The 115,064-nt window shown below is 50.2% G+C and overlaps 19 protein-coding genes across 25 annotated transcripts; 8 read left to right on the plus strand and 11 right to left on the minus strand.

The window, feature by feature from the left end:
- The first annotated feature begins 1,897 nt into the window (after positions 1-1,897).
- LOC131212237 (uncharacterized) lies at positions 1,898-14,193 on the plus strand. The gene is made up of 5 exons (XM_058206024.1): positions 1,898-2,132; positions 2,193-2,420; positions 2,504-2,615; positions 6,881-7,020; positions 9,400-14,193. The coding sequence occupies exons 1-5, from the start codon at positions 1,898-1,900 to the stop codon at positions 11,826-11,828; spliced, it is 3,144 nt and encodes a 1,047-aa protein (XP_058062007.1). The 3' UTR covers positions 11,829-14,193.
- A 2,294-nt stretch (positions 14,194-16,487) lies between these two features.
- On the minus strand, positions 16,488-23,356 carry LOC131208569 (uncharacterized). The gene is made up of 5 exons (XM_058201362.1): positions 23,280-23,356; positions 22,842-23,191; positions 18,413-19,312; positions 17,106-17,331; positions 16,488-17,037 (listed from the first exon to the last, which is right to left on the minus strand). The coding sequence occupies exons 2-5, from the start codon at positions 23,185-23,187 to the stop codon at positions 16,656-16,658; spliced, it is 1,854 nt and encodes a 617-aa protein (XP_058057345.1). The 5' UTR covers positions 23,188-23,191; positions 23,280-23,356; the 3' UTR covers positions 16,488-16,655.
- A 1,801-nt stretch (positions 23,357-25,157) lies between these two features.
- Positions 25,158-32,371, minus strand: LOC131206877 (E3 ubiquitin-protein ligase KCMF1). 2 transcript variants are annotated; one of them, XM_058199466.1, is made up of 6 exons: positions 32,285-32,371; positions 31,239-32,215; positions 29,826-30,250; positions 29,414-29,683; positions 26,779-27,167; positions 25,158-26,676 (listed from the first exon to the last, which is right to left on the minus strand). In XM_058199466.1, the coding sequence occupies exons 2-6, from the start codon at positions 31,252-31,254 to the stop codon at positions 26,088-26,090; spliced, it is 1,689 nt and encodes a 562-aa protein (XP_058055449.1). In that variant the 5' UTR covers positions 31,255-32,215; positions 32,285-32,371; the 3' UTR covers positions 25,158-26,087. The 2 variants fall into 2 exon arrangements, with proteins under 2 accessions (XP_058055449.1, XP_058055448.1); XM_058199465.1 differs by having other exon boundaries at positions 31,239-31,648; positions 31,709-32,361.
- A 445-nt stretch (positions 32,372-32,816) lies between these two features.
- Positions 32,817-35,141, plus strand: LOC131211005 (flap endonuclease GEN). Its single transcript, XM_058204340.1, has 3 exons — positions 32,817-32,974; positions 33,030-33,981; positions 34,044-35,141. Exons 1-3 carry the CDS (start codon positions 32,817-32,819, stop codon positions 35,139-35,141), a joined length of 2,208 nt encoding a protein of 735 aa, XP_058060323.1.
- A 124-nt stretch (positions 35,142-35,265) lies between these two features.
- LOC131210034 (protein FMC1 homolog) lies at positions 35,266-35,606 on the minus strand. Its single transcript, XM_058203220.1, has one exon. It carries the CDS (start codon positions 35,604-35,606, stop codon positions 35,286-35,288), a length of 321 nt encoding a protein of 106 aa, XP_058059203.1. The 3' UTR covers positions 35,266-35,285.
- Positions 35,607-35,608: 2 nt separating this feature from the next.
- On the minus strand, positions 35,609-36,531 carry LOC131212249 (SRR1-like protein). Its single transcript, XM_058206042.1, has 2 exons — positions 36,527-36,531; positions 35,609-36,305 (listed from the first exon to the last, which is right to left on the minus strand). The coding sequence occupies exons 1-2, from the start codon at positions 36,529-36,531 to the stop codon at positions 35,609-35,611; spliced, it is 702 nt and encodes a 233-aa protein (XP_058062025.1).
- A 165-nt stretch (positions 36,532-36,696) lies between these two features.
- Positions 36,697-38,939, plus strand: LOC131210271 (protein zwilch). Its single transcript, XM_058203494.1, has 5 exons — positions 36,697-36,831; positions 36,917-37,662; positions 37,736-37,902; positions 37,990-38,063; positions 38,160-38,939. Exons 1-5 carry the CDS (start codon positions 36,697-36,699, stop codon positions 38,937-38,939), a joined length of 1,902 nt encoding a protein of 633 aa, XP_058059477.1.
- Positions 38,940-39,294: 355 nt separating this feature from the next.
- On the minus strand, positions 39,295-41,306 carry LOC131212453 (translationally-controlled tumor protein homolog). Its single transcript, XM_058206321.1, has 3 exons — positions 41,178-41,306; positions 40,474-40,729; positions 39,295-40,276 (listed from the first exon to the last, which is right to left on the minus strand). Exons 1-3 carry the CDS (start codon positions 41,203-41,205, stop codon positions 40,045-40,047), a joined length of 516 nt encoding a protein of 171 aa, XP_058062304.1. The 5' UTR covers positions 41,206-41,306; the 3' UTR covers positions 39,295-40,044.
- Positions 41,307-41,634: 328 nt separating this feature from the next.
- LOC131208550 (dolichyldiphosphatase 1-like) lies at positions 41,635-43,688 on the plus strand. The gene is made up of 3 exons (XM_058201339.1): positions 41,635-42,059; positions 42,140-42,419; positions 42,500-43,688. Exons 1-3 carry the CDS (start codon positions 41,948-41,950, stop codon positions 42,861-42,863), a joined length of 756 nt encoding a protein of 251 aa, XP_058057322.1. The 5' UTR covers positions 41,635-41,947; the 3' UTR covers positions 42,864-43,688.
- On the minus strand, positions 43,673-47,397 carry LOC131208549 (vacuolar protein sorting-associated protein 11 homolog). Its single transcript, XM_058201338.1, has 5 exons — positions 47,383-47,397; positions 45,137-47,303; positions 44,753-45,050; positions 44,424-44,655; positions 43,673-44,347 (listed from the first exon to the last, which is right to left on the minus strand). The coding sequence occupies exons 1-5, from the start codon at positions 47,395-47,397 to the stop codon at positions 43,853-43,855; spliced, it is 3,207 nt and encodes a 1,068-aa protein (XP_058057321.1). The 3' UTR covers positions 43,673-43,852.
- A 451-nt stretch (positions 47,398-47,848) lies between these two features.
- Positions 47,849-49,112, plus strand: LOC131210609 (mediator of RNA polymerase II transcription subunit 27). Its single transcript, XM_058203883.1, has 4 exons — positions 47,849-48,073; positions 48,144-48,495; positions 48,599-48,820; positions 48,886-49,112. The coding sequence occupies exons 1-4, from the start codon at positions 47,895-47,897 to the stop codon at positions 49,018-49,020; spliced, it is 888 nt and encodes a 295-aa protein (XP_058059866.1). The 5' UTR covers positions 47,849-47,894; the 3' UTR covers positions 49,021-49,112.
- Positions 49,113-49,915: 803 nt separating this feature from the next.
- On the minus strand, positions 49,916-81,954 carry LOC131209815 (uncharacterized). The gene is made up of 2 exons (XM_058202959.1): positions 81,481-81,954; positions 49,916-51,250 (listed from the first exon to the last, which is right to left on the minus strand). Exons 1-2 carry the CDS (start codon positions 81,587-81,589, stop codon positions 50,142-50,144), a joined length of 1,218 nt encoding a protein of 405 aa, XP_058058942.1. The 5' UTR covers positions 81,590-81,954; the 3' UTR covers positions 49,916-50,141.
- Positions 81,955-83,773: 1,819 nt separating this feature from the next.
- LOC131212827 (CDP-diacylglycerol--glycerol-3-phosphate 3-phosphatidyltransferase, mitochondrial) lies at positions 83,774-86,889 on the plus strand. 3 transcript variants are annotated; one of them, XM_058206867.1, is made up of 4 exons: positions 83,774-83,979; positions 84,586-84,804; positions 85,032-86,154; positions 86,223-86,889. In XM_058206867.1, the coding sequence occupies exons 3-4, from the start codon at positions 85,063-85,065 to the stop codon at positions 86,640-86,642; spliced, it is 1,512 nt and encodes a 503-aa protein (XP_058062850.1). In that variant the 5' UTR covers positions 83,774-83,979; positions 84,586-84,804; positions 85,032-85,062; the 3' UTR covers positions 86,643-86,889. The 3 variants fall into 3 exon arrangements, with proteins under 3 accessions (XP_058062850.1, XP_058062851.1, XP_058062849.1); XM_058206868.1 differs by having other exon boundaries at positions 84,589-84,804; XM_058206866.1 differs by lacking the exon at positions 84,586-84,804.
- LOC131212828 (delta(3,5)-Delta(2,4)-dienoyl-CoA isomerase, mitochondrial) lies at positions 86,875-88,081 on the minus strand. The gene is made up of 2 exons (XM_058206869.1): positions 87,947-88,081; positions 86,875-87,862 (listed from the first exon to the last, which is right to left on the minus strand). Exons 1-2 carry the CDS (start codon positions 88,005-88,007, stop codon positions 86,970-86,972), a joined length of 954 nt encoding a protein of 317 aa, XP_058062852.1. The 5' UTR covers positions 88,008-88,081; the 3' UTR covers positions 86,875-86,969.
- A 104-nt stretch (positions 88,082-88,185) lies between these two features.
- Positions 88,186-91,069, plus strand: LOC131209330 (P3 protein-like). 3 transcript variants are annotated; one of them, XM_058202376.1, is made up of 3 exons: positions 88,186-88,202; positions 89,389-90,807; positions 90,901-91,069. In XM_058202376.1, the coding sequence occupies exons 2-3, from the start codon at positions 89,483-89,485 to the stop codon at positions 90,968-90,970; spliced, it is 1,395 nt and encodes a 464-aa protein (XP_058058359.1). In that variant the 5' UTR covers positions 88,186-88,202; positions 89,389-89,482; the 3' UTR covers positions 90,971-91,069. The 3 variants fall into 3 exon arrangements, with proteins under 3 accessions (XP_058058359.1, XP_058058358.1, XP_058058357.1); XM_058202375.1 differs by lacking the exon at positions 88,186-88,202 and adding an exon at positions 88,498-88,657; XM_058202374.1 differs by lacking the exon at positions 88,186-88,202 and adding an exon at positions 88,498-88,627.
- A 45-nt stretch (positions 91,070-91,114) lies between these two features.
- Positions 91,115-91,477, minus strand: LOC131210041 (small nuclear ribonucleoprotein F). Its single transcript, XM_058203229.1, has one exon. It carries the CDS (start codon positions 91,417-91,419, stop codon positions 91,153-91,155), a length of 267 nt encoding a protein of 88 aa, XP_058059212.1. The 5' UTR covers positions 91,420-91,477; the 3' UTR covers positions 91,115-91,152.
- A 453-nt stretch (positions 91,478-91,930) lies between these two features.
- Positions 91,931-93,130, plus strand: LOC131210179 (TIP41-like protein). Its single transcript, XM_058203389.1, has 2 exons — positions 91,931-92,050; positions 92,124-93,130. Exons 1-2 carry the CDS (start codon positions 92,030-92,032, stop codon positions 92,964-92,966), a joined length of 864 nt encoding a protein of 287 aa, XP_058059372.1. The 5' UTR covers positions 91,931-92,029; the 3' UTR covers positions 92,967-93,130.
- A 237-nt stretch (positions 93,131-93,367) lies between these two features.
- LOC131212252 (general transcription factor 3C polypeptide 1) lies at positions 93,368-100,337 on the minus strand. Its single transcript, XM_058206046.1, has 7 exons — positions 100,259-100,337; positions 99,856-100,189; positions 98,895-99,764; positions 94,154-98,836; positions 93,844-94,036; positions 93,682-93,775; positions 93,368-93,606 (listed from the first exon to the last, which is right to left on the minus strand). Exons 1-7 carry the CDS (start codon positions 100,335-100,337, stop codon positions 93,425-93,427), a joined length of 6,435 nt encoding a protein of 2,144 aa, XP_058062029.1. The 3' UTR covers positions 93,368-93,424.
- A 747-nt stretch (positions 100,338-101,084) lies between these two features.
- LOC131208849 (nucleolin-like) lies at positions 101,085-107,887 on the minus strand. Of its 2 annotated transcripts, none has more exons than XM_058201759.1 (5): positions 107,660-107,887; positions 106,164-106,445; positions 105,032-105,781; positions 104,198-104,935; positions 101,085-104,112 (listed from the first exon to the last, which is right to left on the minus strand). In XM_058201759.1, exons 1-5 carry the CDS (start codon positions 107,688-107,690, stop codon positions 103,604-103,606), a joined length of 2,310 nt encoding a protein of 769 aa, XP_058057742.1. In that variant the 5' UTR covers positions 107,691-107,887; the 3' UTR covers positions 101,085-103,603. The 2 variants fall into 2 exon arrangements, with proteins under 2 accessions (XP_058057742.1, XP_058057741.1); XM_058201758.1 differs by having other exon boundaries at positions 106,164-106,910.
- Positions 107,888-115,064: the final 7,177 nt, after the last annotated feature.

Genomic DNA, 115,064 nt, shown 5'->3' on the forward strand with positions numbered 1-115,064 from the left:
CGGACAACAGTTTGCGCCAGAAATAAAAAGCAATAAAACCGAAATCAAATACAGCTGCACTCGAAAAGTTTGGCCACCGCCGCGCCCCAAAGTAACACTTCCGGTGCGGAAATGCGCATCTTCTACCGCAACCTCCCGCAGCAAACGGTGTTCCCCCGTTCCCCAGTTACCGGTCGGCCAATTTACCCACCCCGCCGGTCCCGTCCCGTCCCGTCGGTCCAATAAGTCCAATTTTCCCGTGATTATCGTGGCGCCCGGTACACGGCGCAGGATTCCTCCCGGAGGGTCAGGCGAAAGGACTCCCTCCGGTGTGCGCGCGGGACGGAGAAAGTTGAGCCGGGGCAGCTTAACGAAAGCAATCAATTTGTGATTATTTTGCAGCAACACTGAATCAAAAATGCAAACAAAACGAAAACGGATAAATGAAAAACGAACAAAAGTTGTTGGCAGAAGGTTAGCGGGGGCAAGAGGGCAAGAGGCCACCGCCGTGAGCCACCGGAATTTCCACGGGCAACAGTTTCCACCGTTTCGAGTGGGGCCATCCCCGGTGCACAGGAATTTAGTGGAGAACCTCCGGAGGGGCTCACCTTAACCTAACGAGTTGACGATACACGGGTGGCCACGGCCACGCTTACGGACTTACAATTGGTTATTATTTGAATTTCGACTGTTTTCCCATCGTTGTCCGCAATGATTCATGTCCATTCGCTAGCACCGGAACTTCCGGCGGGTAGCGTAGGGACGGAGCGGGCACAGCTACGGGCGGGATACCAAATTTGACAACCATAATTCATTTCGCTTTCGGGAGTTTCATTCGAAAATAGTTTACATAATTTCGTTCGCCATGATTGTTCGGCGGGATTTCCGGAAGCCAGTTGGATGCGTATTCTGGTTGGAACCAGGGCCTCGTTTTACTTGCGCTAGAACATTGGCATATAAAACATTGAAAATCGACGCTGATTAAATTATAAAAGTACTTTTCACTGGACAGTTAAACTGACCTTCAACTAAAAGCGCGAGTCGTATCGTGCTGGAACGTTAATGTATCGTATCATCCTTCGGACTTACAGATCCATGTGATACAGTCCTACTTGAGGCTTCCGTCGGGCGGCTTGAAATTTTCTGGTTGAAAGTTGGCTCGTTGAAAGTAGTGTTGCTCCAAAAAGGGAATTCCGAGCAAGAACCTAGCTACCCATGAGTTCGTTTCTTCTGGACAAAATTCAAACCCAAATGTTGGTCACATTCAGCCACTCACATCGCCACCAGTTCAAATCAAGTAGCCTGTTCACTTGGTACGTTTGACAATCCCTGCTACGGCTACTATGTTTCAGTGCTTTTAGTGCTTCTGCCTCGCGACCCGCGAAACGGTGGCACAACGTTGTAGAACCTTTCCGAACTTAACGCAGGAAAGTGGGTGCCTAATTAACTCGATCGAAGCGAATGTACTGACGATGTTTTCTTTCCATTTGCCTTTTTCCTGCCTTTCCCACGCACAGAGACCCGAACACAGCGCTTCAAGGACGGACGCGGCGGACCTCCAAAACGCGTGCCGGGGCCGCGTGGTGGACGGGGTATCCACTCGGTACGTGTCTAGTCGTCCCAATAAGTTCGGAAAACACTGCAAATCACTGCCATTTCGCCACTCGCCTCTGCGCCTTCTCGCCACACGCTGCTAATCGATCGATGATGGAAAAATAGCAGCCCCCCGAGTGCCCTTTACGGAGACGAGGACGACGACGGCCGCCCTTCGACCGAAATCCTTGGACGTTGAAGGTCAAGCGCCTTACGACGAGTTTTGACGAGACTTTTGAACGGCGTCCTGTGGATAAGTGGAACTGCGGAGTTCAGCTACTGGGTCGTGTACTGGATCTCTGGAATCGCCGCTGCCGTCTCAAAAATGTGTTCCGCAAGTAGTGCACCGGTCATCACTACTTCTACCACCGTCCTCGGTGCGTTAGTCGTGCTCCTAGCGCTAACCACCAATCATCGTAGCCTTTGCAGTGCAGTCTATCCGGCCAACAGTACCAGCAACAGCAACAGCAGCAGTAACAGTGATAGTAACAGCAGCAGCTCACTCGTCTCCAACGAGCTCCCTGTGGTCGTGGAGAACGCTACGCTCAGCTCCACAGGCAGTGGTGCTGGCCGGGCAGACGTCGATGGTGTGGACAGTTCGAAAAGTGCGACGTCAGCAGCGCCACCGCCAGTGGAGCAGAAGGATGCCGGTGGCGGCAGCACCGGCAGCAGCTACAGCTGGCCGCCCCCGGAAGCGGGACAGATACCGTTGGAGCGGCTCCCGTCGAACACCCTGCTCAAGTACACCGCCTACAAGGACGTCTCGATACTGCACTTCCGCATTCCGGCCGACACCCGGACGGCCTTCTTTAGCTTTAAGGCGTACGAGGAGTCCAAAGGTGCCTTTCGTAAGTATTGGCTTTCGGCCATCGGCAATCGGTTCGCGTCAGGAAAAAGGCTGCCTAACTTTTCCATCTCCCCCCGCTAACAGAGCGTAACTGCAAACCGAACGACATTACACTGCACCTGAAGGCGGGCAGCTACCCGGTCATCAGCCCGGAGAACATCACCTTCCCGAAGCACTTCCTCGACGCGGATGAACGGTGAGTTGTTGCGCCATCTGGCGTCGAAAGTCGTCCAAAAATTACGTGACAAACGTTACAACAGCCTGCACCACCGGTGGTCAACCTACACAGCACTCGCACACCCAAAAGTTGGACCCAAGTCCCTGCGCCGTTTCAGTCTTTCTCGGGGGGCGCTCGTTGGCGGTGACGAGTTGGACGACTTGGAAAACGAGTTGGGCTTTTGGGGCCGAGCCCGAAGTTGGAGAAAGGTTCCCTCGCGGCCGTCCCCATCAAAACAGCACCAGACCGGGGCCGGGTGTGGGCTTCTAGTGTCAGCCGGGGAAATGTCGCTTCCTTGTCAACTGTGTCGTTCCCTTGCCGGGAACTCCCCACGTAGACTCCACAGGGTCTCTGGGACAGGGAAGTACTGTTCGTTCGTCCGTTCTTACGGGCCGAACGGCATCGGCTAATGCGCGAGGTTTCTCGAGACATCCCGTCCGTCAAACTGACGTCGGCCATCACTAGAAAACGAGCAGCCTTCTAAAATGGGCCACGGCAAAAGACGGCTCCCGGGAGGCAATGATGCCGGTGGCCCCAAAATGGCCGCAGCACTCATTTTACCTTTAATTCTATCCTCTTCTTGTGCCTTTTTGTAACGTTTTCTACGTAGAATTGAGTGATCCAAATTAGGCGAAGAAGGTGCGCGCGCGCGCGCGCAACAATTTGTTTACCTTTCTACGCCAAGCCAGACAAACTTTCTTGGGCCAGGCCGAAGGCAGGCGACTTCCTGGAATGAAATTTCCCGGCACACCGGCCCAGAAAGTCAGGGCAGCTGCCCTGGACGATGGCGAAAGAGAAAGTGCCACGTGCCACGGACACGTACCTCCGCCACCGATTGTAACGCCGCGTTTGCCGCGAACGGCCATTATTTAATGAATTTCAAAATTTCACCCACCCAACTCCCACCGGCCCACGAGTGGTGGGGGGCCATCGCTTCCCGTCCCGGCCAGACCGGGTAGCCGTTGGCTGTTGAAGGTAGACTTGCGGAATTCGCCAAACGTTAGTCATAGCTCCGAATGGTGGAGGGTATGGGTGGCGGCGGTGGCCAGCAGTGGCCACTAGCGCCAGAAAAGCGATTTCCTTTTCGGTTCGCCAGAAAGTGGCTAACGAGTGGTCGCTGCGAGGGGACGGCCGTTCGCACCATCAAAGAACTCAACTAGAGCCGCCGTAATTTAATTCTCCGCTAGTTTTCTCTTGATCTGAGAGCGAAATTGAATTGGCAAAATTTGTATTTTTAATTCACTTCGCTCATTAGACGGAACAGAACCGAAAGAGTTTGTTTACACGTAATGGTTGGGTATAGGGCGGTCACGTTGTATACCCACAACCCACGTGAATGAATGCCTAAAGTAATCAGTTGATTAAATGTGGACGATTGCCAGCAACAACCATTTGTATCGAAAAAGGGGAACTTAAATCAGAATAATTAAAGTTTAACACAGATTTGAACTGCCTCTTTGGCATGTGGTCAATGGATAGATCCAAATATCTGGTCAGAAGAACTAATAAGGGTCAAGTCCAGGATATTGAAAATTTCATTACCAATTCGCTCAGTTGACTCAAGTAGCTCAAGGTCGGAAAATTGGAGCGCACCGTTGAATTGATTCTACACAATAAGTTCATTGTGGATCCTTGGCTCTTTAGTTTGAGTCCGGGACTTCTCGGGCTAACCTAAGACATACCAAACAAAGCCACAGCCAACGCATTCCTTTCCAGCCCTATCGAAATAAATCAACTCTCGTTAAGGTAGCCAAATAAACGAAACTAAAACAAAGCAAGGACTCAACAGGAGCACAATAGGGAACCACATTCTTAATGCCTCTCAACGCGGGAAAATTCGTACGGACACGTTTCCTTTCCTGCAGGGCTTCCTACCGTGTCCCGTGGCGCACTCAAGTGTATCAGGAAGAAAATGACAAATTCCCAATTCTAGCTCCCCGGTGGATGTCACCGGCGAACCTTTTCAAAACCAATCGAAACTAAGCCCTTCACACCGGAGGTCCTGGCAAGTGAGAGCGGTTGCTTCCCGAATCAAATCACCAGACACGACACTCGGCTCGGGACCGCATTTTGATAACGTTACGATGCCAAAGACAAAATCCTATGCATATCAAAAACGTGTTTCGATAACCTCAGACCCGCCGGCCCCGGGCACCTGCACGGTCCCTTCGAACCTGGGACCCTACCACCCGGCGGACCGAAAGTCCATCGCGTCAAAGGTTGCCTATCCTGGCCCGCTCGAGCGGATTGCGGAATCTTTGGTGTCGGTGTAAGGGAGAGTGTGGGCCCAAACTCATCGCCGTGCACCGAGGGAAAAATTTCCGCTCCGCTAGAATGGGTGGCCAAAAACGGCGCGCACCGCCGTCGCCCGCCCGGTCCTGGCACCGCACGGAGCTGGCTAATGTCATTCTGTGTTAGTTTATTATATTTTCTTCGCCACTTCACTCCACGCCAAATGTTTTCGTACTTTGTGTGACCAGCACCGTCACGTGGCCCGGCCTCGGGAAGGGGCCAAAGTAGCTTTCGCAGGTACGACGATGATATGGAAATGGAGCATATTTGCATAGCCGCACACGGTGGCCAGCGCCGGACGGGCGAATATCAGCGTTCAAGAAAGACGAATGGCGTTGAAATTTGATTTACAGCCCCAAACGCCGCACACGCTCCCATGGTCGGGTCCTTCAGCGCTGGGACCTACGCGAGGAGGATCGGCTGGCGATGGATGGCGATGGGACGTGGCGAGCTGACATGTCCCTTTTTTGCGCCGTCCCACTTTCGCCGGGAATTCCGGAATACATGGCCGAATGCCCGGATATATCTCATCGTTTCACCACGCTGCCCGCTGCTTCCCCCAAAAAGCGTCGGATTTGCTTCCATTGCGGGAAGCAATTGTCCAACTTGAGTGGAGCCCAGCAGGAGCAGAGGTTGCCTTCGCCGTCCAGAGGCGAGCTGTACGGCGTGTAGCATTCTCTACATTTCGGGCAAACAGCTCTAACGAGTTAAATCAAATGATCCTCATTTCTATTCATCCTTCGGAAACGGTATTACCTCACGGACGCCGGCGCTGGTTCCGGTTCCGGTGCAGGGGCGGCCCCCGAAACGAAAAGATCCAAAAACATTCATGAACGGCTAATACGCCGTTAGCATACATAACTCGCGTTGACTGCCCGGAGCCCGTAGCGAAGGCATTGTTTTCAAGATTTCCAATTTATTCTCGATTATCTCCCGAGAACCGAGAGCAAACGTTGGCCCTCCCGGTAACCGTACAATCGTTTCTATTAGTTTTAACGCACACAACAATAACAAGAGCTTTGCGGAGCTGTTCCATTTGCTCGGTGCTGTAAGTCGGGCAGCATCGGGAAGCGGACCTAATTTTAAACCATTCTGGCACCCGTAACTCCAAGTAGACTTTTTGTGGAAACAAAATATAGCTTCTTTGGTATCAGTAAACCAAAGCCGAGATGAACGTATATTTTCTCAATTACATTTTTGTTAATCCACGGGAAGTATTTGAGGCCCATGATTGGCCCAAATTCCAGTTACACACTCCAATGTAACTGTAATTTGTGGTGTTTTAAGTAAGACAGTGATGGTGAGCCTTTTGCGAGGGGCAACGCTTATTCAAAGCACTGGTTTTCGTAAAAGTTAATACAGAAGCATGTAACCTCTTAAAAGAAGCTGCTGGACAAAGATACTATTTCTGATGGAAACATGTAGAACTGTTGAAAAAGGACAAATTGAGACTTAAGAAAATAATTTTTGAAGACATTATTGCATTATTAAATAAGACCGTAACCAATCAGGTTGTTTCCAAGCCAGACACCTTCTCCGCATCGTTTGGTTCAGTTCATACATAGATAACTAATGGCCAAATATTCAACTTAAAAGAAGTGGTCAAATAGGTGCCGGTTCCAAGTTTTAACTCTATTAAACAACCGCGGAAAGCAATATAGTAGCTTAAAAACTAATTAAATTGTTCATTAAACACTACCTGAAATATTCGATAAGGCTAATGTCAATTATCCTTATAACGGTACCAATTTCACTGATCTTAGAGAAGGTCATTTTCAATCAAAATTCTCTGTCTCAAAGCACAATTTACTATCATAAAGTTTATGGAAAACCTAACAAACAAGCAGCATGATTAACAAAAAGAGGTTTATGATCTGGCCTTTTAATATTACCGAACCAATGAATGGCTAAGAAGTCTCGAGCTTATCTATTTGTCTCCGTGTCATCCGCAGATTCGAAATACACAGCCTACAGTTCAAGTCCGACAGCAGCACACGCCGGCTGAGCATCGAAGGGCCACATCCGGGCAATTGGTTCGCTGTCGCATTCATCAGCTGGACCGATCCGAACAACGAGCGCATCGAACAGCAAGGTAAGACCGGCGCGCAAGGACAAACGCGCCACCCGCCACTGGCGCCGTCAAACGTCGGCCCCGACGTAACGGTCGACACGCGAATGATAGCCAAACACAGTTTGCATATCCGGCCCGCCGATGGCACGGGCAGCGGGCACAACAAAATGGCACATCGTTCATTACCCGGGTGGCAGTGTAATTAAATCAGAGACCGGACATTGGCCAATTCCGACCCGGCCGGTGGGCCGGCTAGCGAGGCGTGCCGGGGCCCGGCCAAAGCAGAAAAGGAAAATGGAGACCCGTTTCGGAAAATTGTCATCTAAACATCAGACGGCGCACCAGCGCTCCAGGGGTACGGAGGGGCGCAAAAAGGACGACCGGTCAGCGGGGGCGGTGTTCAAATGTCGTTCCCAAAAACGACCACTTGATTGACTGTCATTATTTGTAATTAGTCCGATCGGTGCCGGGCGTTCCGAAGAGGGCTGATGCCCACGATGGACACGGTCACGATGGCTGCGACGGTCCGATTTCGATTTTGGGCTGGACTTCAAAATTGACACACCAAATGTATGCTGGACGAGACTCTCTATCGTATTAACAAATTGCTGTCTAATACAGCGGCAACCGTGGACCAGCGTCCAGCGCACGGATTCGGGACACGGTTTTTGCTCGATGGTGGGCTAGAATCGCACACATTTTTTATGACGGTTTTTGGTGGTTGAAATTTGGCGAAACATTAATGGTCCCATGCCTAATGGCGCCAAGCACTTTCTCTGCGCTCCGTGGTGCAGTCGTAATCAATCTATTCGCAAACCGGATGGTCACCGGTCATCCAACTAATTGGACATCAAAAACAACCTACGAGTAATGTTGATGATGCTGAAAGTAATGATAAATTAACGATCGCTCTGTAAAGCACTTAGACAGAATCGGGTTCATGCATTTGTAACTATTTCATTTTCTCGGAAGTTCGTTATATGAATATAGAGAACAAACTCCGGTTGCTTCCGATCAGCCCAACAAACGCTCGTTAATGACCGGCTGTGTGGTCCCATTAAACGTAGAACCAAATTAAAACTAGAATCAATAGAATAAAAAACAAACGCCGACACCGTTCTGTGTTAAACTTAGTATTAGGATTTCCATTGCGTCCTTTCGTAGCAGAACCGTGCCATGGTTGCCGTTTACTCGATTCAAACATTATTTTTCGCCGATCCACAACGGTGCGCCACCCCGTCGTAGTGTCTCGGCATCGATTTTCCTTTTGTCTTCGTTCGCTTCCTTCACCGGAAATCGTTGTCTTCGTTTCCCCCAAGCACTCTCAACTTCACGCCCGGGTCCGGGGCCGGGAAAGTCTTTTGACACTATTCTCCGGTGCCGTGAGGGACCGGGCCTTTTCTCTTTCCGCGAATTTTGCGCGCGTTCGGAATAAACGGGGCCAAAACTAAAAATTGCTTTTCACCTGCCAGCACGGTAGAAAAGTTCGTTCCACTAGCGACAAGATGGCGAAACAATTCCCGGCGGAAGGCGGGTGTGCTTGGAAAACCGCCGGGTGGCACCGGGCGTTCGCACTGTGGCGTTTGCGGTTTGTGGATGAACTCACCGGCCAAAAATTGAGTCCCGAGAAACCGGAAGACCGGAACGGTACGCTCGGTGCCACACCGCGAAAGTGGCAAAAGTTTTGCTGTAGCGCGAAGATGTAGCCATCGGATAAGGAATTCTGCAGGAATTCTCTTGGACGGGAGTTGAAGTTTTTCCCCTCTCTTTCTGTCTCTCGGCCTCGGGGGCCAAGGGGTTTTGGCATACGATTTGATTCATTTCGTGAATTTTTGGACACTAAAGCAGCATTTAAACTGTAGGTTTCTTTTTTAAATTATTCACAAAAGGACGCACCAAACCTTTCACAAAACTCAAGCTTTGAAATATGTAAACTTAAGAAGATAATTTCATGCTCCACGATTCTACTAGCCAAATCCGAGTGAGAGTGGCGATTTTTACTGGGCTTTTTTGAGTGGAATTTTTCCCAAGAGAACCACTTTCTTTGCACAGGAAAAAATGGTTAATGAAATCGGGCTATTTTTAATCACCAATGTCGATTGGGTATGTAAGGGCTTTGGTTTTAAAGAGACCTTTCTAGTCCAATTTAAACTCTTGGGTATTCGAAACAGTGATTTCATGATGATCGGACTCAATGATTGGCATTGTTTTATCACCATTCTCGCCGAGTGATTTTTCAGAGTTCAACCCAACTCCGGGCATCACATTAACCGGAAAGGAACTCACAAATGCTACGTACATTTTTCGTGGGTTCCTGGCTTCCGTTTTCTTAATTTCTGAGGAAAAGTTGTAAACTCAATCTAACTCTATTCGAATCGAATGTTGCTCTCTTCCATCCAGGGCTGGCGGCTTCCTGCGAAACGCTACTAATGTCCGAGATGGCCGTGGTCAGCAGCACCCCGCAGATCCTGCATACAGGCTCGCAGCACCCCGGCTCGCTGTCTACCGTCAACCGGAGCGAACCGACCACGTACAAGTTCTTCGTCCCGGACTCGGTGGCGATCGTGACGTGGCGACTCCAGATCACGCATGCCTGCGCCAACTGCACCGACGTAACGTTCTTCGTACAGGCCAGCGCCGTGCCGACAGCGCGCGACTTCCTCCAGAACGCGATCATCCGCCCGAACCAGACCGGTGACGTTAGCATCGACTTCTACCCTCACGCCGGTGCGTGGCATTACGTGGACCTGGACTTTTTGCGCGTAGAGAGCTCCAAGAAGGGCGCCCCGGCAAATGGTACGGCCGTCAAATCGACGGTTAGTCCACCGCCGGCGAAGGACACTCCGGATGAGCCGCTCCAGTTTACGATCGAGCTCATCTACCACACGCTGGACGATGGCACCGTGGCGCCTGTTGCGGAGCCCGTCGAGTGGCCCTCAACGGTGGACAACGCAACCGCCAGCCAGGTGTGGAGCGACGGACTGTCGAAAGTGCTGCCGAACCGGAACTTCGACCGCTACCCGGTGCTCCGGCAGACGTACCGGGAGTTCTTCATGTTCGACTACGATCTGCTGCCAGACGTGAACGGGACGGTGCCGGTGACGCTCAACCTCACAGCCGGTACGCCCGCCCTGATGAAGTTCGACGTTAACGACGTATACGACATCGGCGGGACGCTCAGTTTTGCCGTGGCCATGCGGCAGGACATGAAGGGGAGCCTGATCGACGCACGGCACGACACGACCAACGAGCACGCGAGCGTCGTGGCGGAGAAGTTGGTCGACGTCCAGGAGGAGTTTATCCCGGAGCTCCCGATTACGACGGTAGCGCCGACGGCCACCAGCGCTGCGACCAGCACATCGACTACACCCGGCACCACCACCACCACCACCACCACGAGTACTACAGCGACACCCGAGGTCACAACGACCGGCCGTGGCCGGGAAGAAGTCCGGATACCGACCACATCCGCCAGTCCGACAGCCAGCAAGGCCAATCAAACGGTGATCGTGTGCCTGCGACTCGAGGAACCGGGCGTACCGACGTGGCCGGACAAGTGCGCGTACGGGCGACACATCTATCCGGCAGCGATCGTGATCAACAACACGGACGCAGACACCAACACGGGGCTGGTGCACGTGCCGTTCCCGGAGCCTGGTAGCTGGTACGTCACCCTGGGACTCTTCTGCCACGAGCCGGGGGCGACGGTCCTGACGGCGATCATCGACAGCGTGAAGGACTTCATTCGGACGTACCGCGCCGCGCTCGGAGAGATGCGTGCCCCGTGTCCCTGTGCCGATCGGCTCGAGTACTACCGGGAATGCGTGGCCGACGAGCGGTGTCTCGGTGCGCTGAACGAAACGGAGACGCTCAAGGTCAAGGAGTGCCTCATGGACGCTAAGTGCAGTGGTGGCGCTGCGCAGTCCGAGGAGATGACGCGCAAGTTCGAGCTGCACCACAAGCACGCGACGGAGCAGAGCGTGGCCGGGAAAGCCGCAACGGGCGGTGGTCAGCGGCGGGCCACCGACGGCACCTGCAACTCGAGCGTGGTCTTTACCATCTCATCGAGCCCGTGCGTGGCGGGCCGGTGTGGCCGGTTCGGACGCTGCTACCATTACATGTCCGGCGGGTTCGTCTTCTCGACGTGCCTGTGCCTGCGCAACTACCGCGGCTGGGACTGCACCGAAGACTCGCAGGTACCGTCCAGCGCCTCGATCCTGCTCGCCTCGCTCATGCTCACCCTGTCGAACCTGCTGTTCCTGCCGAGCATCTACTTCGCGGTGCGCCGCGGCTTCCACAGCGAGGCCATCATCTACTTCTTCGCCATGTTCTTCTCCGCGTTCTACCACGCGTGCGACTCGGGCGAGGAGGAATTCAGCTTCTGTCTGGTGAAGATAGGGGTGCTGCAGTTCTGCGACTTCTACTGTGGCCTGCTCGCCATCTGGGTGACGCTGATCGCGATGGCGAACGTGCGGACACAGCTCGTGTCGTTGCTGCACATGCTCGGCGCCATACTGCTCGCGTTCGGCACCGAGCTGAACAAGCAGTCGCTCTGGGTGTTCCTGGCTCCGGCCCTCACCGGCATCTGTCTCATCTCGGTCAGCTGGGGCCTCCGGTGCAAGAAGACGAAGCGCTGCTTCCCGTCCCGGAGCTACCTCGCGCTGTATCTGCCGGTCGGCAGCGTCCTCGTGATGGTCGGCCTGGTGTGCTTCGCCTTTCTGCAGACGAAGCAAAACTACCACATCGTCCACTCGATCTGGCACATGGTGATGGCCCTCAGCATCCTCTGCCTGCTGCCGGACCGCACCACGTTCCACCCGAAATGCTAGCATACGGTCAGCATCTATCTGCTCAACTCGGGCTCGCCGTCCTCCACGACGCAATCCTCGACGGCATCCTCCGGGTCGTCGGCGTCGTCGTCGGCGGCGGTGGCGGCGGCGGCGGCAGGGGCTACCTCCACCGCCACTGCCGGAACCGGTGCGGCACCAGACGGTCCACCGCGATCCTGCTCGATCGCGACCATCACCGACGAGCGTGGTTCGGTGCGATCGCCCCAACCGACTGCCACGGTGCCCGAGGGGCAATAGGATGCCGATCAAAACGCCGTTCCGACCGATCAAAGACCGCTCCGAAACACACCCCTTGCTCAACTGCACGCGCTTCGATGGCACCACTTCCGGCACGGCGCATCGCCTTCGAACTCCTGATCCTGATCGCCACCTGACGATTACGGTGCGCACTCGGTGCTACGATGTGATGAGTTCCACCAACGGAGAGAGAGAGAGAGAGAAAGAGAGAGAGAGAGTTTGAAGATTAGATGCGAATCGTGATCCTTGAAGAGACCCTCGGGAGCCTTTCCGTTCTCTCTTAGATGTGACCGTCCGTTCCCCTATTAGATGTGCGTCTGGATGTACAATACGTGTTTTAGTGTATGGGTCTGCATTGTGCTCCGTGTTGCTCAATCAACAGGAGAAGCAACCGGGTACCTACCGGGAGAGACAGGATGTAGCGAATTGTGATTCGAACGAAGCCAAAATGAAGTGTGGAAGTCCGGCAGCGATGGCGTGATCAAGAGTAGCTCCACGAATGTAGTGTCTATTTTCATGCTTTGTTATCACACTCCCGAATGGATCTGAAATTGGTGTGCATTGATCAGCAGAACCAGACGAGCAGCACGGTTACCGGATGAACGGTGATCCCTTTCTAGTTGAGTGTAGCCAAAACTCTGCTCCTGGCTTGCGGTCTTGCGATAACTTGGGATGTGATGCTGCCGGACAGAGAGCGGTTGCCGCTAACGTAGCCTAACGCAAACAAAACACATATTTGAAACCGAACAGGAAGCCAATGAAGCGGACAGATATGTATAACTCACACTATCACACTATCTTAGGCTGATTCACACACCGATCGTACCACTGTTTGATAAATTCATACGTGCCTTGCTGTTGTAGAAAGAGAACACGAAACGAAACCAATGAACGGGGAACGAATGTTTTAGCAACACAGGGGGGTTTGCCAACGCCCTGACCCGGTCTCTCCCTAATCGCGTTTTTCTTCTCTGTTGCGGCCATTCCCCGTTGCACTGCTCCTTCCTTGGTTTTCGCACTACGCCACTGGCCGGACAAACGTCCTGTAGGCATTTTGGGTGGGTGCGAGCGCGCCAGTGGGGCTGTGTCTGTGAATGAAGAAAGAGAGAGAGAGAGAAGGTGTGCAAAGAAATATATATTTACCACACCGTACCGTGACACAATCTGTCTTATTGTTTTGTAACTAGTTACCAACCAAGCCGCTTACCGACGGAGAGACGATGGTGAAACACGATGTAGTTGATAATGATAAGTGTAGTCCAATCGGAGAAACAAACAAAGAGAGAGCAACCGACCACTGCAAACAGTAGGTAAGGGCGAAATGTGTAGTATCTTTTGTGTACTTTTTGTCCAACGTTCGGCGCAGTCGAGGGAAGTGGTTGTTTTGCTCTACACTATTTATTTCTACGGCAAACAGTCGCGCAACAAACTCTGGGTAGAAGCGCACTGAATGTTGATGCAGCAACGGAATCGTACTCGCAGCTTAGGACACTCAAAGAAGACGAAGAAAAGCAAACGCAAAGCACGGCGCGAACAAACTGCTCTACAAGTAGGCTATGAAAAATTAATTCGTGGAAAAATAGATAAATGCTAAATAAATGTTTTACTACGATTTACTAAACGGTGGTCCATTCACATGGGCTGCACGGGGCAGGTAGGACGCAGGATCGTTTCCCTTTGCAACCTTTCTCCTTCACACGTTTCCTTCCATTCTGTGGTCAAACACCATGCGCCTCCATTGAGAGGGATTTGATCGTTTTTGCCCCATACCTGTGTCCTACATTATCAGCAATGATTCACAGAGTGCGCCTGACCCCGAAAAACAAAACCAAAGCTACGGATGGATGGTAATAGATATAAGAGAGTCGTAAAACGAGAGAGCGAGGGAGATATAAACACTTTCCAAGCATACCCCCTTTTTACTGAGCACACAACAACAATGAAACCTTGCACAACACAACTGCAGAGCATAAACCACGAAATGATAAAAAGGCTTGCAGCCGCATCAGAGATGAACGAAGTGTATAACGTGTAGAACTATACCGAACGGGATATTTAAAACCAATTGAGAAACATCTATGTGTAATAGTAAAAGAAGTCTAATAAACGTTTTAAAAAAAAAAACGCCATCTTCTAGTAGCCTTTCTCCAAACGGTATACCAGATTTCGAAAGAAACCGTGTGACATATCACTAGCGCAGACGGTAGACGAGAGCTGATGAAGGTTGACCATCACGGTGCAGTTACTAACACACCGCGCCGATGGCCACTGGTACAGTTTTTATTCAATTTCAGATCCAGAACCGATCACAAATCGCTACTCGAAGGAGAGAAAAACCAATCCATAACAATCGTAATAGGAACGCAAACTAAGTACCAAACTATGTTACAACGGAAAACGTGTGTTTCAAGTATGTCTCCGGTGAGAGAATCGATGAAACACAGATCTAACTATCCTCAATCCTCACGTACGTCTAAAAACACAGTCGTGTCCATACACGTGTCTTTTCTGCTCTAATGTTCCCCCCGATTCCCTTTGGACTTCGATGCAAACTTCATCCAATTGTCTTTAATGCTTACCCGGCGTTGCAGAGGACTTCAATACTTTAATCAATACTTTATCACCCTTCACTCAAACTGGCATTTGGCGTCTAAGAGTTTGTAACCAAGTGTGAGATGCGCGCGCACGCGCGCCTTCTTTGACTACGGCAACGAGTATCACTTCATTTCATTCTGAGCAGGGCCCTGGGGGACCGCGCAACTTCAAAGGGTTCAAGAGTATGCTACGGTTTCGGTTGCCTTGGTGACGTCTACTTGGAGCTTGAACGACTGTCAATTCGATCGCCATGGTCGACGACAATCGTTTCCAAACGGTCTAAACAAACAAACGAACAAACTAATTTCCTCTGCCGAGCGAGCAAATTGAGTGACCATTTTCGCTAAACTGGAATTCGACTAACGGGGGCTCAGAATATCTGAAACAATTCGTAACACCTCTACCGCTAGTAACTAGACTTCACATGGTTACGTGACCAGAGCGCCACTATGCCGACCGCGCGCCGACCTGGCCACGGCTGTGCAGTTCTTCTAATCGACACACGGTTCGCGCCGGACGTTTGTTTTTTTTCTATTCTCTATTAGAATCTGTAAGACTGAGTAACATCGGCGCTCCGGTTGGCGTTCTTCTCGCTTACAGCTACTAGCTTGGTTGTTGCTTTTTTTTCGTGCGTGCGCCGTTCCGTGTGCCGGTGATATTTGATAATTTTCATATTCTACTTAATTAGTGTACCTATCTAAATTTTAACTTTCCTTTCGTTTCAGGAATCACAGCTGAATTATTTTCGACTCTCTCCCGCTCAATCGGTCAACTCATTTCGCTCATGTTTTACGAGCCCTCCGAACGGTGTACCGAAGCGTGCGATCGTTGCCATCGCCCTGCTCCAAATATGTCGCTTAAAAGGAACCACAGTTGGGTTGAATCGTTTGCATCTAATCTAGAGGAGATTCTTCGTTTTCGATTTGTTTCAAAGTGCAAACTGGGCTTCTCTTGAACAGCGCCACGCTGCGATTTGTGCTGTGAGCAAACGGCGAAAGCGGCAAGACAAAAAGGAGAGATTTCGGGGCGTTGTAACTGCCAAGTGAGTGCGCGGTTCTATCGAACACGCGTTCTAAGTGGACTGGTCGGTCTACTACCTGCAGAAGCGATGCCAATATCACTACTAACCTACGGCTACGGGATTTCGAGAGACGATGAGATGCAACACAGCCACCGGTGAGCTGCCCTGGGCCGTGCGTGCTTTGTGAGATGTCCAATAACTCGCCTATACAAAATACCTACTATGCAATAAGTTATTATACTATCAGTAAGGACGTTTGTGTTGAAGGCAAAAAGCTTAGCTAAATATGTTGTCTTTTTTCTTGTGTTTGTAAATTTAACGTTTGTATGTTTTCGTTTTCATTAGTTTTCGTTCGATCAATCGATTCGTTGAGAGGAAGCGCGTCAGCAGACTTAATTGTTGGTTTGTTCAAGAATAATACACACTACAGTCACATTGTGCATTCGTTCCGTTCGTTTGTCAATCCATTAATCGTTCCATTCATTTGCCAGTGCTTGGACGTCACACTCTTTGTGCGCAGTACTAATGGCTTACATTGTAGATTTAGCAGCGACCAGATGGTAGGTGATTGGAGAAATCAAAGACCTCACTTGTAACGTTCAACGCCCTACTAACTGTCAGCCGGAGAACTACCCCGGAGGGTACCCTTGAGTCTACTATGCTGTGCGTGTTCCCGTGGTAAATGCAGTCCTACGTGCGATGCAGTCTAATGGAGTGTGCGGAACATCGGAAACCAACACATAAAATTGGTGCGCAACCGGTAAATTGGTAAGCGAGGCAAAGAGGAGCGAGATTCGATGGGGCGCTGCACGCAACAGGAAACGGTGGTTTCATGGTGGCCGGTCCGTGGCGTTCTCAAACGCATCTCACCAGATGGGCAGGAACTGTCGATGGTAGCGCCGGTACCGGGAAGCAGGCGGCCGCTGGACGGTACAGGGCTGCCGCTTACGACATCATTGACACTTTTTACGCTGCTGCAGCTTCAACTGGCCGACGGTAAGATGCTTTTCGGGCGCCCGGCACACAATCGACCCGTTCCTTATGAATTCGAATGCGGTGCGTATCTCGCTCGGCTGCAGTTGATGTTGTGAGATCATGCCGCGCAGTGCGCACAAGTCCTTGGTGTACGAGTAGAAGAACAGGGGATGGTGACGACGGCGTACCTTCGCCCGGTCCGCCACGATGCCCGTCAGGTAGACGTCCTCCAGGTGGAAGATCGGCGTCGATAGACTAGTGCGGTATAACAGTTTCGCCGCCTCAAAGTTCATCAGATACGCCGTTCCGGAAAGGTAGTTCGGGTAGACTTCCCGGTTGTACATATAGGTCGGTGAATACCTAGGGAACGGCGTATGGTTCAGTCGTAAAAACTTAATTTTCAAATCGTTTAGACACACGCTTCGTACCATTTGCTGCTGGTGTCACCGATCGGTTTCGCTTCGCAGAACAGAAACCCCGTCAGCAGATGGTGTCCCTCGACGAGCCGATTTTTGGTCGACTTGACCGCCACCGAGCTGTTGTCGTAGAATGATATGGCTGCTTTGTACAGAGGAACCGTGCCGCCCAGCAAGACCTGCACCAGATTGGGCACGTTGACGAACGTGTCATCGTCACACTTCATGAGAAATTTAACTGTGAAGAAAGGTGTACCAAAACCGCGTGGAGGAAGAAAAAGAAAAGACGCGACACACGCATCGGCCACGGGAGGGGCGTCCAGTGTGCTCGTTAGAAAAAATGGCCAAAAATTAAAACACATACTAAAGCAACACGAACCGCACCACACCACAATGGAATGAAACTTATTGCCGACGGAGAAACGGACAAATCACCCTTACCACGCTCCCACCGCTGCTGCCATCGACCAACAAAACGCGCACCACGGAAGCTGATGTTAGTAAGGAAGAAAGCACTAAATACAGACACTACAGACACAAGGGTGCCGCACAGGCACCGGTGCTTACAAATTTGCCCCCATTCGGATGATCGACTACCAGCTTGCGGGACAGCTCGTTGAACGTTTCCAGCACCACGTACTTGTTGGTGCGCGGTCCACCCATGAGCTGGTCGCGCTCGGCAAACCATTCCAGCACCATCGACGTCACGTTAAACTCGATGAAGCGGCCCTCGCCCTTCGGGATGGGTCCGTGATAGCGACCGACGATCGCCGATCCCTTCACACCTTTCCCCACGGTGAAGGACACGCTGTCTTGGCCGGCTTTCAGCGGTGCTATCGGTTCACCGCCGTTCTGCTTCCACCAATCCTCGCCGTGCACATACACCAGCATGCGGGCGTATATGTCGCTCGTGTAGTCACGCGTTTCCATCTGAAACTGCAGATACGCCTTGCTCTCGACACGCAGCCGACGATCCTTACCGTTGTTGCTAACGTTTTCTGAAACGCATCATTGGCCGTGATATTAAAAGATACAGCTCGTTAAAAAACGGTGCTCTACATTGCGGAGGCTGAAGACGTCACATCCGTCGTTTCGCTCATCCGGAGGGAAGCTAAACCATCACCGCGTCTGGCCGGCACCATCGCACCATCACCATCAGCACCATCAACCACACGAATCACCTAACCAACCATTCGATTCTAAACTCTATAACTACACTTAAAACACGTTTAGAAAAAAACCAAAGCCCCAAAGCGATCCCCGGGATAAGCTGCGGTTCGGCTGCTACACAACACACAAGCACACCCGGGCTCACTCACCTTTGCCATCACAGTTGTTGGTAACCCACTTCAGCATCATGATCGTCTTCAGTGTCAAGTTATTGTAACTATCTATAAAGCTCTCCTGTATAATATCACCGTGCGTTTCGCTCTCGTTTACGATGCGCAGCTGCAGCTCGTCGACCACGGCCGGTGGGACGATGTTGAAGGCCGGGTCTACGTCCGCACCGTTCGGGAACAGCGATCGCACCGTACCGGGCGCTTGGTCCTCGAACGCCGCCGGATCACTCGTGGCCGCGAGTACACGATCCTCTTTGGTGGCTGCATTCGGCGGTGTCACGTCGACGGGTTTGCCGTACGTGTCGACGGTTGCCGTCCGCTGATGCTGTTGGACATAGTCCGACTCCGATTGACCGACAAGAAACACTACTTTGATATTGAAAGCACTGTTTGCGAGGAGCAAGCTCTCGTTGCGGGTGAAAGCACTGTGACTAGAATTGGGTTTGGGGTGATCCTGAAAGAACGATCGGCCATCATCAAGAAATTGTTCGGTCCGTCCACCATTACTTACTCGGCTTTCCTCCGCCACAGGATCGAGAGTGCCTGGCATTAGGACGTACTCCTTTAGCGTAGCTCTGATCGATGCCTTCGGTTCCAGGTACTCGCCACGTAAACTGGCGTGTAGGAACCGGAACTGATCGTAGTTAAAATCGCGCACGTTGCCCCACGTCTGACGGATCGTTTGCCGGGCCTCAAAGTTGCCCGCCGACGAGCACACCACGATCAACAGGAACACTTTTTCGCTTTCCTCCGTCAGCCCGGCTCGGGGTTCCTCGGCCGTGCACACGTTCGCCGGATCGATCATGGTCGTGTTCTCATACGGCAGGATATAGTCCATCGTCTGGCGCGACGTGTTCAATCCCCAGCCAACGATCGTCCCTGGAAGACCGCAGAAGAAGCACCGTAAGACACTTGTTGATTATCCCCCCAAGTCCACGCTACAACCGAACTATTCAACCGAGCACAAAACCCCGCACAGCAGCAAACGAAAAATTAACAAATTAAACAGCAACCGTCAGCCAGCCCCGAATAGCGAACGTCCAACGTCGGCGCAATTAAAACGAGTAGCGAAGAAACTGTCGCGAACGAGGCACGTCTGCGAAAAGAACCGATCGTGATCGCGATAAAGCCACGACCGAGACAGATCTTCCCGGAGATCACCACACCGAAGATCGGAGCACCCCCAGACTGCACTGCTCCGGTAGTGCGATCGCAGCTCGGGAGCGTGACGAGCGCGAATGCAAAATATGCAGCGACGCAGCAAAATGCCACGCCAACGCCACGCAGCACAATGACACCGGGCCCCAATGGGCCAAGTGTTCGCACCACGGGGATTTGGCGGGGTCTGGACAGCACTGACGCGATGACGACGATGACAACGATGATCGCGGCGCAACCAACAACGACGATCACGATGATATCCTCCTTCTCGATCGAATGTGTCCGCGGGAGGAGCGGGGAAAACAGTCTCGATCTACCGTCCAGTATTGCACCACTGGCAACCGGTGGCTGGTGTGCGAATGCGACACGAAGACGTGCGCCAACGTCGTGCTCTGCTGGCCGTCATTATAGTGGCATCATTTGCAGCAGTCTCCATCAGACAATACCGCAACAAGAACCTTCCTCGCTAGCTAGCCGGCTGTCCGACGCAAATCAATGACCGTGTTTTCGCAACAAAGTTGTTCACGTGACATCGGCAAAAAAATTTAAAAAAAACACGAAACTAGAAACTGTAGAATAGAACAGCAATTTAAAGAGCATTCTAGGAAATTGTGTCATACTTAAATACTCTGTTTATAACTTACTCAACCTTGCGTTCTAAAACAAAACCTTATCAACAAATGTCCTTCAACAAAACATAGCTATAAACAACGAACCACAACGAGATTGTGATAAAAAGTTTAAAACTGTTCCCTTGAACGGTCGCTTATCGACACAAAAATACGGTGGCCACGATCGTGGCCGCGATCGTCTCCTGCGTAGCATCTCCGACGTCAACTCGTTTGGCGGTGCAGCAACCTTGGACCCGTTGTTGATATGGACGTGTTGTTGCGGAGCGTATGCGCGACCAGTTGACCCCGCGGCGCACCGTGCAACTGCAGCGGCAAATAACTCACGCCGGGTCACAGAGGGGGGCGGCGAGCGCGTCCGGTTTTGGGGTGTTGATCCGCGACCAATCACTGTGCCACTGTCGCCGACCGTGGGCTACGGTGGGGAGCACAGTGGGTGCATTCCATCGCTGTGGCCCATCGTCGTCGTTGGCGACGCTGTCAGCAACCATTTAACGTCCTTCTCGGGGACGGGGACCGCACCGCGCGCCATATGCAGCCGGTCATTCCGCCCGTTGTGTCAAGTGGTTTCAAATCAGTGATGTGTGCAAAATGGTATCAATAAAATTAAAAAGTTTTAAATTGATTCCAATCAACGCGCGCACCCGGCCAGGACTCCGAGGGAGCAATATATTGACCTCCCTGTTTCGTCGTGCGTGTCACATTGTAGGCGAGCCAGCAGCGGACTGTTTCGCGCGACGAGCATGCCGAGGACTCTCTCTTTTTGGCGCAGCCAGCATGCGTATACGCACCCCACGAACCGATTGTGATTCGCGCCTGTATTCCTCTTAGCCCTCCATCATGGCACATGTTACGGCCTCGTTGCTTACGCACGACGAGCATCACCATGTTCCAGTCCGAGCCTGACGTCATCCGGTGCTACAGCTTCCGGTGTCGCTTCATTCATGCGTTTGTCCATGCCGACGGGCGCGAACGCGAAACCGTCCAGCGATCTGGTTTCACTTTCTTGGAAGCCATGAAACTTCCACACGAACCCGCTTTCATTGATAGAATCTTGAGGTAGGGGGATCGTCGCTCGGCGTCACCCTTTGACGGGGTGGGCGAGCAATGGGCTGGGGGTGCGTGATGATGCTGAGGAGGCGCGACCGAGGCATCGCGAGTGTGTGCGGCACTTTTCAATTCTGGCCGACGCCCGATTCAAGCCTAGAGCAGAAGAGAGCGCCACTAGACGCGACAGCAGAGAGACCAATTGTGCTTTCGGCTTCTAATCGGGCAAAATGAATGATTTGGAGGAACGCACTTCTGCGAACAAATTGTCTTTAAATTCATTTGTTGGTACCCGTTGCGGCGGCGGACGTGGCAGGCGCTGGCAAGCTCTTTTAACTAATGATTGGACTGTAGGCGGCAAACGAACAGACGGAGACGCGCATCGGTTTCGACAAATCTGCTTTAATGTTCACCCATTAAACCCATTACACATCCGGCCAACGGACGAACAACGAGTTTCCCTTGGAGCAGTTAATGGACCATCTAACATAGTCTTTGATGGGAGTTATGCTAAAATTTGTTAGAAACAATTCCGGTAATTGCAGCGTGAACTTTTCCACATTTCACATCCACGTTTCGACTGAGTAAGAATATGATCGTGTTCAACTACCAGGAACAGGACTTAACATTTACCAAAGACTGTAAAGAACTGGGCTGGTAAACATTATCCTCGTCTGTACCAAAAGAGGTCATCACGGTACCGCTTTGGGCGTTATATTTAGCTTCTTCCTTAGGTACTCAGAAGCAGTATCCTTCCCATGGGTAAGCGGCGGTCGGAGTGCCCGTATTTCGCCAATTGAATCAATTGAAATTCGTTGAATTCAATTCGCTTTCCCTTATGATTTGCACGATGCTTTGTGCTCCTCAGCTGTTTTTTATTTCGGTTTTCTGACCCTTTTCCGTACACTTTGCTTCGCTTTCGATCCTTGTTTATTTTTTGCCGCCCGTTTTCCAGAATGCTGCCCACAAAATGCAGAAAGATACTCAGAAGGACGTACTTTCGAGAGGGCGAGATTCGGAGCGCTCGACATTCGGGCAACGCACTCCCGCCCAAATAGCGTGTGTCTGAACGCGTCCGACGAAAGAAATTTGCATAATCAAAACCTGCAAATGTCAAACGTCTAGCCAAAACATGACCATAGGGGTGTGATAGCCAATCGAGCTGCGGGGTTAATGGCCGTAGCATTCGCACCAGTCGAATGTGCGCCATCCGTTGTCGCAATCTTCGCGATCGCCACCACAGACGCTGGTGAAGAATGATGAATGTTTTTTTACCGGTTCGATCTGTGCTGTCCTATCCTTCGCCGGCACCACTGCACGGCAAAGCAGTGTCAATGAATTTTTCAATCAGCGTTCGAGGCCAAAGTAATATTTCGTCAATCGTCAGCCAGCAGTATCGGTGCTTTGGTTCATGAGGAATATCGATTCACAGATGAACCGATAAGGAAAAGGAAAAGAAAGGATGGCGTCCCAATCACAGTAAGCCGTAGCTAACGGCGTACGCTTCCCAGGTGTTTGCTTTCGATGCGGTCTAATGTTGGAAAACTGACGAAATGGGGGATGAAACTTACCGACACGGCCTCGATCGTTGCCGACGGGAAAGTTGGCCAGAAGCAGCGTAAAAAATACAAACACGGCGGTCACAAAGAAAAACACTTTGTTCTTCGAGCATCCACTGCCACCAGCGCGGTAATGGTGCCGCTCGCTGCCTGAAGTGAAATCGTACAATCGGTCGTTCTTTCGGCAAGTTTCGTCCAAGAGCGTAGTGCATTCCGTATCATTACTCGCGGAACTACTGCTTCCGCCGTCGTTGTCCTGGAATCGTCGATAGACGTCCCCATTACCGTGATGGTGGGTCAGTGCCGTGTGTACAATCCGCTCGCTCCAATCGAGCTGCACTATGTTGGACGAGTGCATTTTGCTGCAACAAGACAAATAAAGCAGTCGTCTGTAAAATTGTATCACTCGGTCGTGTGGACCGGCAACGGGAAACCAAAAACTCCACTTACTTTCTGTGCGCGTTCGGTCGACGTTGCTGGAGCTTAGAACGGTGAACACTCAATGCCTGCTTCGTTTGCACACGTCCTGAACCATATTGATCCGCTGTGGGAAAGTTGTTAGCAGTAATTTATGTACATTTCACCGTAATCAAAGGAGCTGCAGCACTAAAATTGTTTTCTCTGTTTTTGCCGTATCTGTCAACGCTTGCACTGACAGCCGACGGGAACGCCGCGCCGTTTACAATATGCGGTCGATTGGCTTGCATTGCTCCGGACCGCAGCCGTTGCGCGGTTTGAAAACATTGCCGAAAAATTTAAACGGGACATGGTTGCAAGATCGAACCGAATCGTTATCGGGTCAATTTCGCCCATCTCTTAATGTTGTCGAAGAGTCTCTGCGAAAACTATATGAAACAGTATTGTTTCACATCGCCACATGTAAAGGGCGCAGAAGACGTTCGGAGACTGCCTGCACGTGACGCTTGTTACGCAATAATGTTACAGTGCACAAGAAAGTGTAGTAAAAAAAACTATACACACAGCTGCACGACTCATTTTTCTATGTCTTGCTTTATTTTCAACATTGAATTATTATTTTGTTGTTGTTTTTTTCAGTAATTATCGATTGTTTTTAAAATTTAAAGTTCTATACAAGCGCTAGATAAATATATGTTTTTTTCAGAATCATGTTTAAGGGTAGCGGGCGATGAAAATTCGTTCGTAATGAAAAGGTAACCCAAATACAAAAAGAACTCTACGGGTTTCAACCGTAAATTCTTGATTCAATCATAAACAAAACGATTAACAGATATGTTTCCAATTAGCGGTAAAGAAAAATGTACACTAGACAATTCTGATGCGTACGCTGCTGTATCTGAACGGTGACGGTGTTTTTTTGTTTAAAGTTTCACAGGTTAGTCTCACAAACTAGCGATGGCGGCATCGTGTTGGAGGTAAAGCAACGCTTCAATTGTAATAAATGTTTAAAAAACGTAAGAAGGAATATTTTAAAAACTAGAATAGGATCGTACAATCGGTTAATGCCTAGCTTCTCAAGCTGCTTGACAATTTCTGCATGCGTGCATGCGCTTACGAAGAATAGTATCCCCTAACTGAATATGAAAATAAACAACAAACGACTATGGATTTGCACGGCGACTATGGCCTCTTTATACTCGCGCCCAGCTCTCGCCGTTCCTTTCTATCGCTCGATCACATACATTCATTTTTATCGCTCTTGATCGTCCTCTTTCCAGTGTCTCTCAGTGTGTCTGGACATGTCCTACGCCGACCATGCAGCCGTCGTTGGCCTGTCTTCAAAATGCTCCAGACCCTTATTCCCATTTGCGGAGCCGCCTTACTTCTTGCTTCCGTTATGTTTCTATGTTTATATGGTTTCTCAAATTGGCAACGGTGCATCTGGATCGTACGATGTTGTTGGTTAACGAATAATGATTAGTTTACATTGTTTTTCCCACTCACGGTCATCAAGGCCAATCCACCGATAAAACAAGGTACGGTGCAATTGAAAAAAAAAACTTTTAACACAAGAAAAACTTAATAGCCCAGACGTGCCTATCGCTGGCGTTAGCAATGTGCAGGCCACATCAACCAGTAATCGGTTATGTGTTCGAACAAACCAATATCTTTTTGGAGAGCCAAGGCGCAAAACCTTCAACGATCATCTCAGTCGCTTTGACGGGGTCACATTTGTTGAACTGAATAAGAGCAAAACAACAATTATTCTTGGCTAGAATATTCGCATTTGAACCAGGTACACGGAAATGCGCCCAATGTCTGCATCCCACTGGATCACGATCGTCTCGAGAGGCCGCTCACAAAATACACATCCAAAACGGCCATCACGCCTTGCATCACGCAGGCACAGCTCGGAAGTGAGTTGTATGTGAATGCTAATTGTTTCGACACATTGCCCTTTCTCAACGGTTCCAAAAACTTCCACATAACTGTCGCATCCTCTATCTTCTGTATGAGTGTTTAAACTTTAATGGTGTGACTGTATGTTTGGGTGGTGCAGTGATTCGACTCGCAAGATTATAAAGGATTCCAAACCGTGATGCTGTTTCCAGAAATCATTTCTTATTTTTGTGTTCATTTCTTCTTATTACAAGATATTTATAATTAGTGTTTGCTTTTTGTATGCTCGATTACTATTTCTTCTTTTTGTAGCGTGACTTTGTTTAGTTTCGCGTTTCCAACCGCGCTGAGGCGTTCCGCATCACGCGGTTTTACCACGAAATACACATTTCTTCACAGTGAGAGCGGTAAGAATTCCCTTCCCAGACATGGCGAGGCGCCCCTTGGTGTGCTTGCTCTGCTGTGCCGTGTTTCGAATATAGAGACAATCTATCCTTTCTGCTAGGCTTTGCTTAGTTGGTTTTTGTTTTTGCTGATCACACATAATAATTTTTACGTTTTATTTTATTTTTTATGCTTTCTGTTTGTGTTGCATTTTCATCCTTCGATCCAAGGCGACAACGAGGCAAGCGGGGTGGGAGACAAAGGGGTCAATGAGCTGAGCGCTGTTTCCCTTACCACACACACACATACACACACACACGAAGGACACGGCAGCATCCATCCACATTCCTATCGATCGGCTTCCGCTTAGAAGACCCAATCCCTTTGCTTCCCTTTTGCTGGCCTCATTCTGCATTCGATTAGGAAACGGATAGATATTGTTGTGTTTGCGTACGCTGCTGCTGCTGTTGGCTTTCTCGCTTCCTCTCCCACGCTCTCTCTCTCGCTTGCTCTTTCTTGCTAAATAATTTATACCACCATTTCGACGACCAAACACTACCTGGGGTCTGGCACGTGGTGCTGTCTCGAGGACACCGACGAGGAAGTATTGGACGCAGCGTTCGCTTGTTTCATTTCGCGCGCTTTGGCAGCATTTCCGCCACCGGACGAGGGAGGCGTTTGGCGTGATGACGTCCTGCGCTCAACGGCCCCTCCACCGCCACCGCCGCCACCTCCAGCACCAGGCTTGGCAGATGGCTGTCCTTTGCCGGGTTTGCCACCGCCAGTGGATCCATGCTGCTGCTGCCCGGCCCGTGCCTGCGAATCGGCACCAAGCTTGAAACTATCACAATTGCCACCACCACCGTCCTCCTTCTCGCCGCCATAGTTGCCGGATTCAGCCGTCGTAGCACCACCAGTACCGCCTCCGTCACCATCCAGTCCTCCCTCCTCGCCACCGTCGTCCACTAGCGGCTGAGACCTCCTTACACTATTGTTAACGGTACTACTAGTATTTCCAACGCCTAAATTCAATGAACTCAACTCATCGGACAATTCTTCGTCGGCGGCGGCGGTGCTGCTGCTCTTATTGAACGATTGAATGTTTGCGATGGTTGATAACATTAAAGCTTGCACAAATTGCGATCTGTAAATTGGTCGGTTGACAAGACAAGCATTAAAGCAACATTTCCCATCAAATACTTTCCCGTCCCAGATCGGATTCGAGACTCCACACGGCGCAACGTACCTGTCAGCTCGATCGCGTTCCAGCTGCGCTTGCTCGGCCTCATCCATTGTGGGTGCCATGAAGCGTGCCATCAAAAACTGCGATTGCTGCTGTTGCTGTTGCTGCTGCTGCTGCGAGCTCGATCCGGTCGCGGGTCCACCGGAACCACCGATCGGGCCGAGGATGTTGCTAACACCGACCAGACCGATCGGTACCGGCATCGACGAGGACGCTGCAGCGATCGGTGCATCGCGCCCACCGGCATTCAGTGTGATGATTGTGTGGTTCGAGTTGGCCTGGCTGCTGCCTATCGCATTGTTGTTGACACCGGTTGCACCGCTCGGGGCGGTGGAGACGACCGTCGGCTGCTGCTGTCGTCTTGGTAGCCGCTCCAACTGTTGACGAGCGGCCTTGACGAAGGACGAAAAGAAAAGCGAAAATAAAAACGAAACGTTTCATCAGGACTAGCTCCATTCAGACGACATTGCGAAACATTTTACGGGCCCTTTTCCCGAGCACGTATGGTAGCGCATGCCGAACTTATTTTTTAATTGGCTTTCGTTTGATTATACAGCACGAACATTCTAACGTTGAGAAATATTACAAACAGTAATGAATAAATGCAATTGCAGCGCAAAGGTTGCAATTTCCCCCGTAATTATTTACAACAAGAAACATCAATGGTACACGGAATGTCGTGAAGGGTTTGTACAATAAATCGAACCGGTTCATGGCGCACAACGAAACGTCTTGGACGACAGTAATGATTTGAAACCTACATTTAAAAGTGTTTGTTTACGCAACCTAGCAACGGAGAAACCCCGGCAAAGTCAACTGGGTGTTTCACTGTTCATCAATAATAAAGTCCTAAATTTAGTGTCAGAAATGCCCTACAAAACACAGAAAATTGGCTCTCGCGTGCCACGTGCCAAAAAGTGAGCTGAGCTGCAATAAATCGATCCAAACATCCACGAGAACCATGTACGAGGCAAGCGTGCACTGAGATTGAAATCACAACCCATAGAATGCATCGCATCGGTTTTACTCGCCGAATTGGTAGTTGAAATTGCTTAAAAGTTTTGCACGCCTTCAGCTAACAAAGTGGCACACAACGGGGACAGGGATAAAGAGACATCAGATAAGATTAAGGACAGCAGAGCGTTACCGTAACCGACACACAGGCGTACACAGCGAGAAACGTGTAGCAAAAGAAGGCCACCTCAAGCGTCAGTGCCCAAGGATGATGCCAAAAGTGCTGCACGATTGTTTCATACATTGACACTGATACACGCGCGCACACTGAGATGATAGTTTTGCTTGATGTACGAAATATGAATAAAGACTGTCGCGGAGGTCGCTATTCTTTTCCGTCAAAAGTGAAACTGTTCCCGGCCATTTGCCATTGACACCGTGATGATGCACAAAACCGAAAGGAATGCAGTTTTGGCTAGCAGTGGCTGCAGTGCACAACGAAAACAAAATCGAAGAAAATACAAACTACCAAAAACGCAATCGGAGGAATCGCTGGAAGGTGCGCACCCGGTCCCACCCCCTCTTGGAGTGCCGTTGTTGCTCTCCTTGCCCGGTTGATAACACTTCCACCACCGGAGTGCTGCATCGGGCGGATACTCTGGGGCGCGCGCTATTACACGATCACCAAACGGGTGAGAGATCCTCGGAACGAGATTCCTTTTTCTGTCCTTTTTCTGCCTGCACTTTTTTCGCGTTTCCTTTGTTTTTCGTTTGGCGAAGATAAACGGATGTTGTTGGAAGCTAGATACTGCGCGATTCTCGCTTCGACGCTGCCAAAGGAAAAGCTATTTTCAACTTCGTCTCCTTTTTATGGTGTTTAAAGATGTGTACTGTGTTGTGTGTATCTGCGTCAGGCCGCATCGATGACCGGAAGAACACCACTGGTCCGCGGATTACACCGATTAGCTAACGAGCGGTAGCTTATTTTTCCAAACTTCAAAAGTACGCGCCTTCCACGACACAGTTCGTCATTCCCTGTGGCGAAGAATGTAGCGATCGCGATCGCGTTTTGCGGGGGAAACGCTTTAGCAAAGCACCCCGAACGTGTCGGGCTGAACGGACGGAAAGTGAAGGACGTACTGGGTGTTCAACAAATCCGCCCTTTCGCACGAAGCCGCGAGTTGCCGCGAAAATCTAAATGCATCGCACACGGGCGGCCCACTACAAACAAACCGAAGCAACCGCGAAGAACCAGCCCTGCCGGACTAGGGGCGCTGATTTTCGGCAGCTCGCCACTGCTTGCCGCTCTCTCTCTAGCTGGTGAATTCGAAAACCACCACCATTACCTGGCGGTCAAATGGCCAGAAAAAATACAAAACCAATTCAACATCTTCGAGAAAAGGTTGTGTAATGTTTCGTGCGCGAATTTACCCAACATTCCGTCCACTTTGCGCATTAGTTTAAATTTAATACCACACCACTACTTGGGGTCACCTGCCTCCCTCTGTGCATGGTGAGAAGTATGCGATGTTCAACACCCCCACATCCCGGCCACCCTTGCCCCGCACCGATCAGCTGGGCAAAGTTTGTTTACCGAAGACGCCAACATATCTCTCTCGCTCTCGCTCAATGCTTGCGAGGGAAATTTACACACAGACACACGCATACATACATGAACACTTACAGTGACTTGCTGCCGTTCGAGCTGAATCTGCATGTGCAGCTGCTGCAGCTGGGAAGGTTGAGGGGCTCCGCCACGCCGAACGTTGGACAGCTGCTGCAACAGTTCCGCGATCGGATCGACCGATTCGCGGCCCGATGGTGACAGTGTCGACAGGCCGCCACCGGATGAGCTGAAGTGCATGTTCGAGCGACGTGAGCGTGGTCCACCGAGCGCTCGACCCGAGTGCGGCATCCGTCGTACTCCCCCATGACGGATCGCTGATGGTTCATCGTAAAGGGTTCCGAAAATGATCTTGAGTTAAGGAAACAAAGAACACGTATCGAGAGCGTCCTTGCAGGACAAGCACCTAGAAGGAAAGCAGAACTAAGGGGGAGGGAAACAAGCCCAAACAGTCGTCATTGGTAAAGGATATCAGAAACGAGATGAGATCGCGGGATCCGCTGCGATGCTCGAGGCTTAGATGGCGGGCAAAGTCATCCGTTACGAAGTTCGGTTCGCCACCGGGCAAGGCGGCGCACACCGGACAGACAACCTCCAGCCCGGTGTCGGTGTGCTCGGCACTGACGTGCTCCAGGAGTGCGGCATCACTCAAACCCATACGCTTGCAGTACGGACAGGTGAAGGACTGGGGCTGGTCGGGTGGCAGCACCTCGCCGCCGTAGTACAGCTCGAAGTCCGACTGCGTAAGTATGCACTGCATCGGGTGGTCGGCCGAGTGGCGAGTGGTCGTGGCGCCCTCCTCGTAGCAGTTCGCACACAGATCGTAGTCATAGCAGATCAGACACTTGTACCGTCTGCCGCGGAAGTTACTTTTCAGGCATGAATCACAGCTAACCCCTGGACATACACAGAGAGAGAAAAGGGGAGAAAGAGGGAAAGACAGAGAAAAAGAGAAAGCAGTGTGTTAAATTGGTAGATAAGTGCAGCGCGCATTAAATTCTTCGCTCTTTTTCCGCAACATCAACACAGTACGTGGGCCTCGCAGCCACGCATCTCACACATGGCAATGGTTGCTGGGTTCTGGGTCGAAGCTCCTTAAAAGAAAGTAATCACGGTAGAAAGGGCAGCACACTAACCACAAACAATGACGTGATCCTGTGTTTACTCTACTGCCCGCCACCGCCACTCGGCCCATTGTGTTCCACCACACAACCACAACGGCGGACACACACGGTCACACGACCGACGGAAGGTGTCTTGTCGCGCGTAAGGTGCGCATGAGAGTCCAAGGAAAAAATCCGCTATATTTAGCACAAAGAATCGCTTCGATTCTCGCTCGAAATCCGTGTGCTCGGCTGCAATCCGACGGGCCGGTGCCCAGAAGCGGAACCGTTCCATCCACCGCCTGAGTACAGATAGCCGGGTGATAGATGCGGGTGGAACGAGATAAATGGGCCGCGGGTCAACCGATGACCGGCGCTGCACGGATCGTACCCCGGAAGGGGTTGCTCAGCTTGAACCCATCCTAAGGAGGCTCCCGTTCGCAACAGAGAAAACGTCGCCATTTCTGTTGGTACAAACAGTCAGCGATGTAAATGACGACTTTGGCCATCCGGTCATAGGCGGGTCAGGGGTCTTGTGCGACAGCAATAACAACAACAACAACCACATCGCAAACATGGACACCAACAATTTTGCGATGCCACTTCGAAACAAATGTGGCGAACACACAAGGATGATCGCGCAATCGGCAAACTGTTGGGCCGGTCTTCCGGCCTCTGGATCCCTACGCTCACTCCAGCATCCCTGCTTTCTGTGTTATGAGAGATTTTTAATTGTTCCTTGCACTATTTGCTTCGTCTCTTCGACGCGTTGGCTTCTTTACCTTCATGGCGACTCATTATTTTTCACTTCCGAAGCCGTCCTCCAAGCACAGGCGGGGCAGTTATGGCGCTGCTCGGTGAAGAAGAAACAGGCCGCACAACAAGCGTTCGCAGCGGACGGAAGGGATCGATGCACACTATATCCGCCGCCACCGCCGCTATCTATCACTCCGATTCTACACTCGACGGTATAGCGAGCACAATGCTCTGTCTCGAAAACTCGCGGCCTACTTGACAGGTATCGATGCGACTCTTTTCCGCCGCGGTTCTGTATGCTGATGCTTTTTGTTGTGGTTCACCGCCGAACGGCTTGTAAGTGGAAATATTTTGCTTCCAAGACTCGGGGCAAAAACCTCACGAGGCCCACCGCCATGCACGGTGTGTACTGGGGCAACTCTGCTAATCCCACCGCCTGTCAAAGAGGAGGGATTATTATCTTCGTGTGCGTGAGTTTTCAGCAGCTGCTGCTGACCGATGGAGGTTGCGCTGACTCGGGCTGGTTGACACAATTTTCACGGCACACGGAAAATCACAGAAACCACTATTGCCCCGTGCTCAACCACTGCGCCCTTTTCCTTGGGCACCCACTAGAGCACATACACACATGCACACACACGCGATGCACGCACGCACGTACGTACCCCACTCACATACACAACCACACGCTCACAGACCGCACACGCACACGACTGACACAAGAAAAGCGATTCACATAATCGCCAGGCCCGAGTTGAAATTTGGGACTTGGCCTCGTAGTTTCGCTTTTCGTTGCGCTTTTGTTTTCCACCGGGACTCGCCGCTACAAACCAGCTCACTGAATTCGCTACATTCGTTTAGCCGTGTGCTTGTCCGGAAAATGGTTCATCAGTTGCAGACACGACGGAGGGCCACACAGCGAAATGGCATAGACAGCTTCGATGGACCGCTGTTCGATATTCCCACTTCGGTTCCCTTTTGCGTGGGATGCAGCGCGACAATCCTGGAATTGGGTTAGAACTTGAGGTTCCGTGCTTGCTTGACCGCGGGTTGGGAAAAGTCGTTGCCACACTTTCAGCAGGGCCCGATTCCGTCGGTCGACCCGATGACTCTCTGCTTTGGGGCTTTTGCTCGCTTCGATTAGTAACGTATCCCACCCATACAAGCGCACTGTTGGCAGGGAATTGCACTCGAATCCGTTCCACTGCTTCGTCGGGCCGTCGGGCGGGTGCGGGGTGCGCGGTTTTGACACTTTCAGCCGTCAGCAGATCATGCAGGGGTACCAACCAAAGCGGGTTTTCAAACACCAGACACGAACAAAAAGCAAGTACTCATTTGTGGATTTTGGTGGTAACTTCAAATTGCGCAATTTGTTCGCTTTGAACGATTAACCATATTAACGATTGCTTGCAATGAAACTAGCCATTGCACAACCTTTTTCACACGGGCTAACCGTGTGCCAAACCGCCATCTGTATCCGAGAAGGTGAACTATCAGCTGTCAACAGCGGGTCTCCGTTGGCTTCGAATGTTTTGATTGTGCCCGTTTGCTCCCAGCGATCCGAACTTACGGCCGGCGATAACTGATTTTAACCCTAACGTAAAATGGGTGTAAAGGATCTGTGGAACCTGCTAACGCCGTACATGGAGCGGAAGCCACTGTTCGAACTGAGTAACAAAGTGGTAGCCATCGATCTTTCCGGATGGGTGTGCGAAAGTTTAAATGTGGTAGACTATTTTGTACACCCTCGATTTTATCTGCGGTAGGTTCGGCTTTCCAAGTTGCGCGCATCATAAGAAACTCCCAACCTTTCGCAGAAATTTATTCTTTCGCACGTGCTATCTGCTGCAAACGGGCATAACCCCCGTGTTCGTTTTGGAGGGCGCAGCACCACCGTTGAAGTATGGTGTGATTGTAAAACGGAATCAGACACAATTTCGAGGCGCACGTCCGAAGAAGGTTAACAACTGCGACAAATCGGGGAGCGTTTCTTCAGCATCACGACCGGCAGACAAGCAGGGCCAACCGTCGGAACAGAAGCGCAACCGATTCCATCAGGTTCTGAAACAATGCGAGGAGCTTCTAAACGCGATGGGGTTGGTTTGCGTGCAAGCCCCAGGCGAAGCGGAAGCCCTCTGTGCGTATTTGAATCACGACGGCCACATCTACGGTGTGATCAGCCAAGACTCAGACTGCTTCGCCTATGGCGCGGTGCGCGTTTTTCGTAACTTTTGTGCCTCACAAACTGGTGGCGGTTCGGTCGATGTGTACGACTTGCAGCGCTTGGATGGTAGCGCCCTGAAGCTGGGCCAAGAAAAAATCATTGCCATGGCCTTGCTCACTGGCTGCGATTACTGCCCGGCAGGGGTTTTGGGGGTGGGCCGCGAAATGGTGGCACGATTTTTATCCTGTTGCCAAAATGATTCCATTTTGGCCAAGATACGATCGTGGCGCCGGACAACCGATCGGTTGACGGAACTGGAGGTGAAGGTAGACGATAAAAATATTTGCAGCGACTGTGGGCACGCGGGAAAGCTGCAGCAGCATCGAAAGTCGGGGTGCCTAGATTGTCAAAGGAGCGCCGGTTGCGATGAGTCTAGATGGAAGCAGCAGCGCGCGAACATCAAAGCGGAACTAGAGATCAAACGGAAAGCACTTAAAGATCCCAATTTTCCGCACGAGCCCATCATAGAGGAGTTTCTAACGAGGCCGTGTGAGCTGCCCACGCTGGATTTATCGTGGAAACAACCCAATCTTGTCAAGTTCACCGTACGTTTTAAAATCACACTCAAATATGGTGGCATTTACATACAATCTTATTCTCACTTCAGCAAAGCATGTCCTCGTACCTGCAGTGGAACGAGCTGTACTGCTTCCAAAAGCTACTCCCGCTGTTCACCCGTTGGCAAATCGATTCCGCGAGTGTCCAGAACCCCAAACGATCCAACGTATTCCTGACACCCGATTACATTAAAAAGAAACGTGCGCCCAAAGGAATCGCAAGCTATGAAATCGTTTGGAAAGATGCTCACGGATTATTTCGCGGGCTGATACCACAGGAACAGATTGACGCTTACTTGGAAGAGGCGGGAAATACCTTGGAAAACCTTTGGAGCACGATCGAGCCCCACGAGTTGGTGCTAATAGCATATCCTGAGCTGCTCGATGCGTTTCTTCTGTCCAAGGTGAAAGGAAAACGCAAAAAGGTGGCCAAACCCTCTCAAACCCAGACCGAAAAAGAAAAACCGAAAAAGAAAGTTACCAGAAAAAAGAAGGACGAAAAGCAGCAGCGCTTGAGCGCTTTTCTGAAAAATCCGGACACAGGATCCAAAGAGCAGGATAAAGCAACGGTCCAGAATGATGAGGAAAACCAAGTGAATTTACTTAACAGATCGCCACCGTATATGGAGGATAATGTTAATTTGAACCTAACGGCCGAACTAGAGGCGATTGCGGAGGACCGCACTGCGAACGATACGTTCAATTCGTCAGATGTAATCGACCGTTTGTGTCGCCCAAACTATTTGCAGCGGGCACTCGTTGAGTACATGGAACTAATCGAAACTGAAAAGAAATCCGCTGCACTGCACGAGCTGCTTTCTCAAAGTTTGGCTCTGCTGCCGACCGACGATGACGAAGACACACCGGTACAGCATCGCATAGTACTGAAGCAGAACATTTTGAATGCTTCCTTAAGCAGTGCACATCCGGAACAAACGTTACCGGTTGCGAGAAAGACGAAAAGAAAAAGCTTTTTCTTCGAGCCAATCCAAGTTCCTCCGGATGGTGGTGATGATGGTTCTATGAACCCTGAAATGGATATGTTCGAGTGTTCGCTTATGCTAAAAGATCAGATCATCATCGACCAGTCTGTCTACGATGGGGAAGGATTGGCCAATCAGACAATTGTTTACGATATAGATTTTTAGTGTTCCATCTTTCCGAACAGTTTTTACCCAGACTCCTTGTCCAATTATAGTTGATGTACATTAAGAAATAATGATATACACTAAAATGAGAAAACTAAACCTCTCTCGGGGTCGTTAATTTAAGTTAGAAGATATCCCAACATTTTATTTAGGATCGTGAGGCAGTTTGAAACCCACCATGTCTGCTGTATCCCGAACGGTTCGTTCGCCTTTGCCGCGATAAACCTCGCTGAGTTCTTTGAGTCTACGTACGCTCTCCAAGTAGCAACGGTATGTGTCGGCCGTAAACTGTAGTTCCTCCTTGGCCCGACAATGCTGCTGTTCCGTGGTTTCGAAGCGTCGGTATTGTTCGGTAATATATTTGGCCGCCATCGAAGCACTTCCATCGCCGGTGCTGATCTGTTTCAATTCAGTTAAAAGGTGCTTTAATGTTTTGCTGCCTACAAGTTTGGTGGCCGTCGCCATCGTTACAGTTTTTCCTTGGTCGAGAGCACAAGCTGCCGGACAAGCTCTTTCGAAATAAGTTCAAGATCGTCCGTATCGTATGCGGGTTCCTCGCTGTTATCCCAAATTCCGGCCGGAAATGTCGCCCCCAATGGTAAGTGATGTAACGAAGTGTCGTTGAAAATGTCGCTGAATCTAAAAGTGTTCTTGAGTGGGACCTCGTCGAAAAAATCTGCCGCCCTCACAATATATCCCGCGCTGGTTTGCAACAATCGGTGAGGATTGTTATTCACAATGCTGGCAAAACTGTTGCTGATGAGTGTGACGTTGCCGAGGCGATCTGACTGCCAATTGCTCCAGAGCACGTTATTGACGATTTGCTTCGGACAGTGCGGTAAATAGAAAAGTGTTCTGCGCTCTGCACAGTACTTGCCTTCTAGATTCTCTTGCAGCACGGTTTCATCGAGTGACAGCAGTGCTTCAATCTCCGAAGGCCCAAAGACCGGATCGAAAAATTGTCCACGAAGGCCGGGTAGAAACTTGTCGCGCAAACAGCGTATAAACGCAAGCTGGTACCTAGCAGTGGAACACTCGGTAAATTTTCCGAGCCCCAGGCAAACGATTCGTTCGATGCTGAGAAGAGCCGGCCCGATAGTCTCCAGGCAGTCAGTAAAAAACTCCGATTGCAGTATCTCGGCTTCGGAGGCGCTAAGTTTTGCACTGTGAAAACCGATTGTTTATGTAATCGAAGTGATCTGTCACGGCAGCAGCATAATCGTATACATACATCACTGTTCTGCAACAAGCCTCTCCACTATCGCTTCCCGTCTGGCGCAGCAAGGTCTTAAGTAGATTATTTTTCGCTTTACGTCGATGTTGTCCTTTTTTCGTTGAAACTAATTTAAACCCGTCCAAGCTTCCTGACCCTTCCGCACTCATACCGCATTGTTTACATTCCGGTAGAAGTATTGGGCGAAAAAACAAGCGAAACGCTCTGACAGTTGATGTTCGCGCCTTGCATTCGCTTCGCATTCAAAGTAACGATCGCTCGGTGCGTCAGTTTTCATCCATCTTTTTGTTGTAACGTTAAATCGCAGAAAACGCACGAATCATGAGTGATTTGGCCAACGTTTACAATCTGCTGCGTACAAAGTACGAAGATAATGCGTTCAGTATGCGCTACCCGCCGACGTACATTCGCGAGTTAACGGAGCGCAACGATAAAATCGTCTTTGCTTTCGTTGAGGTGTGTATCAGCAGCATCATCGAGTGATCCGGAGAGCAATGGCCAGATTTTCTAATTTCTGTTCTCACCGTTTCATCACCAACAGCATAATGCTCCGATCAAGAAAGAACGTGAAATGTCCCTAAGCCCTCCTAAAACCGTCGACCGCAGCATGTCCGATGATCTGGATTTAACGGGGTCACCACTAAAAGATGATGTTATTCTCGATGAGCTTGAAATCACGGAAGATGGTGTGCGCCAACTTAAAAACTGGACTTCCGAGGAAGAAACCCTCGGCCCACTGAGCACAGAGTCGGCGCGCGCATTGTTCCAGTGTTTTATAAATCTTGATTGTCGCGTTGGATCCGGAGAACTGTGGGCCCTCTGTGCGGACAACGACATGGATCGGACGGTCCTGCTGCAGCTCTCTGTGTACCCGGCCGATGCGCGAAACGATCTAAAGTTTGGTCGCGGTGTGGTTCGCTTTGCCGGTCAGCATCCTTGCAGCAGTGTTACGATGGCGCAACTTCGAAGCGTTCATCGACAGCGTGCTGCGGGCATGACACATATGCCGAAAATTTACATCCGCCAGTGGTACAACCTATACCCTCATCTCTCGGTTCGGCTCAGCTGGCACACGCTGCACGAGACCGCTACGTTTACAGCGGAAAGCAAAGCGCAGGTTCGCATCAGCCAACGGCTATCGGTTAATAGCGGCGAGTTTGGCAAATCTACATGCTTGACCGGTTACCTCGTCAGCCAGCTACAACTGTTGTCGCTGCTGAGTGAGAAAATTGTGGACATTCGCGCTAATCGCGTTTCCGGTTATGAACTATATGGCTTGACCACAACGTAAGTATACCGCCTCATGTCGTTGGTCTACTTACGTTTTGAATCATGTCTCCTTGGATTCGTTTCGCTACAGTTCAGAAACACTAGAGTTCGTCAAGGATAAGATCAACAGTATTCTGTGCAAGTTTCAGGCGGTTGAATTGCCGTGCTTTACATTCAGCACCATCGCAAAAATGGTCCAGCAGGTTGGCGAACGTAATCTAACCGACGTGATGGAGCGCCTTTATGATGTGCTAATTTGTAAGCTGATTCACTGTCCTCGCAATGCCCGTTAGTAGGATTACTTATCGTATTTTTTTCTCGTTGTTTTTCCATGCCCCATTTAAGTATGTCTGAATTACGACGATTTGAAAGCATGCATCGACTACATCTTTCAACTGTCTGCTCACGCGAACATTGTGGTAAGGATTGTTTATAGTATAGCAATCGAACCTCCTATTGTGCATATTGTTCTAAGTTTTTTCCTATTTTTAAATATTTGCTTCATGCCATCTCAGAACATACCATCAACCGGCACTCGCTTCGCTCAGCTCATACAAGCGATGATACAAGACCGGCTAGACGTTCCCACTTTGGCCTCATCCGAACCGTACGAACTGCTTCTGGAGGTCGGCTTTTCCAAGCTAATGCATGACTATCAGCTGATATTCGCGGAATGTGGATTCTACGAGCTGGAGTTTGAAACCCTCTTCCACCCGCAATTGACAAACGCTCGCAAATCCCGTTACGCTGCGGACTCCGTCGGTCGGTCGGACAAAAGTTTCGCAGGTCCCGGGGCCGGCCGCACTGGTCTTGGACTGCTGCCACAGCCGGGAGAAATGTTGGGAGTGCGCGAAAAGTCGATCCCGGTGCGCCATTTCGACGAGGACGAAGTGCGCGCCAAGCTAAACCGATTAGCACAGGTGCACCTGCTGATAGAGCATTTGCTGTCTCTCGAAGAATTCGTTAACATTCCATCGATTTATGGACGTGCCTGTGAAGTCTATTTGGCCCAGCTTCCCCTGAGCTACAGTCAGGTATACCACCGGGAAAGCGACCTTCTCGAGTTGGACGTTAACGAAGGGAAGTTAATCAGCCTTACCAAGAATCTACTGCCATGTTCAAGACGCGTTACGATGTCCTCCGCCAATGTGCTACAGAAGCTAGAAACCGTATTTTATCAGAATTCGCAACCGATCTTTCCGGACCGTTTTTTCCCACAGTTTAAGCAGCAAGAAGACACAACAGAAGAGCAGATGTTCTGGTGCCTCGAGTATGATAAAATAGAGCGCCTGTAAGCGTCTTGTAAGATGTGATCGCATTTGAAATATTTTTAAAAATAAAAGCGGCTTTTTAAAATTAAAAATAAGAAGGTGAACTGTTTTGAGCGAGCGAGGGGAGCTATAGTATCGTTCACAGAAGATACTCCGAAACATGAAGTTGGCATTCAAAACAGCTGAAAATGAGCAATGCATTCGCCGTTAGGCTGTACATGCTTTAAATCATTTCTTTGCACTGATAAGAACGTAAGGTCACACTGATAATGCAATCATGCGATAACGAATCAAGTTCCATTGATATTCAACGAGTAATATGTCGTACATGCTGCTGTAATGTACCGCCATTTCTTTCACAACTTAACAACAGTTCATCTACCATGTGTTTTACGTTCTTCTTGTCGTTATTTCTTTATTGGATGTTTTATGGTTCGTGTTTTTTTAAATGTCTGCAAAGAAAAATCAAATTATTTTGTAGATGCTTTTTTCTCCACCTTCCAAGGAGGGTAATGCCTCGCCTTTTCCTGTCTACGAACGGTTCCTGTTTTCTCGCATCAAGATTTTTGCTGTTCTCATGCTGTGGCATTTCCCACATGCAAACACTTGCAAACAAAAACTTGAACAAATATGTTCACACGCGACGGATGCTGACGACGCTTTGGGATCGAGTATTGATTAATTTGCTCCGCACAATGGTAAACGATTGTTGATAATGCTGTTCTGGTGACCTGATTTAGCAGAAGAGCCGTCTCTGAGAAGGAAAGAATTAGGAACCGGCTTTTCGATGGATGCTGCGATACACAGTTCACCTCATTCTTTTTACACAAAACTGCACATACACCGTTATGTCCCTGGCACTACACACAGCATCCGGTTGCACGCCCACTAGCTTTTTCTCCTTAAAATAAATACCTAATAGAGAAATCAGTCCGGTCTTCCTACTAGGGTCGGGTTTTTTGAATGAAAAGCTAAACCAAATTGGGAGACAAGATGCGATAAAACCTCCACACGAATGTAGGCCAAATTCTCTGCGACATCCGTCAATCTCCCTGAGGGTTGGGACCCCATGCAACGCGCGACACGGTAGGCTGCGCACAGCGCGATGCTGATGGGTGGCGCGAGATGTTTAGAACTTTTCCTCCTCCAGGCCGTGCTTGAAGCATAGCAGCACAGGCACGGAATCTCCGTCGATGTCACGGTACTCCAGCATGGCAATCAATCCGTCGCAGTCCATCGATTCACCGGTGAAGAATTGCAGATCCTTGAAGCGACCGAGCAGATCCTTCATTACCTTGTTAATGTTCGTTTTGAACACTTCTACCTCCTCGGGCGATTTTTCCTCAAGCCGAGTGACGAGCCTGGACATGGCAGAAAGGTTTAAAAACAGAGTTTAGTCATGCCATTTAACTTGTGATGCCGAAAGATGCACCACGGCCACGCCAGTAGTGTTTGTAGGCCATCGAAGTGTCCACAACCTCGCTAAGAAAGCTATGTTCGTTCGATAGTGTTGACACACTTTTAACAATATTGCTAATTCAATCACACCAACACTCACTTCTTCATGTAGTCCTTCAGGTAGGTGGTGAACTGCTTTTTGTCGGAGAAGCCAGTCTCCACCAGACGGTGGTTCAGCACAATATCTACACCGCTCTCGGTAGCTGCGTCCGTCCCTTCGTCGGCTTCTTCGGCCGACGGGTTAGCACCATCCAGCTGCACGTCTCCCATGGTGCGGGAAACGTGCTTTCCGTAGACCTCGTACATCACATTGTCGACCAGCTTCACCTTGTAGGTGTCCGAGAACATCTCGTCACCTTGGAAACGGGGGCAGTGGAAAAGAATTAGAAAAAATTAAAACGCTGCACACCACCACACATGCTGAGTCATCAGGCATAGATTCCCGGCCGGTGAAAACTTTGATGACACATCGGTCCCTGTGCTAACGGCAAACCCGTGGGCATTCTCTTTTGTTTACCTCTACGCTGTCGCAGTATACTGCGCGATTGCCGTAAAAAACGAAGAAATCAGTGGGGACTTAATGAACCAACAGAAAAGCTTCACCATTTTCTACAGCCAAATGGAAGGGAAAACTTGTACAGAACGGGCATTTAACACGTACACACAATTCTGTCACTCCGGGAGAGGGTACAGAATACGGCGTATGGAAACGGTTGTTGAACGCATATTAAAATCACTGGCTGCCCAACAAAAAACAACTTTCGGGCGCTGGGAAGGCGTCGGGCAGTTACCGTGAACACTTACCGGTGAAGATATCCTTCCAAATTTTCATTTTGCTGGAAGATGGAGAAAACTACAAAAACTACGGTGTTTCCACCTGAGGATCTAGCCGGAAAAAGAACGACTGTCGCACCAGTACGGCCCAGGGCTGCCAACTGCGAAGTGTCGAAGTTCAAATGTCGACTGACGTTCGCCGACGATTTCGCCGGTTGCTAGGGGAGTTTTCGCCCACAAAGTACGTTATATTTGGTCGGCTCCGCTCAATGGCTTTGAATATGCGATCGTCCTACAATTGAACCATGTAGCAATTCACATTAGTTTCTATTTAATGGCTTACTTAAACTTCGACACTTCGCTTACCGAAGTTGTAAGTTGTTTCCGACGACGGCCTTCTTGCTTACGGTGGCTGTGCGAACGTGTCCCTGATCGGTACTGTCATTCCTGACCCGCGGTGTAAGTTTTGGCCACACGTACAAAACAACTCCCAGAACTGAGGGAATTTGCTATCGCCTGTTAATTTACACATTTTAATTTTATACAAACGATATTAGGGGAAAGCACCCACGAGCGAGCGTGTTTCGAGCTATTCGAGCTCTTCACATCACAGCACTCAAAGACTTAACAAACAAGCCTTAACCCATCCTGATAAATACTCACCCCCGTGAAGCACGACGCAGGAAGGATCTGTTTACGGAAACGCACAACAACAACGCACGATAGTGCGTGAGTTTTGTCCCATCAACAACATCTCGGCAAATGTCCACCGATCAATAAGAAAGCGTTGGATTGCGAAAATGAACACCGCGGATGCGCTCCTTGCAGCCGAACAATCTTCTTGCACAGGAACCGGAAGTTTAGGAACCGAATGGCAGCCGATTACCTTAACGTTGGTAGAATATCCTAAAGGTATCTTTAACGAACACCTCATTGTATGTTTTTAAACACCTCATTCGGTATGTTTCCCCTTGCTACGGTTTCTTTTGCAGGTGACTTTATAGGAAAACTGCTCGCATGGATTAGCCTGGCTCCGCTCGGTATTGGGGCCGGCTTCGTAGCGCTTATACTTTTCCGACGAGACCTGCACACGATAGTGTTCTTCGTCGGTACGCTGGTGAACGAGTGCATCAACATGCTGCTGAAGCACTGGATCAAGGAACCGCGACCCGTTTCGAGGGCACAAATTTGGACCGAATACGGCATGCCTTCCTCTCACTCGCAGTTCATGTGCTTTTTCTCCACCTACGTGTTACTATTTATCTTTATAAGGTAATTATTGGCTTGCTTTCGATCTGTAGAGACGGTCTTCGTATCAAGGAATCCGGTCTCTTTCTCTTTTTCCCTCGCAGACTGCATCACATGAACAATAGTAGCAGTGCGCGGATCGAACGAATCGTTCGGGTGCTGATGCTGGTTATTTGCTGGGCAGCATCATTTCTCGTGTGCTTCGGTCGAGTGTATCTGCTGTACCACACGGTGCGGCAAGTGCTGATCGGTGCCATCGTCGGTGCGGTGGTCGGCGCACTGTGGTTCCTGCTGACGCACTGCATACTCACGCCCTACTTCCCCATGGTCGTAACGTGGCGCATTGCGGAGCTGTTTCTGCTGCGGGACACGACCCTTATCCCGAACGTGTTGTGGTTCGAATACACCGCAACCCGACAGGAAGCTCGGGCACGGTCCCGCAAGCTGGTGAGCATGAAATCTCAGTGACGGTTCTGGTCACCCTGGCGGCGTTACTCGTACGGAAAATAGCACCAAAACAACGCAAGCTTGCTACGTTTTTTTGGTCGCTCGCAAACCAAGCCGAAACAGTAAAATTTAGCCGCACTGGGGACTTAACACGCAACACGCGTATCGTTTGTTGATAAGACGCAGGAGAAACTGCTGAAGATCTGTACGCACTCACCGATTTGATGCGTAACTTTTGCTGAAGAAACCGAACTACATTGCTAAGATGTAGATATCCTCATTTCCTCGTAAACACGGAAAATGAATTTAAAATTCATCCAACACGCGATCGACGTACGCCCACTCGGATGCGGGGCAGTAAGGGACGGAGCATTGACCTTTTGTGCGTGGACACAATAAGCCCAGTGGTGTGCAAACTAGGCAGCAGCATGATAAGGTTGACTTGTAGATAATGTAAGTCAATCCGCGAAAGTCAGAGAGGCACTAGCGAACCTCCTCGGAAGTGATTCAACTTCGTCGCACTCCGCAAAAGGATCTTCACGTCGGTATGAATGAGACTTCCGTGTTCCCATTCCCTGCACCAGCCCTAGATCTTCTTGTTGCGACGAGCACGTGCACGTGCACCAACCAGTAAACATATAATGTGATCATACACCGTTTGGAAGTAATTAACAAGTCTAGGATCGATGAGGACAAAACAAAAGTAATAATAATAACGAAGCAAAACGAATGACACATGTGATGGAATTTTTTCCATTCTTTCTAACACTGTGAACGGAAAAATAAACCGAAATTGATGCGAAACTAACCCTTCGACTCGTTCGGGCTCGTTCTTTATTCGGTACGATAACTAATAGAATAAATACCAAAAATACATGTCGAGCGTCTAAAATGTGGCCCAAACAAGTGTCGATAATGGGACGATGCGATGATATCTCAATGGAACAATCGACTTCCGCTTCTGTTCCAAACGCACGATCGTTCAGCTTCGGCACTATCACCAAGTGAGTTTACTCGGCAAACGGATCCAATTTGCTATCATATTCCTCGTCATCGAACGGATTGGAGGCCGCCGCTGCGGGACGCACCACCGCTTGTCTCGGTGGCGGTGTGTCTTCACCGAACGGATTTTTGGTATTGTCGTACTGAACTGCGTCCTTCGACGCAGTTCGTTCCGGTTCATCCTCCTCGAACGGATTTTTGATCGCTGCAGTTCGATTATTAACACTCGGAGTCGTACGGGTTCTTTGGATTCGTACATCTGGTTCATGCAGTTGGCGTGGTCGACGCAGTTCCTGTTGTGCCACCCGAAAGCGCGTTTCACTTTCCTGCGTCTCCTGCCGCAATTGACGCGAACGACCTTCCTCTTGCCGAAGTCTCGCTTCCGCTCCGGCCCCGTATGTCGCTGCGAACGGAATCAGCTGAGCCGCTGGGACGGTTGCTTTCGGTGCAACCGCGGTGCTAACGGTTTCACTCGGTCGGTCAATCGCGGAAGTCGTCGCTATCTGAAATCAAAGGTCATTAAATCATTGTATAATTGTTGATAATTGTTTACTATTCGATGGTTCATTTCCTGCCTACCTCTTGCGTTTGCTGATCGCTTTCTTCAATGACTACGAGCTTGTTGAACAGACCACGGCCGAAATATTCGGCAACAACCGAGAACGGTTCCGCCGAGCGTTCGAGTATGTCGTGAAATTGTTTATGCTGATCACGAGCTTCGCTCTGCACACGTAGCGCCTCGATCAGCTGCATGTTGTTTTTATTGCACACCGGACAGTCACGTTCCGTTTCGGAGTACCCACGGATGCAGCTACAAAATAGATATAATTAAATTTTTATGATTACTCTGAACCTTCCATTGATCGTAAATGATTCGAAAATTCCAAGGACCACCAGGAAACACGCACTCTTGATGGTAGGAATGTTTGCAGAGGAAAAATAGGGCCGGCATCAGCAACGGTTGCTTGCAGGCATCACAGGTCGTGTTTTGAAACTCTACGTTGCCCTCCTGCAGGTGCTTGATGTGGCGCTTGATTGAGGTCGACTCTTCGCTGTACGTTCGCGCCAGCTCCTCTTCGTTTCGGATGGTATCCTGCTCCTTCTGAAACACCTGCATAAAGTATTCTTTGACGGATGCGAACGTGGGCCCATTCTCGACCGCCAAGCAGTCTAACACCTGCAGCGGTGCCTGCAATCGTTTCTGAGCTGTGGAACAGTCAACGACGGAGGGAGAGGAATCAGTGAAGGTACGTCCATCGAGAGCATGGGCAAAGTAGTAGAACCACACTTACAAATCACTTGCAGCACTTGGGTGAAGACATGTGGTGGGGCTTTGCCATCCTTTTTGAGCCCATTCAAAGCTAACAGCCAAAGCGAACCATCGTTTTGGCCAAGCCGGCGGCAGCATGCCAACAGGTTGTCGTACTCCTGGTGCCGTAGATAGTGCCGCACGATCAGATGGTAGAGTTTATCTTCTTCGTACAGATGCATCACGCCCGGCCAGAAATCGTTCATGCGGCACTGGGCGAGCGCTAGATTTCGATCGTACCGATCGGAGCAGTATTTTAGGAGATCGAGTAGTTTCTCCTCAACGCCTGGTACCACCCGCCAACAGTACAAGTAGTGCTCGATGAGCGTACTGTACACGCACTGACTGCTCGACGGTACGAAGCGAATGAGGTGCTCCAGAAAGTCAATCAACTGTTCGGGATCGGTGAACAGGTGGATGAAATCTTCCGGATTACCACGTGTTGTCTCGGGCGGCGTGTAGAGATCACCATCGAGCAAATTTAAATCGGCTAGCAAATCGCCGGCCACCATCATCGCCGCAGCGCCCGATTCTTCGTTTGAAGACTCGCCCATCACGAGCTCGGTACACAGTTTCTTCAACAGTAGGATCGTTCTCGTGGGACAGTTGGCCATCAGAAGCGAACCATACTTCTTCAAGATGCCCTTCGCGTCACGGTTCGCCAACGTTTCGATGTAACTCAGAGCCTCCTCGTACTGTTGCGTGTCCTCCGTCAGTATGCTCAAGTAGGCGTCGTGTTTTTGATGTGCTTTGGCCAGCTGCAATGCTTCGTCGACGTACGACGCATCGCGGCACACTTTGATAGCAACATCGACATCGAACAGGTTGGATTTTTGATCGTTTTTCAGAAACTCCTTCAGCTGGGCAGTACGATCGAGTCGGGTGAAGCAATTTAGCAGCAACGTCGTGTGATCTGCCGTTGCCTGGCCCTGCTCGTGCATTGTTTGCAAATAGTCGGTCAGAAAGTGTATGTGCCGCGCATCCAGAAAGCGTTGTATTACGTACGACGGTTCGAGGTAGCCGATCGTTTTGGCGTACTGCTCGACTGCCCGCCCAAAGTCACCCTTTCCGTAAAGGTGATCACCGTACTGTTTGAAGATGCCCGCCAGTCCTTCCGCATCATACTGGTTGCATTTGGCAATGCGCACTGCAATATCGTAGAGGTTTTTCTTAAACAGCACGTTCAGCTTGCTCTGTAGATCCTTCTCGTCGAGGTGGAAGACTTCTTTGCCCTCCGTCAGTATGTAGCACGTACCGAACTCGGTCAGCACGGCTGCCACCTCTTCGATGGGGCACGTAAAGACAATGAATTTGTTCTGAATATCGATCACGGTTAGATTGTAGCCGCCGGGACTGCGAGGATTACGCATGACGACGACCAGATGAGACCGGTACCAGTGCAGCAAAGTTTTCTGGCCCTCGAGCGCATAGCACGGGCCCCGACCATCGGAAGTGTAGCAGTAGACGGCGTCTTCCAACCCCACCATAAAGTGGCCCTCGTTGTGGCCAGTTTGCAGCGCACAGCAACCAACCGGCTTCTTCATCGTGCTCAGTATGACACGGACTTCCTTATCGCGGCTGTGCAGGTTGTACAGATACACACCGGAATTCGAGCAGACAAACATTTGCGTGTGCTTGTGGCCGTGCTTGAACGCGATGCCGACAATATCGCTTGTGCCCGCCGTTAGCTGTTTGAGGGTTTTCGACCGATCGCGACTGACGTCCCCGCGGTACAGCGAAATGCTGCCCTGTGCAAACCCAATCGCCATGAACTGGCCACCTTCGGAGACGGCGAGTGCAGTCGGCACGGAAACCATGGTACGCACCGTACGCAAACATTGCGCTCCGGTCGTCGCCGAAAGCTTGCAAAGGTTCCACACTTTGAAGGACGGCCCGTTGATGTCTTCGCCCACCGTTACGAGCAGATTGTTTTGCTTGGAGATGTCGCACAGCAGGATCGATCCTTCGTGGCCCTTGAAGCTGATCACTTCCCATGTACGGCTGAAGGTGTGGATGGTTCCGTTAGAGTCGCACACCACGATAAGTGTGCTTCCATTCGCGGTGGCCGTTATTTTTGCCCCCTGCAGCGCTTCGGACACCTTCTCCTTATCGACTCCCTTGCGGAGGTCGAAAAAATTAAACTTACGCCACTGCCGGATGAAGAAGAATGGGGCAAAATCAATTGACTGTTTGTGTGTTTACAGCAACCATGGACACTACGCTTCTTACCTCAAATATAGCCATTCGAATTTGTGTCGCCTATCGCGATTGCTGTTCTGTAAGGGCGTATTCTCGCAATATTGTTGTACGCGATTCATCTACCAGCAGAGCGAATGTTTTGATGAGCAATTTTCTATCGGCATTCACCATCATAACGTCACGATGACAAATGAATGTCAATTGGTTCCAACGGTGAAATATTTCATGATTCCTTTTGATGTCGATTGCATCAAATAGAAATAGTTCTTTTTAAAGTATGTATTGAGCAGATATAGAACACAGCCTTCACAAGCCTTTTAAATAGAATGAATCATCTAATTAATTTTAACAATATTTCCCCTAAATCTTTGCATTCCGCATGCAAATGCTACAATATTTGACAATCTACGTAAGTGTTCAATGTGAACGCATAAACGGAGCGGTGTACGATGTTTTGTTTATTAGCGTTGGCGTGACAGCAAAAGACGCAAATATTCCGGCCGCTTGGGAAAGTGTGATACGGACGAATTATTGCTTAAACTATGAATCTGGATCCGATCAATTCAGCGCTTTCCCAGCTGCGCGTGTTGCGCTCCAGCGTGGGTCAAGTGTTCGAAACGTTAGGCAACGGAGTGCGTGTTGATCATGGCGAAGAAGGCAAGGAGCAAAAGTTTCTGCAAGAGCTCCAGGAACTGCTCAATTCGGTGAACGCCAACCTAAAGTGCGAAACCTAAGCGGCACGCAACTTGCAGAGAACTTTAATCGTGTTATTTCTGTATTGGTTTTTCCAGAGATTTTGAGTCCTGCATCAGCGGTCTGACCCCACCGGCTGCACCACTGAATCTTGCCAACTCGGCGTTCCTCTCGTTGGAAACCAACCTTGAGCGACAAGCTCTGTACCCCCATCTGGTGCAGAGTTACAAATGGCACGACAAGCTACACGAGTACAGTACATTTGCCTCAACTTTGCTGCAGCAGAACTCTCTGAAACGATCCTACTACACAAACACCAAGCGACGGCGTTCGCTTCCATCCAGCCATCTGGCCACGCCACAAATGGTCGACAATCTGATCAACAGCATCCATTACAACAACATGAACCTCAATATCGTTCACCCATTTATGACTAATGCAATATTGCACGTAAGCGTTGTGTGATACCATCAAAAACCCACAACTGGCCGGTGGCTAGAATTACCAGAGCAGGCGCACCATTTCTCAATCCTCCTTCTTGTAACGTTCGCAGATCACTATCGCACGTGTCCTGCGGGCAGCCGTTATACTGAAAGGCCTCCTCATCGAATGGGTAACAGTAAAGGGCTACGACGAATCACTGCTCGAAGGTATCGACGAGCACTGGACCGAATCGCGGCATCAGGTATTCCGCAAGGTACAGGACCACGCACATTCGGCGATGTTGCACTTTTTCTCCCCAACATTACCCGAACTGGCTATCAGAAGCTTCATTGTACGTATTGTAGGACTGTGATCAGAAACTTCCCCGAGATTGTGACTCCCATGTCTATTTTTCAGACCTGGTTCCGGAGCTACGTAACACTGTTTGCCGATCCGTGTAAAAAATGCGGGAAACACCTTCATAACACGCTTCCACCAACCTGGCGGGACTTGCGCACGCTGGAGCCATTCCATGAGGAGTGCAAACAATAGAGCTCCACATTGGGGAAATCATTCATTTTATACCATCTGAAGGTGAACGGAGAACATTTAGGAACCCTGTTTATGTGGCAGTGGTTTTCAATAAAATGCGTAATGCAAATACAAGGACCCATTGGTAATCATTCGTTTTGGACCTTGCAACGTAAAAAAACGCTCGGGCACCCAAAGTGCTCATTTAATTTAAACAAATGTGTTTTGAAAGCACCGAAAAAGCAATAGGACATCGCACATTTGCTAGAAACTGTCCAACCAGAACTGGGCAAAACGAATCCTTAATTAAAATGTATCCCCCGTGCAGCATGACTCAGATTTTATGCGTTTTATTTCAGATCAGATTCCGTTAATGATTCCAAAAACTACCTAACTTTTGCCTTTTTATAAGAATAACACGGTTTTATTACTACTGTCCTTATTCACAAGCACCTCGCTTTGCCTCGTTATTGCCGCTTTTCTTTAAATAGCATCTTCGACCGTGGAGAAGACGACATTTGTTTCCGTACAGTGTACTGAAGGGCAAATTTTTCTTCCGTAAAATACTTGATCTCTGTATAGTTTCTAAGATTAGAAGAAAACAGAAAAAATTGATTCCATTGACCAAACGTTCGCATAACAAAACGCCAGTTAACTCCCTTTGGATGGACTCACTTTGGCGCAGAGAACTGATAAATAGTTCGCAATATAGCTACGCGCGCCTTTACGATGCTCTAATAAGGCTAACCATACTCTTCGCTCCCGGAGGACACACGAGCGAGGGGTGTATTAACATTTTACATTTATTTTACATCGCTTAGCCGCTAACCAACCGCTCGGGGTACGACGACGTAGCACCCCAATCCTTCGTTCTAGCGGCCGATACCCTGGCTCAGAGTGATCATGCACCCTCACCCTATCTGAACCTGCTAGAAGCTGACTAGTACAGTGTGTATCTCTGCCTCTCTCTTTCTCCCTGTGTGTGACCGGTGTGCCCACCGCCCGCGGAACTGATCCGCCTATCGTGGGCCCACCGCTATCCTACGGGGATCCCTGTCCCTGTGTGTCTATTGGATCCCGATTGGTGGGGCGCTGTGTTCATAATTTGCACTGGAATGGTGGTTTGAAGGTCCCCGGCGGGGCTACAGTTCGGTCGTGATTTCGTCCTGCGGTCGGAAGCCCAGCTTGAAGAACTCGTCCTGCAGCCAGAGCGAACTGTCGTTCATGCCGGACGTCGAAAGGTAGGTGCGCACGTGATCGAACGTATCGTCGAACGGGTTGCTGCCACCGGTGGAGTGGTGGTTCGAGCTAGTATCGGTCGTGTGGGACGACCGTTCGTCGAACTCGTGCAGACTGATGAGCGACCCCAGGAAATGGTGCGTCGTTTGCATCGTCGGCAAGGTGCGATGCTTCTGCAGCTGGATCAGCTCCGGCTGCAGCAGATTGCGCTCGTTCTTGCGGCTCAGGCTGGGCGACAGGTCACTCTCGTTGGTGCTGTGTGCCGCTCCCACCATCCCGCCGCTTCCGGCTTGCTGCTGCAGATGGAACGCCGCCTTAAACGTCGAGTGATCCGACGAACCCAGTCGCCGATCGGACGCTGACGGCGAGTGCTGCTGGTGTTGCGCTGTGGCCGGTTGCTGCAGAAACTCGATCAACTGCGCCAGTTCCGGTTTGTAGCGATCGAGAACGCGCTCGGCCCAAACGTACAGTCGCTGCCAGTCGTGGGGTGGCGCATTGATCAACTCGATCGGCTTGTTGAGCAGGATCAGGATTTTGGCCAGATCGCGCACCACCGGGTGGTAGGTGGCGGCCCCTGTACTGTCCCCGGCCAGGTGCAGCTTCCGGATCTGGCGCCGCGTATCGTTGAGCATCTGCAGAAAGTACTCGGCCTGCGGTCGCAACTCGTCCAGCTGACGCAGGAACTCCAACCGATCGATGTTCTCGTCGATGAACGATTCGCGGTACTTCTTGCGCTTCTGACGGCGCCTCATGATCGCCATCGCGCTTATGACCAGCATAACGCACAGGACGGCCCCGGCCGCGATTCCGGCCACCGCGGCCAACAGCGAACCGGACATGCCGACCGGTAGACAAACGCGACCCATCACCTCGGACATGGTGGACCATTGGGCCGCATAGCCCGCCGGGCACTCGCTCAAGCACTCGCCGGTGTCCAGCCGCAGCAGGTCGGTGCACTTGATGCACGCCGTGTCCGTGCAGCGAACGCACTGCTGATGAAACCGGGAACAGTCTGTGGGCGAGAAGAGAGGGGGGAAAAACGATTCAAATTTCCGCTTCAGAATTCACCAAACGATTGATTTCCGTCTAATGGGGTTCGAAATTTGATCAACGCTACCACACCACTCGCAACGCCCTCGCGGGTTGGTCACGACGTTTTACTATGCGTCTTTTCGGTAATTTATTCACCAGAAACGATCAAGTTTGATCGTTAAATTAATAAAAAAAAACCGACCAGACATACAACACAAACCGTTTCCTTTCCTGCCGCACGGTACAAAACAAAGTGTCTTCGCACTGAACCGTTCCACATCAGAGAGTGGCATACGATTATTATACTGGTCCTGTGGGGACAACGGCGTGTCGCGCGTGGGACACACGCCAGGTTGACTGTGGGTGGCTGGCTGTGCTTATGAGGCGGCCCAGCGAGGAATATATTAAGGCACACGACCGTCCGGTCGGTAAGCTGGCGGATCCCGGGCTAATAACAATAATCTGTGTGCCCGGCAACGTTTGCTCGTAACTCTGTCAGGTCTTCGGGTCCCCGCGCAAGGTTTATACTATGCGCGGTCTGATTTGCGAAATGGGATTTTTAATCCCAAAAGGCTTTTAAACAGAGACTGATCTGGCGGGCGCCCCGAACGAGGTGGAAATGGTGTAACGTTGGTGTCGCTATGCTGTAACCGGGGCCCTCCCCGGGGCGAACTCCGGCCAAGGACGCAATAACTGTTCCTCGTCCCACGTAGAGCAGTGATTGGATTGTGAGCGCTCAAAATGTTGCGCCATGAAAGCCGATCTTCAAAACCATACGATCACACACCGTTTGACGGCGCCCGTGGCCGGAGGCCAGGAAGCGCACGTACAAGGATGCAGAAGGAAGCGCCATTTTGACGCCGGGGCTGCATAAACACATCGAACGTGATCTCTCTCTCTCTCTCTGTCGCGCTGCCCACCCGAGAAAGAAGAGATTCGGTTACACCGAACGTGATGTTCCCGCGATCTGCGAAACAAAGATCGGTGCCCCGGATAAGCCTCGAGAATGCAGCGGGCCGGTCGGTGTCTGGCTAAGGTACCGCGAGAAGTACATGATGTAATTCGAAACATTATTCGTGTGGTCGCGATTAGCCGCACGCCCGCCGCAAAGTGCCTGTAGGAAAGTGCGAAGACAAGAAGCACGGTTCGCCCGTGTCGCCGCCAAGAAATGGAAAAGGGCCACAAAAGGGTTTTCTTTTGCACCGGACAGCGGGAGATTGTGCTCTACAGCTACACAACCGCCAGGGAGTTAAGTCTCCAAATTTATATCCTTTTAAATAACTAATCGTAAAAGTTTGTTTCCTGAACCCACTTTTCATGATGGAACAAAAGCATTAAGCATCTGTTTGACTCCATCACAAAAAACCGATGATACTTTATTTATTTATTGACAAATAACCCAACACAATTGCTGGATGCTGGACACGACTTCAGAATTGAAGAATTGAATCCCAATCTTTTCGGCCATCGTCGGGCCTTCGTAAAGGGAAGCGAACCGAACACCGAAAAGGGTTCAACTTATGCAAACCACTTCTGCGGCCGCTTCTGCTGCTCTGTTTCGGCTCACCAGTCGAAGACGACTACGTAACAATCCTCCCATCGGCTTATCGGAACCCGCAAGCCCAAACAGTGCTGCGTCCAAACAGCCCGTCACATGGCCTGATCACTCTGGGTGCATGCATAAATGGGCCCACGGCTCGAAGCGCATCATTGGAACCGGAATGATCTGATCGATATACGCTTCGGGAGGGGCAGCGATCCGGAGAGATGTCACTCATGTGCCCTCCTCCCCGCACATGTTGGTCGCTGTGCCCTAGGCGCCAGATCTTCCGCACCGCGCGCGTTGGACAATTACTTTTAATTATCGAACCAATTGCAGCGCGTATCCAACAACCTTTCCCCCGACGGCCGGTGTTCCGCGGTTTGCGCCCCGGTTCGCCTTGCCCTCGGCACGCCATGTGCGAGAGGTGTGTTGTCTAAGGTGGCGGATATGTGGGTCACAGTCACCCGAGGGGTCCGCCATATTTCATGTAGCTGCGAAGAATGCGAAAAATGGTCCCAAAACCCTTGCCCCGGCGTGTCGTTATGGATTGCAGAAATTCGAGCCAATAATGCGAGACCAGAGCGTAACTAGCCCCTAAAGGCCAAACAAGCCATCGCCGGTCGCCTCGATAAAACACATTTGTACACTACACTTTACGCTGAATGCATAAATTGTAGTTGTTTATACACGGGCCAGGCGGCAGGGCAAGACACGGAACCAAGGCTCAAGGCTGCCCCTGCCCGATACCGGAGTGGCACAAAGAACGATAACGTGGTGCTCGGATCCACTTCTCCGCTAATCTACTCCAGGAGTCCAACGACCACCACCGACCGATGAGATCACCGAATTACTCAACCTGGGTCCTGGTGCTCCTTACCGCTCCCTCCCATCGCTCGTCCTGACCTGGGGCCGCGGTGTGTCCGAGTTTCGAGCGTGTTTTCCCCGAAACACTTCCAAGTCGCCGCCCGGACGCGGACGACCACTGCGCCGGCGGTGGTGGCTCAGGTCACAAGAATTCTCTGCCCGGCGGGAACCGGTTTTCAGGCCACCCCGCACCAGCAGCAGACGCCAACAACCGCTTCTCCCGAGGGACTCGCTCGCTCGCGGCGGTTCGTTTGCAGAACCTGAGCAGTCCCTCCGATGTAATGGCGTGCCCGGACAGCGAAAAGGTCGCACCATTAAACGTCTCGCCAAGAACGTACCGCGAGAACGGGCGCCCTATCATCATCGGGACGGTTGTGTCCTACGTCGCTAGTGGCACAGCCAGTTCCTCGAGCAACCTACACGCCATTTCCAATAGTGTACCACCGGGCCACCTTCCGCAACTGGCGGGGCGATGATTCACAGCGCAAGCGGCACCAGCAGCGGGTCGTCGGCGGTCAGCGAGCAAAGCAGGTTTTCGCGCGTACGCGTATCCCCGGCGAAGGACAGCGCAACCAGGAGGCTCTTCGCTTGATTGCGGTGGAGTAAAAGGTTATCCGTCTGAATTCGCGACTTCACATTTTGCGCTCCAGTCTAGGACCCGCAAAGGCCGAAGTACCGAACACGTGCGCCAAGGTCCTGGCAGTCCAAAATTCGCAAACACGCACCATGCCCTGGCCATGTTTGATGTGGCATACGATCAACAACATCTGCCGCCGCCATAACTGCAGCGAATCATATTTCAGGAACCGTGTCTTCTTGTCCTGTTCCTCTTCTTGCTCGCTAAATCGTTCAGTGCGCGTTGATGAAATTTATCTTCTTTTTATTTGTACGCACCGTGCGCGACGAATGACAGGCGGACGAAGGCGACGACGATGAAGATGACGCGCTGATGATGATGATGATGATGACTCACGGAGCAGGGGCCGTCGAAACACGGACAGAGCTTCTTTATTTTAAGTCGGAGTCTGAGAGGCTTGGGCTCGGCACTTGCATGACTAACGACCCCGAGAGACCGCCGTGTGTGCCTGCGTGCGTTTGCGTACGCGGTAAGAACAGGCGAATGCAATCTAAATGGATGCATTATTGCGCCCCGCGAGGTCTGACATTCAAACGCATCGGGGTAAAAAAGCAGCATGATCGGAGCGATAAGATATGCAAAGGGGGTCGCTCTCCCCGCGGAACAATGTGGTACACGTTTGCGCAATGTTATGACTCTCCGATTAGACACTAAAGATATCGGGTCAACAGCGCTAAAAGGTGGGTCCGGGTCGTTGAAAGTGTAGTACTCTCGATCGTACAAAAGTGGAAAGTGGTTGGATCCTTACACATGAGCGGTGCTGGAACCCGGTTTGAGAGTGTCAACTCGTTCACTGTTTCTTCGTTTGCTAGAGGACAACCATTTAAAGCGTATTTTTATCGGTTGACGATAACTGATCGGTACGATTGATTGTACAGAAGGTATATTGGGTTGGGAATCAATTTCAAGAGAACTGGCTGACTTGGCCGATAATCGCAGTTGAATCATTTCTACGCTTTAAGGGTAGGGAAGCTTATCGAGTAGCACCCTCGTTGGTTTGACAATGTTGCCGGACATTTTGTTCCGTTAATGACGTAACGCACGAAAATCGACAGTGATTTGCGCCGGGAATTAAATATTTTAAAGGGAAATTATTGCTCATTGCTGACGTTGTGTGATTGAAAAGACATTGTTTTTCAATGTATTCAGATAAGATTTTTTCAGCTCAATTCCAGTCCAAGCTTCGAATGTGGATGGACTCTGCTTCTACGGAGTCTAGCGAAATTTCGAAGTTCGAAATTTGGTTTAGATATTAGGTCTAGGAGTTAATTGGTGCGGTTTTGTATTCGACATTTGTACCCTAATTGCAACTACAAAACGTAATGACTACCTTAATGAAAGTATTGTCCGTCGTTAGCTACTAGTCTTTCTCATCTTGTAGGTAGTACATCGATTCCGTGTTGTTAGAACTTCTTTATCAGCGATCCACTCAGAAACCCATTCTTAAATACTTTCAAAAGTAGTTAACCGCTGTGCTGCCAAATCGTTTCTCATGTAGCGGAACAAATACTAGTCCGAAAGAGCAATGCTACCAATTCTTCATCATCAACCTTTTTTTATTGTTCAGGTCGCTCTTGGTTTGATAGCCAAAATCATCACCTTTTAACGGTGCAAACCACATCTAACACGTTTTCCTAGCTAAAACATATTCACCATAAACATCCATAAAAATATGATGACATTCGGTAACACTTTTCGTCATATTAAAGTAATACCCGCAAAAACACTCTTCCAGGAACAAAATTTAGCAAGTTCAAATGCTTACAACAGGTGTTGTTTACACTTCGACCAAACAATCTATACCGCGTTAGGTGCGTAATGACAGTAGCTATCGGATACATATTTCATTAAAAAAAAAATTTGTTATAGTGCGTAACGCCATCCATTGTAAAACCGCACGAATTAACTCCTAGACCTAATACATAAGAAGATTGCGATAGAGCATCCTCTATCTGTATCGCATTTTACTTGCAAACAAATCCACAAACTGTTGATCAACAATTTATGAAGCAAATTCTAGTATTCCCTCCGTTAAAACTAACGGTGCCGTTTTATTCAACTTCGGCGGCTTTTGCATAGGAACCGATTAATCGGTACTAATCTGTTGACGAATATGATGTACGATACTTGCGACAGTCGCCAAACTTCGATTGCAACTAAATACTGTCGCGGTTTAAGCTTACCTATCGAAACGGACGGTCCACATAAGATTTTTGTTTCCACAAACCAGACCCATCGAAAAGGAACCGAACGGACGAACTGATGAGATGGGTCTCGTGCGTGATGAGCAGTGCGGCGTAGCAGCAGTTTGCGTACAGCATTAGCTATCGGTAATAAAATTTCCATTTCCTGTGGCTATTTTTACGCGGCATCAAACTTCCCCCGCTGCAAGCCCTGCATCAGCGAGAGAGCCTATCGGGCCGATCTGGCCACGCGGCGCACGCACCGTGCGCGCAGAATTCTTGGCCCGTGGCGCACTCAACACGTGGGACGCGTCGCGCCGTGTAGGAGGATGACACGGGACGCCTAATAATTGCCCGCAGACACACAAACAGCACACAAAACAATGCCACTCCATTCACGAGGATCGCGATCGATGCGAGTGCAATTGGATACGCCGCACCCCTCCTCGTCCTCATCCAATCCTTCCGCCGACGCCGAGATGAATGAACTCTCAACTCTGGCGTGTGCGGGCGGCGCCGGAGGAGGCAGGCAGGCAGGCAGCCAGCGTGGCGTGCATTTGATATCTTAATCAGAGTGCGGCTTCCTGCGGGACGCGCGTTGATTTACGGGCAGCCAGCAAGTTGGTGAAAATTTCTCCTCCAACACGCGGCCGCCGTCTGCCTTCTGCTACTGCCGCTGCTGCTGCTGGGCTAAACACAGACGCGCCAGTTGCGGTGCACTTTGAGTGAGCCGAAAGCATAAATCCTCGATGTCGTGGGGCACACGCGCGGGGTTCTAGTGTTACACACCACAGCCAGGCCCCGGCACTTTGCGGTGGAAAAAATGTGTGCGCGGGAGAGTGTGTTTAAATCTTGCTGTGGGCTCATTTTACCCTGCACTTTCTAATAGCTGTCTCTCGGCCGTCGTCATCGTCGGAGAAGTGTCAGAATATTGGGCCCCACGTTAACCACAGCGCGAGCGCGCAGCCTGACGTTCCTTTGACACGCAGCAGAGAAATCGATCAACGATGCTGCTGCTCACAAGAGGCCTGCAACTGAACAGATTTTTTTGTTATGGTAAAGGATAGCACGTTTGCCCTCTCTAGGATGAGGAGTGGTTGAGCCGCGACTCTTCGACTTTCCGGCCCCGTAGAAAGCGATCCTCGGAGTCGGAGCTGAGTGTGCAATGAAGCGAAAGGTGTGTCAAAAGCACGAGCACCGTGCACGAGCGCAGCAAGCCGTGACACGACTTGGTATGATTCCAACGGCGGCAAAGAGAGATGTCTCTTCCCGTCAATTAACATCCCATTATCACAGGCCCAAAGCAGGCGGTGAAAAGTTGCGAACAGCCGAGCGGTCAAATTTAGCGACTCCATCCGAGCGGGCTGTGGGAACGTGCTACGGTTCATCGTTGTTAACACTTGGCACCGTTGTCCCAGAGCCGTGTGGGATTCTAGAAGCCGCCAACGCATTGCGGTCCCCCCCAGGCGGGTGCTATATCCGCCTATGGTTCTGGGGAGGTGCGACATAAATTCGTCCGAAAGCGCCGGCCACAAAACCAGAGCAGCAAGCGCCGCGGTCTCGTCGAGTGCATCGGAAACATTCGTCAACGCGTGGCAGAAGGAACGGGACCTCGCGTAGGACGTTGGAGAGCCCAGCGACTCCCACCTGAGGTTGTGGGCCTCGAGAAATTGTCTCGTTAACTTAAGCCAGGAACGCCACAATGAAGCTCGGTCGGTCCATCTTCTTCGACGCACCGTCCGAGGTGTCATTTAGATCAAATTAAACGGTGCAGTCGGTCCAGCGAAGAAAGCCATGCACAAGTCATGACACATCGAGTGGCTGTGGTGTCCTTATGGTCTCGCGCAGAAGGGTAAGGAATTACTTGCAACTCTCACTTGTCAGGAAAGGTGTTCCAGGAGACGGCTCCCCACCCGGTGAAAGGCCGCATTGTCCCGTGTTTCCTGTTCCATAGCCAACCGGGGTTGAACACTTTGTCCGTGCTTCCACGAGTCATGGCCACACGGCCCTACTAGCTGACTATGGAGGAACTACCCCCAAAGAACGTGCATTGCATGCGAGGTGTCCTAGTTCATGATACTCGCGTGTTTTGCACAGAGGCCAGGCTGGCTAGCTGCAGGCCACGACGACGACGACGGTACGATACGATCTACCCAAGATGCCAGATTACTCACCCCATGGTGCTAGCTAGCTGCGGGGCTCGTAGAATGTTTATTTATTAGCAAAACGCTTCACCAACTGCCAATATGGCGAACCGGGAAAGAGAGAGAGACAGGGGCCCCAAGTGCCCCCTGTCGGCTTTCCTCCGCGAAGGTATTTCATCACCGGTACCGGCACCACCGACGACGGCGACAAGTTGGCCCGGGCGAAGTTAAGGAAAACCAGAAAAACCCAGACCCAGACCCGGGCTAACTTCGCAGGGGCGCGCGCAACAGACACACGGCGTTTATGAATGAAATTAAGATTAAGATTATGGCATGTAACGCGCGTGGGCCGTGCTCAGGACGTCGGGGAACCGTGAGGGGAACCGGTTCCGTCACACCGACCGACCCTGCACCCGAGTGCAAAAAAGCCCATCGTTTGCTGGCGGCACTGTTTTCGGGAGGAAGCGTACGACCCTCGACCGTTATGAGGCCCATACATTGTTGACTTGGGATCCTAAGGGATCCTCTCTACGAAGTCGGGGTGTGCAAGGAAGCTGCTGAGCTGCGGAGGATTCTCAAGTTGTATGCATTGTCAACAACCAATTGAGAGACGATGCAAATTAGTGCTCGACGCCGCCATCACTGAGGCAGGACAGCCCCCAGAACACAAACCAGATATCAACACAAACAGGTTTTCACAGGCGTTTTAATAGGCGTCCTACAGATCTCTTCATTAACTTCACCACATTCGCCATCAGATTCGATTAGGTGCCGTCGGCTCACCTGCCGTGGGAGTCTGTCCGAACGAAATCGAATCTTCCGGAAGCAGACGGTGAGACGAAGGCGCGACATCGACGGGCGTCCGAGAAGATCATAAACTTCGAAGGTAGCCTCGCACCATCGCCGAGAGATCAGTGTTTCCGGTCGGCCCGGGATCATCATCCGGGCTGCTGGGGGCAGCCTTAAAGTATCGGGTGTCGCACGCCTTCGACCGGTAAAATATGTACCGTGCGAAATGTGCCGAACCAGGGCTGGGAACAGCTGGTCTGGCGGCAGATGCTAGGTGTATAATAGAGCGCGCGTTATAAGAGAACCGCGTTCGGATCAATCGGTCGATCGGTGGCGTAAGCAACACAGGCTGGCCGCCTGTTAATTTGATTCGATTTGGAGTACAGTTACGGCAAAAAATGCTCCGAGCGCCGAGCTGCGATCACGCCTCGGTCAATCACCCCGCCCGTGCGCCGTTGGCTTCCTGTTCTCCAGGAGTAGTCCAGAGACTTTGCCGGCGTGTGGTTCAGCAGATCGTTCACAGTTTCAGTAGCAAAGTCCATTATTGTTTCGCAGCATTTCGTCGAATTGGAATCTCCGGAAAACTGTCGTCTCGGTTCCACGAAACTGGTCCCTGATTGCTGCTGCCGCAACTGATAAGAGTTGCAGTTGGACCTCAAAAGACAAGAACCTCTGACCATCGTCACAATGCTAGATTATTTGACAGATGACAACATCAACAGTATCAGACACTCTGGAAGTAGGAGGGCATTGTCCGTGACCTAACCTTCGAGTAGGGTGACCTAACCTCTCCATTATCTAGGGTGGTGTTCCTGTATCGATCATAATAGTGGCGCCATATTTTATTCTTCTTCGCCGTTCGGTACCGATCGTACCGATCGTGACCCCCGACGATGGGACGATACTTGGTCGATGGGACTTAACGCCATATAAGCGTAATCGCGTTCCACGCCGGTGGCGATTGCTGCCAAGTAAGGCGCAGCCCAGCAAGTGATCGTGTGGTGATTACAATAACGATCATTAACACACGACTCCCAACCGGTAACCCGAAACGCACAGGAGCTGCTCCCTAACCCGGCGTCTCGTGTTACTCGAGATGCCGGGGCGCACCTATTATGGCGCCCCCCCGTTTGTCTAGTGCGGAGCACCAGACAGTGGACCGGAAGGCGACTCTGGAGGTAAGACTTCGGAAATAATCAGCTCCACTCAATTACCACCAGCGGGAGAGCGTAATAATGATGCCGGCCCATGTCCGGGTCTCGGGGAGAGAAACTGAAAACCGGGTCAGACGCATTACCCGGCGGCACGAGTTTCTTGACTTCTTGTGTCGCGGCTGAAGGGGATCCAGAGAGCTCACTCTGCATACTCCACTCGGAACGGGGACCTCCGGTGGCGATAAACTAGACCCCGGATGGTCCACAACTCGCAGACGTGCCTCCGCCACCGAGGCTGAGACCGGACCGGAGTGTGTAATGATTATGCAAGTCGGTCGTCCATCTTGTCCGGCCCGCTCTCTGTCTGGTCTGGGCCACGGGGGGGGGGTTCTCGTGTGCATTTATCGTGTGTGACCCATTATTGTCAACGCGCTTCACGCTCTTCTGGTTTGCGCTATCGCCTCTTGGTTCTCTGTCACAGCAACCGACGGCGGCATGGTTCCGCTAATTTGACATCTGGGAGTTCCGCCGTGTCGAGTGGTTCGACCCGCCGAGATCGATCGATCAACTGGAGGGGACACCGAGTATCCTTCTCGCTATGCCCCATTACCGTGTCAGTAGGTCACAATCAGCTGGTCAGGTTTGGAGTATGCCCCCCCGATCTTGTATCCTCCATGGACCTGATCCGATATGGTTTTCTCCCCGTGGACCGATTCTTCTCGATGGCCACCACACAATTGACATCCGCGATTGCCTGATACAGGAGGGGTTTCTCGCTCTCTGCGCGCACCTTCGCCGTTTACAAATTAACAACGATTAATAACGCGTTCGATGGGCGGCGGTGTAGCGCTTTACGGAGTTTCGGAGGCCACTTTCGGTGTGATATGCGTGTGGCAGCAGGGACGTTAACATGCGCGATCGTGATTTGTAGCTGTAGCTGTCTCCCGCACCCCAGCTTCACTCTCTTCACTTTTACAATTATCGGATAACGCGCTTTTCGACGGCACGACCCAGAAATGCCACAGAGACCCACTCCCTTTCGTGTCTGACTTTTATTTATCTGTTGCCCTCGCTTTGGTCCCCCCCCCGTCGGCGCATATCGATTGCCTCGTCCTCCGTCCTCGTGATCTGAACCACGCTCAGCCAGGTATCGAGACGAGACGAGTGGTGGTGGTCGGTACGTCGAACTAATTGCAGTCTGCCTTAAATCAACCAGCGGCCACGGTTGTTAAATGGGAAGAATTACGCATTACCGGCCAGACCAAAAAAAAAACGACAATACACATCCAATAGCGCCCGCCCGCCGTGGGTCTCGGTTTCAACCGGTTGCGGCTAGAATTGTAATCAGCAATCAACTCCTCTCGCTCGAAACGGGCAACTTTTGGCCCGCGGCCATATCGACATGATTGCTTACCCAGCAGCGGACGATAAATTGCTTGTTTTAATGAACCGACGCACACCGAAAATGGGAGACAACCGGGGCCCAGGATTGCCCGCCCGATAGTTCGATGAGGGATTCGCGCCACGTTAATCGGACGATTTCTTCAGGACCTTCCCCCAAATGGGCACACCTTTCGGTCGTGCTAATCGAGCCCCCAACTAATGCATCTGGAGAAGGATCAAGTTAGACACAGCAGACTCCAGTACCGATCAAGAATGTGGCGAAGGAATTTTAATTGATCCACACAAATAACGGGCCGATGATGGTTGGGCCCCGCCGTACGGCCATTTTGCATAGTTCGCGGGCGTGGAATGTGTCCTCCAGCGTTCCCCAGCGGAGATCTGCGTCGAGTCGAGAAGTGGCGCGCAAGTGACAAGTAACGCAATACACCTCAGGGCGATGAAGTCTGTCCGGTGAGAACCCAGGATACTACATGTCCTGTCAATCGTCCAGCCCGACGAGGCATTAGTGCCACCCCCCTTCACATAGGGACAGACCACCCTAAAGCAGCACACACGCCACGCCGACTTACGTCATGCTGAAGTCGAGCCCCATCGTCACGTGGCGAGTTGTCGCAGAGATTGGGGCGGCCACCACGGACGCGCACAGCTGATCTTGCCACCCTTCTGCGTGTCTGTGTGTGCGTGGGGATGAATAATCGATTGGACCTCACACGCAGATCGGACCGGGCTGGCTGTGACAGAAAGCGCGGCCAGGCTCGGCGATGATGTGAGGCGGCGGCTTTAACGTGACACGTTTTAGCGCACATTGAAATGCAAACTTGCCACCCCCGGACAAACATTGTTTTAATGCCTCGCTCATGATATGACGATGGTGGTGATGGTTGAGGAATTTTTCTCCGATTGACGCACGAAAGATTGTGTGCAGCGTCGTGCCGGGCACACCCGGTGAAGCTTTTGGTGGGTGATAAAAGCCAACGGACATTACCCAAAAAACCATCAACGGCACGTTCGGCACCCGGTCAAGACTCCCCCCCGGAGGGTACGTTATGTAAACCGATGCACTTTTCATGTTGAATGCGCTTTTTGGCCTTGCAACTCTCTCCTCCCTGTCTTGGGGGTGATTTATGACCTGAATACTAAATGTTTGATAACGGTGTGTTAATGTGTGCTTTATCGTGATGAAAGTTAAAAACTGCACCGCCAAAGACAGCCCACTATCGGACCATTGTGGTGACGGTCGGAACCTCTGAACCGACCTCGGCTGTGGTTGCGCAAAACCTGCTTGCGCCGAAAAATTGACAGCCTGTCTGACGGAACGAACGAGCTCGGCCTGGTGTGTTCCAGGTCCATCGCATGCGGGGGACGGCGGTTGCGTTGGCGTTCCAATTAAAGCGCACTACACCCACAACATAACGCACATACGGACACACGATCCCGCAGCCAGGGCCTTGCGTTGGGGGCGAACGGATAAGATCAATTGAGCAACCAACACGAGGTCAAACAATTAGGCGTGCACCCTTTCCCGTTGCTTCATGGGGACAACAAAATGTCTGGCTGACGCAAAGAGCTTCCTCCAGTGCGGCACTTCCTTCCTGATCACGCAATCTCCCGATCATCATATTGGGAACGATGTATCTAACCTGTAACGATCATCATCGGCGGGGACTAATCCATGAATTAGCGACTTTTGGGTGTTTTTTTTTTTCATATTGGTTTATTCATTAATATTTATTTTGTCCCCTTTAAAGTAATCCCTATCAGATATTATACACGTGTGTCAGGCGTATCGTAGTGTCGTCCTTTCATGGTCGCTTATAGTTTCCGGAACATAAAAAAAGTAACAGGGAACCAGATCTCTGGAATACGGTGACTTTGGCACCGTTAGTGTGTTGTTTTATCCAAAATTAACTATTAAGCTATAACTTGCAGGTAATATTCCGTATTAACCGTTCTATCATTTGGCAACAACTCATGATGCACCACACCCTGCCAATCGAAGAAAAATGCAAGCAAAAGGTTCACATTCCACCGAACATTGCTTTTCGTTGTTCGCTTTTTCTCGGCCCTCTGATAACATTTTGAACCACCCATAAACACTGCCTTGGGCCAAAATAACTTCACCATAAGCCACAGTCAACATTTTGAATGGAATGCCACAATAAAAAATTGACTGATCACTCAAAATGACCTAACTTTTCATCATTAGTGAGTGACATGGGTAGCATCATAACGCCATAAAAAAGCTTAAATCGAATATACGTAACCCGCAAAAATTCAAATCAAATAGTGTTCAAATAGTGCCGACTAAACCAAGAATGGTTGACAGAGTCATAACTGTTCAAGATTGAGATTGTAATCTGCTGAACGGGCTTCTGTGTACAAGTTGAATTCTAAAGAGTAATCAGTTCAAAATTTGTTCCCTCTTGGAAGACCCTGGGAAGGAAAATTTGTCCCTGGTTGGAAGTTTTTAGGAAATAGTCCAAAACAAAGCGGAAAACCCTGAATTTGAAAAGTTTTAGCAATTATATCGAAGCATCAAGAGGTAGTAGCATTAGATAACTGTTACGTTGAACCCCGGCCGCCTTCTTGAAGATACTCTCTGGTAATCTTTCTTCGTTTGTGAATTGTGGTTCATTGGATCCTCCCTCTGATCCGATCGACAGCACACAGCAAAAGCCCGGAATGATACACCTCCCCGAAATGGCCAACGAGTACGTAACTCTCGCTCGCAAGTACTAATAACATTCGTTACCGAACAGCTCCCGCTTTGGGCACACTTTCCCACATCGCGCACCTAACCGATGATCATCGTTTGACGCTAGGCGGAGTTCAATCGATCCCTTCCCGGTGATCAATCACCACCGCGACCCGTGGATTCGTCGATCAACTTGAGGTTTCTGCTTTCGTTTCTTTCTCCCCCAAAAAACGGCAGGCGCAACGGGAAAGGGGGTTGCTACCTGAGGGGGGGTGCCGCTCTGCTTCGCGAAAAAGCCCACCTTCAAAACCACACTGAGGGCTGCGCTGCCACCATCAAGCGGACGACAACAAAGGACCTAATTATCGCCATAAATGAAATCGCGTCGGGCCGAAACTTGTGCCGAATATGGATTCTTGTTAGGTGACGCATGTTACCCAGCCGCCGCCGGGTTTGAGCTCATTAAAGAAGAAATACTTCTCGAGCATCTCGCGCGTCTAACGTCGAACGTGTCCCGCCGTTCCCAGAGCGGCATTGGCTGAGGCGGCAAAAAATGCCAAAACAATGTTGAAACTTTACCAAACCGCGTTGTTTGGCGTTCTTCGGTGCGTTGTTGTGAATGGTAAATACGCCTTCGTCGTAACGTTTGTTTAATATCACCAATGGACCCCCCCACAACACAGCGCAAGCCCCAACCGGTCGGTCGACTCATCCCGCGTCGGTGTGTCTGTGTTTGTTTTGACAAATCGCTCGTTAGTCGTCAAACTGTTGAAATTCACAAACACTCGACATCCGGTCCCGGCGACGGGAAGCTGTTAACGTCCGCGCCACGCAAACAAAAGCGCAACCCACGGAGGAGCGCGTCCTCTCGCAATCTGAAAAATGCGCCTCGGTTGGAAAAATAAACTGTGACCCGAGGACTCCCCAAACGCGATATATTCGGGGCGCTTATGGATAGTTGCCGAGTACGTGCTCGTGGCCGAGAAACGTGAGGGCCCCGCTGGCGCTGGCTGGAGGAGGTTGTTACGCGCCATATCCGCAACCGATGATCGCGATCGTGAAACGGGAAAACCGACGAGTCGTCAAAGAGACCCATCGCCCCACCGTCCGTCCGTGCGGCTTCAATTAGGGCAGCTTGACCTATTTCCTGACCCAGTTTAGACGTGAAGATGTCTCCCGTGCCATTCATCGACGCAAACGGCGTGCGCATTGTGTCCTGTGTCACAGACGAGAGGGTTGCTCTCTAAACTAGAAATCAGCCACCACCAGACCATAATTGGCAGCCACTTTGGAGACCCCACTTTCCAGTACTGCTTGCTGAAGAACCACATTCAAACAGTGGCCGACGAGCGTTTGAGAAAGTTCGCACACTTTTCCGTAGCATTTCTCCGGCTCAATTTCATTGATCTTCGATGGCGGGTGATCGATGGGACGGGTCTCACGTGTCAAAAGTGGCCGAAGTTGACACACTCCCAGGAACAGACTCTGTGCGGTGTGAGTTAAGGTCAACCATAAAGTGCTGCGCACTGAGCGACCCTTCTATTTGGGAGCAAAACCAATAAAATATGACGTACCCCGTACGGAATAATAAGTGGCCTCAAGTGGTGTTGCCCAACCGCGCGACACGTCAGGGGCACTTGACACACACACCAAATGCAAATCGCAATCGACAACCCAGTGAAGGCCACCAAGGCCAGACCCGACTCTACACAGCCGACACGCCGGTTCACCTGTGCCCTGCGCGCCGACCGATTTGTAGGTCCTCTTCTCCCCGCAAAAGTCAGCAAGTAACGGAGATGATGGCAGCCCCGGGCCACGCAGTGGCATTCATCATAAATGCATTCAATTGCTGGGACAACCGTGACATATTTCACGCCAGGCCGGGGGGAGATCCTGGGGTGGACAAATTGCGTGCGATAAAAAGGCGATAATCCCGATCCCAGCAATGTGCAATTAATTCTCGATCCTCGATCGGGCAGTCACATACCACACCAACTGGCCATTCACTTTGTCCGCCGCTTGGGACACACTCTTATCGCCATTACGGACCCACCACACGGGCGGGGGGTGACATTCAACGGGCGGCTGCATGACGTAATGGTGACGCGCGCACGGGGCCGTATCCTAGAGAGCGACTAGAAACACTTGTCGCGCCGCAGTGCGGGCTATTAAAACTAAAATGCACCCTCCGAACCCGCCCGTGAGGCGCAATAAATCAAAAACCCTCCGGTATTGCGCACCGACGCGCAGTAGTTCCGGCCCGTACTGGCACTAGTAGCTGAAGGCCTTTATTCCGCGCAGTTAACGTGAACGGGTGATGACGGTTATCGAATCAGTTCCCCGTCTCGCTAATGCGATTCCGGGAGTGAACTTTGCTGGCCAAGAGTGTGGCTGATGAAACAACATCCCGTTGGGCTGTTGAAGTGTGAAAATAAACCAGCTCTCAGCAGTGCACTCGACTACTTGCTGGATACTTTGTCCAGCGCAACTCACGATCGCCAACCATCCGGCAGCGTCGTCCTTTCTGGGGCCCCGGAGGGCAGGCAGATTACGATCGTTCCCACCGAGGTCCGCACAACAAACTCGCCATTGGCGTGGGCAGTCGTTTAATACCAGCCAGCCGGTCGGCCTTTGAAGTGTGCCGACCGGCAACAACAAACCGATTTGGTTGAGGCTCCGACGCCGAGGCGCGCACTTGCGACATGCGCACAGTGGACTCTCCGGTCCGTCCGACTAGGTGACTAGTTGTCCCGGGCCCGGGGATATTGCACCACCCGATCAGGGAACGTCGTCGTCGCAGCTCGCCACCTCACCGTTTGATGGATGGTTCTTGGCGAGGTACGCACACAGAAGCGCACGCGGAGCTCCGTTGACAGTTTGGTTTAATTACAATTTATGTATATTTTTACGACCAAAGGCGTACCGAGGAGATAAGAGCGAGAGGGAGAGAGAGAGTGAAATCTTGCATCACCCGACCCGAGAGAGCTAACGGTTAAATAGGAGTATCCCTTCGTTTTTGCGGGGCAGCAACAAATCAGCCGCCAGATCTGTGGCAGGTGATAAAGAACGGCACACCGGTGGAGCAAAAAGCACCGCGTGTTATCCTTCCTATCTGACGTACCTACGACTCTATTACACAGCTCCGCCTTTCTCCTTCTGGAGGAGCAGCAGTAAATGGCCGTATCGTATGTGTCGATCGTTAACAGCTCTTAGGCGCGCGCCTAACCTAATCGGCCCGCTGTCAATCGGTGTTCCAGCAATAAAACGCTAGCGATGCGCTTCCTGACAGGCCCCACACTTGTCGGACCCAACTTCAAGACCCTCAACGGATGATCATCTGCGTTGGACAATCTTCCCCAGAGTCCGCGCGCTTTTACAACAAATTAAGCACGGCGGGCTCTTTCGCTTATCAGACCTTCGGGGTTATGCAAGTGTTCCTCAGCTGAGATTAGCTAAATAAACAAGTACCGTATTTTTCCGTGTATAACGCGCACCCATATTTTAAGAGAAAAAAATTGGAAAAAAAGTTTTTTATTATGCATTTTTCAGACATGAGATATCCAACAAATACCAAATGATAATAATGTATTATTCCAAATATTCTATAAATATTCTAAAGTAGACTAAAGATAAAATGCGTATACATTGCAAAAGACATACTAGTATTATATATTTCGTAATAATCTTTAAGCTCAAATTCACTGCTGTCTGACAAATTGATATTCTCTAATTGCAGTTCAATGTACTCCTCATTGTCACACTCTGAAGAGGTACATTGTGACAATAAGGTGTCCGGAAATTTGTGATTTCAAAAAAATGATTTTTTTTTAAATCACAAATTCCCGGTACTTATTTGACAGAATGTATATAATATAGAAGACCCGCAAATTTAGGTATATATTATATGTAACAATATTGTGTGGATAATTATATTCCTAACAAATGTTTCATTTCATAATATTATTCAATATGTACCTAAAAGGGCACATTTATATGTTTAGAGGAGACAAAATTTTTACTCCCCTTGTATAACGCGCACCCAGATTTTAGAGCTAAGAAAATTGGGAAAAAGGTATAACGCATACACGGAAAAATACGGTAATCTAATAGAAAACGCACAAAGCTCTACAAATCGGACAATGTCACGATGGGCCTTCTGCGGTCCTGGTGCCATTTGTCATAATCGAATTCGAATGACCGCCTTCGCCCAATTCCTGGACAAATTGTAATCTAATCGGCCATTAAAAATCACGGTCCTGGCACCACCACCACACGCGATGAATAATCGATCCCGATGCGACGCGCCATTGACATTTATTAGTGGCTTGGGGGGATGCGCGATCGTCACGGCGCGGCTTGGTGGGTAGTATCTTCGGTATCTTCTACAAATCATCCAACATAATTCGCTTTCGTTCGTCCGGTGCTGTTGCTGCTCCTCGTGCTACATGTAACACAATTCGTTCCGACGGCCAAGTCCCCTGGCCGGGGCCAGGCGAAAGTCGAAGACAAAGTAGAAAGTCAAAGAAACAGATTATGACGCTGTCAAAACAGCGATAATTTCGTTTGCCCAACGATCGGCCTCTGCTGCTGCCACCGTCTTGCCGACAGACAGAGAGCGAGGAGCGAGAGGAGTGTCGGGTCGGTTGTTCTCCGAAACGGGAACTCGCTAGGGCCAGAGCTAGGGCCGAGCGTGTCTATTAGGGGAAGGAAAGTGTCTCTTTAATGGATTTTAATCGGGCGATTATGTTATAATTCATCTCGAGTTTACGCGGACCCTTTTCCGGACCCTTCGGGCGCGGAAAATAAAAGCCACGGCGAGCGTACGACCCCCGGCGGGGACCACCCGTGACACTGGTGGGCAGGTGTCACCGAATCAAGAGAGGGTCCCCGCCCCGGTGACAGGGTGCCCAAAATTTCGTGGTAAACACAGCAACTGGATGGACGTTGCTCCGGACACAGGGAGTGCAGCTCCTAGGACCGTCATAACTTAACGCGACGGACACTCCTCGCTGCGCGCTGCCGGATGTGTTGGGACCGCAAGTGTCAGATTCGACATCAGAGCGCTTTGCCGGGCGTCAAACTTTCCATTGACACCCACCGACACTCCCGACGTAAAGAGCCGTGGAAATGCGGTTAGCGATCGGTCGCGATCCGGCGATCCGTGTCTGGCGGAGTCTGGCGGAGTGTCACCTGGATATGACGAGTCTGGAGACAAGCGAGAGGAGGCAAATAGCCGTGCGGCCACACAACAATCGCCACCATTCACACACGTTGGAGGAGGATGGATAACCCACCTCCCACGGCCACGAAGCCCCCCGGGACGGCGTTACATTGGCCAGGTTCGTTTCCGGCAGGGGTTTCTCTATTTTGACAGGCGCTGGCGATGGTTGGCTTTCTGGTGCGAGCGGTCCTTGTGGAAGGAGAAAGGTCCGCCACCGTCGCCTCCCGGACTGGGGATGGCGAGAGAGATAAACGAACGAAAGCGGAAAGCGCCCTGTCCACCGAAGTCCGAAGAGAAAGAAGAATTTGTTGGCCAACGCCGTGTGTACTTCTTGGGAAAAATATCTCCGCTTGCTTTTGGACGACGACTCTTCTTTTTTGGAACAATCGATCGGTTCTCGTAGGAGAATTTCACTTTCAACCAAAACGACGCCATTGTGTCACCACTTTTTGGTTTTGCTGATGTGGATCGCCGATTCAGATTGTGGTGGTGGTCCAGTCCAAAAAAGATCGTGCAAATGGTGACCCTACCCCGGTAGGAGACTTTTTGACGCGAAGAAAAAGAAGCTCACCAGCCTCCGGGAGGATTGCGGACCTTGAGAGCTGTCAAGAATTTTGGGCTTCCGAAAGAACAATAAATTTGGGGCGTTAAATGGATGCGACGGCCCAAGAAAAGGGGTTCGTCGGGGGCCTCCGCTTGATGGCCTTGGCGGATTCTCTGAAACTGAATGGGTTTCCGCAGCAGTATAACTTGGCTGGACTTCTCCTGACCAGAAGCAGCGGAAGAGTGGCTCGCCATGCCATTTATTCCTTGGAAGAAGTTGTGATCCAATCGGACTAAAGTCGGTGCCTTTTCAAATCGGAAACAATATCTTATTCACTGCAGCGATCCTAGTAGTCCGCTTCGAGAGGTGTTTTGACAGTTCACCCTTTTTTAAATTCAAACTAGGGGGGCTACATGAGGCGTAACGTAATGTTTTTGACATCACAGATTAATGCCAAACTGCTGCGCCTCTGTCAAAACGTTTACGGGTCGGCCGAGGCGTAAACCCGAGCGTAAATACATTTTGCATACGCTTTGCTTACAAACAGAGGATAATTTAAGTTCTTATTTGCTGGTATAGCAACAAAATCGAAAAAAAAAACAAAAAATATTCAGAAATCAATTTGTTTCTCTTCTACTTCTATTTTCTCGGACCAAAAACACGAACGTAAACACGTTTGACACTTCGTGATTTAATACAAGCTTTACTAAATTAAGTTCCAGACGTTCATTAGCAATATTTTGGCTAACAAATTTTCGTTTAACAAGAGCTAAGAAGAACAGCCCACAAAAGTGTTCCCAACATTAAACAATTATTAAAAGAAGTCCAGGAAGGATGCAAAAGTATGAAATGAAAACATGGTCCAATAAATAATAAATCGTTCTATTCTTCGAGGTACAGCTAGATTACTACCGAATGTAAACGTAGCAGTCTTTAAGATCTCCTCTAATGTCAGGGCTCAACAAAAATGTTGTATTTGTCAACCCTTTTTGTCTATTACTTCAGATGCAAAAAGGAACCACCACGTCCATTGTTCAGAGCACACATTATGCAACGGCCAGAAATGGCCAGAACGTGGCCAAGGAACGATTCCCGATGACGACGGAGCCGGTGATGAAATGATCCCCCGGTGCGCTATTCGTCCTGTCCACTGAGAAGAGCTGAGATCGCTGGGCGCTCCAATTGGAAGCTATTGCATCGCGTCAAAGCGTGTTCGCAGGGTTCGAAATTGGCACCATTGTGCTTCAATTCTATCGCAATAACTAAGCGCGGTCGGAACGAACATTCAGTGTCCACCAGTAATCACGAGGGTCACGAATGTACCACCAGCCCGTACCTGGGACATAGCGATCCGACCGAACCGTTCGCGCTTATCTTTTGCGCCAGCTCCTCCACGAACAGAACTAGAGCCTCACGGCGAACAGTTGAGTTTCACATCTCAAAAAGGGATTTTCCTCTCTGGGGAACGTTTAACTCGTTCTCGAGGAGATAGCCTTGACGCGGTGTGGCCCATATACGATCAGCGGTGCAGCGGTTGTTCCGGCGATAGAAACAACACACAGGGGATGGGGCCGAAGAAAAGAAAGCCACCAACCCGGTTGCCTTATTCGGCGGGGGGGACCCTGGAATCGACTCGCTCGAGATCCGAAGAAGCCAAAGCCTCTGAAGCCCCCCCAACACCGGGCCGAGTCCAATTTGCCTCCAGGCTTCGGACAGAGTAGTGTCCGAACGGTTCGGTTAGACGACGCCGGTCAATAGCCAGGAAGATGGCGTCTCAGGTGTACGTCCGATACGAGCAGGCCTTTTGACGTCCCCCACCCAGACGGCACTCGCTCCTCGTTTGGACCCACCATCTTGAGATGATGAGGCCCCTGTCATGATGGGAAGAGCCCCACATTCGCTTCGCTCTCGCCCGCGTTCGACATTCTTGCTCGCCACCGAATGGTCAGTTTTCTCCGGTACTCGATCCGGATCCTTGTCCCGCATCGCCACCCGACCTCCCGAAGCTGACCGGCCGAGTTTATACGGTTTGCCTGGTTCTCGGCCACAGCGCCTTCGGGCATGTGCTTTCGCGAAAGTACGGAGGAACTCTTCCACCTTTCGATCAAAACAGAACAAAAGGGAAGACACCGGGGGCGAAGAGGTTCGGAGTCAATCATTATTCCACGCACGCGGCCAAGCCAGCCGCGGGTCCGTGTTGTGGTGTGCCAGCGGAAGGGTCGTCATGGTCGCGCCTCAGGTCGGCGGCCCGTGGCCATTCGAAAGCATTAGCATCCCAAAACGATGATAGAAGCTAATGAAATCGCCGGCCGCCCCGGTTTGCGAAACCTCCCGTCCGTGCCGCCGTCTCTCTGGACCTCAAGGAGCTAACTGTAAAAGCTCGTGCTACTTATTTCAAAAGCACGCCAATTTATGTTGTGGCGCCTTTTGCGTGGAGAGCGGTGCTCCACTTGAAATGGGCCCGCGGATCGGATGGGATGACCCTAGGAGGTTCCGGAGGCGGAAGGGGCGTTTTATCGCTACAGATTGGATGTTCTGATGCCAAACTAGAGGGACCGACCAGGGACCGGATCCGGTTGGTTGCCATTTTTTTGATGTTTCCAGGAATCGGCCCAACTCGGCGGCGGCGAGAGCTCGAAGTGCTTTATTTTATAGTTCCCAGTTTTCGGCAGGTAACCTTGAGAAAACACATGATCACCCGGGGGGAGAGCTTTCCAACCGTGGAATGGCACAAATGGCGGTTAATTGTTCTTGCCGTTGATCATCATCCCTCCCGTGAAGAACCTCCTTTTTCGCTGACACACAAACCGAAGCCGCGAAGAAGAACAAAAGAAACAAACGTGAATAACCTGTTTCTACGCCAACAACCAGTGGTCCAAAACCGCCGTCCATTTCGCTACCTTAACCACGTTTTGTTATCAAACCCGATCCGCCGAGCCAGAAACCGCTTGGGAAACTTTCCCAATAGCGGGGACCTCTCGGGGGGAGGTCCGAGAATTGATCCGAGTTCGATTGTTTTATCAGATTTTATTCCACCTACTCTCGTTCCGCCGTCAAGGATAACCGGTGGTGTCCGTCTATGGCCACCACGGCCATCACGGCCAGCGCCCAGCCCAGCTAATTAACGAGCGCGGCGAGCCCGATCGCACGAATCATCCGCTCCGATGGCCATTTCCAAGTCGCCAAGTCGGCGACGAAAAGGGTTTGTACCGAAAAGGGATACCTGAACGGACTTGGAAGACACGGCCCCGCAACCGGTGCTCTGGCTGGCCATCGATAAATCACCATTTGTTCGGCCCCAATTTGGACGAAAAGGACGCTGTGCCTATGGCCTTCTCTATGTTTCGTGGCTGTCTCGAAACTGTCACACGTGGAACCCCCGTCAACAGAGGGCGCCACAAGAAAGCTGAAGTCCATTCTAGCTGTGGGCCATCTAGGGTTGCCACTGGCCACCGTCACTCAAAGAACACCGTTAACGTACGCGCGCGATTTCTAGCGGATTTCCTAGTTGCGCCGCCACACGATATGGAAACTTGCTCCGCCAGCAGCCACCAGGCCGCGGGATTCTTCGCGGGCTGCCTCTCAAAGCTTGAACCTGATCCCGCGCTCGTCCTCGTCGTCGTTCTTCCGCCGCACATGGCGGGTTGTTGCAGGAATGTGGTTGCGCGCGGATTGTTGCTCACGATGTCGTTGAACTGATGGACGGGCGGTGGCAGGCCCTGGGGCGGGTGGACAGGGAGAGCAAAAACATGATCAAACGGCCCCCATGATCACCACCACAGAGTGCTCGGTCACGATTCGATCACCTGTGCGAGAAGCTTCAAGAAGCAGCAACGCGTATGACTCATGCGCCGCGCGTGAAGTCATCGGCTTTTACCCAAAATGAGCAGGACCGGAGCCGTTCGTGTGGGGCCATTTTCGGTAGAGAAGATGTCGTAACACCACTCCCCCGGGAGGTTCTAATGTTGACGGCCCCTGTGCGATAACCTGCGGCCCCGAAGACTGCGCCTGACCATTGACCGCCGCAGGCGACGGCCACAATACCCACAGCTAAAGTCGGCCGTTGAGATGATGCCCACAGAGAGTGGCCACCTCAATGGCCATCATTCGCCGGGTTCTGCAACCTGTGACGAATCGTACGAAAAGATTGTCCGCCGTTGACGTTGCCACCGTGAGTCGATCGTAAGGGCAACGCGGAAGATGGATCGTTTGGGCGATCATGGCCCCCGAGGGCTCTCTCTGCCAGTGTGCGAGAAGCCCCCGGGTCAAGATGATGGATGTTGATCGGAGAAGGCTCGTCAACTCGGGGCTCGCGGGTCGAGATGATGATGCACTTTCTTCCGAGCCGCCCGGCCGAGAAGCCGAACGTTGAAGTGCCTCCCGCAGGGCAAGGTGCTATCGTAACGCGGCCGGGCGCAGTTCCCGCTCCCTAGCTAAGGGTTAGCTAAAACGCAGTTTTCGAAACCAAAACCCAGCTACTAAGAGTCGGACCAGTCGGGCCGGGCGTTGCGCACCGTTAATCTCGGCCGCGGCTATAATTCTTTCCATCTTTGTCCGAAGGACTAGAGCCCGGCGATGGAAGATTGCGCTGCGCACGGCAGATGAACACGGGCCGATTCCCCAAACGCGTTCGTTTGTCCGTCGTCCGTTTGATAGTATCGTCGCCGGACCTGTAGCCGGACCACCGTAAAGGGCCGTTTTTAACGCTCCGTTGCGAAACTGTCCCGGCAGACTGAGACTGCGCCCCCGGCCTCGGCATTTGGAAATTTGTACCTATAGTTTATGGGTCACAAGCCCCCCGAAGCTTTCGACCGGGTTGGTCGGATAATCAGCGGACCTTTGACCACGGAATAGCGGGGAGTGGAGTGCCCGGATCTTCCGAAGTCCAGTTCGATATAAATATTGAAGCGGTGTGCACTGAAAGGGGGTTTTGCCGGTGCTTTCAACTACGCCCAAATTCCTGTGCGCCGACCCCGATATCTGGTCGGCGCATCTTCCGTTTTCCAGTGTTAATTTATTCCTACGTTCCGAGGGCAGAGCGCATCGTCGAGCAAACGAAACCGACCACACAGACCCTCGCTCGATCAACCCATGTAGGTCAGCAACATGTTTTAATCATTTCGAAGGTGGAAAGAAACCAACGGAGACATCGACAGAGAGAGGTCAAACCGAGAGAGGGTTCCTGGACAACCGATTGCCCGACTCGGAACTAGGACGGCTGCAATTCCTGGTTCCACACAGGAAGTCCAGTGGGGCGATAAAAGTGACGCCTCAAAAGTCGTCACTGGACACGGCGGGACGGATGGTCATGGTTTCACTTTTTTCTTTTCGCGCACTGATCCACGATTGTCTTCTGGGCGAGCAAGAAGTCACGTCACGTGGCTACACAACCCGTACACGGCATCGCAATTAAGGGATGCGTTTAAAATGCGATAATTAACGGCGGTCGGTCGCGGCCAGTCCATGTCCATGTCCAATGGAGAGGGAGCTGTGGCTGTGGGGCACTTTCATTTCGCGGTTTCCAGTGGCGGACACAGGGACGGGCGACAGGCGTCACAAGACAGACCTGAGGAGAAAGGAATCACTGATGATCGTGGCACCTCGACGACCGCTGTCCATCAACCGACCACACAACCTGTTCACCGCTCCCCCTGGGCTACCCGGTTAAGGGGAACCACACGTTAGTGCCTCACCAATTGGGTATGCAAAATGTCCGCAGCAACGAATAAGGGGCCGGGGCGGCCCCAAACCAGGGCTGAGCGATGAGACATAAACTAAAATCGGCGACTTGTGGACGACGCCATCGCATATTAACCAGAATTGGGTCACCAGCTTATGAATGCCTCATCGCCGCAAAAAAAGCCGGAGAGGATTCGTATCCGAGAGGGACAAGGCAAACCTGTTCCTCCGCGAGCTCTGGGTGTAGATAAGTCCAGCCGAGAGGTCAGTTAAGACCGATGACTGCTGATAATCGATGTTGTGTTCCCGTGGGTTCCCTGAAGGAATCGTGAACCGACATGGGTCCCTTCATGGGTCGCCAGTATCTCTTACTTCCAGCTGACAGCCCGTTACCTGACACAATTTGGATAGCAGCCACACGGGCCGGGAACGTTTCGGACGTTCCGTGACTTTTGGCCATCGCTGAGAGAACGGGAGATTTTTGGCCACCGATAGTGGCGGGGCGAAGGATGCTGAGCCCGTCGGAGCGGAGAGTTCGGTGTCAAAGTCGTGACACCGAATCGTAAACGGTGAGCATTGCGTTGCGTGTCGAGCCGTGTAGCTCACGACGATGGCCATGGCGGCAACAAATAATCGATCGGCATCATGAGGCAAGAAATTATGCGTTTACGCACCACCACTCGGACCGAGCTATCGTCCGTGTGGGGCCATAACTCTGGCGTAATCGGAACGCAAAGTGTGGGAACCGGCGGCCATTGATTCGTCGGCGCCGGTCTCTCCCAGATCGGGTTTCTTTTCGCTTTCGATGACCCGCCACGGGCCACGTATCGGAATCGCCCTCCGAAACGGCCGTCTGCAGCCTTCATTCTGGATTCAGCCTGTCCATAACAAAGATCCGACCGCCGCCGTATCCGGAAAGGGAGGCAAATTTGAATTCAGTTTCAGTTTCTGCGCTGTGACGTGGTCCAATAAATTCATCTATCGTTCGCACGCGGCCCATTTTCGGGAACTCACGATTCACACATTGCGCGGCCCCCGGCCTTTTGGCGCTTCTGTTTCGCGGGTTTCTGATGTTCTCATCCACGGATGACCTAATAGCGTTCCGTGGACCGCCTAAATTCTTCCCAGAGCTCTTCCGGGTCGAACCGGCTCTCCAGTATTAGTCGGTACCGGAGACCGGTCGGATACATCGGTCTGGACCAACACAGTCTCTCCAGAGGCTTCCATTAATCACTCCTCACTCCGGTGGTAGCATTCGGGCGGTAGCAATTCCCGTTGTCTGCGGCCGTCAGCCAGACAACGGATCATTCCGTTCGGGAGAGACTGGGAAGGGGCGGGGCTGGTTGTGCAATTTATGTAGCCGACTCTGGCCGTCTGGCTGGCCACTTGCACCGGAGCGCGATTCGGAGCAACCCCCACGCACTCGCAACCGAGTTCTTCCGCCGCACGGTAGCTGAGCACCGATCGGACGGGGTGTTCCACGATCGATCGCAACTGTCGAAGTGATTAGAGGCATCGGAAAGGCAAAGTGCGAACTTGGCCGTAGATCCGACCCCGTTGGAACCGGCGGGCGGGAGAGCTCGATGATTAATCGTCGGTGTGGCCAATATGCGATCATGATATCCGAGTCCGACACACGGAACCGGGGGCCAGGATAGAAAATGCACCACCGTTGCGCAGTGCCAAGCGTAGGCCGTAAAGACACCCTCCTGCACCACGGGAACCGTGGGCCGCCCACCTGCCAAGGGCTGCGCTTAGGCAACATGTGCTGATCGTACGAAAGTAGTGAGCGAGCGACCGAGCGGGCACGAATGGCGGTGTCTACCGCAAAGGGAAGACTACTTTCCGGACACTCTAAAAAAAAAGGGTTACCGAGAGTCCTTCAAAAAATTTACCATTCAACTCCACAGCGACTTCCAACAAATGGCCGTCCAATTTATGGGCCGTGTATTCAAAGTTCCCCTGCCCGGATCCCGAAACGAGCCAATCGATCCGAACGACTCACGGGCGTGGACGATATCGAGTCGATGCGGACAGTTTGACAGTTTACGCGACTTCCGTTCCGAGATTGAAATGAGAAACCGCGCGGCCGCGCACACTAACGGGTTTATCGCTGACAGACCCGGCCCGACCCGGTCCAGGACGGCAGCTCAGCAAATTTGACGTCATCATTCGACTCGTCGGAACCGCGCGCTGTTTCCTTATTAGCCGTCGGTGGGTGAACGAAGAAGCAGAAGAAAGAAAAAAAACAAACCTTGGCCTTGGGCGGGGAGGGTGGTTAGCTTTCGATCCGCGCCATCACCGCAGACTCGGCTCGGTTAGGTTCGGTTCTAGTTTTTCGTCCCACAGTCCCCGTCCCGGAGAGCACTGATTTCGATTAAATGAATTCAATTAACAGCGCAACCCCGCGGGGCCCCCGTGTCCGCGGACAGGACCGAAACACACACGCAGCAGAGTGGGGCAAGAAGGAAGAAATATATTAAAAATAATTTCCATTATTAACCACACGCGTTGCGCGGTCCTTTGCCGAAACGGTTGTGGTCGGGATCGGGCGGACCGCCGCTAATGGATCGATGATCGCGAGGAGTTTTTCGACTGTCCAGCGATCGACGAGTTTGAACGGAGCTCTATCAGCATGTGCGCCGCGCACGATCACGATCTTTTTATGATCTTTTTGTCAATCAGCGTGCCCCATGTTTCTGGATGCGCGCGATCCCCGAACGGTCATTATCAGTGAGGTTCGACGGGTTCGAAATTCGGACGAGAATGTACTCCGTGGTCGAGAGTAGTGCTGCTGTGTGTTGATAGTGGCCGCCGTGCCCATTTCGAGAGCGTTCGAGTACTTCCGCCCGAGCGTTGAGTGTACTGGCGCGGCCCTAAAATTAATTAAAATGGATTACAAGCACTTTGCTTGTTTCGTTGTTTGTTCGCCATCATTTTATCGCCCAATCGCCGGCCCGAACGAGGGAAATCGGAATAACCGTGCAGAGCGAGGTGCAGCCACCAGCTGGACCGCGAATTTCTCCCAAAACACGGCACGGCATTTGCGAGATAGTTTTAGGAGACCCAAAAGAACCGCTTGGACCGCCATGGACGGCAGGAAAATCTAGCTTTTGGTCTAATGGAATGATAAAGACATGTACGGCGCGCGATGCCCGAGTGAGGCCATCCTTTCCGGAGGGGGGTGCCAGTCATTTGGTAAACAGTTCAATGGCCCGCCGGAGTCACGTTGGAAGCGTCTTAAGGTATTTCAAATTAAAACAAGCCAGAAAAAGACTAAACTCAGAGTGCGCTTTGAGTGCTTCTGTCCCATCGCCTACCATCCCCCATTTCGGTAGCGTCTCAATCAGGGCGCCGCCCTCCGTGGATTCACCGGCTCTCCGCAAGATGAAGGGCGCTCTTATCGTCCATTACCGTGTGTCTTGCGTGGAGCCCTGCCGTGGGCCTCACAACACCCGAACCGTTTTATTTTTCTTCCCCGCCGACAAATATGCGTCCGCCGCGCTCGATATCGTCCCGAGGCGCAAAGGCCATCTCCAACTCCGACTCCGGCCCCCATAAGTCAACCACCAACCCAACCGTCGGGTTCACTTTGCTCAATTTATTTACTTTTACCACACTTTGGCCAGCGTTTGGGGCGTACTGCACGCGCGCTTCGGGTATCGTTTATCTTAAAAGAGTCAATCTCGTCCCGGACCTCGAGGAACCCCGAGGCAGGAGGAGTCCAGTGATCTGCGCCGCGCAGTTTCACTTCACGCCGGGCATCTTGTCGCTCACGGAAAGGGCGGTAGCCGCCGGTGTCGGAGATAAGGACGAAAAATACCAAAACCCCACCGGGGCCAAGAGTCCGGTAAAGCACACATAGCACACAGAGTTACGGAGTGGGTGCCTTTTCAAAGATCACTTCGAAGGTAAGTTGGTGGTGGGCCGCTTTTCTCCGGAGCAGTGTCCCTATTGTTTCGGGCAGCTGTGGCGGTGCCACTTAAATGTCAATACGGGCCCCCCGTCAGCCAGCTCGCCGAACGCCGTGCTGGAAGTGATCGGACAAACAAACCGACAAGCCGCGGGCGGGATATTTTCTCCCAAATAACGGCGCAGTAGAAAATGCTTCCCTCTACTCCGCGCAGCGGCTGGCGGTGTTTATATTTGCGCAAGAAATAAACTTCAGCTTGCCGCCCGAAAAGTAAGATGTCGGATGAGGCTGCTGATGCGCGCCGACGACGGGGCGACGGGAAGGAAGAAAGTACTGTTAGTGCCTGTGGTTCACACTGGACCCGGCGCGGTGAGTTTGACTTTCTCGCCACCAAAGTCACCACCAACTACTGCGTAGCTTCTTCCACGCAGTGGGCCGATCGTAAACAGCAGTACAACCCGCGTCCGTTATGCCCCAGCCTCTCGCAGAGAAACATGTGCTGCGATCACCGCCAGAGGCACGTGATGCATCCCGCGCAGCTACGGACTTCTGGTGCAGCGCACGATGGGCAATGTTTTCGGTTGTTATTTTTACTCCCCAAAGAGCGATGGAAGTACTATTTTTGAGTGAAAGTTCGCTAAGCAGCATTATTATTATAAAGACGCTCGTTATAACCGATGCACCTTATGAACCGCGCGATCGTCTGGAACCACACAAGCATTGCGGCTGGCAATTATTCTAATGAATTCACAATACACTAGACATTGCACAAAAAAGAGGCCCGAAGCCGCCTGGTTTTCTGCGTCTACTCAGGCACGCTAGTAACAAAGGGGCCGCAAGAAGAATAAGGCTTCTGTGGGCATCGGTCTCAAAACAAGTGCCCACCGCAACCGTGCTTCTCGTAACTTTGTTAAAAAAAATTAACAAATGAAAAACGTTTAACCATAACAATTGGTTATCGTCTTGTGGCGGCGGCGGCGTGGCCCGAAACGTGGGCGAAAGAGAAAGCATAAGGAGCGATACATAAAAACGAAGAACCGATAGCGACCGACCGCGAGTCCCGGGAGAGGCACACACCAAAAAGACCTGGCCAGAAATGGGACGCAAAGAAAAGGCTCGAAAGAACACAAGGGACGACGACGGGGGGTGAGGGTCCTCCCCTTCCCGGCGCGCAGAGACCACCGAAGAGACTCCCGCCAGGTTTATGCCCTCGCCTCGTGTGGCCATGAAATAATTTTACGGCAATCTTTCCACGTTCTCCCATTTGGCCGGGTGGTGGTGGTACCATTTTAGCCCCGTTCTTCCAAATTAGAACCTTTCGAGGTGTACTGCACCCGCGAGGAGTTACGGACCAAAGGTGTGTTGGCGTGTGGTGCTGGCGTGCCCGGATGCTGGATCCCGGATCCCGCTTAAAGGTTAGTTGGTGCAACAGGGACTTACCTTTCGTGTGTGACGTGTTATGATGCTCGGCCGATGCACCGGCCAGCAGCGACGGACACCAGCACAGGGCGATCGACGCCAACAGTAGCACCAGCGGAGCGGTGCCCATGATCTGTCTCGCTTCTTCGTTGCCGGGCAGGTTCAAGGGAACGGTGCTGCGGATCGCACCCGATTGCCCCCTGCCGTTCCGGTTCTTCAATCCTAGCACCTTCTTCGCAGACAGTGTTGAGCTCAAGCCGGCCCCGGCCAGATTCTGCCGATGGTGGGCTTCTCGAGCAAACTCCCAGAGGCTGATAATGCACCGACCGACGGCTGGATTGATCGTCCTGATTGCGTATTATGACAACGGCGAACCCAAACACACTGAACCTGTTGCCTTCGCCGATCACGAACTGGGGCAGCAGTACCGCAGATTAGGTTTACTCACAAACAGGAACCGAGCGGCTCTTTTCTGTCTCGCCCCTCACGGCACGTTTCCCATCGAAAGGGAATTCAATTCAATTGGTTCTTTCTCCGCGGCCACGGGTTTTCCGGTTTCGCTTTTTCCTACCGTACACCAACCCGGGTGCTTTCGGAGTTTTCTGCCGAAAAATCAAAACAAGTGGGAACTGCTCTTTCGGGTTCCGGGATAATTTCGAAATGAAGCCCGCACCCGGCCACGGCGATGGGGAAATGGTAGACGAAGAAAATTGCCCCGTGGTAATAATCAGCTTCCTTTCGGCGCTTTACACTTTCGATGCTCACTTCATCTGCAACCCCAGATTCCTGTGGCGCCAAACTCACTAGGATGACCACCGGAGGTCCACTGTTCCACCAGTCGATCGGATTCGTCACCACTCGCCGATCTTTCGAAGAATCCTTTCTGCGAATGATCACCGGTCACTAAGAAATAGACGCAGTAGGCGTGAAACAGGACTCTTCACATCCGACGGACAATTTCACGCTGCACTTCTAGCCACCCATCTTCCAGCTGCGGCTACCTTGCGATACTTCGGCCAATACTAATTTGATATAAACACATTTCGTGCGACTAACTGCGCGGCCTGCAGACAAACTGTCGCCCAGCGGGGAGGTTCCGGGCCAATAAAGCGGTCGGTCGCGCGGTTCTTGGCACCATGTGTTGTAGGGGGGGTTTCGGCCTCGAATCCGGTTGCCTATTTGGCGCGCGAGCACGTTTCGAGACAAGAACGATAACGATAGGGCGCAAACCTCGTGCCACACTCGATTGACGAATTTTTGGCTGATTATCAACCAGCGGCGGGTCGTTTTTCCTTTTTGTTTTGCTGGACGAAGATTAGCGCACGACGATCAGTTCACGCACAAAAATTCGCGTATGGAGCGCACCGTCAGAGAAAGCGAGAAGGGCGCGAAATCACGTAAACAGATAATAGAAGCGGGGATTTTCGTGAAACGGTGTGCGAAGCGCCAAAAACACCGCTCACGGAAAGGGGTGGTCGTTTTTCTTCACCGTTTGAAATGCCGATCCTCACATCGCGATCAAGTTGAGCCCAAGTTTGCTGGTCACACAATTTCTCGTACCGTTTCTTTACAGCGTTACATTTAGGAATTACAGTTTGGTGTGGTACAAAACCCGCGAAGAAACTGCGAAAAACTGAAACTCACAAGTCCGAGCTCGGAATCGCGCTTTTTCGTACGGTGGGTCCGAAGCAAAAATCCGTTGTTTTGTTGTTATTATCTTGATTACAGAGATTTTGAGCCTGAAGCTTCTTCCATCTCTTTTTGCAGGTTTGTAGGTTTATTGTTTTGAATGGTATTGTACGCACCTACGAATGACTTCGCAAAAGTTGGAAAAGGTGCGCGTTATACACGGAAAAATACGGTACTTTCAACCCGAACAAACCCGATTCAACTTACGAAAATCCCGAAAAAACCCGATTCAAACTACGAAAATCCCGAACACGAGGGTGGAACACGAGTGTCCATAGGCTCTTCGGAGCGAATCTGCAAATCTCTAACCTCACTTTGGATCCTGACTATGGCTTTTCTAACCCTACTTTGTGTGTGCAGAGAAAGAGAGAAGAGAGAACCTCATCTCGGGAAGCAAACAAAAATGTGGGTCGTTACTTTTACTAAATTTGCAAAAATTTAAATAGAACGTAAATAGAATTTGGTGAATAAAACTTTACTTCGATGCGATTTTATTCGACTTGGGGTCGATTAACGGGGGTTGAACACTACAACAGTGCGCCCGCTTCGTGATGACAGCTGATGTCACGTTGTGACGTTTCTGCGATCTGTCAGCTGTGTGCGAATTGCGATTTCGCAACGTAAATACTGTTTTGATTTGTTTGCTCGGATTGCGTTGCGCCATTATCGACGAAAACGTGCGTCTCCGTGGCGCTTGCATCGTCCCGTTTGAGTCCAGCTGGGCAGCGGTGCGCGCGAAGCAAAAGGGATACTTGCGGCAATCCTTGCCCGCCTTCACTGTGATGTTACCGAGCTGCTAGGCACCATGAGCGTAATCGATTTTATTCTGAGGTAAGCACAACCCAAGAAGTGGCCCACTGCTGGCACCGAACCGAAAGGGAATAGTTTTAAAGCCTTTTGCTAGGTTCCTAACGTTTTGTTCTTTAAATCTGTTTTATATACATTCGCAATCCTTGTCCATTTTATGCTACCATTCTGCGTTCGCACAACGCGCGGTTGTGCGTATCGTGCAATTTAATGATGCATTCATCTTCACACAATGTACATAGCACTCGAGGGCTGTGCATTGAGCTTATTTTGTTTTTAAAAATAGACCAACCCGCCGCTTTCCCGTTGGTGGCCAAATTGAGCGTTCAAGCTTAAAGTGAAAGGAAGCGAAAGCTTTCCGAAGCCAGCATCAAACCGATGGAGAGCTAAACCAAGTCGCCGTTAATCCTATGGCCAAAACAAATTCATTACCACCGTCCGTCGCAATCAGCGAACGTGTGACTGTTACTGATGTCCACCGATTGCTTTCGCTTCTTTACCGTCAACTGCATCCGGGACACACCGGCGAACAGCGCGTGTGGAAGTAGTTTCCGAATGTTTCGTTTATCTGTAATTTGTCCGCTTCCGTTGTTTACTGCCCATTTTCACCCAATTACTTTTCTCGTGCAGCAGAAACAGTCCATAAGTACGAAAGTTTTGCGTGCACCGTAAAACGGTCCTTCCAATGCGCCGATCAATCGAAAAGCAAAACTAGACATAACGGCGCAGTATAGCGAGTCGGCGGATTTGTAAGGTATTCCGGGACCCCAGTATATTCGGTAACCACACACAGTATTGACATCCGGGTTTCTTTTTCCGGAATCCGGATGCTAGTTGTACGCGGAAGAGGTAAGGAACCATTGTTGTGTTTATTACATTTGCGTACATTAGCGACCACGTTGTATTGTTATCTTGCATCTCTGATAGATATGTACATAGTAGCTTTCATATGCTTTGTATGGGTCACTTTGACTGTGTGCTTGATGGTGTGATGCCAGCTGTTTGCAACAAATTGACGTCTTTTTTGAACATCTCTCTTTTTCACCGCACGCCATCTCTCGGACGCCTCGGCTTAGCTGGCAGATTATTCTACAACCGTTTTTCAAGATGATCCGTCGACTCTTCAGCACATTCATCGCCGACTGTCCACCGACGGGTGAATTTTTGCCAGCACCGGCACAATCCAACAATCTCCGTCGTCCGAGCCAAGGAGGGCCGGAAACGGTGCTTCCTTCCGCATTCCGCGCCACCTCGCTGCAGTCGCTGAGTTGGTTGCATGTGACCTCGCCCTGCTTTCCCGTGCCGGGCGATCGCATCCAAGTGATACACGAGCCGGTCACGTTCTACAATACGCTTCTCGAGAAATGCTCGACCGCACGCAAGAGGATCATGCTTGCGAGTCTGTACCTCGGCACCGGTACTCTCGAAACGCGCCTCGTGCACGCAATCCACGAAAATCTACGTCGCAACGACCGCCTTCAGGTGGATGTGCTGCTCGATTTCACACGTGGCACGCGGGGCGAGCGCAACAGCAAAACGACCCTCATGCCGCTGGTCGAGGAGACGAACAATTTTCGGCTGTCGCTCTATCACACGCCCGTGCTGCGCGGTCTCACCAAACGACTGGCCCCTCCACGCTGGAACGAGTTGCTCGGAATACAGCATATGAAGCTGTACCTCGTTGACGATACGGTCATCCTGTCCGGGGCCAACCTTTCAAACGATTACTTCACCAACCGACAGGATCGGTACGTGATGATCGAGGATCGCCGGCTGGCCGATTTTTATGCCCAATTTCTCGGCAAAGTGCAAGAGTTTAGCCTGACCGTGGGCCGCGATGGAACAACTCGGCTGCACGACACCTGGACCATGCTACCGTACAAATGTGCGCAGCTCGAGTTTGCCACCGAAGCGCGAGACCGCGTTCGAGCGTTCTTCCGCCAGGTGATGAAGGAACAGCGCACGTTGCTGCAGGAGCACGACGAAGGCGAGACCGACACGTGGATATTTCCCCTCATCGAGATGGGACAGCTGGGCATACACCATGACAGTGTGGCCACGAGGCAATTACTTTCGGGTTGTTTACCCGGTTCGCGGTTACGCCTGGCCACGGGATACTTTAATCTCACGGAAACGTACATGCGCACGTTGACAAACGACTGTCAGGCTCAGTGCAATATCCTGATGGCGCACCCGAACGTAAGCAATCCTACGATCGCGTGAAGTAAAGGCGAACGTTTGGGTAACGGTTCTCTTTCGTCTTTTAGGCAAACGGTTTCCTTGGTGCGAAGGGTCCTGCTGGTGGTATTCCGGCCGCGTACTCACTGCTGGCACGCAAGTTCTTGGAGACACTGCAAACTGCGGGCCAAAGCCACCGTGTGGAGCTTTACGAATACGAGAGGCCTGGATGGACGTATCATGCCAAGGGCCTCTGGTACTATCTCCCCGAATCGACGTTACCGAACGTGACACTGATCGGGTCGTCCAATTTCGGTGAACGGTCAGTGCACCGTGATCTCGAGGCACAGATCTGTCTGGTGACGACGAATGATGGGTTGCAGCGAAAGCTGCAGGCGGAGTACGAGAACCTTCTACAGCACTCGACGACGGCCGAAACCGAGCTCGTGAGTAGGCCCGTGCCACGCTGGGTACGCGCAGTGGTGGGATTGTTTCGAAACTTCTTCTAAGCCCTACACATCGCGGCGTCGGGTACAAGGCTTACCTTTTTCTTGACTCGAATACGTACGCATCGGCACTTGGTCCAGCTTTACTCGTTACGATGTTAATTGTTCCGTTGTTCCGATCTAGCTTAAATGACATTTTACCAAAGTTACCGAACGCAACACAAGGCAAGCTTCCTAAGCCGAGGGCACTCTAGTCGTTTTTGGTGTACAACATTGTTTTAAAAAATATAAAGAGCATTAAAACATAATGTTAACCAATTATCGCAAGAAATTTATTTTTTCATTTACCAACTAAATGCACAGACCTCAACACGCCCGATATCGTACCTCTCATAGCCTGGCAAACACTGGCGTTTCCTTGGATTGCGATGCCATGACGGCGTTAAGGAAGTCCTCGCTCTGTAGGTGCAGCATGTTAATTTGCCGGATTTGATCCAAACCCTCCTGCACCGAGTGATCGCCCGAGTAGACAATGTTCTTCTTCGTACCCTGCACCGCGATCGGACTTTTGCTCGCAATTTCTCGCGCCAACTCGATCGCTCCCTCCAGCAGAGCTTCGCGCGTGTCAAACAGACGTGACACCAACCCGTGGCCGTGCGCTTCGTCGCTCGAAAACTTGCGCGCCGTAAAGGCTAACTCGCGCACCCAACTGTGACACCCGACCACCCGGGGCAACCGCTGCAATGCACCGACATCCGCCGCTAGACCAATGTCGACTTCCTTGAGCGAAAACCAAGCATCGCGTGTACAGTAACGAATGTCCGCGGCGGTTATGAGATTGAGACCCGCCCCGATGCACGCCGAGTGCACTGCCACGATAACCGGCTTGTAGCAGAGTTCCAGTGCACTGATGCAGTCTTGGTACAACTTGATGGTTCCCTCCAGCAGGCGCCCACGTCTCCCAACTTCATCGAGCGCACCAAGCTCCTGGCCGAGTTTCATCATATCGAATAGGTCGATACCGGCAGTAAAGTGTTTGGAGGCGCCCCCGGATAGCACTACCACCCGACAGTCTGGATCATTGTGCAGTTGCTCGAAACAATCCTTGATCTCAAGCCATAGCTGGCGATTGAAAGCGTTCATGCGATCCGGCCGGTTGAATTCGACGTGCACCACAAACGGACTGGGTGTGGACAGTTTTAGCGTCTTAAAACTGTATTTCTTTTCGGCACCCTGTGCGGATGCATCCGTGGCCACCGCGCACATATTACGAGCCACTGGAACTGGGAAACAACACAGGTCGATAACGGTTAATACTTTGATCATTTCCCCGATCCACAGTCGGTTGCTAGGATACTTTCACCTACCTCTTGATCGAGTAAGCATTCTAAGAGAGGAGAAAAGCGTTCCAGCCACTTGTTTATTCATCTCGGCGAATGAGTTGCAAATTTTCACAGATGAATCGGACGGACTTTGAACCGGGTCGTGTGGCGTTTGCAACAAGTTTGGCGATAGCTCCGCCGCTACACTGGGCTATAACTAGCAGCATACTGAGCTACTCGTTGATAACGGAGCAGTGTGCAATAACGTAAACGTCAAAGTCTATGTTTTCAACATCGTAATGTATCCAAAAATCACACTCCTATTGCAAAGCTATCAAACCGATTGATATTATCCCCGAGGTCTTTGGGCAGGAATTTCTCTTTATCAGTTTGTACAAGTTTAAGGTCGTTCATTCAAATCGTCTAAATTGCGTTCTCGACCAGAACATCGCTCAGGTTCTGCCGGGTCCACCCTAGTGCACAGTGTTTGTTGACAAACCCAATACTAGTGCCACAACACGCACACAGCGAACACCGAACAGTGCATTGTTCAGCACGCAGCCGAACGATCGGCGCAAAGCGCTCACCCCCTTCGCGGAATCCAGTTCACCCTTTCACGGAATCATTACACTTTTTGTTTTTAGCGAGATCGCCACGGAATCTGATGCTCGAAAGAGCCATTCAATCATCCGGCAGTGAACCGTCCGTTACGTGACGGAACCGGAGGTGAACAGTTTGCTTGCGTGTCTTTGGCTAGTAACTATTACTTAAAACAACTATAGTTTTCCCAGTTTCTCTATAGCCCCTATACGTTTCGTGATTCTAACATGCTTGAAACCTATAAACAATCCTACGTAGTTGCACTTATTTTGCGATCATATGTTTGGGAATCCCCGGGTGTACTTGCGCGTAAATGTTTCTTGTATGTTCCGCAAACTAATGCAACTACTCAGTACAAAAGCTCGGTACGGTTACGATAGTTGTGCAACAGGTTTTAGCGTCAACCAGGTGGATTACGCCAGAATAGAGAGCTAGACAGGAGGATAAGTAGTAGTGAACCGTGAAGTGCGCTATTCCCATGATAACATCCACTGATCCCCCGATGTTTTCATGATGCAGGAGTAAAAACTAAAGCAAACCCATAAACCCCAATCAGTGCACCTCCGCCAAGCTGCAAATGGTCGTGCTGCGTAGATAGGCAGCCGGTATATTGGTCTTTCGCTATTGTAAATCAATTAAACCATCAAACAGCGCCGATACTGTTAAGCGACAGATAACATTCTGTTGGATGTGCAATAGTGAAAGGGATATAAATTAAAAAACGATTCTTAATGGAGTAAGAAAAAACAGGGGGGATTTCCCATACCGGGAATCGAACCCGGGCCTTCCGGGTGAGAGCCGGATATCCTAATATGGGACTTGATACATCACGAACCGTTTTTTTGCGTTTTGTAGGAAATAACTAATTTGCTACGTCTTTTCCACAGCGTCCATCGAATCCTGTCCCTGAAGTGGCTTAGTAACGTGCGAAGGGACACAACTCATAAAGCAAGCACTCTCACCGTTCACTGACGGATTTGAATGTCGAGTGCAATGGCCTCCTGTCCGCTACTCAAACTGCTGCTCTTCATCAGCTTGCTGGCACTTCAAGCAATTTACACCTGTAAAGCCACCCTAATCTCGGACGATGACCGAACGGAGAAGCTAAGCTGGGCGGTGGCTTACGATCCGCCCAAGCTCACCGTACACATGGGTATGGTGCAGAATGTGACGGTCCAGATTACGCACATCGATAGAACGGACTTGGCGGATGTTGCCTCGGTGCAACTGCGAAGCGAACGCGAGCACGTGGCTACGGTAGAGAATGGAACGATCGTTATCTTCGAGGTACTCGAAGCCAACGTCCCGTACAACGGATCGTTTACCATCGTGGGAAACTTTCTCGGCCAGACGAACTTTTTCGTGGAGGTAGTGCACAAGAATGGTACAGCTGAGCCACTGTCGTCGGCCGCTACCCTACCAGTTACGGTGATACGCCAGGAGCGTGTGATCGATCACGTTTTCACGGGCTCGGTCATTCTGCTAATATCGATTCTGTACATCAACTTTGGTGCCGCATTGGACGTCGGAGCACTAAAGCAGATCGCTCGCCGGCCGGTCGGGCCAGTTATCGGCTTTTTCTGCCAGTTCCTGTTTATGCCGCTGCTCAGCTTCGGTCTCGGTCATCTGCTCTTCCCCGAAAACTACGAATTGCAGCTGGGACTGTTCTTTACCGGTGTTTCACCGGCAGGCGGTGCTTCCAACATATGGACGGTGGCACTCGGTGGCAACCTTACGCTCTCGATTGCGATGACCACCATCAGCACTCTGGCGGCGTTTGGTATGATGCCGCTGTGGATATTCACTCTCGGGCGTAGAATCTTTGAGCGAGCAAATCTGGGCGTTCCGTACAGTCGCATCGCGTACACGGCCATTGGCCTCGTAGTGCCAATCAGCGCAGGGTTGATCATACAGCGTTGTTGTCCGCGCTTCGCCCGGCTATTGGTGCGCATCCTGAAGCCGATGTCCGTGGTGTTGATCCTTTTTATCGTCATCTTTGCAATAGTCACCAATCTGTACCTGTTCGAGCTGTTCTCGTGGCAGATCATCATAGCCGGCCTAGGACTGCCGTGGATAGGCTACTGTTTCGGGTTTCTGGCCAGCCATTTGTTGCGTTTGCCGCTCGCCGATTCGCTGGCCATCTCGGTCGAAACAGGCATCCAGAACACAGGAATCGCAATTTTTTTGTTACGCTTTGCGCTAGAGCAACCAGCCGCCGATCTGACGACGGTGATTCCTGTCTCCGCTGCCATCATGACCCCACTGCCTCTGATGCTGCTACTGATCGGTTTACGAATGCACGAGCGGTAAGTGAAGCGATTGCATGTGAATGTCGTATAAGTGTTTTAGTGGCTAATCCATGCGACCTTCAAGCCAAACCTCTTATGATTCTCTTTCAGTTCGAAGCGGCGCGCTGAAAGCAGTCTGATTCCGAAAAGCAGCTCCATATCGAACACTCCGAGTACCTAAGCAGCAAGCCACATTCGGAACGGATCAAACGCAGGCAGACGAATCACGCGGGACTTGAAACAGATGTACTTTCATAAAAAAAAGATCAACGAAAATAGAAAAGGCATAAATGATTAGAAGAACAACTAGTAGCAGTTATTTGGACAGCTTGAGGTTGAAATGAAGTTTATTTCTACACACTATTAGTCCCTCATTTCACCCTCCTCGTCTTCGTCGTCGATACCGCGTATGTACAACACGTTGTTACACCGGATAAGGACCTCTCCGAGATGGCCCGTGTTCTGTCCGTCGACGAACTCTTCCGTGTTGGCCAGCTGCATGTTCATGTAGCCGTCGACCGACACCAGGAAGCCCTTGTATTCGTGGCCCCACTTTAGCTTTATCATCACCGGTTTGCCCGTTAAACCGTTGAGGAACGGTTTTGGGTTGATTGGCATAGCGGTCGCCATCGTGAAGCGGGTTGTTGTAGTGCCTTAGTTTCCAAGCGAACACAAATCTTTCCAAATGCTGCCTACAACGAAAACACGTTGTTTAGTGAATGTTGTTCGGCAAACCAACTTTTCTTGGGAATTCGTAGAATAATGAGCACAAAACAGCGCAATTTTACCTTTGCAGTTTTAAGCGTCCGCGCTGCTCGTTCTCAAAACAATGCCGGCGATGGGATTTTGACAGCTCGATAACGCTAATGGTTGCATTTTTTATACCACTTTAATTAGACCACTCTCGGAGGCTGACGAAATGTATCTTGAAAATATTTGCATAAAAAGTAGTATTTACGGTTGATGTTTTGTAATTAGTCAACTGTTTTCTTTTTTTCTATTTGCGGGATAAGTTGTGTGTGGAATTGCGGAAAAGCAAGCTCAATTTACACTTACACGATTTCAGTTGCGTTTCGTGTGTCTTGAGCTGTGCGTTTTTGTGGGCAACTGTCACTGTCACTAAAAAATCACTCAGCCCAGTAGACGCTGGAGCGATATTTGTTTACATCTTTGTGCGATCGAGGACCGAGGCGTTTGTAAATTATAGTTGTTCGAAACAAACTAGGATAAAAGGTGTACAATGGCCACGGCTGGTGTTGCGGTAAGCTGACGATTTGAAACCATGATTGAGACATGTATTGAGCTTTATGTAATCCATCCGTTTTCTCCGGCAGCCACCGCAAGTGACTGGTGCCGACGGATTAGGTCCGGTCCGTCTGCCCGTCGACAGTGAAACTTACAAGTACGACGATTGGACCATTTCGTACACGAAGTCTCACATCCTCAAGAGCGTTTGCGTGAACGACAATCAGTGCGTGGCCGGCGACGAGGGATGCTGCGAGCTGTGTGTTTACAACTTCGCCCTCGATTTACCGCACCTACCGGACATGGTGTTTCACAGAAATGTGCTACGTCTTTCTCATAGCTCCGGAGCCACGCTCGAGTTTCGTCCAATCGATGCCCTGAAGCTGGTGCGCAATGAAAAGCTGGACCTGAAGGTGGCTTGTTCGGAAGAGTGGCGCGAGAGTCGCCCGGAAGCCGCCGAAACGACAGATAAGGTGAAACACTTTGACTGGTCCTTCACGACCGAGTATTCTGGCACGACCAACGAGCGGTTGCGAGTGGAGCCGACCGACCAGCGGATCGACACATTTAAGTTGATGCAGCGCGAGCCGATCCTCTTCTATCATGATCTCACGCTCTTCGAGGATGAACTGCACGACCACGGTATCTCGTTGCTGTCGGTAAAGGTGCGAGTGATGCCGTCCGGCTTCTACATTCTGCAGCGCTTTTTTCTCCGTGTCGACAACGTGCTAATACGCATCAACGAAACGCGGTTCCATTACGAAAAGGGCAACAACTATCTGCTGAAGGAGTTTACACACCGGGAGGCGAAGGTTGAGCAGCTAAAACACGTACCACCGGCGCTCTTTACCGATCCGAACGAAATTGCACAACAACTGCCAGTGATTCGGAAGGTCAACGAGAAACTCACCATCGTCGAACCCGGCGCCTAACAATGGCAGCTCGCAAGCGTGGTCACCCTTTTAAACTAAACGTTCGTTTGCTTGCTCCACAGAAGCGGAACATCGTGGTTTGTAATTTTATTGGTTCGGATTTACGATTTTTCTTTCGATACACAATAAATAATGCGTGTTATCAGACATGACACAGATACGTATCGCACTGATTCCTATTCCAGGATCTTGTCTCTTCATGGATTTTCAGCATTGCTATTAGGCAACATCGCGATGACGTTTTCCCGAGCGGCACTTATGGATGGACAGTACTTTTTCCTTTCTTGTTCGGTGATGTACGCAAACGATAGTTACTCATTTCGTTTCGCATTTTTGTGCACCTCACTTAGCATTTCATGAGCATCATTCGTAGCCATTTTAAGACTAAGATAACGCAGCCACACAAGTAAGAATGGATTGCGTTTGATGTTTTTTGAGAGAGAGCCCAAATGCTTGTCTTATGCCGCACCCTCAGCTTCTTCGACGCTATGCCTTCTACGTTTTTTCCTAGTTTCTGCATCTACAAAAATGTCCTGCGCGTACTTCCGGTATTCGCCAATACACAAAGCAAGCGTGCTAAGTGCGTTGGCTGTCGTTTCCACGAACAGATGGTCATCGCTCGTAAATTCCGTTGCAGGTACTGTCAGGAAAAGGAATAAGCTGAAGTGAGCCTTTTGCGACGGAGGATAACATTCGAAAAGAACGGACTGCTTACCGAGCGTGGCCGGTTTGAAGCTGGAAAAAAGAGATGCTTTCTTCACCTGACACTGCAGCGCCTGCAACGTAACACATCCGTACTCTTGGAGAAGCTGGCAAGGAGAGCAAAAAATGATGCATAAAAAACGGAGTACATGTCCAGTTCAAGAGGCCAACATACTTCTAGCAGTTGTCGCAAATGAAACGGAGCCATCATGTTGAACCGCTGGAATAGTACACTGAATGGTACACCAGTATGGGCCACACAGTACAGTAGTATCGAAGTGAGCCACCGGTACAGCAGCCGATTGTTGATCATTCCGTTCAGTTGAATCCAAGGAGCCATCACTACCAGCACGGTTTGTTTCGGTTTTCTGCGAATGCAAAAAGCAAAGGCCCAGCGAATGTTTAATATTTTTTCAGGTGTCTCCAAATCGAAATCAAAGCTTACTGTGACTGCAAAAATCTTCGTAGAAAAGGTCGCTACTTACGGCACTGTCTGAGATGCTTCGTCCTTAACCTTGGACTCTTCGTTTTGATGTTCCAACGGCATTTGCTTCCGCTTCTTATTGGATGTGGTTTCCTGATTATGTTTTCGCTTCCGTTGATCCTTCGTATGCGAAGAGCTGGCTTCATCGGTGGTGCGGGCTCTCTTAGCTGCATCTGATGTCGTCGCCGGGAAATCACTTGCCTGTGCCGTCTGTTCGTCACTGTCACCGGTCCCGACAAATGATTTCACTAACCATTCGTCCACGAAGCGCCAGTGAATGTACGTGATGCTGCGGAAGCCGGCCCGAAGCACCAGCTTCAAACTCCGCAGACGTCCCAAATGCTGACCGAGCTCGTGATGGTCGTCGTTAGCGAAAACGTTCGCCAGCTCACTGATGGTGGCGCCCAGGTTTCGTTTACTCTCGATGAACGAAAGCAGGGCACACGCCTGACGGTTCTGCGCGATCAGTCCCGTCGCATCGGCCATCAACGGTTCGACCATATCGGCCGGTGGCCAGAGCGCTTCACTCTCCAGCGCGAACAGTATCTGCTCACGTCGCTTTGCTCCGCTCGGTAAGAACCACCTGGGTACACTCGATTGACCGTACGATTCGCGTTCCTCAACGTTGGCCCCGGTTGGCCAGTGGACGTGAATATGCATCTTCTTCGAGGACACTTCGTAGAAGTTGTGCAACTTGTACACTTTCTCGCTGAGTGCACTGAGCATTCCAATCCGCTTGGACCCAGGCTTTCGGCCAGAAACAACGGACATACCGCCAGAGCCTGTATCGTCATCCGTCGCGGTGCCAGCCGAGAAGGCTTCTGATCCTCCAGATGCCGCTGTTTCTGGGTCGATTTCCTCGCCAACGTCATCGTAACCATCATCGTAGTCCCCAGCGCGATTTCCACGGACCGCAATTCGGTCCAGCCATCGATAGTCGGGCAATTCTCTATCGAACCGCAAGCACTCCCCAATCAGGTCGCCCATATTGACCGTGTGGCGCGTTAGCGATGCCAGCACCTGTTGGTGTCGATTTACGTCCCGCTTGTGCTTTGCGCCGTATCGTTGCTGAAAGTCCGCGATGTACTTGCCGAAAAAGAGCAGCAGATTGTCTTCGCGTACATCGAACAGCAGTGCCGGATCGGTGCGGTTCGAACGGGGCGCCAGTTTTGCCCGATCACCGTCGTGCCGCCTGATGCGTTCGAGTTGTTCCTCCCGATCGCGTGCCATTGTCAAGCAGCGTTCTACGAGATCTCCACCACCGACGATCAGACAGTTCGGCAGCGAACATTGTCCCGTGCGCTGTTCGTCGATTTTAAACGTTTGCGCTAACAACCGACGGCCGGCCGACCTAAGTTGCTCGAGCAGACAGAAGAAGTGAAAGTACTCGAGCGGCAACTTTAGCAAGCGCTCGGCCGGGTGTAGCACATAGTGGAACGTTACGTCTTGTTTCGCAACGAACCGTAACTGAGCCGTTGCAGCCGCCGAAACCGGTGACGGTGTAACTTTCTTCCCTTGTGGTCGCTTCTCTGACCGGCGACTGGGGCTTGTAGTCCTCTGCTTCAGCTTTGCCGTGGCCGTCGGAGCAGGGGGAAGCATCTCAGCGTAGAGTGTTGGCAGGACTTGCGAGCTTTCTTCCCCGGTTGCCGATCGCCCTTTCGCGTCCGGATTCATCTCGATGTAGTTCGCAGCCGGATCGATGCCTAGCTCGAGCCGCCGTCCGCCATCGCCCTCAGTAGCCATCAGCTCCCCCAGAAGCAACACCAACCCATCGTCGGTACCGTCCTCGAGCGTGTACGGTGCATCGCGCTCGAGTAGCCGCACGTATAGGTGAAACAGTGGCACGAACGCTTCGAGAGGAATCGCCGTCATCAGGTGCTGCTGGTAGCTGATGGACACGTGGCACAGTTTGTCCTGTCGCGCCATCAAACTCCCCAGCACTGCATTGCTCGATGCTTTCACCCACTTGGTGACCGACACGAGCTGCATCGAGCGGAGCATACACATCGCGCGCATCAGCACATTCTCCGGGTACTGGCTGTAGATGTAGAGCAATCGATCGTCGCTTCTTGCGCGGCCGTTTGCGATCGCACTGTGCAGCACGATCGTGAACTTGTACAATTGCAGCTCGTCGGTGGTGGAAGGGTTCTTGGCGTAGCTGAGCTTCTTGCCGGTACTGTGGGACGTTTCGATGATGTCGTAACGGCGGCAAAGCTCACCGATGGTTCTTGGCAACCGGAATCGCGAACCCTTCTTTTCACTTTCCGTTGCTCTCTGTTTCTTGCCTCGCTGCGATTGTTGCTCGGCACCCCGTGCCGCAAGGTGGAGGTGGTCATCGCTGGTGTAGCTTTTGGAAAGGGTGCTCCGCAGTAGCGCCACCAGCTGAACGAAGTGGATACGTACCGCGAGCACGTGATCGTCGACACGTGGGAAGTACTGACGCAGCTTTGCCACAAACCCGGGCCCATAGCGCCCCGTCACGAGGGGGTTCAGTTTGCTTTCCTCGACCTGCATGCGCAACTGCTCCGCCACTCCGGGCAATTTGCGTGTCATGTAGTTTAGCCGCCGAGTGCATGCGTGCGAGGTTTTGTTGTGCGACCGCGCCGACGACCAGTGCAGAATGTCGCGCAGCGTCGTCGATTTCACTGTGGGAACCGATCGCACCGCTGGACTGTACAGGTACATGAGTGCCACCCGACAAATCTTCAACAGCTGATCCTCGCTGCGGGACCACTTCACCCGCAGTTTGTTCATCTGCTTCAGTGCACGCAGATCGATTTCGTCGTACCGTTCGCGCGCCGAGCGTCTGTGGCACGGCTTCAGCACACGCCGCGTAATCTGTCTCTTGCGCCCTGAGGGTTTCACTATCGGAACCAACGGCAACCCACCGCCGATCGTGCGTCCGGCTTTTCTAAGTGTGAGGCGCTTGTCGATCGTTTTGCTGCCGCTTGCTACAATCGCACCACCACTACCACCGAAAGGCTTTGTCCGGATGGCTTTTCGCACCACCTTTAGCCGGTGCTTATCGAGCGGAAGGCCCAGATTGATCGATTTGTGCCAGTTCGAGTGAAGGTGCATGAACATGCCTGAGTCCATACCGGCCGCACCTCGTCGGTCACCGGGCGGTAGCTGACCACGGTCGTTCGCGAGAGCGGACCCCATGGTAGCGGCAGCGAGTGCCGCTTGCATTGCAGGCTTAGCGAACACTTTCTGCACAAAAAGCTCGCGACCGAAGGCGGTGCTGCGCATGTTGAGCCGTGTATGGCTCGTCACTTCATAAAGGCGGCTCCAGTATTCCTGAACATCGGCGAGGGTTGTGAAGTGGAACGTGAGTTGCTCGTACGAGCGATCTTCGATCTCAATGTAGCCCGCACTCGATGGGGACGTATCGAGGAAGGCCGCGGTGCGCCGTACGTATACGAACGTTTGATCGCGTGCTTTCAGAACCTGCGGGCCAATCTGCACCAGTCCGGCCCAGCACAGTAATTTCGTGATTTCAAATATCAGGCGCGCGTGGCGACGGCGGGACAAAATTTGCGTCCGGATTGCGTCCGGCAGATGCCTTACGGGAAGATAGCGCCGGATAGGGTGATCGAGGTAGTAGTCCAGTTCCTTCGTGTAGAACGCATACGTACAGATCGAACAGAATATCCACATCGGCATGCGAGCCGTTATGTCCATCAGAAGAATCCAGCCAGTCGCACTGCCGTAGGTGTCGTACGTGCTCAGTGGCTTCACGAACATCTTCCAGTCGTTCGTGTTACTGTAGACGGGCAACCGTTCATCCGGCTCGAGATCTGACAGATCCACTTCCGTCAGCTCGCTGGGCGTCAGTTCGCGCGCATCAGGCGAATGGATGTACGCAAGGTAGAAGATGTACTCATGGAAAAGTTTCATCCGCAGGCATTTGGCCAAACAATTTGGATATCCACGCAAACGCGTCGTTGTGTTTGGTGGGCGCGGTATGTGATTCGCTTTGGCCGCCGACTGCGCCTCACTCACTGCCGATTCTTCGCGGTTGGTACGGAGAGCAAAATCGGCCTTCAACTGGCCCACCTTATGCTGCATGGCCGGGTGATTGTGTGTGACCGACGGATCGCACACCAGCATCTGGTGGTGCTCCCGAGTACCGACCCCACGAATGATTACGTTCGCGATCACCAACAGCCGATCATCGACGAGGCGCGCGATTAGGCGCATGACCGATTTGCTGCACGCCCTGTGCAAGTACCCATCGTCCAGCTCGTACCCATTGAGGCGATTCACAATCTTGCGCGGCTCCATCGCGTACTCGCGCTTAACAAGCTCCAAGATAAAGTTGCAGCGCCCGAGCAGCCGCTCGTTGATGGAACGAAAGCTGCTCGTAATGCCCTTGGTGGGCTTCTTGAGCTGCAGCTTGTTGGAGAACGTCACTTCGCTCACGATATTTTTTTGTTGGGACACATCGAACGGGTACTCCTCCTGAGGGAATTTAATGTCTGGCAGTTCCTGCGCATCCGCCAGGACGTTGTTTGATGTCAACAGTGCCTCGTTGGCCGAAGTCGATGGTTGCGGCTGGTCATTGCCACTGGGGACTTGCTCTCGTTGGCGTTGGGTTTCGATCACGTTCAGTTGATTTGAAACGAACTGCGACAGTTCCTTTTCGAGCGTATTCGACACTGGCAAGTGACCGGAAATAAAAAACCTGTAAACAGTAAGACATTAGAGAACAGAGTACAGTCGTGTCATGACGTATCGCTCACTTGGCCGTACGCTGGCGTCCCTCGTTAACCGATTGGCTTTCGATTGCCTTCAGCTTGGTCAAATTACGCACTATACAACGCGCGTTCAGCCGATCCAGTCCGAGGGCGAGCCCTAGCTCTGATTGCGATAGTCCATTTTTGCCGCTCTTTGCGATCGTTTCGTAGGCCAACCGCAACATGGGCACATCGACATAGAGCGCACTACTGTCGGCCCGACACAGGAAGCCATCACGAACCTCATCGTCCTGAGCCTCACGGCTCCACAGCTCGCATACATCCGCCGCCGGGTCGATAAGTCGCATCACACGGACCGATTTCTCATCACCTCTCTTCGACTTCCACATGGTCAACGGTGCATCCGGGTAGAGCGTCCGGTAAGGGACCATCTCGTCGATGCGCACATACCGCAGAAACTCTGGTGTGCGGAACACTTTTTTGGCCTCAGCCTTGCCCAGCACCAGGTGCTTAATTTCCTCGTAATCAGCCATGTAGTGCTTCCGCTTGCGCAGTTCGCACACCACGCGCTCGACGATAAGCAGCTGTTTCGGTTTCATTTCGCGATAGTAGCGCGGCAGGTGAAACACCATGCCCTGAACGCTGCCGGCTTCCTTCGTGCGCATGCAGAGACTTTGGCGCGTGATCAGCCGGGCACTGCACAACGCCTTCCGGTTGTAGAACAGTGTGCTGGATTCGCGCGTCACATCTAGCAGCGAGAAGCGACCCTGCGACGTTTCCCCGTTGAAGCGCGCGCGACCAATCCACTCGAGCATACAGTACTGAATGCCGGTCAGCTCATGTGTACAGTTCGGTGGAATGAGAAACGATTCCCGCAACCGTTGCGAAGCGACCACCACGAACTTGCGACCGTATCTGTAGGGTGAAAGCGACGAAGTATCGATTATTAAATGCAAATCCCTTTCGTCAGGCATGACGGCTCCTCCGGTCCATGGCCATGGGGTACCTGTTTTCGGTTTCATTCCAGCCGACGGTCAACAGCTCTTCACGTGGAATCGCCGAACGGGTGTCGAACTCTTCGCACGAGCCTCGCACCCCATCCTGTTCGATAAGATTGTAACGGAACCGGTGGCCCGGATACTCATCCGGTTGCTGTGGGATGCCCGTGTCCGGGTCAACTAATGCGAACCGATCGAAGTGAATGTGCGGTTTCCGTTCGGTTGGGAGCAAATAAAACCCAAACTCTGCATTGCTCACGATCAGCAACCACAGCGAGTCCGTTACTCGGCGGGGCATTGGCACCGACATTCGCAATCTTTGCGCAATGTGATGTGACAGTGCTGTGGAACGGGGCAACATAAAAGGTAATTTAGAAGTCCAAAACTTGTGATTGAAACCCAATTTCTCACCGTCCAGCGTACTCCCTTCGAGGCCATCGAGACTAACTTCCTCGTCGACGATGGATGCTAACGATGTGCTCGGTAACATTTTGTGCTACATTAAAAGCGAATCACACGAAATCGAACAATATTTCGAAAAGTTGCAAAGCCACGGGCACTTTTCTCAGTTTGCGATATTTTGTTTATGGGCCCGGCGACAGCATGTAAACATACATATGCCAAACACGGCTATGTTTACATGCGTCACTCGAATGCTTCGCAGCATTCTAGGATGTAAACAACAGTGCATATCTAAAAGTTGTAGCTTTTAATTGGCGCTTTGCAAAGTGCTAACGCAAGTTTGTTTTTAATTTTAAAAGAAGAAATTTCAAACAAAAATCAATGTTTTGGTCTCTAGAATTGTGTGATGGTTGCAATTTTAAACAGATTTCTTTCATGCATTAAACCGGTACTCTTGAATCCTCAAGTTTCTTAGTTTTTGCGGTTTTGCCAAAAAATACAATATTCTATGGCCAAAATAGAACGGGAGCTAGTTGTCTTCGATTATCGCGGATTCCATCTTGCAGTGTGAGATGGAAACCGTGATTCGTGATCATTTCACCAAAAACTACCGCAACTACCGTATTTGCCTGCCTTAGCACCATGTGACTTCTGGCTATTCACTTAACTCAAGAAACAGTTCCAGAACGTGATTTAGTAGAATAAAGATTTGTCGAGTCTTAAGAGAATTCACGATATTTTTTGCCACAATAGTAAACAGGAAAATCGGAACGAGGATATCACTAGCCTTGCGAAATTAAAGAACATCCAGCTTGTGATTTTATTTTACCATTTTTTACCATAGTTTTTATTGTTTTGCTATTTTTTTCTCCATTATTTGTATGTTTTAATACCATTTTTCACTCGAAAGGTTTGCACTTTTAGCATCGCAACACAACATTGCTTCGCCAAAACTCTGCACCGCATTCGGTTCCTTATACTTTCGTCAACTTTAGTTACAATTTATCAATTACGTTCACACTAAATGTAATAGACTATAATTATACGTTACAAGTTAGAAGAGTTTTTGGGGGTTGTTCGTTTGTCCTGTGTTTGGTTGCGGTTTGCCAATGTCTGTGTCGGACAAACGCGTAAAGATCCGTTTCGGGAAGAAAGGAATCGATTACAAAAATTAGTAGTCATTCGTCAGAACGTATGTCGGAGGGTCGGTCGTCAGTGTGTTTCTGGTATCCTTTATGCCACCACGAAAAGGTTTCCCTTTCAAGTTTGGCGCATTGCGTATCCGTCAAGGAAGGCAATCACAGTGGCACAGAAAATATGGGCCAACAACGTTTCACTGGAGTGTGTGCTCCCTCCTGTAAGGGTAAGAGCGAAAGGTGTAGGCTTCATTGCGCGCCACTGGTTGATGGAAACGATGGATACAATTAGATTTAATCATATCAACATTCAGTTATGTCTTGTCTCTGGTTATGTTCAATGATTTGTAGTCTTCGCTTCGAACAAACTACAGCAAAAAACTAGTGTCCCACCTAGTGTCTCGTGTAATGCCCCATTAAAAACACGTCTATATCAATATGTTATTACGCTATTCGCTCGTTACTGCTGCTGCAATGCTACGGGTTATAATGTTTTGTCGCTGAGTGCAGCTCTTGAATGATTTTTTAAATTGTGGATGATCTAAGATCGATCGAGAAATTACGAAAACAAACAACGCATTCTACGCTGTGTCCGCGCAGAAACCCGGAACAACGGTTCTCCGCGGTGATCGCACTCCTCCATAGATGATGATCCAAAACGATCCTCCACGTAACGTGACGTGGTTCACTATACTGCACACGATTATTAGTAGCTTACATTCAACTTCAGCGTTCGTTGCGTATTACATTCTATCAAGTAGGGGATAAGTAGATATAGGTGAGAACCGAATGGCTTCTAATCGAACGTAATTTTCATCGCCTGGTGCCCACAACTTTCGAAAAATCTTCTATTACCCTAAAAACAGAAAAAGTCCTTCGCTCCGCTCCAATACTCTCGCGTGACACTTGTTGCTTTACGAAGATCGCTTTACACTTGTTTCCCATACCGTAATGCACGTAGTTATTATGCCTTGGGCTGGTAAAACTCTTGAAAAAAATTATTGTACGCATTATTTGTTACCAGAGCTTGTGTTATACCGTATACATTCTGAACGGCTCTCAGTATTTGAAAACGGCTTGCAATTGTACCTAAGTTGCACGGATACAAGAGACACATACAATTGTTGAAACGGTTGCCACGCTATAGGCATACACTTTTGGGGTTAGAAGCGAAAGATTTGGGATCAATTCGACCAACGGGCCAAATGCATGGTGCTGTTTCTTGTTAAAACGTTGTGGGCTGTATATTTCAGCAAAAATGTATACAAAGAAAAAGTATATAATCATTCTTGTCGACTTCATATACGCTATTTTGTCGATTGAAATTCTACGCAAAAAAAAGGATGACAAAAAACGCGAATGGAGCCCGTTCGTTTGTTCTTTCGCGCCACAATTGCTGAATAAACGAGGATAAAGAGGTATAAAAGAAGCTTAACGTTAAAGAATATGAAACATTCGTTTCCACGAACAGCGCGCCTCTCCAAATACCACTTTTTTGCGGTAAGTAATAGTAATTACCTAAAATGATGTGTTAAATCAACCATGATTATAAAAAAGTTAGCCTAAAAGTTACGAAAACCGTCTGTATACAATTTGCATTGATAATGGACAAATTGCATGGAGTCTAAAATCGAACATCAGCAACATTCAGGGCAGCTCCCTTACCTACTGTATAAAGTGGCCTACTAGCAACGCCGCACCTACAGTAACTCCAGACAGTACATAGCTGTTGCTGCTCCATTCGTTATTCGAATATCAGACCCTAACCTTCGTCTTCATCGAAACATTACTGCTTGGCGATGGCTGCCAAATATCAACTCTAGATACTGCAGCTCCCCAAAATGACAGCACATCTAAAAACCCACCGCATGAGGTTGCGTTGTGCTACTATTAGCGTCTTCACTTGACGAACCGAGCATCCGCGACTAGCCTTCGCCCGATCTTTATGTAGGCAAGATGCGGTGGTCTAGTAGGCAACTGACTACTGCAGAAAGGCGCAAAAAGGGTTGCATTGTACGTGCACATCCGGCCGCGAACGTTCCTCACGTGCAGAAAAAAGAAAGAAAATTACGTCAATGTCGAGGGGGGTCTTGTCACGTCGATTAGTACGGTGTGCGCGTCTGGCAGCAGCTTCCTTCTGCGACTAGTAGTGACGCGCGTGTCTGTCGTGTCGTTTTTGTTGTTATGTTGTATGGTGGTGGTTGCAAAACAACTACCTTTAGAACCGCCGGTTCTGGTTGTTGCCACCGCCACCGCCCCCACCACCCTGGCGATTATTTTGTCCCATGCGATTCGTCTGTTGTGAGCCGTTGAACCGCTTGCCACCGAAATTACCACCCAAGTTGTTGCGGAAGCCGCCACCGCCAATGCCGCCACCACCGCCGATGTTCTGACCAAAGTTGCGATTGACACCGCCCATATTACCGCCCCGGTTACCACCGCCCATGTTACCTCCACCGCCGTTGTTGGAGGAGCCACCAAAGTTTCCGCTGTTTGAGTTGTTAAAGTTGTTCCGATTGCCACCGGAACCGAAACCGTTGTTCAGGCTGGCTAGCGGAGGATCGCCACTGTTAAACGGGTTACTGTTGCCACTGATGGCCAACCCTTCGCCGAGATTCTTGCCCGAGATGAACGCCAACCGGAGCAGATCCTGGATGACTTGTGGGTTGCTGAAGTCGCCCGCATTGTTCGGGTTGAACTGATTGCGTGGACCTTGCATGCCAAAGTCTGGGGAGAAAATAATAATATGCGCCATGAGCAATCGACGGTAAGATTTGTGCCTCCACAAACAATGGGTACGGCATATACGTACTGGCTGGTCCGCTGAAACGGCCGCGCTTCAGCGGTGGCGGTCCACTCGACCGATCGGACGAAACGTTCTCCAGCACGGCTGGGTTCTTGTCGATGATTTCCTGCATGGCGAGGGAAATTTTCTCATCGTTTTCCTTAAAGATCTTTTTGTTGATTTTGCCCGTAACCGGCTCGACGTTGCAGCGCACTGGACGCTGCTTTTCGTCCAGTTTCAGTACTTTTTCAGTGATCTCTTTGTCTCGGAACTCAATGTATGCTGTTGTGCGATCCTTCTTCACCACGCACTCGATAAAACCGAACTTGCGGAACTTTTCGAATAGCTTCTCCTCGGTGACGGCAATGTTCAGGCGCACCACCTTGATTGACTTCTCGGTGTCAAAGTAAGTGTCCTTGCGACCGGGGAACACGTGAAGACACTTGCTCTGGAAATGTTTTCCGTTAAACGCCTTAATGGCTTCGTTTGCTTGCTCACGGCGAGCGAAGTAGATCAACGCAGCCATCACCATCGATGTTTGGCTCTGCTTGTACGTTGGGATGTTGGGCGAGAAGATGAACTTAATGTGGCCACCATAGCTGGAAAAGTACTGCTTGATCTCACGCTTGTCCGCCTTGTACGGCAAGTTGGCGACGTAAATGGGCCACAGCTTGGCGAGTGGTGTCGGCGGCGGGCGCTGTTTTTGCTCTTCGGTTTCTTCGGTCGTAACCCCCTTCTTGATTTGGGGCAACTTGATGTCCAGTACTGTGCCGTTCGATTGGAGGAAGAAAAAAATCGTTTGTAGTGGCGACGATCGTACGGTGAGTGCTGGGACGTTCTGCGATCGGTTTTGTTACTTACCCAAAGGACCATCGTACTTCTTCACGACAATCGTCTTCTCAGTTTCGACCGGGGCCGACGACTCGGTGCTTTCGGTTTCTTTCTTCGGTAGCGGCAAAACGGTGCACTCGAGGGCCCGCTCGACGGCACTGGCTTCCTTGAAGCAGACGAGCCCGTGGTCGTCACCAAACTTACGCCGATTGACAAAGTCGATCTCGCCGTACTGTCGGAAATGATCGTACAGCATTTCCTCGGTGACGGACTTGTCCAGCTGCTCGATGTACACGCTCGTCCGGTAGTTCGGTAGCATCGTCGCAATCACGTGGTGCGCGTGGATGCGCTTGCCCTCGAAAAGCTGCTGGTTCAATTTCTCAGCAGCGACTTTCGCCTCATCGGCCGTCTCGTAGAAAACCTGCGCGGCCGGCCCAAAATTTCCGGTCGTGACGCGCACCTCCGTCACGGTACCAGTGCCCTCAACGGCCTTCTTCAAATCGTCCTGGGAGGTGACCCAGCTCTCGGGAATGTTGTACATCTGGACGCGGTTCAAATTGCGGAAGAACAACTTGGCAGCCCGCAGCACGTCAATGTGCTGATTCTGATCGTGCCCGTTACATTCGAACACGTTAATGCCGGCCTCGGCGATCTTCTTCGCCGCTTCCTCCTTGTCCTCCGGACTGGTGCAAGTCACGTAGGCAAGCGGATGGAACAAAACCACCGACTGAAGCTTGGCCAGATCTTTGAACTTCTCGTAAACATCTTCCTCGGTAACATCTACACATGTTCATCGCCCATAAAACAACAATCATCATCGTCATTGTCATCATCATCACAATCACACCCAAGGCACGAGAAGCGCGTGGAATTAGTGGATGGAATAAAGAGAGAGAAAGAGAAAGAAAAAATAGAAACCAACGTAAGGCGACAGCGGGCCGTTGCATGTCCCAACCGTGACACGGAGCGCGCGCACCGTCCCCAACACCAGGCGCAGCACCCCGCAAGGGTGGGCCCGCGACGGGAGGGTCCTGGGCGCGCCGCCCGGCGCGGAAAACAACAGCAACAACAACCAACAACAACAAAAAACTACTATCGAACAATCGAGGTATAAGAGACTGAGCAGTGAAGAGAAAAAATGATGTTGATAGCAAAAACTTACTCTCATTGTCAACAACATACACGAAGACATCCTTCTTCATGTGACAAATGACGATGTACTCAAGGTGCATACGCAGCCGACGTCCGCGGAAGACAGAGTTTTCTTTCTCCTTGAGAGCCTTCGTTGCCGTCTCCTTATCTTTGAAGAGCAACAGGGCTAAGGTGTAGGTTTTGTAGTGGAAAATTTCCACACTTTCAACCGGATGGTCCGTAAAATGCTCCCGCAGTTCCTCCTCGGTGACATCGTTTGGCAGATTGCCAACGTTCAACTTTTTCTTGTTGTCTGAAAACAGAACAGGCACAGAGAGACCATGCAGAAGAAAAATAAAACACGGCATATCATAATCGGGGACGACGAGAAGTTCAGTTCCATTTCTGCCACTCCGATGTCGAGTATCGAAGGATCGTGAAACAAAGCTTCAAAGCGCGCGACGGAAACAACGCGCTAGCGTTTCGGTGCACGGCTGGCTAGGTCAACAGTAATATTAAAATAGTGTTTTTTTTATGTTTGAAGTACGCAAATCAAAACCAAGACCAAGGAGACGCCTTTCCTCATTTGTGTTTACCATGAGAGCAACGCAGGCAGCCAGGCAGACGGGCGCAGGGCAGTAAAGACAATTACCACCCGAACGAAATAGCAAAAAATTAACAAGTTTATTAGCTCCAAAATGTGGAAATGGTGGCAATATTTCTGGGTGAACACGTCCGTCGAGCCCGCCGCTGCAAATCGTGGTCTGAAGGCTGTACTCTGAAATTGAACAATTCAAAAATTTGGAATTCATAGCTGCATTTTGGGGATGAGTGATTGTGATTGGTAGAACGACAAGCTTGTATGTTTGGCCCGGCACCGAACCGGTTCGGTAGCGTTGTGTTTGATGGCCGCTTTTGCGCTGAGCAGCTTGCTTCGATTTCACGCACACACGGGTAGCTGCGGCACTCACACTTTTTTTGCTTGCCTCTCTGCCCAGTGAGGCATGCGCTGTCTGGCATCCGTGCTTTACGTATGTAGCCCGTGTGATTGTGTATGTGTGCGTGAGGGAGTTGTTCTTTTCGCCACCGCCATTGTTCAAACACCCCGAGCCGAATCCGAGCCAGGCCCCACAGACCGGCAAGATTTCCGGGGACATGGGGATGACGGGAGGGAGGATCGATAGGGCGGAAGGGAGGATCGAAAGAAAATTCTGGATACGATTCAGCGATAATTGATCTTTTGATGAGTTTGTCAGCGGCAGATACGGGGCCTTCGTCTGCCAAATCGTGCCGACGCCATGTTTTTTCTCGGTTACGCCGCGTCCTTCACGGCAAAGCGACCCGCAACTGGAGCAGGTTTGTCGAATCGTAGCGAAATGGTCATGCTTCCCACTAAACTAATAAAATTGCCTCACAAAACTGCGGCTGCTGCTTCTGCCGAGGTCTAGGCCACATTTTCCAGTGTCCTGCGGATCAGAAGCCCTCGTTTCATCGGGCAGCGCTACGCACGCCAGCCCGCTTACTCACCAGCTTTCATTGTTGAAGAATTTTCAGCCATTTTTAACACTTTGTGATACACCCTTCGGTCGTACGCGATGAATAACGAGGCCGACGGCTTGATGGAAAATCCGTGCACTGTGTTTATATGTTCACTGCCACAAAAGCGATAAGGTGTTCACTTCTAGCACAATTTTCAATCAAACAACGAACGTCGAAACTGCGATGCGTACGCTTCTTTTGACACCTCTGAGCCCGGCATAGGCTTCTCTTCTCTCTGGCTCGGTCTGTCGGTCGTATTCACCATGGCCGCCAGTTTTATCCCGACGCGACACTGACAGCATTGTGGAGACCGAGCGTGCGTAGTCTACCCCTATCGGCACGGGCTAGGTAACAGATTCGCCAGACAGATGCTGACCCCTTTAATTTGCTGTTGCCAGAGCGAAAGCGAACGAGTGGCGTTTCTCTTTAACGACTTTCTTCGATGCCGGTAAATATGCTGTCAATGTTAACGGTCGTCCGAATCAAATGGACGGGTAAAGATTTCACTGGCAAACCCTTGTCCATTTTTGCCTTTATCTGTGCCCATTCTTTGTATCTAAAATGTCCATTTCGCTATGTTACTGTCCTCTTTTTCGCGACGGATGAAACACACGATATTGCACGTGTTCCAGCGCCAACTAATTACCCACGGGATGCGTCCACTTTTGTTTTTCGGTAACAGAGTCCCTACAAAGTCAAAAGCAAAAAAATCATTGTATGTGGACTGGCATAACGTTCTCAGAACAAAGCAATCTTTTTACGTTATGCTGCGATTTTACATACCGTACACTTATTTATTTCATTCAACGCGCGATTTAAAAGAGAAAAACCCGAGACGAGTAGTTTTCAATAATGTTTTAATGTAGCAGTAGTATAAAGAAATCATACAGGAGTACAAGGACGCCGATAAAGTACAATAATGCGTAGATTTATTTATAATTGTTATTAGATAGACTAACGCTAGCAGAATTGTCTATAGTAGGAGAGTTGAAAGCAGATTACAGAAAATAATGTGAGAGAAGTTGTAGAAAGTACAAATTTTGATGATCTTTCGATGGAATTTCCACACAGTTTAATATTTTTTTACTTTTTACCATTTTTCTTCGGTTTATGATTTTTCTTCTAGTTGAAGCAACGTTTGAACGCATAGTTTTCTCATTAGAGATGTAGAGCAACAATATTGTAAGAGAGAAAGAGAATAAAGCAACGTTTGCATATTTTTACATTTTTTTTCTGCATTTTCCCACCGTTTTGTCTTGATCTTTTTTTGTGCATTTGTATAGGTAGATCACTGACGATCGCTTGCTCGCCGATTACCAACGCGTATTGACTATCGTAGTCATTTCGAGAGCTCCACTACTCATAAGCAGAAGTCTAAATTCATGCTACTTTTTTCAACTAACTGAAACGTTCATGTAAATAAAACTAAATAACAAGCACACTTCATTACATTTGTAACCGTGACCGGTTGTTGGTGTCCATTTAGTTCATTCAGGATCATTTGGTATCGCCTTGCCGATGAAACCTCTTGCTCAGAAACATATGAAACGAATTAATCAAACATGAAGAATAGCGGAAAACGTGTCTTTTAAACGAAGGCAAACCAAACGAACGTACCACACCGTGCAGACAAACTTACGAGAAGTTGAACTAACCAAACGGGAGTAAAATGGTGGTTGCGCGCTAATGTGTAGCAGTACTGCCGAAGGCCGGTGATTTGCAGAAAAGCTTGACGGCGACGATATCGACGATGCTGTTAACAACCGATCGACAACGGATCAGTGCTAAAAAGTTCTAATAACAATACATTCAAAAGGCACTTTTTATGTTTTACGACAAGTACAATTGTCCTCATGTTCACTTGGCTGAGTGGCAATATCGGTTGTTCTGTGCTGCGTCTTATCACTGTGATCATGCTACTGCACGCGGTATTTGTACAGTACACAAGTAGTTCACGGAGCCACCCAAAGAGGCAAAATAATGTTCGGAATTCAATCCGCAGTATTACTGGAAATGATCATCGATCGATTATTGTACGATGGGACGAACCAATATATGTTAATCAATCAATCGATTTAAGATTGCCCCCTGTGTTTCGTGGATGAAGTGGGGAACTGTTTCAAAAGTTCAAATTATTCCAATATTTTAATCGCGTGCTTTATGGTCGAATTGAATTGCTAAATCTGGCCGAGGGGACCGCAAGTCTCAGATGCTGGATCCTTTAAGTGATCATTCTAAAATAACCAAAGTGAAATCAATGAAACAATCAATTGATTTGCCCGTCTTGTCGCTCTATGTAACAGGACTCAAGTACCGATTGAAAGGAAGCCTATGCAATTGCCATCACATGCGAAGGAAGAACCATTAACATTATCCAAACCAAAGGCAGGCAGGAACCGAATTTTGCGGCTCCAATCATATTCAGTCATCTATCCTTGGTGCTTTGGGTTGATCCTTTAGCCGATACCGATTCCGCCGTGTACTTGGATCATGTAGGTAAGTATGTGGGTTGGCACGTATGTGATGCATGATCTCCGCACTTCAAGTACGCCGGAACCGGTTGGTCGTCGAGTTTGATGCGCCCCCGCGAATCATAACAACGTTTCGCTTGGCCTTTGCTACCTAATCGTACCAATCTTTTGACTTTGCTACCTTACGAACGTTATGTTTGAAAAAGTGTATATTTTGCACCAATAGTTCTGAGAGTGGATACTAGGCTTCCGCTAACCATGTGCACCCGCACTAAATCAGGAGGAGACAAGGCTTTACCCAGTGACCTGTGCGTGTCTTCCACACTTTCGCGTTACATTATTTAATTGACTATAATATCGTCGGTTATCGTCGGCCGGCCTTCGAGTTTATTTTTGTTATTATTTATGCCTGGTCGCATTTTTCTGTTTAAATTTATTTTCTATCACACGTGCGAACCTTTTTCTATAGCTTTTTCGTGCACCACTCAAAATTGACCCATTTTTAGCAGATGGCCATCGTGTTCCATAGTGTCGCGATGTATGCCTTTACCCACACCGTTCCAACGTTTTTTATGTCTGCTTTAAGCGAATGCAGACGCACCCTTCGCCGGGTAAAATCGTCACCGCAAACTAATTTAAGGACTTTGTAGGACGATCGGGTTGGGTTTTTTTAAATGGTTCCTAACATATCCCGTACCTTAATGATGTACCTCACCAAAACATAAGAAATTAAATGTTGCTACTACCTGACACTTTTCGATTTCACTAGCTTCATTCCATCCGTTCTTTTGTAATAAAAATTACCCTCCTCTTCGATTCCGTAATGGTTTCCCAAAGCAATCGTCAAAGTATCGTTGAAATCATCAAATTATTTTCAAGAAAAAATCTTTCAACTGGTTTTTAATATTGACTGGCCTCGGTCTGTATCAAGTCTTTTGTCGTGTGACAATTTCGTCAACGGCGTTCATCGCTGAGGTATCCAGTAACTCGGTACTAAAGTTCGGTGTTTTGGCGAAATACGTATTTGCTTGCTGTTTGTTCGTTTGATTCGTTCTGTACTTTACTCGGATAGTGTTTTGAGAATTATTATCGCTCGATCAGTATTGGCTGCGTTCGTTGGTAAATAGTTTTTGTTTTTGTTTTGAATGTAACTTGCTACTACTTTAACTCTAATCTATTGGCTTTTTGATTTTGAACGTGTTCTCTCCAGCTACCACCCAAATAGTGTACGGTATATAAATTTATTGCTTTTTTCATTAATGCCACCGGCATTGCTTATCCTTTTCATACTAATAGGACACATTTTTCGTTCGAGTTTCTCTGCACCTCGCTGAAATGGGATTTTTGTCAGTTATACGTATATATATATTATAAGCAAATTTTTATCAGTACTTCTTCAATCTAAGAAGTCAACACTATCGAAAACTACAGTTTTGTATTAATTTCTATATCCTATAAAAATCTAACGTCAGCTGCTTATTGAATATTGGAAGGCGTATTTATGTTTTTTTTTATTCCTTTCGTCTTTCCTGTGTCCTTCGATTATCCTTCACCTGGCGCTGCGCTCCTGTCTTAACTCGCTTCGTTCGCTATCATGTATATCATAAGATATCCTATCATATATTGTTTTACGGTTAATTTGTTATACATTCTTCTAAATATCACTACTAGTTTCGATAACGCATTTTCGAGTTTACCAGGGATGCTGATGAAGCGCCATCGTCGCCGCTGCTGGTTGGCTTAAACTGATCGAAATTTGCCTCTATACTCGCGTCAATGTTCAACCTTCATAATGTGTTGATGTTAGTGGCACTTTTTATAGTGCTATTACTTTTACCACACGATTTTATAATTCTGTTCGCCAAAGAAATATTAATGAAGCCTCTTGGTAAACATACTAGCCATACGAAACTAACACAAGCGGTATTCGACACCACTGAACTGAATATGAGCAAGATGATGTCTGGCTAGTGACAACAGAAATTGGTTTTGCTTTACTCTCGTTTGATCGTAGATTATTTTAATGTATTTTTAAAACGCGGAGCTTTTAATCGTGCGTTATGAGTTTGCGTGCAGATAGCCAAAATACAAAGAATGAAACAAATTAAACTCTCATATACCAATATTGATAGCAAATGGAAAAAGATTTTACGATTGTTTTGTAACTGAAGATTTCGAACAGCGCAATAATGCCAATCCTAAATTGTTGTATATGATATTTCAGCGTGCATATTAGCAACACAGCACATAGGGTGGCCGATCATTGTCGGTAAGGCTCGCTTACGCTATTGTAAGTGTCGCGAAGAAATAATATTTTTAAACATGTCTAACATTACAAATCAATGTGACGCATAGAAAACAGTAATGGTAAGTTTTGTCGCAACTTTCATCGTAAGGCCAGCCGGGTAGGAACCGTAGCAGACGCCATTTAACTGTTGTACGGGTTCAATGTTTCTAGCAACCTGTCCATAGAACTTATCGTTTTGAACCTGACTAGTGCTTGGCTGCATATGAAAGTAATCAACATTTAAAAGAGTTTGGAGATTTTGTGGTTAGCAACATATTTCAACTGCTTTATGTGCTTTCTGGGGAGTGGATTTGAATATTTGAGTAACATTATTAAGTCGTTCGCACCGTCATAACTGGAATAATGAAGATTGGTGATAGCATTAGTAGAGCATCATTAGTAGTAGCTGTATTTGTGTTAATATTCTATTCGAATAGTGAGTGGTGTTAAGGGTCAGTAAGATTTGGGAAACACTGTTAGGCGTCTGTGTTTATCTACAATTGAATTTTAATTAGAAACATTTCATAAGTAGGTAAATTTGGTATATAAAGAAATTCTTGCTCAAAACACAGTACAATTGTGTGTGCTCGTAAACGTGTGCCGATCCAGGATCGGTGCGCACGTTGTGAACGCAAACATGCTAGAGAGCCGTATATATCTTATGTACAAATTGCTTCCATTCTGTTGGAGCTCGCGATTTAGTTTTTACAGCAATGCTTTCACAATTCGCCAACGGTTGAAGGGCTCTGATGCTACATCACCATAGACTCGTTTGCTGAACTCCCAGACTCCTATCGAAATCCTTTCGTTTTTTGCGCGTGATCTCAGGGCACAACTCGTCGAATCGTCTCCTAAATAGTGAGCACTATCTGATTCGTTGTTTTGTAAATATAGTATATATGTGTATATTTATATACGTTTAAGGCCAGTTATTGTTTTCAATATAAATTCTCAACATACGCTTCGTTTCTGGTTTTTGAAATTGGGCCGCTCGTGGCCGCATGTTCATTTCGCTCCCTATGCTGCTGTCTTTCTAAAGTTGATAACAAGTGTTCACTAGTGTTACATGTTCTATCTGTTGTTAGCCTTGTTTTATATAGGGTATTAGAAGTTTTGTTTAGTTTGATTTATTCGAACTTTCACTACCAAGAACACGCTAGGTATAGTTTTTTTTAATCTTTCCCTTCTTTTCTGCACCTGGTTGCGGGAATCGTAATGCTATAGCATCATCGATTTGGGTATATAATTCATGTTCAATAAGAAACTGGTTGCCCATACTTTTCTCTTTCTCTCGTTTTCATCCTCTATGCTTCATAGTTATTGTCCTAATGAACTGTTATACAAAAAACAAAGGAAAATCTCCAAAAACAATCAACGTACAAACGGGTGTTTTGTTTTCTCATTGCTTACTATTTCTATCAATCTTTATGTTACTGTTCATTTCTTTAATCATTGCGCAATTGCTTATATACCTTAAAGTTACGATTTAGAATAGATTTAATATTAGTGTAGCTTCTGTTTTGTATGCTTTCGTCTTCGCCACACTACTCTGGTTAACGCTACATCATCCAAGGGACATCCTACTATCATAGTTAATGTTGTTGTTCTCGTTGTGTCTTTAAAGCCATGAAAGAATGAATCACACTATTTGTCTGATTCGAGTAGTACGATCATTGGTAGAACATCGTCTATAACTTGCCACATTACTTTCGAACCTTACTCGTTACATGTCACATTTCTTTTGCGTACCAAAAGTAGCAATGTTGTAATAATGGACACTAAGTAAAGAAAGGACACGAGCAGTTTCTGAATTACCATTGAAGACATACTGAAGACAAATATGCTGTTAACATAATAAGGACAATTTATGTAGGAGATAGTAAAAGGGTGGTTTGAGCATGAATGAACGCAAGGATAAAAATATTAATTTGCGAAAGGCCCTATAGAGGCGAAACGGAAACTGTACGCTATTTTGATCGAGTTAATAAGCAGTGTGGCTCTTCATTTTCCTACACCTCTCGTATTATTAGGCGCTCTTCCCGAGGTTAGTATTTTTCACGTACATTTTCTTCGTCCGACAATGTTCTTCATTCAGCACTAACTCTAGTATCGTTTAAGTTGAAAGAAGTAAGGCAATGTCTGTGGCACCGGACACCATCGTGTTGGAAGATCACTTTACCTCGCTCGCTTTTTTCTTTCCCGTAGGCGCAGTCCCGACGCACATGTGTTTTGGGATATCGCACCAGACTGTGTGTCTAGTGTCGCGAAAAGGGATCAGATGGAACACGAAGTGAACGACTAAATTGGTCGACTCAGAGATCATCCTGTGGTTCTATTTTATCCTCGCGCGGTAACAACACCAGATACTGTCGGTCAATTTCGTCCTGCCGTTCCATCATTTCCGCCCTCCACGATGCTTCTGCGTGCTCAATGCCGGCAACGGTGGCTGCTGTTGCCACGGACGTGGCATCCGATCGCATCATGATATCAACTGCATGGCACTCGGGACCACTATTCGACAGACCGGCTAGATGGGACGGATGAGGTCCTCCGCCGCCATGCCCACCGCTTCCGCCGACAGCAGTGATGGCCGCAATATTACCACTGGCCGTTTCGTAATGTGATCGTTCGTTGT

This window comes from Anopheles bellator, chromosome 2 (assembly GCF_943735745.2).
Source record: "Anopheles bellator chromosome 2, idAnoBellAS_SP24_06.2, whole genome shotgun sequence".
Lineage (NCBI taxonomy): Eukaryota > Metazoa > Arthropoda > Insecta > Diptera > Culicidae > Anopheles > Anopheles bellator.

Coding starts and splice junctions, on each gene's coding strand:
- LOC131212237 (XM_058206024.1), top strand. CDS start 1,898: ATGTGTTCCGCAAGTAGTGCACCGGTCATCACTACTTCTACCACCGTC. Junction 2,133..2,192: donor TACGCTCAGCTCCACAGGCA/GTGGTGCTGGCC, acceptor CGACGTCAGCAG/CGCCACCGCCAGTGGAGCAG. Junction 2,421..2,503: donor GGAGTCCAAAGGTGCCTTTC/GTAAGTATTGGC, acceptor CCCCGCTAACAG/AGCGTAACTGCAAACCGAAC.
- LOC131208569 (XM_058201362.1), bottom strand. CDS start 23,187: ATGCACTCGTCCAACATAGTGCAGCTCGATTGGAGCGAGCGGATTGTA. Junction 19,313..22,841: donor CAACGATCGAGGCCGTGTCG/GTAAGTTTCATC, acceptor GCGGTCTTCCAG/GGACGATCGTTGGCTGGGGA. Junction 17,038..17,105: donor GGTGACACCAGCAGCAAATG/GTACGAAGCGTG, acceptor GCCGTTCCCTAG/GTATTCACCGACCTATATGT.
- LOC131206877 (XM_058199466.1), bottom strand. Junction 29,684..29,825: donor GCGATCTCATCTCGTTTCTG/ATATCCTTTACC, acceptor GGAACCCTTTAC/GATGAACCATCAGCGATCCG. Junction 27,168..29,413: donor TCGAACGGCAGCAAGTCACT/GTAAGTGTTCAT, acceptor TCCTTCGTCAAG/GCCGCTCGTCAACAGTTGGA.
- LOC131211005 (XM_058204340.1), top strand. CDS start 32,817: ATGGGTGTAAAGGATCTGTGGAACCTGCTAACGCCGTACATGGAGCGG. Junction 32,975..33,029: donor CACCCTCGATTTTATCTGCG/GTAGGTTCGGCT, acceptor AACCTTTCGCAG/AAATTTATTCTTTCGCACGT. Junction 33,982..34,043: donor CCAATCTTGTCAAGTTCACC/GTACGTTTTAAA, acceptor TTCTCACTTCAG/CAAAGCATGTCCTCGTACCT.
- LOC131210034 (XM_058203220.1), bottom strand. CDS start 35,606: ATGGCGACGGCCACCAAACTTGTAGGCAGCAAAACATTAAAGCACCTT.
- LOC131210271 (XM_058203494.1), top strand. CDS start 36,697: ATGAGTGATTTGGCCAACGTTTACAATCTGCTGCGTACAAAGTACGAA. Junction 37,663..37,735: donor CTATATGGCTTGACCACAAC/GTAAGTATACCG, acceptor GTTTCGCTACAG/TTCAGAAACACTAGAGTTCG. Junction 37,903..37,989: donor CCTTTATGATGTGCTAATTT/GTAAGCTGATTC, acceptor GCCCCATTTAAG/TATGTCTGAATTACGACGAT.
- LOC131212453 (XM_058206321.1), bottom strand. CDS start 41,205: ATGAAAATTTGGAAGGATATCTTCACCG. Junction 40,730..41,177: donor TTGGAAGGATATCTTCACCG/GTAAGTGTTCAC, acceptor CCCGTTTCCAAG/GTGACGAGATGTTCTCGGAC. Junction 40,277..40,473: donor CTGAAGGACTACATGAAGAA/GTGAGTGTTGGT, acceptor TGCCATGTCCAG/GCTCGTCACTCGGCTTGAGG.
- LOC131208550 (XM_058201339.1), top strand. CDS start 41,948: ATGAACACCGCGGATGCGCTCCTTGCAGCCGAACAATCTTCTTGCACA. Junction 42,060..42,139: donor GTTGGTAGAATATCCTAAAG/GTATCTTTAACG, acceptor TTTCTTTTGCAG/GTGACTTTATAGGAAAACTG. Junction 42,420..42,499: donor TTACTATTTATCTTTATAAG/GTAATTATTGGC, acceptor TTTCCCTCGCAG/ACTGCATCACATGAACAATA.
- LOC131208549 (XM_058201338.1), bottom strand. Junction 45,051..45,136: donor CCAAGTGCTGCAAGTGATTT/GTAAGTGTGGTT, acceptor ACTGTTCCACAG/CTCAGAAACGATTGCAGGCA. Junction 44,656..44,752: donor AAACATTCCTACCATCAAGA/GTGCGTGTTTCC, acceptor TCTATTTTGTAG/CTGCATCCGTGGGTACTCCG.
- LOC131210609 (XM_058203883.1), top strand. CDS start 47,895: ATGAATCTGGATCCGATCAATTCAGCGCTTTCCCAGCTGCGCGTGTTG. Junction 48,074..48,143: donor TCGGTGAACGCCAACCTAAA/GTGCGAAACCTA, acceptor TGGTTTTTCCAG/AGATTTTGAGTCCTGCATCA. Junction 48,496..48,598: donor TGACTAATGCAATATTGCAC/GTAAGCGTTGTG, acceptor TAACGTTCGCAG/ATCACTATCGCACGTGTCCT.
- LOC131209815 (XM_058202959.1), bottom strand. CDS start 81,589: ATGGGCACCGCTCCGCTGGTGCTACTGTTGGCGTCGATCGCCCTGTGC. Junction 51,251..81,480: donor TAACACGTCACACACGAAAG/GTAAGTCCCTGT, acceptor TCTCGCCCACAG/ACTGTTCCCGGTTTCATCAG.
- LOC131212827 (XM_058206866.1), top strand. CDS start 83,954: ATGAGCGTAATCGATTTTATTCTGAG. Junction 83,980..85,031: donor GTAATCGATTTTATTCTGAG/GTAAGCACAACC, acceptor GCCTCGGCTTAG/CTGGCAGATTATTCTACAAC. Junction 86,155..86,222: donor TCCTGATGGCGCACCCGAAC/GTAAGCAATCCT, acceptor TTCGTCTTTTAG/GCAAACGGTTTCCTTGGTGC.
- LOC131212828 (XM_058206869.1), bottom strand. CDS start 88,007: ATGAATAAACAAGTGGCTGGAACGCTTTTCTCCTCTCTTAGAATGCTT. Junction 87,863..87,946: donor AATGCTTACTCGATCAAGAG/GTAGGTGAAAGT, acceptor GTTGTTTCCCAG/TTCCAGTGGCTCGTAATATG.
- LOC131209330 (XM_058202376.1), top strand. CDS start 89,483: ATGTCGAGTGCAATGGCCTCCTGTCCGCTACTCAAACTGCTGCTCTTC. Junction 90,808..90,900: donor GGTTTACGAATGCACGAGCG/GTAAGTGAAGCG, acceptor ATTCTCTTTCAG/TTCGAAGCGGCGCGCTGAAA.
- LOC131210041 (XM_058203229.1), bottom strand. CDS start 91,419: ATGGCGACCGCTATGCCAATCAACCCAAAACCGTTCCTCAACGGTTTA.
- LOC131210179 (XM_058203389.1), top strand. CDS start 92,030: ATGGCCACGGCTGGTGTTGCG. Junction 92,051..92,123: donor TGGCCACGGCTGGTGTTGCG/GTAAGCTGACGA, acceptor TTTCTCCGGCAG/CCACCGCAAGTGACTGGTGC.
- LOC131212252 (XM_058206046.1), bottom strand. CDS start 100,337: ATGTTACCGAGCACATCGTTAGCATCCATCGTCGACGAGGAAGTTAGT. Junction 100,190..100,258: donor CGAAGGGAGTACGCTGGACG/GTGAGAAATTGG, acceptor CCCGTTCCACAG/CACTGTCACATCACATTGCG. Junction 99,765..99,855: donor TGGAATGAAACCGAAAACAG/GTACCCCATGGC, acceptor TTCACCCTACAG/ATACGGTCGCAAGTTCGTGG.
- LOC131208849 (XM_058201758.1), bottom strand. CDS start 106,500: ATGCCGTGTTTTATTTTTCTTCTGCATGGTCTCTCTGTGCCTGTTCTG. Junction 105,782..106,163: donor GTATGTTGTTGACAATGAGA/GTAAGTTTTTGC, acceptor GAACATGTGTAG/ATGTTACCGAGGAAGATGTT. Junction 104,113..104,197: donor CCGTTTCAGCGGACCAGCCA/GTACGTATATGC, acceptor TTTTCTCCCCAG/ACTTTGGCATGCAAGGTCCA.